Source organism: Notolepis coatsorum (genome assembly GCF_963971535.1).
Source record: "Notolepis coatsorum genome assembly, contig: SCAFFOLD_262, whole genome shotgun sequence".
Taxonomy (NCBI): Eukaryota; Metazoa; Chordata; class Actinopteri; order Aulopiformes; family Paralepididae; genus Notolepis; species Notolepis coatsorum.
The window spans coordinates 154,980-299,158 of NW_028169772.1; the positions used below are offsets into that span (position 1 = coordinate 154,980).

At 44.6% G+C, this 144,179-nt stretch overlaps 1 protein-coding gene across 1 annotated transcript; it reads right to left on the reverse strand.

Annotated features, from left to right (window-relative positions):
- Nucleotides 1-109,983: 109,983 nt before the first annotated feature.
- On the reverse strand, nt 109,984-111,408 carry LOC311248032 (monocarboxylate transporter 10-like; the record flags this gene model as incomplete). The annotated part of the gene is made up of 1 exon (XM_084338993.1): nt 109,984-111,408. One exon carries the CDS (start codon nt 111,406-111,408, stop codon nt 109,984-109,986), a length of 1,425 nt encoding a protein of 474 aa, XP_084195119.1.
- Between the last annotated feature and the right edge of the window lie 32,771 nt (nt 111,409-144,179).

Here is a 144,179-nt window from a genome sequence, read left to right on the forward strand (position 1 = left end):
ACTAAGCAATTGTTGGCTCATTAGTTTGTGATTCACATGCACTAAAATTCACCAGAATGCAGGAAATTAAGTCTTTGTAACAAAAAAAATCCTGGTGGGGGATCCAGTCCGGCCCTGACGACAGAGTACAGCAACTTAGTTAGGGTTAGACTAGGGATGTCCGATATTATCGGCCGACCGATATTATCGGCCGATATCGGCAGTAAAATGTGATATCGGAAAATATCGGTATCGGTAAAAAAATAAATAAAAAATTACATTTTTTTTTTTTTTTTTTTTTTACATTTATTTAACCTTTATTTACCCAGGCAAGCAAGTAAGAACCAATTCTTATTTTATTTATTGTCAAAAGTATGCATGTTGGTTTAATTCAACAACAAGAGATATGTAATGTTAATTTTAACTTTTTTAATTATCATATTTTGCACAGATAATGCTTACATTTAAAAAGCCTTTTGAATGCATCCAGTGAAATTATTAGTTACCTGAAATTATTTCGTTTTTTTGGGGGGAAACCCTGCATATATCGGTATCGGTTGATATCGGTATCGGTATCGGTATCGGTATCGGAAATTAAGAGTTGGACAATATCGGAATATCGGTATCGGTAAAAAAGCCAATATCGAGCATCCCTAGGTTAGACTTATTTTTCTTTTTTCTGCACTCCCACAATACCACGTCTTGCTTTTCGGTAGCCTTTTGAGGTTTAGACACCTGGGATGGAACCAGTCATCACAGGTGTCACAGCCAACCATGCTCTCTGATTCTGTTGTTGTTTTACACAAGCAGTAGACTGGAGTGCTTGTGCTGCTGGCCGCCTGTTGCTCCTGTTGGATGGGTAACACTGGTACCTGTGCCTCAACGTTTCTCTGCAGCAGTTCAGGAAACACAAATCCTGTCCAAAGACCCTCAAGGTGCAGCACAAGTTGGTCAGTGAAGGCCTCATTCTGTGCTACTCTAATGCACACAGCATCAATGGGAGACCAGATAAGAAGATCGGCATATGTACGTCTGGTCACGTACATTTGCAGCTGTACCTGGGTGTAGTAGGGGTGTTGAGGCTTTAGTGTAAAGTCCTCAGCCACACAGTAATCTTGTTGGTCTCTGATAGCGCCCAGACCAGCTCTCAGTTTATATGGGCATTTGATCTCCAGGATACCTTGCCCACAACACTCGCAGGAGATCAGGCCATCTGGGGACGCAGCCAGGAAAGATCTTATGGCCAGAGTGTGGCCCAGGATGGGTAATAGTGATCTCACTGGGCATGGTGTGTGGAGGTGGGGATCCAGACAAAATGTCTGCTAGATACTCATATGCGTTGTCCTCGTTATCGATGCCATATTTTATGGCTGCGATGTGGTCCAACCTCTTCCTGGTGGGGCTGCAATTGTCTCTGACCACGGACGGCGACATGGACTTTGACAGCCTGAGTTTGTGGCAGGAAGAGGCTGTGATGCGTCCAACACGCTGCTCATACCACACATTGCTCAGGCGCTGTGTGATCGTGGCCACATTGACATAATGCCAGTCTTCCTCACTGACTGACTTGAGTCGCCTGTATTGGTCATCACACAGACTCCTCAATCTGTCATCATCTAGAGACCTGTACTCCTCCTTGTACAAGGAGCGTAGAGTCCGTGGAACTTGTGGTTGGGTAGCAACTGGCGTCTGCGGAATGAAGCGTGCCTGGAAATCAGTGAAAGAACAGGCTTAGAGGACACTGAAGCCAAGGTGTCCATGAAGGCCTGGGCCCTGTTTCATGTACGTGGTTCAACTAAGTCGATCAAGATGTCCATTATCCAGCTTCAGTTAACCCGATGTTCGAAGCCGGGATTTCCCTGTTTCACAAAGGTGGATTCAGTCTCGTTAACTCAAGCCAGACTTGCGAGTCAGGCTAAATGCGCGCGGCCGTTTTAGGTGAAAAGCCAGCACGTATCGATGGCAGAGATCCTGATTCTCAACGGCATTGATTGATTAATTGATTTAAGACTTTATTGACAGATTGCAATACGGCTCAATCGCCTCGCCGACAAGTTAAATGCGTTATCTATAGGCTAATTCTAAGTCCCTCATTACCTCAATCAATCAGATTATATTTCTTTAAACTTGCCTGCTGGATTGAATAATCAAATGAGATCTTGCTAGCGAAAATTATTAGTTAACTGTTATACAGAATTACGATACGGCTCTCTTACCCATTGATTGATGTATAGTCAATCTTTAACTTATCTCCAATGTGGTCTAACGGGTTGTTCTTTTGACTTTCACACGGACGACCGGGGTTCAAGACCCTAGTCTTTTCCTTCTTTTTGCAATATAGGAATAATTCAATTTGGTGCACGTTGAGAGCTATATAAAGAATGACATCCTCAATGCATGTAGATTTATAATATTTTAACTTAAAACCAGGCTACTTTGGCGTATAATCATTAATATTATATTCAAAAAAATCATATTGGAAACACCAGGCTTTGAACCCCGGTCACTGGATTGGCAGGCTTGAGCACTACCGCTGGGCCACTGGGCCAGATGGGATAAATTCATTGTTTATACATTAATGAACGAGAGACCCGTGTTTAGAATATCCTTTGTTTTGAATGAAGTTTATCTCTTTATCCTCATTCATTAATGTGACGTCAACGGCTCATTCAATTTCTCAAATCCGTCAAACAGCGCATCTCATCAGACATTTTAATCCCAGTTACAATTAAAATAACCACATCATGTGTACATCGCACGAGCGAGCGCCACCGTCGCCACGGTATATAACGTGCATTATTTAGGACAAAGTGAATTTAATATCAGCATTTTGGGTCTATTTTACATTTCAAAAGCCCCCTCTGGAAGAATGGAGCACAAAAACGTAATTCAGAATGGTATAATGCAGATCGTAGACTGTGGGAATAGTTTCAGGAAACGGGCTGTCACTTCTTTGCGGGGGCGTGGCGATAGTTCAGGCTAACTTGAACTTGAACTCTGCTTTCGACCAGGCTCAAACTTTTGGATATGTTGTCATGGTGATTTGGAAAATCCACGTACATGAAACCGGAAAGTCCGGCTAACCCAGTTATCCAGCTAAAGTTATCCGGCTAACTCAGTTATCCAGGTACAAGAAACAGGGCCCTGGCTGTTCTCTCTCTGTGGGATTTGGGGGCAGTTGCTTCTTCTCCTTGACGTCCTGCTTACAGGAATCCTTGTAAAAGGCAACATCACATATCCTTGCTGGCTGGACCGACTTTGTGAAGCACTGATTCCATTGGCAGGATTCGTCTGTGCCCACGGTCCTGGTGCAGCCGAGGCGGACGGCGGCCTCCACCTTGAATGGGTGGATGTTGAGTGGATGTTTGATCAGGTAGTGGTGCACATTTGGGTATTCGAGAGATGGCCAAGTCTTTGGATTGTTCTCCCAGTGGTCTGCAGGTGTCTTGTATGGACAAGATTGTAAGTCAATCAGTACTCATATCTCGCCTTAGAACTACCACAAAGGCTTTCAAAATAGTGGAATGCCATGTTGGCCTCAATATTATCAAAACAAATTAAATGAAAAGGTTATGAAATTAACAAGAGTGTGCTAAAAACATGTAATAAAAAAGGAGCTCCATGCATACATTTGATCAGTTTCTTCCCCCCATACCAAGATGGCGGCGGTCTCGTGACATCAGAGCGTCTTCGAGAATAGTCTATGTGCGTAATGAATGAACGCAGTAGGCTTATATTATTCTAATGACTTGTTTTATTAGGAAATCACAGATACTGCGCTGCCTATAGTAGTACAGTCCACCAGTCCGCTGCCCGACTCTGGTGGCCTTAATATGTGTACTGTATTTACTGTACCTATAGGGCAGAGCATATATATAGTATCTACTAAATCCTAATTAAACAAGTAATTCGAATAATATAAGCCTACTGTTCATTCATTAGACACATAGGCTACATAGTGTATTCCAATATCTGTTTTAATGATATATTTGAAAGAATGCAGGTTATAGCTGTATAAAACAAATGTCTGTCCCATTGTACCAATCAATGGGATATATTGCATGTTGGCTATAATGATTTTATAAAAAAGAGAGAGATTAAATGCATGGCCATATAAGTATTTATACATTCATGTGACATCACAGCATATTATTTGTATAGCCCAGTGTTTCCTGAAAACAGATATGTACAGTGCTCAGGTTATACATCTATCATTACACAATTACAACCAAAATAGGAAGAAATTATGTTGACCTCAGGGAGTTTTAATGCATAGTCGGTAGAACTGGCGAGCGGAGTGATAGACACAAGCCTTTTTTACACAGAAATGCAATAAATAATAATGCATTAAAGAAGACCCCTCATTCTGCCGGCTTTGCTTATTTACACTGAACCCAGCAAAGGCGGCACAATGCCACCACTGTGTGTAGATTCAGACAGAATGCCATGTTCCTGAGTCGTATAGGTGGATAGAAGCATCTTGGGTTGTGGTTCTGAAACAGGTCTCCAAGGAGGGAAGCACGAGGTGATAAACATGGAATATCTTCTAGTGTGGCATTACCTCTGCCCCCATTAAATGTTATGTCATGTAGCCTACATTTCCATCTGCCAAAAATGCCTTTATTCCGCAGTATGCGATGCAGTGTTGTGGTTTGTTCTGGAGACTGGTGTATGAGTCCAGGGCAGCCCGGTGATGTACCGTGAGCTTTATACAAAACTCTCTAAGATAAAGATAGCATCTTCTCACCTTGCATATTATATTAATTGGACCTAAAATATGTAGCCTATTATCATTATCATTGTTATCATTATTATTATCAGTCTTTGTTACCACCTTTCATGTGACAACTGGTCGCTAGACGGAGCAATATTCCTGTGTGTTGGTGCGGCAGGATAGTGTTATAGGGCCAGGGGCGGACTGGGACACAAATTCAGCCCGGGACATTCAGACGCACCAGCCCACGCACCGGCCCCGAAACTGGCCCACACAACGGCCGTTATGAAATACTCGTCCAGTATTAAACAACCCAAGGCTGTGGCTAAGGAGTCAACATCAAGGAGACCAAATCTACACCTCGCCCCTAGATGTGCACTTGTGCACAGTGCACAGTGCACACACACACACACACACACACACACACACACACACACACACACACACACACACACACACACACACACACATACACATACACATACACACACACACACACACACACACACACACACACACACATACACACACACACACACACACACACACACACACACACACACACACACACACACACACACACACACACACACACACACACACACACACACACACACACTTACCAACATCTTAGTGCCTCATTAGCCTAGGGATTAAGGATACGTGAAGTATTAACTACACCATCATAATATTGAGGTTTTGATCCATAGAAATGTCTGTGCTACACAATTTCAGTTGTCTGTCTGTCTGTCTGTCTGTCTGTCTGTCTGTCTGTCTGTCTGTCTGTCTGTCTGTCTGTCTGTCTGTCTGTCTGTCTGTCTGTCTGTCTGTCTGTCTGTCTGTCTGTCTGTCTGTCTGGCTGGCTGGCTGGCTGTCTGTCTGTCTGTCTATCTGTCTGTCTATCTGTCTGTCTGTCACTCTCTCTGTCTCTCCCCCAATTAAACTGTCCTACTCTACATCACCAGCATGTTTAGCAGTAAGTCACTTGTTCCTTCCTCTACTAAACAGGTTTGTAATTTTCAAATATTGTTCTGAGTCTTTTACTAGCAATTTTTGTTTTTAAATTCTAGCTTTTTCAGCTCCACCATTTCCTTTTTTTACAGGGGCCAATTTCGAATTGCATATCATTCTTGGTTGACACTGAAGTTAGTAAAATGCCATCCGAATTATGAAAAAGCTTTCTTGATGGAGAAACAGTGTATCAAAAATCTGAAAGAAGGAAAGATAGCCTACTGTTTGAAATTCTCCCAGTTGTTAGATTACTGCTTCCCTCTGCTGATCAGCTCTTCCACCTTAGAACTATATATCCAGGCAGCCTCACGTTGTTCACTAAGCACAACATTTGACGACACAGAATCTTCATTCAAACAGCAATGGCAGGCAGCTCGCACAGTAGAAGCAATCGTCCGTGTTATCTGATTTGGAGAGTATTCCTTCATTAAAAGGACAACAAAAAACGTCTCTGAAGGCTTATATTGTCAGAGAATAGGCTACGGTGTCAGAGAATTAGGAGAATTAGGAGAATTAGGCTACGCGGTATGCTCCAAATGGCATTGAGTTTCTCTCGTTCGATGTCACGGATAGGCTAGGGGACACAAATTCAGCCTGAGACGTTCAGAGTCGCTCCGGCCCGCACGCACCCGTGCACACACACTATTGTCACCTATGTGTGTTGTTGCGCTCTGGGTAGTGTATCTGTAGTAGAGCAGTGTGTAGGCTACATCATCTGGACGGACAGTTTCTGTGCGAGCGAGCATGCGTACTAAGGAATTTAATCCTGCCGGCACCACTGCCGGCCCACACACTGGCCCACACACCGGCCCACACACCGGCCCACACACCGGCCCACACACCAACCCACACACCGGCCCACACACCGGCCCACACACTGGCCCACACACTGGCCCACACACCAGCCAGCACTCTGGCCCACACACTGGCCCACACCAGCCCACACACCAGCCCACACTCTGGCCCACACACTGGCCCACACCGGCCCACACACTGGCCCACACACCAGCCCACACACCAGCCCACACACCGGCCCACACACCGGCCCACACACTGGCCCACCCACCAGCCTAGACACCAGCCCACACACCGGCCCACACACCGGCCCACACACCGGCCCACACACTGGCCCACCCACCAGCCCACACACTGGCCCACACACCAGCCCACACACCAGCCCACACACCGGCCCACACTCTGGCCCACACACTGGCCCACACCAGCCCACACACTGGCCCACACACCAGCCCACACACTGGCCCACACCAGCCCACACACCAGCCCACACACTGGCCCACACACCAGCCCACACACCAGCCCACACACCGGCCCACACACCAGCCCACACACTGGCCCACACACCAGCCCACACACCAGCCCACACACTGGCCCACACACCAGCCCACACACCAGCCCACACACTGGCCCACACACCAGCCCACACGCTGGCCCACACACCAGCCCACACTCTGGCCCACACACTGGCCCACACCAGCCCACACACTGGCCCACACCAGCCCACACACCAGCCCACACACCAGCCCACACACTGGCCCACACCAGCCCACACACCAGCCCACACACCAGCCCACACTCCAGCCCACACACCAGCCCACACACCAGCCCACACACCGGCCAACACACTGGCCCACACACTGGCCCACACACCAGCCCACACACCAGCCCACACACCAGCCCACACACCGGCCCACACACCGGCCCACACACTGGCCCACCCACCAGCCCAGACACCAGCCCACACACCGGCCCACACACCGGCCCACACACTGGCCCACCCACCAGCCCACACACTGGCCCACACACCAGCCCACACTCTGGCCCACACACTGGCCCACACCAGCCCACACACCAGCCCACACACTGGCCCACACCAGCCCACACACCAGCCCACACTCTGGCCCACACACTGGCCCACACCGGCCCACACACCAGCCCACACACTGGCCCACACCAGCCCACACACCAGCCCACACACTGGCCCACACCAGCCCACACACCAGCCCACACACTGGCCCACACACCAGCCCACACACCAGCCCACACACCAGCCCACACACCAGCCCACACACCAGCCCACACACCAGCCCACACACCGGCCCACACACCAGCCCACACACTGGCCCACACCAGCCCACACACCAGCCCACACACCAGCCCACACACCAGCCCACACACCAGCCCACACACCGGCCCACACACCAGCCCACACGCTGGCCCACACACCAGCCCACACTCTGGCCCACACACTGGCCCACACCAGCCCACACACTGGCCCACACCAGCTCACACACCAGCCCACACACCAGCCCACACACCAGCCCACACACTGGCCCACACCAGCCCACACACCAGCCCACACACCAGCCCACACACTGGCCCACACCAGCCCACACACTGGCCCACACACCAGCCCACACACCAGCCCACACACCAGCCCACACACCAGCCCCCACACCAGCCCACACACCAGCCCACACACCGGCCCACACACCGGCCCACACACCGGCCCACACATCGACTCACACACCGGCCCACATACCGGCCCACACATCGACTCACACACTGGCCCACACACCGGCCCACACACCGGCCCACACTCTGGTCCACACATCGACTCACACACTGGCCCACACACTGGCCCACATACCGGCCCACATTAGTGGTCCACACATCGACTCACACACTGGCCCACACACCGGCCCACACACCGGCCCACACTCTGGTCCACACATCGACTCACACACTGGCCCACACACCGGCCCACACACCGGCCCACACACCGGCCCACACACCAGCCCACACACCAGCCCACACACCGGCCCACACTCTGGCCCACACACTGGCCCACACCAGCCCACACACTGGCCCACACACCAGCCCACACACTGGCTTCCTATTCAAGCCCGATCTGACTTTAAAGTGCTACTCCTCACCTACAACATTTTAAATGGGCTTGCACCGCTCTATCTATCCGATCTCATCTCTCGATACTCGCCCGCTCGTGCTCTGCGCTCACAAAATGCGGGGCGTCTATAGAAATCTGCCGGCCACAGAGCCTTTGTCTACCGCGCTCCCTACCTGTGGAACAAATTACCTGCCGTCGTCAGGGGCGCCTGCTCTGTCGAAGCTTTTAAATCCCTGCTTAAGACCCATCTTTTCTCTCTCTCCTTCAACCTACCCTGATCTCACCTGGTCGGGGACTGACCCTTAGATTAACCTTTTCCGCCTGTGCGGTCCGTCGGTGGACCGCAAAAAGGACACCTGGTCATAAATCAATATCTCCAGTTTGTTCTATAAAAGTAGCGATTTTATTTTCAAACTTATTCAAGTATAAACATCATAACCATGTCACAACAGCATGTATAATGTATATTATCATAAATATGTTAGTTTAGGAATAGGTTAAAGTGTTACTAGATAGATTTTCCTTTTCGAAATTTGTCTGTATAGTTTGCGAGAGGCGACCATTTTGGAAAACCTTGAATCATGGGAATTGTAGTTTTTTGCTGCCATTTTGTAGTGGACATCCAGAGCTCTGGATCTGCGTTGGAACTTTTCAAAACTACACTTCCTGAACAGATCTATGGGGTTCAAGGTTCATAGTTCTGTATGCATTATTTTAATAACTCATATTATTCGGGATAATATACCACAAAATGTAACGTTATTGACAAATATTGAAATGCAGTTATTTTCTCTTCCCTATTGTTAGCATGCAGCAACAATTAGATCTGAAATTAGTTTCAAAACGGTTGCACTGTGGTGAAAATAAAAAAGTACAGTTGATTTCATTATCTGCACGCCTGGTGATACTAAATCCAAATTGAACTCTGCCATTTGAAAGATAATATATGTATATATATAAATGTGCGAATTGGCTATAATAAGGTCATTTATAAGCCTGCTATTCTATATTCTATAATAATATTTCAAATTGCATTGGTCCGGATGGGAGAATTCAGTACTGTATCTACAGAACCTTCTGTTTAATCATCTTCCCTTTATTCATTTCCTTAGATTTTTTGTACAAATTATCTCAAGAAGGTACTGAACGAGATCAGTGGCAGTTTCTAATGTTTGGTCATTATTAGCATGGTGTTATTCCCTGTCAAAGATGCAAAGAAAAATCATAATTCATATTCTCTTTTGTTTCATCACAATTTAAGCAAGCCTAGTAATATACACAATATTTTTCTTTTCTGCAGACATGGGAGAACCTTTTTAACCTCTGTCTCTGTCTCAACCGGTCCCATGGAACAGCTTCATACTGCCTTCTGTCTGGCCTGCAGTGCTGAACCTTCTGAGTGGCTTCTCCTGCCCCCACGGGGCATACGGCCCTGAGCTATTGTCTTGTATCTCACCCTGTGAGATACTACTTGCAGTAGTTCTATCTATTACTCAATTTCACTATTTTCTTATATACTATGATTCTACTGTCACCATGTATGCATATGCTCACTACATGTATTTATTGCTCCATCTCCGCCCACTACAAACATGGGAACTCTCTAACCCCTGTCCCAACCCCCCCCCATCTTTTTGAGTGGTTGTCTCGTAGTGCTGACTAAGGTGGTGGATGTCTCGGGGGCTTCGCCAAGATTGCAGTGACTGTTCTACGTGCACCACGGAGGCCATGGATCAGCTTCTTACCGTCTTCTGTCCGTGGTCTGTCAACATGGTTCAGACGTGGAGTTCATTGCTGGGTTAAGTAATTCTATTCTATTCACATAATATGCTTACTACATATATATATTCTATTCACATATATGCTTACCACTTGTATCTATTGCTATGTCCGCCCATCACAATCACACAAACTGTCTAACGCCTGTCCCGTCTCCCTGTCTCCCTGTCTCTGGCTGTCTTGGAGTGATGACTGGAGTGTCGGACGTCCCGTGATGATGACCGGGAGGATGTGACCCTCTGCGCCGCCCCTTTGCCTCAAATAGATCCGCTATCAGCTCTATCTTTAATCTTTCAAAATGTTCAGTTGCTATTGCATTCACTCACTCACACATGTGAGTGCATGCTTTACCAACTGCTCACCTGTTTTACTGCAACACTACTATCACCGACATCTAAGAAGGGAGATCCCCCCTTGAATGGCCTTTCTAAGGTTTCTCTCCTCCACATTGCCTGTAGTGCATTTTTTCCTATTGCTAAGTTTTAGTGAGTTTTTCCTTACCTTCGCGTGGGGTATGTCTGGGAGTGTTGCATTTATTTAAATTTTTTGGACTTTATGGTGTTCTTGTTCTTGACCTATTGTGATGTTTCTTCTTGAATTGTTTAAAGAAGACGTGTCCGGCCCATGGGGACATTAACGTGTGTTGTCGGGCCTTACAAATACATTTGATTTTATTTGATTTTATTTATTAAATCAGCTTGATTGCGACATACTGTTTTTATTTAAAAACATGAAATAATGTTTTGAATATAGTCAGTAAATAAATAAATAAATGAAAATACTATATTTAAACCAGTTATATCATTATTAAAAGTGTAAATCCTAATTAAACCAATGAGTAATTCATAATGTTTTCCATACCTGAGCAGGTCAGGCCAACAGTCCTGCTAGGTGAGCTGGTGTTTCTATCTGAGTCTGAGGTGACACAGTCCAGGGCCCTGTTTCTTGTACCTGGATAACTGAGTTAGCCGGATAACTTTAGCTGGATAACTGGGTTAGCCGGACTTTCCGATTTCATGTACGTGGATTTTCCAAATCACCATGACAACATATCCAAAAGTTTGAGCCTGCTCGAAAGCAGAGTTCAAGTTCAAGTTAGCCTGAACTATCGCCACGCCCCCGCAAAGAAGTGACAGCCCGTTTCCTGAAACTATTCCCACAGTCTACGATCTGCATTATACCATTCTGAATTACGTTTTTGTGCTCCATTCTTCCAGAGGGGGCTTTTGAAATGTAAAATAGACCCAAAATGCTGATATTAAATTCACTTTGTCCTAAATAATGCACGTTATATATACCGTGGCGACGGTGGCGCTCGCTCGTGCGATGTACACATGATGTGGTTATTTTAATTGTAACTGGGATTAAGATGTCTGATGAGATGCGCTGTTTGACGGATTTGAGAAATTGAATGAGCCGTTGACGTCACATTAATGAATGAGGATAAAGAGATAAACTTCATTCAAAACAAAGGATATTCTAAACACGGGTCTCTCGTTCATTAATGTATAAACAATGAATTTATCCCATCTGGCTCAGTGGCCCAGCGGTAGTGCTCAAGCCTGCCACGCGGGGGCCAGCCGTGTATAGGTGTAACAGACTGACAGCCAATGAAATGGGTGCATTTGTCACGCTGTCCAAGGAGCTGAACTGCTCTCGTGCAGCCGTGTTCGAATCCCGGTCGGGGCAAAAGCCTGTCATACATTATCAAAGATAAACAGCTATGTTGAATCAATAAACATGAATATCACTAAATAAACATGAATATTGCACAGATTTAGATTAAAATAGTAAAGCTATTATAATAGTTCAATGGTTGTGATGGCAAAGTTTGCGTCAGGTTCCTTACTGTATATTTGCATATCGTATGTCACAAATGTTACATGTATGTCATGTATGTCCCTGTCATAAATGTCATGTATGTCATAAATGTCACTATGAATTGAAAATGGCAGACCCTGATGTAAATGAGAAACAAATGATTTCCAGATAGACTGTGTCCTCCACAAGTCCAAACTAATGGCAATTGTTTCTTGCCATCTATATGTTGGCTTTTGCCGGCAAGTTATTTCGCTTACGGCCATACCAACCTGAACATGCCCGATCTCGTCCGATTTCGGAAGCTAAGCAGGTTCGGGCCTGGTTAGTACTTGGATGGGAGACCGCCTGGGAATACCAGGTGCAGTAAGCATTTTGCACAGCAAGGAGGTGCTACTGATCCCTCATAAAACACCCCAAGTCTTTCAACTAGCTTTTGCACATTTGAGTAGTACACTACCTACAAACACTCATTCAAACAGCTTGAAAGTAAGTAACATGCCTAGGTCCTAAAGCTAATGGGATTATGTGTGACTGATTTACAGTAATATTGGCTCATTTAACATAACTAAGCTTTTGAAATTGGCTATCTCAAACCCGCCCTCTTTTCTTGATGCAAGTTGTTTTTGGAGGGTGGAGAAAAGGGGGCGGGGCTTGAGAGGTAGCCAATAGGTAATAGCCAATAGGTAATAGCCTAGCGGTGTATAGTGAATACCATCAGCCAGACTCATATGTGCCAGAAGCACTATCCTCTCCCCGCCTTGTACAACTCATACTTACCTGGCAAGGGAGATACCATGATCAAGAAGGTGGTTCACCCATGGCGAGGCTCAGCCATTGCACTCCGGCTGTGCTGACTTATGCGAATTTCTCAAATGTAGAAATCTCGATTGCATAATTTCTGGTAGTGGGGGACTGCGTTCGCGCTCTCCCCTGATATAATATTGTCAAAAGAAAATACAGAACTTGACTGATAGGAGCAGCATGTTTGCTTTTAGACTCAGTCTCTTAATATGAAACACTGAACGACACAGGAAGTCTTTCATACCAACAGCCATCTGACTGTATATCGCCTCACTGAGTACAGATTAACAATCTATCAATGTGATTTTTTGCACTGGACAGTATAACTCATTGTATATCTTCCTGTACATTATCCATTTACTGTATATTTTTGGACTGTATGTTTTAGGATGTATATCTTTCACTGTGTATTCTTATTCTTTGGAATACCTAAATGTTTATTGTGAGCGATCTGTGGTGCTGAAAGTGAATTTCCCTCAGGATTAATAAAGTACTTCTATGTGTAGAATTATGTGTCATTGAAAAAGGAACTATTTTCAATTGTGTCCAATGAGAAACAAATGATTTCCAGATAGACTGTGTCCTCCACAAGTCCAAACTAATGGCAATTGTTTCTTGCCATCTATATGTTGGCTTTTGCCGGCAAGTTATTTCGCTTACGGCCATACCAACCTGAACATGCCCGATCTCGTCTGATTTCGGAAGCTAAGCAGGTTCGGGCCTGGTTAGTACTTGGATGGGAGACCGCCTGGGAATACCAGGTGCAGTAAGCATTTTGCACAGCAAGGAGGTGCTACTGATCCCTCATAAAACACCCCAAGTCTTTCAACTAGCTTTTGCACATTTGAGTAGTACACTACCTACAAACACTCATTCAAACAGCTTGAAAGTAAGTAACATGCCTAGGTCCTAAAGCTAATGGGATTATGTGTGACTGATTTACAGTAATATTGGCTCATTTAACATAACTAAGCGTTTGAAATTGGCTATCTCAAACCCGCCCTCTTTTCTTGATGCAAGTTGTTTTTGGAGGGTGGAGAAAAGGGGGCGGGGCTTGAGAGGTAGCCAATAGGTAATAGCCAATAGGTATAGATATGATGGCGCCGCCCCGTTCGGCTGCCTCTCTGTTAGCTCCGTCGAGACTGTGTTTACTTTTGTTAATATTTATAGTTTTTAGAGTTTTGTGCGTACCAACTGTTGGTGCATTTAATGTATATGACCGTCAGTCACTCATAGACATTGGATTACGGGAAACTTACCAACTGGATTACTCGCTGGATCAACTTTCCGAACCACATCAATGGCCGGAAGAAATCCTCCGGAGACTAGGACCAGATCCTTTGTTCCTAGACCCCAGGAAAAGACGTCGAGGAAAAAGGGCTGGGATCCGAAACAGGCTGAGATCCAGACGACACCGTACACCACTTCCCAGTATATTGCTAGCCAATGTACAATCAATAGACAATAAACTGGATGACATCCGAGCAAGGATTCAATATCAAAGAGACGTTAGGGACTGCAATGTCCTTTGCTTCACCGAAACATGGCTAACACCGGAGGTTCCAGATCACGCGATTCAACCAGCGGATCACTTCTTTATCCATAGGAAGGATCGGACACAATCAGAGTCCGGTAAACAACGTGGTGGAGGTATTGCCTTCATGTTTAACAAAAATTGGAGTGATCCAACGAATGTGAAGGAATTATCCAACCACTGCTCCCCAGAACTGGAATATATAACCATCAAGTGTCGTCCTTTCTTCCTCCCGAGGGAGTTAACGGCGATCGTCCTGGTCGGAGTGTATATTCCACCGCAAGCCAACAACAACGCCGCGCTCTCCAGACTCCATGACGAGGTAAATAGTATACAAGCGACGAACGTTAACGCCGCCATTTTAGTACTGGGAGATTTCAATAGCGCCAATCTGAGAAAGGTATTGCCTGATTTCTACCAGCATGTGACTTGCAACACCAGAGGCGGTAACATCCTAGATCACTGTTACACGCAATTTAAAGGTGGCTACAAGGCTCATTCTGATAGTGGCTTTGGCAAGTCAGATCACGCATCCATTTTCCTTACACCAAAGTACAGACAAAGAATTAAAAGTACTCCCGTAGTCTCGCGAGAGGTGCAGAAATGGGATGTGACGTCAGAGGACACGATCCGGTCAGTGTTTCACAACACAGACTGGATTGTATTCCGCGACACAGATAACATTAATGCCTACACGGAGACAGTGCTGGACTATGTCTGTACTAGGGTGAAAGAAACAATCCCCACTACCAAAATGAAAGTTTACCCAAATCAAAAACCCTGGGTAGACAAATCCGTCCGTGAAGCTCTGAGAGAGCGCACCAAAGCATACAATGACGGCCTAGTGGCAGGCAACATGAATGACCACAAGGTGGCGCAACACAACGTAAGGAGGACAGTGTCAGAGGCCAAACGGCGCTACAGGGATAAAATTGAACTCCAGTTTGAACAAGCTGACTCTAGAGCTATGTGGCAGGGGCTCAAAACGATGACAGACTACAAAGGCGCCTCCCTCAAACTGAACAGTGACATCTCCTTAGCAAACGACCTCAATACCTTCTATGCGAGGTTTGATGCTGGTAATAACAACACCAGCTCACAAGCCTCGGCAATGGGGGGGGGGGGGGTCGGCTGCTGATGGAGGCGCAGTGTTCAGGGTAACAGAGCATGAGGTGAGGCGGACCTTTAAAAAAGTGAATATCAGGAAGGCAGCAGGTCCGGACGGCATCCCCGGCCGCGTCCTAAAAGTCTGTGCCGACCAACTGGCCCCAGTATTCACTGACATATTTAACCTGTCCTTAGAACAGGCTGTCATCCCCACCTGCCTGAAGAAGTCCACTATTATCCCTGTACCCAAAAAATCCAAGCCTGCTTGCCTCAACGACTACCGCCCTGTAGCTCTCACCTCCATAGCCATGAAGTGCTTTGAGAAGCTAGTAAAGGGCTACATCTGCTCCTCCCTCCCCATCAACATGGACCCCCTGCAATTTGCATACCGCCCCAACAGGTCCACGGAGGACGCCATATCCCATGTGCTGCACACAGCAGCATCACACCTGGACAAGAGGCAGGGGAACTATGTGAGAATGCTATTCATCGACTACAGCTCGGCATTCAATACCATAGTCCCCTCCATACTCATAGCCAAGCTCAGGGACCTGGGCTTGGGCTATGACCTCTGCCAGTGGGTCTTGGACTTCCTGACTGGCAGACCCCAGGTGGTGAGAGCAGGCAACTGCACCTCCTCATCCATCACCCTCAACATAGGGGCCCCCCAGGGCTGTGTTCTGAGTCCCCTCCTCTACTCCCTGTACACACACGACTGTGTGGCTCAGCGGAGTAGCAATACAATCGTCAAATTTGCTGACGACACAGTGGTGGTGGGCCTGATCTCTGCCAACGACGAGAGGGCCTACCTGGAAGAGGTCAAGGTCCTGGCGGGATGGTGCCAGGAAAACAGCCTCTCCCTGAACGTCAGCAAAACAAAGGAGATGATTGTGGACTTCAGGAGGTCGGGGGTCAAGGACTACAGCCCCCTCAGCATCGACGGGGCACCGGTTGAGAGAGTCAACAGCTTCAAGTACCTCGGAGCCCACATATCCGAGGACTTGACATGGACCATACACATTAACAGTGTGGTGAAGAAGGCACGACAACGCCTCTACTTCCTCAGGCGCCTAAGGAAGTTCCAAGTCAGCCAGAAGATCCTTAAGAACTTCTACTCATGTACAATAGAGAGCATCTTGACCGGCAACATCACCTCCTGGTTTGGGAATAGCACTGCAAAAGACCAAAGCAGACTACAAAGAGTGACACGTTCAGCCGAACGCACAATTGGAGGGGGGCTCCCCACCCTCCAGAACATTTACTACAAGCGTTGCAAGGGGAAGGCTAAGAGAATTATTAAGGACTCGAGCCACCCGAACAACTGCCTCTTTGAACTGCTGCCGTCAGGCAAGCGATACAGGAGTCTCAAGGCGAGCACAGAAAGACTCAGAAGTAGCTTCTATCCCCAGGCCATCAGGCTGCTAAACGAACAATGAATGAACACTACACAACAACAACCACCAAACACACATAGCACACACATCCACACGCACACACTCACTTTAAACAAACACACTGTAGCACCCACTACACACACTTTATAGCACACACCCACTTTAAACAAACACACTGTAGCACCCACTCCCCACACTTTATATTTATGGATGAAGGATTGCACTACAACTCGTACACCTTACTGTAAATTGTACCTAAAATTGTACCTCATCCCATTTCTGCTTTGCACTAGATAGTACTGTACATTAGTACACTGCATAGTATTGTGTATTGTATATTATATGGTAACTCAGAACATTGTACATATGTCTATACCGAACAACTGTGACCTCATTTTCTTCTTCTAAATTCATGCTATATTATGTTATTATGTTATTTGATACTATCTTGTCTAGCACAGTCTCAGGAGCGTAACAGTAAGAAGCATTTTGTATGAAAGTATTCTGTACTTCTGTATGACAACTATTAAAGAACTTGAACTTGAGGTAATAGCCTAGCGGTGTATAGTGAATACCATCAGCCAGACTCATATGTGCCAGAAGCACTATCCTCTCCCCGCCTTGTACAACTCATACTTACCTGGCAAGGGAGATACCATGATCAAGAAGGTGGTTCACCCATGGCGAGGCTCAGCCATTGCACTCCGGCTGTGCTGACCTATGCGAATTTCTCAAATGTAGAAATCTCGATTGCATAATTTCTGGTAGTGGGGGACTGCGTTCGCGCTCTCCCCTGATATAATATTGTCAAAAGAAAATACAGAACTTGACTGATAGGAGCAGCATGTTTGCTTTTAGACTCAGTCTCTTAATATGAAACACTGAACGACACAGGAAGTCTTTCATACCAACAGCCATCTGACTGTATATCGCCTCACTGAGTACAGATTAACAATCTATCAATGTGATTTTTTGCACTGGACAGTATAACTCATTGTATATCTTCCTGTACATTATCCATTTACTGTATATTTTTGGACTGTATGTTTTAGGATGTATATCTTTCACTGTGTATTCTTATTCTTTGGAATACCTAAATGTTTATTGTGAGCGATCTGTGGTGCTGAAAGTGAATTTCCCTCAGGATTAATAAAGTACTTCTATGTGTAGAATTATGTGTCATTGAAAAAGGAACTATTTTCAATTGTGTCCAATGAGAAACAAATGATTTCCAGATAGACTGTGTCCTCCACAAGTCCAAACTAATGGCAATTGTTTCTTGCCATCTATATGTTGGCTTTTGCCGGCAAGTTATTTCGCTTACGGCCATACCAACCTGAACATGCCCGATCTCGTCCGATCTCGGAAGCTAAGCAGGTTCGGGCCTGGTTAGTACTTGGATGGGAGACCGCCTGGGAATACCAGGTGCAGTAAGCATTTTGCACAGCAAGGAGGTGCTACTGATCCCTCATAAAACACCCCAAGTCTTTCAACTAGCTTTTGCACATTTGAGTAGTACACTACCTACAAACACTCATTCAAACAGCTTGAAAGTAAGTAACATGCCTAGGTCCTGCTTGGTTAAGGGGCTCTGCTTGGCATCACCTACTGCACTCCCTCGCGTACGTGCACGCATACTGAATAACATTCCACAAATATACCTTTAATACCAGTATTAGTCTGACCACACCCCTCATCAGCTTACCTTCATAAGCAGGTGTGTGGTCACCTGCTCTCCTCCTTCTCGCTTTCACCACAAGGAAGTGCCTTCGGTAGTACCCCACTTGACGTGTTTGTTAGTTGAAAAGAGTTGTGACTGGTTTACATTGTGCTTAATCTTTTCTTCTCTCACTTTGTTGTATAAGAAAAGGTTTGGGTCATAATGTATTCCGCGGAGAGTAGACCCGCTAGACCTACTCTTCACCACCGGTTCTCCATTCCCGCCTCCGTCGTGCGCTTCGGTGCTGGGCTGTTGCCACTCTCGTGGTTGCCGACCCAGCCCGGGAGACTGCCGGTGGATAGTTTCCCTCACCGACGAGCCGAGGGTTCGGTGCCGTCGCTCCGGCGATGGCCTGATCTCGACTCTGGTTCCTCTGGTTCTGGGGAATCGCCCGTTGATGAACGGGGGATTGTTTTGGAGCCGGAGGATTTGCGACGAAAACTTTTTGCGTCTGCCTCGCTCGCGTCGCAAGATGGTGGCGTGCAGACGCGAACGGCCTGGGTTTGGGGAATTGCTGGAGACCAGCGAGGATGCGTCCGACTCTGGATTTCTGATGGAAACTGAGGACTTCATGGAGGAGGCGGACGGATTCTTGTATGATGGTCCCGTGGAGGAGAGTATCCCTCCTCCGGAGACCCCGGAGGGGGGAGAAATGGCTCCATGGGGCGCCTTGTTCGAGGATGTCGAGGAACCACCTTGGCCTCATCAGCAGGATGCCCTACTGTCGGCCGCATTGGATTGTGGCTCCTTGACCAGTCGCAGCCTGCTGTATGCGAGGGATGCGGGGTCGGTGGAGGAAGGTTCGCAGGGGGAACTGCGGGCCTTGTTTCCCGAGCTCATGGCGGTAGCCGCCACCGCAAACGGTGTGCCGCTGCCGCTGCCATTGCCTGCACCTGTCCCTGATGACCTCATAGGCCATCCCTGGCAGCGTCCCCCAGTGAGAGGGGTGGACGTTGTCTACCCATTTTTCCCATCGATGGGGGCCTATGTTCGTCGGGGTCAGGCGGTGTCCAACATCATGGGACTAACTCCCGCCTACGTACCAGTTACGCGGGTGTCGGGGTTAGTCAAAGGTATGGGGGAGGGCGTGCCTCGGCTTGACAATCCGATGGCCGCGCTCCTCTGTCCGGATATGGTGTGGGAACCCCTATGCAAGCCGGTCCTCCAGGGGAAGTCGGCTAGGCGATTGGCTTATTGGGGTGACCAGTCATTCATCGCTGGTACACAATCGCTGGCTGCGGCGTCTAACATCGCCCACCTGGCTAGATTTGTATCGGGGATAATGACGGGCGGCACGGATCTGAACGAGGTAAAATGCAATCAGATCACCCAGGCTGCGGGAGCTGTCCTGCACCTTTCCCAGGTGCTGGCCATAGCCATGGGGAAAGTGCGCGCCCTGGCCACCCTGGGCCAGCGTCACCTTTGGCTGGAGCAGGCCCGTGTGCCAGAGAAGAAGAGAGCCCCTCTTCTGACGGCCGCCCTCTCCGACGCTGGCCTGTTCGGGAAGGCCCTGCAATTGATGACCTCAACATGCAGAGAAATGGCAGAGGAGAGATCCCTCCTTCAACCCCATTTTCCGCCTCCCGTCCTTGCCGGTGGGGGCGCCTGTACGTTAATGCCAAGCAAGCAGTGCAAAAATGCTTCCGCATTCGTCACCGCACGCTAGTGCGGTAAAGCGCCCTCCTTTTCAGACAAATGCTACCGTGCGTGCACCGGCGGCGGCGTGCTCGCTCAGGTGCGTGCGTGCGCCGGCGTGCTCGCGCGAGGTGCCCGCGCATGCGACACGAGCGGAGCTCAATATATATAAGTCACCGCCCCTTATTCAGTATCCAACAAATAGCTCAATTGGCTAGGACACATGGCTGTGGATCCTATGGCTTGTTTGCTGGCGAGTTCGAATCCCATCGAAAATATTTTTTAACGTGATTTTTTTTTAACGTGTATTCTTTCGCCGATTAAGGTTAGGCATTGTTTCGGAGTTGGTTAAGGTTAGAACGGTTAAGTTTAGGCGCTGTTAAGGAGCTGGTTAAGGTTAGAGTTTGTCAAAGAGAATGGCAATATAATTTCTATGGTTAAGGTTAAGGTTAGGCATTGTTTCGGAGTTGGTTAAGGTTAGAACGGTTAAGTTTAGGCGCTGTTAAGGAGCTGGTTAAGGTTAGAGTTTGTCAAAGAGAATGGCAATAGACAGCCTATTTCCGCGAAAATGAAAGGCGCATTACTGCATGCCACTACGGTAAATTTTTGCACTGCTTGCTTGGCATAAAGCTACACGCGGTGGGGGCAGAAGGCTTCCGCGACGTCGAGCTGTCTCCGTCGCCGCTACCACTGCCTCCGCCGCCGCTGCTGGCCCTGCCAAGAGGGCCAGGGGACGAAACGGCGCTTCGGCCACCGCCGGCCCATCCCAGACCGGAGGAGACGGTAGGGAACGTCGTGTCCAGCAGACTGTAACCTACCGTCCCTCCGGGGCTCCCCGGGGTGGCAAGACTCGAGCGGCGCGAGGTGGCAGACGCCGTTAGGAGTGACTTTTTCCCCTCTGTGTCCCCTCCCCTACACCCTTCCCGGCCCCTCTGTGATATTGTGCCTTACACTTTATTTGTTTTAATAAAAAAAGTTCCCCGACATAAGGGGGACTGTGTTTGGCCGAACAAACTGTGTGTTTCTTCATACAAATCATATGGTGGGGTTGTGTATATATGAATCTACCCTGTTTACGTTGGGGGGTGAGTTGTGTTGTGTTGTGTTACGAGGTTAAGCAAGGTCTGCAACTTACACTCGGTAATAGGTTCTATTTAGCTTGATGCTCCACATGCAATTAGAACTGGTGTTATTCCATTGCTTTGACTAAGTATATGTGTTTTCACAATGCTGTGTTGTTAGTTGCAGTAATGCTCGTACGCACACTTTTCACGGCCTAGCCGTTACTCTCGTTCGGCGTTCTTTCCTATGTATGAGATTCCGGGTATGGGATTCACGCACAGGCGACTTGTGTTTTGTTGTAAACCCTTTTACACTTTTTGTGGGTAGCAGGCATTGTATTAGCTTATGCTATGCATTGCTTTCTACCGGAGGTTTTTCAAGATGGCTACGGTTGTGTTTCTGTGTGTAGGGATAAAGGGGGTGTTTTCGGGAGGGGGTGTCGAATAAACCCCTCCTTTTTCCCACTTGATTGGTTTAGAGGATTTTTTATCTTTTCTGCTGAGCCAGTCAGGGCCAAGCCAGTGCTTGACAGGGGGGGGGGGGGGGGGGGAAGGGGTATTCTACCGACTCCTGTTATGACAGGATCCGGTGGGTTTTTCCCCGCCCGTTGTAGCGTTGTTGCTATGGCGACGCCTTCCATGAGCTGGTGTCTTAAAGATGTCGAGGTTGGGCGCAGGGCCCGGTTTATGTGTCAAACTTGAGTCTATTGGTCACGTGTCTCACAGTTTACATATCTTTTTTCTTGACTGTAGTCTCATGTGGGAAGGTGTTTCTGGGGGGGTCTGGTCTTACACTCTGATTAAAAGGGGTGACTGGATTAAAATCATGTGAAAAACAGGGTTTTTACTCCCAGCTGTGCAGTTGGGTCATACGGGTGATGCCTTTTCTTTATTTTTATAAAGAGTTGAATGTGTCTTGATGGATTGGAAATGAGGGTCCCTGATGGAAACAAGACTAACGTCTTTCTCAGGTCTGCCTCCCCTTATCTTTTTGTGTGTATTCCTGTACTGCAGTCTGTTGGGTAAATTTTTTCATTCATTCATTCATGGAGTTGATTGCATCTCGCCCCTCTTGTCGTTTCCCTGGGCGTCTTGGGGATTCAATATGGTGGTCTAAACGGCCTATTGTTGATGTGGGTATGTCCAAACGCACACATAGTGCTGGCTCAGGATGTGCTTCTGGGCCATTTGCTGACTGGCGCGCCTTGTTTGCTTGGGTGAAACAGCGTTTTTATGGAGCAATTGGGATGGGGGTTTTTCCTCTTCCGACATCCTGTGTGTTGTCGATGGGTTCCCGTTCATGTCAGGGGATGATGACGGAATGGGTCTGGACATATGGGGAAGGGTCTCACGCCCTAGGGGTGGGCCACCGGACGCGGTTCATACCGACACGTCTGGGTGGCGCCTTCTTTTTTGTGTTGGGATCAAACGCACATATCTGCCCTTCTCCTGGGGTTGGCAGGTCGGCGTGATTAGGGCACGGGACTGGTTCTGGTCGCGCTGGTCCAGATCAGTTGCACCCGTTGTCCGCTGGGGATGCAGATCTGCTGTTCTGGTACCCTGAGGGACTTGGGGTTTTTTCAGGGGGAAAAATGCTAGGTCGATCCAGGTGTCACAGGGTTGAGCGTTATGGGACTCTTGTTGGGTGCGTTGTATTCTGCACTGTCGTAATGGCTTACGGCCGTGCCGACCTGTACGCGTCCGATCTCGTCGGATCTCGGCCGCTGTACGGGTTGGTCTTGGTTGGTCCTTGGTTGGGTGACCTCCTGGGAATACCGAGTGCGGGGTGCTGGGGCTGGTCTTCCATTTTTACGCTCTTCTCTTGCGTTTTGGCGCTGAGGAGCCTGTTGGGTGGTTTTAACCTCCTCGGGGACCCTGTGCTCCCCGTATCACCGGGCCCGGTCCGGGGTGATGCTCGTTGACCCGTAGGCCCGGGATAGCCCTGTTGGGAACCGGAACACGGGCTGCGGCGGTGCCGCAGGTGTGTTTCGGGGTTTCTTTCCTGAGGGGTTATGGGACCAACCATTGCATGGGGTGATGCCTGGGTGGTTGGTTCTCTGGTGTGTTGCTGCAGTGTCAACTCCCGGTTCTCCGGTTGAGGGTGCCCCTGCACGTTCATGACGTCTGCCGATCGTATGGGCTTTTTCTGTGGGCAGCTGTCAGGGGCCGAGTGGTCTACGGATCCCACTTCTGACGTGCTGTTTGAAAGCTTGGTTATGCGACACCGCCAGCATACGCCCCTTCCGCCGGGGCGGCTGTTTCAGCTGTCCTTTCTGGCGCCTGCCTCGTCCGCAGTTTCCAGGCTTGGGTTGACAGCCTGTTGCCTGGTCTTTTTCCCCGGTGCACTGCCTGCTTCCGTTGGTTAACTCTTGTGTGTTATGACCATGCTGTCTGCCTGTTGCAGGGCTTGTGTTCCAGGCGGTGTGCTGTTGGGGAGGACAGGGCCCGCTCGGCTGAGGGGCCTTTTGTCCGAATACGCTGGCGATGTGGGGGGCGGGGTCACTAGGTGCCCCCCTGGTGGGGTCTTGATGCTGGCATCATGGACTTCTCCGGGCCCCCATTCCAGGGAGTCCAGTCCTTTTGGTGGGTCTGGGTCTTCCTTCGCGCTCCGCTGCTACGGCCTTGCCACGGGGTTGGGTTTGCCCTTGACCCCGTGATTCTGGGGGCAGTGACGAGGTTGTTCCTACGTTCGTTCCCGGGTGGCATGCGGGTTGTGTGTGGGTGTAGTCGTGGGGTCAAGCCACGGTCTGCTCACCCTGTGCGTTGGGTTGCTTGAGTGCCTCTTCGCACGGTCGGGTCCGTCGCCCTCCCGTGAGGCCCCTAATAGGGGGGATGCCCTCCATTAGGGGGGGTCGGGGGGGCTCGGCCCTCCCTGTTCTGATGGTTGTGGGGGGCTGTCAGCGGGGTGTATTTGTCAGCCAGCGGCTCCGCTTGGCCTCCCTTGTGCAGTAGGTGATGCCAAGCAGAGCCCCTTAACGAAACAGAACGTTAGGTTATGGCTATAACCAAGTTCTGTTAGTTAGGGGCGACGCTTGGCATCAGACGGCCGCTGCAGCCCTTGACCTCACCTTGTGGCGAAAGCTTGGGAAGGAGGAGAGCAGGTGACCACACACCTGCTTATGAAGGTAAGCTGATGAGGGGTGTGGTCAGACTAATTCTGGTATTAAAGGTATATTTGTGGAATGTTATTCAGTACGCGTGCACGTACGCGAGGGAGTGCAGTAGGTGATGCCAAGCGTCGCCCCTAACTAACAGAACTTGGTTATAGCCATAACCTAACGTTTTTGGAGGGTGGAGAAAAGGGGGCGGGGCTTGAGAGGTAGCCAATAGGTAATAGCCAATAGGTAATAGCCTAGCGGTGTATAGTGAATAGCATCAGCCAGACTCATATGTGCCAGAAGCACTATCCTCTCCCCGCCTTGTACAACTCATACTTACCTGGCAAGGGAGATACCATGATCAAGAAGGTGGTTCACCCATGGCGCGGCTCAGCCTTTGCACTCCGGCTGTGCTGACCTATGCGAATTTCTCAAATGTAGAAATCTCGATTGCATAATTTCTGGTAGTGGGGGACTGCATTCGCGCTCTCCCCTCATATAATATTGTCAAAAGAAAATACAGAACTTGACTGATAGGAGCAGCATGTTTGCTTTTAGACTCAGTCTCTTAATATGAAACACTGAACGACACAGGAAGTCTTTCATACCAACAGCCATCTGACTGTATATCGCCTCACTGAGTACAGATTAACAATCTATCAATGTGATTTTTTGCACTGGACAGTATAACTCATTGTATATCTTCCTGTACATTATCCATTTACTGTATATTTTTGGACTGTATGTTTTAGGATGTATATCTTTCACTGTGTATTCTTATTCTTTGGAATACCTAAATGTTTATTGTGAGCGATCTGTGGTGCTGAAAGTGAATTTCCCTCAGGATTAATAAAGTACTTCTATGTGTAGAATTATGTGTCATTGAAAAAGGAACTATTTTCAATTGTGTCCAATGAGAAACAAATGATTTCCAGATAGACTGTGTCCTCCACAAGTCCAAACTAATGGCAATTGTTTCTTGCCATCTATATGTTGGCTTTTGCCGGCAAGTTATTTCGCTTACGGCCATACCAACCTGAACACGCCCGATCTCGTCCGATCTCGGAAGCTAAGCAGGTGCGGCCCTGGTTAGTACTTGGATGGGAGACCGCCTGGGAATACCAGGTCCAGTAAGCATTTTGCACAGCAAGGAGGTGCTACTGATCCCTCATAAAACACCCCAAGTCTTTCAACTAGCTTTTGCACATTTGAGTAGTACACTACCTACAAACACTCATTCAAACAGCTTGAAAGTAAGTAACATGCCTAGGTCCTAAAGCTAATGGGATTATGTGTGACTGATTTACAGTAATATTGGCTCATTTAACATAACTAAGCGTTTTAAATTGGCTATCTCAAACCCGCCCTCTTTTCTTGATGCAAGTTGTTTTTGGAGGGTGGAGAAAAGGGGGCGGGGCTTGAGAGGTAGCCAATAGGTAATAGCCAATAGGTAATAGCCTAGCGGTGTATAGTGAATACCATCAGCCAGACTCATATGTGCCAGAAGCACTATCCTCTCCCCGCCTTGTACAACTCATACTTACCTGGCAAGGGAGATACCATGATCAATAAGGTGGTTCACCCATGGCGAGGCTCAGCCATTGCACTCCGGCTGTGCTGACCTATGCAAATTTCTCAAATGTAGAAATCTCGATTGCATAATTTCTGGTAGTGGGGGACTGCGTTCGCGCTCTCCCCTGATATAATATTGTCAAAAGAAAATACACAACTTGACTGATAGGAGCAGCATGTTTGCTTTTAGACTCAGTCTCTTAATATGAAACACTGAACGACACAGGAAGTCTTTCATACCAACAGCCATCTGACTGTATATCGCCTCACTGAGTACAGATTAACAATCTATCAATGTGATTTTTTGCACTGGACAGTATAACTCATTGTATATCTTCCTGTACATTATCCATTTACTGTATATTTTTGGACTGTATGTTTTAGGATGTATATCTTTCACTGTGTATTCTTATTCTTTGGAATACCTAAATGTTTATTGTGAGCGATCTGTGGTGCTGAAAGTGAATTTCCCTCAGGATTAATAAAGTACTTCTATGTGTAGAATTATGTGTCATTGAAAAAGGAACTATTTTCAATTGTGTCCAATGAGAAACAAATGATTTCCAGATAGACTGTGTCCTCCACAAGTCCAAACTAATGGCAATTGTTTCTTGCCATCTATATGTTGGCTTTTGCCGCCTAGTTATTTCGCTTACGGCCATACCAACCTGAACATGCCCGATCTCGTCCGATCTCGGAAGCTAAGCAGGATCGGGCCTGGTTAGTACTTGGATGGGAGACCGCCTGGGAATACCAGGTGCAGTAAGCATTTTGCACAGCAAGGAGGTGCTACTGATCCCTCATAAAACACCCCAAGTCTTTCAACTAGCTTTTGCACATTTGAGTAGTACACTACCTACAAACACTCATTCAAACAGCTTGAAAGTAAGTAACATGCCTAGGTCCTAAAGCTAATGGGATTATGTGTGACTGATTTACAGTAATATTGGCTCATTTAACATAACTAAGCGTTTGAAATTGGCTATCTCAAACCCGCCCTCTTTTCTTGATGCAAGTTGTTTTTGGAGGGTGGAGAAAAGGGGGCGGGGCTTGAGAGGTAGCCAATAGGTAATAGCCAATAGGTAATAGCCTAGCGGTGTATAGTGAATACCATCAGCCAGACTCATATGTGCCAGAAGCACTATCCTCTCCCCGCCTTGTACAACTCATACTTACCTGGCAAGGGAGATACCATGATCAAGAAGGTGGTTCACCCATGGCGAGGCTCAGCCATTGCACTCCGGCTGTGCTGACCTATGCGAATTTCTCAAATGTAGAAATCTCGATTGCATAATTTCTGGTAGTGGGGGACTGCGTTCGCGCCCTCCCCTGATATAATATTGTCAAAAGAAAATACACAACTTGACTGATAGGAGCAGCATGTTTGCTTTTAGACTCAGTCTCTTAATATGAAACACTGAACGACACAGGAAGTCTTTCATACCAACAGCCATCTGACTGTATATCGCCTCACTGAGTACAGATTAACAATCTATCAATGTGATTTTTTGCACTGGACAGTATAACTCATTGTATATCTTCCTGTACATTATCCATTTACTGTATATTTTTGGACTGTATGTTTTAGGATGTATATCTTTCACTGTGTATTCTTATTCTTTGGAATACCTAAATGTTTATTGTGAGCGATCTGTGGTGCTGAAAGTGAATTTCCCTCAGGATTAATAAAGTACTTCTATGTGTAGAATTATGTGTCATTGAAAAAGGAACTATTTTCAATTGTGTCCAATGAGAAACAAATGATTTCCAGATAGACTGTGTCCTCCACAAGTCCAAACTAATGGCAATTGTTTCTTGCCATCTATATGTTGGCTTTTGCCGGCAAGTTATTTCGCTTACGGCCATACCAACCTGAACATGCCCGATCTCGTCCGATCTCGGAAGCTAAGCAGGTTCGGGCCTGGTTAGTACTTGGATGGGAGACCGCCTGGGAATACCAGGTGCAGTAAGCATTTTGCACAGCAAGGAGGTGCTACTGATCCCTCATAAAACACCCCAAGTCTTTCAACTAGCTTTTGCACATTTGAGTAGTACACTACCTACAAACACTCATTCAAACAGCTTGAAAGTAAGTAACATGCCTAGGTCCTAAAGCTAATGGGATTATGTGTGACTGATTTACAGTAATATTGGCTCATTTAACATAACTAAGCGTTTGAAATTGGCTATCTCAAACCCGCCCTCTTTTCTTGATGCAAGTTGTTTTTGGAGGGTGGAGAAAAGGGGGCGGGGCTTGAGAGGTAGCCAATAGGTAATAGCCAATAGGTAATAGCCTAGCGGTGTATAGTGAATACCATCAGCCAGACTCATATGTGCCAGAAGCACTATCCTCTCCCCGCCTTGTACAACTCATACTTACCTGGCAAGGGAGATACCATGATCAAGAAGGTGGTTCACCCATGGCGAGGCTCAGCCATTGCACTCCGGCTGTGCTGACCTATGCGAATTTCTCAAATGTAGAAATCTCGATTGCATAATTTCTGGTAGTGGGGGACTGCGTTCGCGCTCTCCCCTGATATAATATTGTCAAAAGAAAATACACAACTTGACTGATAGGAGCAGCATGTTTGCTTTTAGACTCAGTCTCTTAATATGAAACACTGAACGACACAGGAAGTCTTTCATACCAACAGCCATCTGACTGTATATCGCCTCACTGAGTACAGATTAACAATCTATCAATGTGATTTTTTGCACTGGACAGTATAACTCATTGTATATCTTCCTGTACATTATCCATTTACTGTATATTTTTGGACTGTATGTTTTAGGATGTATATCTTTCACTGTGTATTCTTATTCTTTGGAATACCTAAATGTTTATTGTGAGCGATCTGTGGTGCTGAAAGTGAATTTCCCTCAGGATTAATAAAGTACTTCTATGTGTAGAATTATGTGTCATTGAAAAAGGAACTATTTTCAATTGTGTCCAATGAGAAACAAATGATTTCCAGATAGACTGTGTCCTCCACAAGTCCAAACTAATGGCAATTGTTTCTTGCCATCTATATGTTGGCTTTTGCCGGCAAGCTATTTCGCTTACGGCCATACCAACCTGAACGCGCCCGATCTCGTCCGATCTCGGAAGCTAAGCAGGTTCGGGCCTGGTTAGTACTTGGATGGGAGACCGCCTGGGAATACCAGGTGCAGTAAGCATTTTGCACAGCAAGGAGGTGCTACTGATCCCTCATAAAACACCCCAAGTCTTTCAACTAGCTTTTGCACATTTGAGTAGTACACTACCTACAAACACTCATTCAAACAGCTTGAAAGTAAGTAACATGCCTAGGTCCTAAAGCTAATGGGATTATGTGTGACTGATTTACAGTAATATTGGCTCATTTAACATAACTAAGCTTTTGAAATTGGCTATCTCAAACCCGCCCTCTTTTCTTGATGCAAGTTGTTTTTGGAGGGTGGAGAAAAGGGGGCGGGGCTTGAGAGGTAGCCAATAGGTAATAGCCAATAGGTAATAGCCTAGCGGTGTATAGTGAATACCATCAGCCAGACTCATATGTGCCAGAAGCACTATCCTCTCCCCGCCTTGTACAAGTCATACTTACCTGGCAAGGGAGATACCATGATCAAGAAGGTGGTTCACCCATGGCGAGGCTCAGCCATTGCACTCCGGCTGTGCTGACCTATGCGAATTTCTCAAATGTAGAAATCTCGATTGCATAATTTCTGGTAGTGGGGGACTGCGTTCGCGCCCTCCCCTGATATAATATTGTCAAAAGAAAATACACAACTTGACTGATAGGAGCAGCATGTTTGCTTTTAGACTCAGTCTCTTAATATGAAACACTGAACGACACAGGAAGTCTTTCATACCAACAGCCATCTGACTGTATATCGCCTCACTGAGTACAGATTAACAATCTATCAATGTGATTTTTTGCACTGGACAGTATAACTCATTGTATATCTTCCTGTACATTATCCATTTACTGTATATTTTTGGACTGTATGTTTTAGGATGTATATCTTTCACTGTGTATTCTTATTCTTTGGAATACCTAAATGTTTATTGTGAGCGATCTGTGGTGCTGAAAGTGAATTTCCCTCAGGATTAATAAAGTACTTCTATGTGTAGAATTATGTGTCATTGAAAAAGGAACTATTTTCAATTGTGTCCAATGAGAAACAAATGATTTCCAGATAGACTGTGTCCTCCACAAGTCCAAACTAATGGCAATTGTTTCTTGCCATCTATATGTTGGCTTTTGCCGGCAAGCTATTTCGCTTACGGCCATACCAACCTGAACGCGCCCGATCTCGTCCGATCTCGGAAGCTAAGCAGGTTCGGGCCTGGTTAGTACTTGGATGGGAGACCGCCTGGGAATACCAGGTGCAGTAAGCATTTTGCACAGCAAGGAGGTGCTACTGATCCCTCATAAAACACCCCAAGTCTTTCAACTAGCTTTTGCACATTTGAGTAGTACACTACCTACAAACACTCATTCAAACAGCTTGAAAGTAAGTAACATGCCTAGGTCCTAAAGCTAATGGGATTATGTGTGACTGATTTACAGTAATATTGGCTCATTTAACATAACTAAGCTTTTGAAATTGGCTATCTCAAACCCGCCCTCTTTTCTTGATGCAAGTTGTTTTTGGAGGGTGGAGAAAAGGGGGCGGGGCTTGAGAGGTAGCCAATAGGTAATAGCCAATAGGTAATAGCCTAGCGGTGTATAGTGAATACCATCAGCCAGACTCATATGTGCCAGAAGCACTATCCTCTCCCCGCCTTGTACAAGTCATACTTACCTGGCAAGGGAGATACCATGATCAAGAAGGTGGTTCACCCATGGCGAGGCTCAGCCATTGCACTCCGGCTGTGCTGACCTATGCGAATTTCTCAAATGTAGAAATCTCGATTGCATAATTTCTGGTAGTGGGGGACTGCGTTCGCGCCCTCCCCTGATATAATATTGTCAAAAGAAAATACACAACTTGACTGATAGGAGCAGCATGTTTGCTTTTAGACTCAGTCTCTTAATATGAAACACTGAACGACACAGGAAGTCTTTCATACCAACAGCCATCTGACTGTATATCGCCTCACTGAGTACAGATTAACAATCTATCAATGTGATTTTTTGCACTGGACAGTATAACTCATTGTATATCTTCCTGTACATTATCCATTTACTGTATATTTTTGGACTGTATGTTTTAGGATGTATATCTTTCACTGTGTATTCTTATTCTTTGGAATACCTAAATGTTTATTGTGAGCGATCTGTGGTGCTGAAAGTGAATTTCCCTCAGGATTAATAAAGTACTTCTATGTGTAGAATTATGTGTCATTGAAAAAGGAACTATTTTCAATTGTGTCCAATGAGAAACAAATGATTTCCAGATAGACTGTGTCCTCCACAAGTCCAAACTAATGGCAATTGTTTCTTGCCATCTATATGTTGGCTTTTGCCGGCAAGCTATTTCGCTTACGGCCATACCAACCTGAACGCGCCCGATCTCGTCCGATCTCGGAAGCTAAGCAGGTTCGGGCCTGGTTAGTACTTGGATGGGAGACCGCCTGGGAATACCAGGTGCAGTAAGCATTTTGCACAGCAAGGAGGTGCTACTGATCCCTCATAAAACACCCCAAGTCTTTCAACTAGCTTTTGCACATTTGAGTAGTACACTACCTACAAACACTCATTCAAACAGCTTGAAAGTAAGTAACATGCCTAGGTCCTAAAGCTAATGGGATTATGTGTGACTGATTTACAGTAATATTGGCTCATTTAACATAACTAAGCGTTTGAAATTGGCTATCTCAAACCCGCCCTCTTTTCTTGATGCAAGTTGTTTTTGGAGGGTGGAGAAAAGGGGGCGGGGCTTGAGAGGTAGCCAATAGGTAATAGCCAATAGGTAATAGCCTAGCGGTGTATAGTGAATACCATCAGCCAGACTCATATGTGCCAGAAGCACTATCCTCTCCCCGCCTTGTACAACTCATACTTACCTGGCAAGGGAGATACCATGATCAAGAAGGTGGTTCACCCATGGCGAGGCTCAGCCATTGCACTCCGGCTGTGCTGACCTATGCGAATTTCTCAAATGTAGAAATCTCGATTGCATAATTTCTGGTAGTGGGGGACTGCGTTCGCGCTCTCCCCTGATATAATATTGTCAAAAGAAAATACACAACTTGACTGATAGGAGCAGCATGTTTGCTTTTAGACTCAGTCTCTTAATATGAAACACTGAACGACACAGGAAGTCTTTCATACCAACAGCCATCTGACTGTATATCGCCTCACTGAGTACAGATTAACAATCTATCAATGTGATTTTTTGCACTGGACAGTATAACTCATTGTATATCTTCCTGTACATTATCCATTTACTGTATATTTTTGGACTGTATGTTTTAGGATGTATATCTTTCACTGTGTATTCTTATTCTTTGGAATACCTAAATGTTTATTGTGAGCGATCTGTGGTGCTGAAAGTGAATTTCCCTCAGGATTAATAAAGTACTTCTATGTGTAGAATTATGTGTCATTGAAAAAGGAACTATTTTCAATTGTGTCCAATGAGAAACAAATGATTTCCAGATAGACTGTGTCCTCCACAAGTCCAAACTAATGGCAATTGTTTCTTGCCATCTATATGTTGGCTTTTGCCGGCAAGCTATTTCGCTTACGGCCATACCAACCTGAACGCGCCCGATCTCGTCCGATCTCGGAAGCTAAGCAGGTTCGGGCCTGGTTAGTACTTGGATGGGAGACCGCCTGGGAATACCAGGTGCAGTAAGCATTTTGCACAGCAAGGAGGTGCTACTGATCCCTCATAAAACACCCCAAGTCTTTCAACTAGCTTTTGCACATTTGAGTAGTACACTACCTACAAACACTCATTCAAACAGCTTGAAAGTAAGTAACATGCCTAGGTCCTAAAGCTAATGGGATTATGTGTGACTGATTTACAGTAATATTGGCTCATTTAACATAACTAAGCTTTTGAAATTGGCTATCTCAAACCCGCCCTCTTTTCTTGATGCAAGTTGTTTTTGGAGGGTGGAGAAAAGGGGGCGGGGCTTGAGAGGTAGCCAATAGGTAATAGCCAATAGGTAATAGCCTAGCGGTGTATAGTGAATACCATCAGCCAGACTCATATGTGCCAGAAGCACTATCCTCTCCCCGCCTTGTACAAGTCATACTTACCTGGCAAGGGAGATACCATGATCAAGAAGGTGGTTCACCCATGGCGAGGCTCAGCCATTGCACTCCGGCTGTGCTGACCTATGCGAATTTCTCAAATGTAGAAATCTCGATTGCATAATTTCTGGTAGTGGGGGACTGCGTTCGCGCCCTCCCCTGATATAATATTGTCAAAAGAAAATACACAACTTGACTGATAGGAGCAGCATGTTTGCTTTTAGACTCAGTCTCTTAATATGAAACACTGAACGACACAGGAAGTCTTTCATACCAACAGCCATCTGACTGTATATCGCCTCACTGAGTACAGATTAACAATCTATCAATGTGATTTTTTGCACTGGACAGTATAACTCATTGTATATCTTCCTGTACATTATCCATTTACTGTATATTTTTGGACTGTATGTTTTAGGATGTATATCTTTCACTGTGTATTCTTATTCTTTGGAATACCTAAATGTTTATTGTGAGCGATCTGTGGTGCTGAAAGTGAATTTCCCTCAGGATTAATAAAGTACTTCTATGTGTAGAATTATGTGTCATTGAAAAAGGAACTATTTTCAATTGTGTCCAATGAGAAACAAATGATTTCCAGATAGACTGTGTCCTCCACAAGTCCAAACTAATGGCAATTGTTTCTTGCCATCTATATGTTGGCTTTTGCCGGCAAGCTATTTCGCTTACGGCCATACCAACCTGAACGCGCCCGATCTCGTCCGATCTCGGAAGCTAAGCAGGTTCGGGCCTGGTTAGTACTTGGATGGGAGACCGCCTGGGAATACCAGGTGCAGTAAGCATTTTGCACAGCAAGGAGGTGCTACTGATCCCTCATAAAACACCCCAAGTCTTTCAACTAGCTTTTGCACATTTGAGTAGTACACTACCTACAAACACTCATTCAAACAGCTTGAAAGTAAGTAACATGCCTAGGTCCTAAAGCTAATGGGATTATGTGTGACTGATTTACAGTAATATTGGCTCATTTAACATAACTAAGCTTTTGAAATTGGCTATCTCAAACCCGCCCTCTTTTCTTGATGCAAGTTGTTTTTGGAGGGTGGAGAAAAGGGGGCGGGGCTTGAGAGGTAGCCAATAGGTAATAGCCAATAGGTAATAGCCTAGCGGTGTATAGTGAATACCATCAGCCAGACTCATATGTGCCAGAAGCACTATCCTCTCCCCGCCTTGTACAAGTCATACTTACCTGGCAAGGGAGATACCATGATCAAGAAGGTGGTTCACCCATGGCGAGGCTCAGCCATTGCACTCCGGCTGTGCTGACCTATGCGAATTTCTCAAATGTAGAAATCTCGATTGCATAATTTCTGGTAGTGGGGGACTGCGTTCGCGCCCTCCCCTGATATAATATTGTCAAAAGAAAATACACAACTTGACTGATAGGAGCAGCATGTTTGCTTTTAGACTCAGTCTCTTAATATGAAACACTGAACGACACAGGAAGTCTTTCATACCAACAGCCATCTGACTGTATATCGCCTCACTGAGTACAGATTAACAATCTATAAATGTGATTTTTTGCACTGGACAGTATAACTCATTGTATATCTTCCTGTACATTATCCATTTACTGTATATTTTTGGACTGTATGTTTTAGGATGTATATCTTTCACTGTGTATTCTTATTCTTTGGAATACCTAAATGTTTATTGTGAGCGATCTGTGGTGCTGAAAGTGAATTTCCCTCAGGATTAATAAAGTACTTCTATGTGTAGAATTATGTGTCATTGAAAAAGGAACTATTTTCAATTGTGTCCAATGAGAAACAAATGATTTCCAGATAGACTGTGTCCTCCACAAGTCCAAACTAATGGCAATTGTTTCTTGCCATCTATATGTTGGCTTTTGCCGGCAAGCTATTTCGCTTACGGCCATACCAACCTGAACGCGCCCGATCTCGTCCGATCTCGGAAGCTAAGCAGGTTCGGGCCTGGTTAGTACTTGGATGGGAGACCGCCTGGGAATGCCAGGTGCAGTAAGCATTTTGCACAGCAAGGAGGTGCTACTGATCCCTCATAAAACACCCCAAGTCTTTCAACTAGCTTTTGCACATTTGAGTAGTACACTACCTACAAACACTCATTCAAACAGCTTGAAAGTAAGTAACATGCCTAGGTCCTAAAGCTAATGGGATTATGTGTGACTGATTTACAGTAATATTGGCTCATTTAACATAACTAAGCTTTTGAAATTGGCTATCTCAAACCCGCCCTCTTTTCTTGATGCAAGTTGTTTTTGGAGGGTGGAGAAAAGGGGGCGGGGCTTGAGAGGTAGCCAATAGGTAATAGCCAATAGGTAATAGCCTAGCGGTGTATAGTGAATACCATCAGCCAGACTCATATGTGCCAGAAGCACTATCCTCTCCCCGCCTTGTACAACTCATACTTACCTGGCAAGGGAGATACCATGATCACGAAGGTGGTTCACCCATGGCGAGGCTCAGCCATTGCACTCCGGCTGTGCTGACCTATGCGAATTTCTCAAATGTAGAAATCTCGATTGCATAATTTCTGGTAGTGGGGGACTGCGTTCGCGCTCTCCCCTGATATAATATTGTCAAAAGAAAATACACAACTTGACTGATAGGAGCAGCATGTTTGCTTTTAGACTCAGTCTCTTAATATGAAACACTGAACGACACAGGAAGTCTTTCATACCAACAGCCATCTGACTGTATATCGCCTCACTGAGTACAGATTAACAATCTATCAATGTGATTTTTTGCACTGGACAGTATAACTCATTGTATATCTTCCTGTACATTATCCATTTACTGTATATTTTTGGACTGTATGTTTTAGGATGTATATCTTTCACTGTGTATTCTTATTCTTTGGAATACCTAAATGTTTATTGTGAGCGATCTGTGGTGCTGAAAGTGAATTTCCCTCAGGATTAATAAAGTACTTCTATGTGTAGAATTATGTGTCATTGAAAAAGGAACTATTTTCAATTGTGTCCAATGAGAAACAAATGATTTCCAGATAGACTGTGTCCTCCACAAGTCCAAACTAATGGCAATTGTTTCTTGCCATCTATATGTTGGCTTTTGCCAGCAAGTTATTTCGCTTACGGCCATACCAACCTGAACATGCCCGATCTCGTCCGATCTCGGAAGCTAAGCAGGTTCGGGCCTGGTTAGTACTTGGATGGGAGACCGCCTGGGAATACCAGGTGCAGTAAGCATTTTGCACAGCAAGGAGGTGCTACTGATCCCTCATAAAACACCCCAAGTCTTTCAACTAGCTTTTGCACATTTGAGTAGTACACTACCTACAAACACTCATTCAAACAGCTTGAAAGTAAGTAACATGCCTAGGTCCTAAAGCTAATGGGATTATGTGTGACTGATTTACAGTAATATTGGCTCATTTAACATAACTAAGCGTTTGAAATTGGCTATCTCAAACCCGCCCTCTTTTCTTGATGCAAGTTGTTTTTGGAGGGTGGAGAAAAGGGGGCGGGGCTTGAGAGGTAGCCAATAGGTAATAGCCAATAGGTAATAGCCTAGCGGTGTATAGTGAATACCATCAGCCAGACTCATATGTGCCAGAAGCACTATCCTCTCCCCGCCTTGTACAACTCATACTTACCTGGCAAGGGAGATACCATGATCAAGAAGGTGGTTCACCCATGGCGAGGCTCAGCCATTGCACTCCGGCTGTGCTGACCTATGCGAATTTCTCAAATGTAGAAATCTCGATTGCATAATTTCTGGTAGTGGGGGACTGCGTTCGCGCTCTCCCCTGATATAATATTGTCAAAAGAAAATACACAACTTGACTGATAGGAGCAGCATGTTTGCTTTTAGACTCAGTCTCTTAATATGAAACACTGAACGACACAGGAAGTCTTTCATACCAACAGCCATCTGACTGTATATCGCCTCACTGAGTACAGATTAACAATCTATCAATGTGAATTTTTGGACTGTATGTTTTAGGATGTATATCTTTCACTGTGTATTCTTATTCTTTGGAATACCTAAATGTTTATTGTGAGCGATCTGTGGTGCTGAAAGTGAATTTCCCTCAGGATTAATAAAGTACTTCTATGTGTAGAATTATGTGTCATTGAAAAAGGAACTATTTTCAATTGTGTCCAATGAGAAACAAATGATTTCCAGATAGACTGTGTCCTCCACAAGTCCAAACTAATGGCAATTGTTTCTTGCCATCTATATGTTGGCTTTTGCCGGCAAGCTATTTCGCTTATGGCCATACTAACCTGAACGCGCCCGATCTCGTCCGATCTCGGAAGCTAAGCAGGTTCGGGCCTGGTTAGTACTTGGATGGGAGACCGCCTGGGAATACCAGGTGCAGTAAGCATTTTGCACAGCAAGGAGGTGCTACTGATCCCTCATAAAACACCCCAAGTCTTTCAACTAGCTTTTGCACATTTGAGTAGTACACTACCTACAAACACTCATTCAAACAGCTTGAAAGTAAGTAACATGCCTAGGTCCTAAAGCTAATGGGATTATGTGTGACTGATTTACAGTAATATTGGCTCATTTAACATAACTAAGCTTTTGAAATTGGCTATCTCAAACCCGCCCTCTTTTCTTGATGCAAGTTGTTTTTGGAGGGTGGAGAAAAGGGGGCGGGGCTTGAGAGGTAGCCAATAGGTAATAGCCAATAGGTAATAGCCTAGCGGTGTATAGTGAATACCATCAGCCAGACTCATATGTGCCAGAAGCACTATCCTCTCCCCGCCTTGTACAACTCATACTTACCTGGCAAGGGAGATACCATGATCAAGAAGGTGGTTCACCCATGGCGAGGCTCAGCCATTGCACTCCGGCTGTGCTGACCTATGCGAATTTCTCAAATGTAGAAATCTCGATTGCATAATTTCTGGTAGTGGGGGACTGCGTTCGCGCTCTCCCCTGATATAATATTGTCAAAAGAAAATACACAACTTGACTGATAGGAGCAGCATGTTTGCTTTTAGACTCAGTCTCTTAATATGAAACACTGAACGACACAGGAAGTCTTTCATACCAACAGCCATCTGACTGTATATCGCCTCACTGAGTACAGATTAACAATCTATCAATGTGATTTTTTGCACTGGACAGTATAACTCATTGTATATCTTCCTGTACATTATCCATTTACTGTATATTTTTGGACTGTATGTTTTAGGATGTATATCTTTCACTGTGTATTCTTATTCTTTGGAATACCTAAATGTTTATTGTGAGCGATCTGTGGTGCTGAAAGTGAATTTCCCTCAGGATTAATAAAGTACTTCTATGTGTAGAATTATGTGTCATTGAAAAAGGAACTATTTTCAATTGTGTCCAATGAGAAACAAATGATTTCCAGATAGACTGTGTCCTCCACAAGTCCAAACTAATGGCAATTGTTTCTTGCCATCTATATGTTGGCTTTTGCCGGCAAGCTATTTCGCTTATGGCCATACTAACCTGAACGCGCCCGATCTCGTCCGATCTCGGAAGCTAAGCAGGTTCGGGCCTGGTTAGTACTTGGATGGGAGACCGCCTGGGAATACCAGGTGCAGTAAGCATTTTGCACAGCAAGGAGGTGCTACTGATCCCTCATAAAACACCCCAAGTCTTTCAACTAGCTTTTGCACATTTGAGTAGTACACTACCTACAAACACTCATTCAAACAGCTTGAAAGTAAGTAACATGCCTAGGTCCTAAAGCTAATGGGATTATGTGTGACTGATTTACAGTAATATTGGCTCATTTAACATAACTAAGCTTTTGAAATTGGCTATCTCAAACCCGCCCTCTTTTCTTGATGCAAGTTGTTTTTGGAGGGTGGAGAAAAGGGGGCGGGGCTTGAGAGGTAGCCAATAGGTAATAGCCAATAGGTAATAGCCTAGCGGTGTATAGTGAATACCATCAGCCAGACTCATATGTGCCAGAAGCACTATCCTCTCCCCGCCTTGTACAACTCATACTTACCTGGCAAGGGAGATACCATGATCAAGAAGGTGGTTCACCCATGGCGAGGCTCAGCCATTGCACTCCGGCTGTGCTGACCTATGCGAATTTCTCAAATGTAGAAATCTCGATTGCATAATTTCTGGTAGTGGGGGACTGCGTTCGCGCTCTCCCCTGATATAATATTGTCAAAAGAAAATACACAACTTGACTGATAGGAGCAGCATGTTTGCTTTTAGACTCAGTCTCTTAATATGAAACACTGAACGACACAGGAAGTCTTTCATACCAACAGCCATCTGACTGTATATCGCCTCACTGAGTACAGATTAACAATCTATCAATGTGATTTTTTGCACTGGACAGTATAACTCATTGTATATCTTCCTGTACATTATCCATTTACTGTATATTTTTGGACTGTATGTTTTAGGATGTATATCTTTCACTGTGTATTCTTATTCTTTGGAATACCTAAATGTTTATTGTGAGCGATCTGTGGTGCTGAAAGTGAATTTCCCTCAGGATTAATAAAGTACTTCTATGTGTAGAATTATGTGTCATTGAAAAAGGAACTATTTTCAATTGTGTCCAATGAGAAACAAATGATTTCCAGATAGACTGTGTCCTCCACAAGTCCAAACTAATGGCAATTGTTTCTTGCCATCTATATGTTGGCTTTTGCCGCCAAGTTATTTCGCTTACGGCCATACCAACCTGAACATGCCCGATCTCGTCCGATCTCGGAAGCTAAGCAGGTTCGGGCCTGGTTAGTACTTGGATGGGAGACCGCCTGGGAATACCAGGTGCAGTAAGCATTTTGCACAGCAAGTAGGTGCTACTGATCCCTCATAAAACACCCCAAGTCTTTCAACTAGCTTTTGCACATTTGAGTAGTACACTACCTACAAACACTCATTCAAACAGCTTGAAAGTAAGTAACATGCCTAGGTCCTAAAGCTAATGGGATTATGTGTGACTGATTTACAGTAATATTGGCTCATTTAACATAACTAAGCGTTTGAAATTGGCTATCTCAAACCCGCCCTCTTTTCTTGATGCAAGTTGTTTTTGGAGGGTGGAGAAAAGGGGGCGGGGCTTGAGAGGTAGCCAATAGGTAATAGCCAATAGGTAATAGCCTAGCGGTGTATAGTGAATACCATCAGCCAGACTCATATGTGCCAGAAGCACTATCCTCTCCCCGCCTTGTACAACTCATACTTACCTGGCAAGGGAGATACCATGATCAAGAAGGTGGTTCACCCATGGCGAGGCTCAGCCATTGCACTCCGGCTGTCCTGACCTATGCGAATTTCTCAAATGTAGAAATCTCGATTGCATAATTTCTGGTAGTGGGGCACTGCGTTCGCGCTCTCCCCTGATATAATATTGTCAAAAGAAAATACACAACTTGACTGATAGGAGCAGCATGTTTGCTTTTAGACTCAGTCTCTTAATATGAAACACTGAACGACACAGGAAGTCTTTCATACCAACAGCCATCTGACTGTATATCGCCTCACTGAGTACAGATTAACAATCTATCAATGTGATTTTTTGCACTGGACAGTATAACTCATTGTATATCTTCCTGTACATTATCCATTTACTGTATATTTTTGGACTGTATGTTTTAGGATGTATATCTTTCACTGTGTATTCTTATTCTTTGGAATACCTAAATGTTTATTGTGAGCGATCTGTGGTGCTGAAAGTGAATTTCCCTCAGGATTAATAAAGTACTTCTATGTGTAGAATTATGTGTCATTGAAAAAGGAACTATTTTCAATTGTGTCCAATGAGAAACAAATGATTTCCAGATAGACTGTGTCCTCCACAAGTCCAAACTAATGGCAATTGTTTCTTGCCATCTATATGTTGGCTTTTGCCGGCAAGCTATTTCGCTTACGGCCATACCAACCTGAACGCGCCCGATCTCGTCCGATCTCGGAAGCTAAGCAGGTTCGGGCCTGGTTAGTACTTGGATGGGAGACCGCCTGGGAATACCAGGTGCAGTAAGCATTTTGCACAGCAAGGAGGTGCTACTGATCCCTCATAAAACACCCCAAGTCTTTCAACTAGCTTTTGCACATTTGAGTAGTACACTACCTACAAACACTCATTCAAACAGCTTGAAAGTAAGTAACATGCCTAGGTCCTAAAGCTAATGGGATTATGTGTGACTGATTTACAGTAATATTGGCTCATTTAACATAACTAAGCTTTTGAAATTGGCTATCTCAAACCCGCCCTCTTTTCTTGATGCAAGTTGTTTTTGGAGGGTGGAGAAAAGGGGGCGGGGCTTGAGAGGTAGCCAATAGGTAATAGCCAATAGGTAATAGCCTAGCGGTGTATAGTGAATACCATCAGCCAGACTCATATGTGCCAGAAGCACTATCCTCTCCCCGCCTTGTACAACTCATACTTACCTGGCAAGGGAGATACCATGATCAAGAAGGTGGTTCACCCATGGCGAGGCTCAGCCATTGCACTCCGGCTGTGCTGACCTATGCGAATTTCTCAAATGTAGAAATCTCGATTGCATAATTTCTGGTAGTGGGGGACTGCGTTCGCGCTCTCCCCTGATATAATATTGTCAAAAGAAAATACACAACTTGACTGATAGGAGCAGCATGTTTGCTTTTAGACTCAGTCTCTTAATATGAAACACTGAACGACACAGGAAGTCTTTCATACCAACAGCCATCTGACTGTATATCGCCTCACTGAGTACAGATTAACAATCTATCAATGTGCGTTTTTGCACTGGACAGTATAACTCATTGTATATCTTCCTGTACATTATCCATTTACTGTATATTTTTGGACTGTATGTTTTAGGATGTATATCTTTCACTGTGTATTCTTATTCTTTGGAATACCTAAATGTTTATTGTGAGCGATCTGTGGTGCTGAAAGTGAATTTCCCTCAGGATTAATAAAGTACTTCTATGTGTAGAATTATGTGTCATTGAAAAAGGAACTATTTTCAATTGTGTCCAATGAGAAACAAATGATTTCCAGATAGACTGTGTCCTCCACAAGTCCAAACTAATGGCAATTGTTTCTTGCCATCTATATGTTGGCTTTTGCCGGCAAGCTATTTCGCTTACGGCCATACCAACCTGAACGCGCCCGATCTCGTCCGATCTCGGAAGCTAAGCAGGTTCGGGCCTGGTTAGTACTTGGATGGGAGACCGCCTGGGAATACCAGGTGCAGTAAGCATTTTGCACAGCAAGGAGGTGCTACTGATCCCTCATAAAACACCCCAAGTCTTTCAACTAGCTTTTGCACATTTGAGTAGTACACTACCTACAAACACTCATTCAAACAGCTTGAAAGTAAGTAACATGCCTAGGTCCTAAAGCTAATGGGATTATGTGTGACTGATTTACAGTAATATTGGCTCATTTAACATAACTAAGCTTTTGAAATTGGCTATCTCAAACCCGCCCTCTTTTCTTGATGCAAGTTGTTTTTGGAGGGTGGAGAAAAGGGGGCGGGGCTTGAGAGGTAGCCAATAGGTAATAGCCAATAGGTAATAGCCTAGCGGTGTATAGTGAATACCATCAGCCAGACTCATATGTGCCAGAAGCACTATCCTCTCCCCGCCTTGTACAACTCATACTTACCTGGCAAGGGAGATACCATGATCAAGAAGGTGGTTCACCCATGGCGAGGCTCAGCCATTGCACTCCGGCTGTGCTGACCTATGCGAATTTCTCAAATGTAGAAATCTCGATTGCATAATTTCTGGTAGTGGGGGACTGCGTTCGCGCTCTCCCCTGATATAATATTGTCAAAAGAAAATACAGAACTTGACTGATAGGAGCAGCATGTTTGCTTTTAGACTCAGTCTCTTAATATGAAACACTGAACGACACAGGAAGTCTTTCATACCAACAGCCATCTGACTGTATATCGCCTCACTGAGTACAGATTAACAATCTATCAATGTGATTTTTTGCACTGGACAGTATAACTCATTGTATATCTTCCTGTACATTATCCATTTACTGTATATTTTTGGACTGTATGTTTTAGGATGTATATCTTTCACTGTGTATTCTTATTCTTTGGAATACCTAAATGTTTATTGTGAGCGATCTGTGGTGCTGAAAGTGAATTTCCCTCAGGATTAATAAAGTACTTCTATGTGTAGAATTATGTGTCATTGAAAAAGGAACTATTTTCAATTGTGTCCAATGAGAAACAAATGATTTCCAGATAGACTGTGTCCTCCACAAGTCCAAACTAATGGCAATTGTTTCTTGCCATCTATATGTTGGCTTTTGCCGGCAAGCTATTTCGCTTATGGCCATACTAACCTGAACGCGCCCGATCTCGTCCGATCTCGGAAGCTAAGCAGGTTCGGGCCTGGTTAGTACTTGGATGGGAGACCGCCTGGGAATACCAGGTGCAGTAAGCATTTTGCACAGCAAGGAGGTGCTACTGATCCCTCATAAAACACCCCAAGTCTTTCAACTAGCTTTTGCACATTTGAGTAGTACACTACCTACAAACACTCATTCAAACAGCTTGAAAGTAAGTAACATGCCTAGGTCCTAAAGCTAATGGGATTATGTGTGACTGATTTACAGTAATATTGGCTCATTTAACATAACTAAGCTTTTGAAATTGGCTATCTCAAACCCGCCCTCTTTTCTTGATGCAAGTTGTTTTTGGAGGGTGGAGAAAAGGGGGCGGGGCTTGAGAGGTAGCCAATAGGTAATAGCCAATAGGTAATAGCCTAGCGGTGTATAGTGAATACCATCAGCCAGACTCATATGTGCCAGAAGCACTATCCTCTCCCCGCCTTGTACAACTCATACTTACCTGGCAAGGGAGATACCATGATCAAGAAGGTGGTTCACCCATGGCGAGGCTCAGCCATTGCACTCCGGCTGTGCTGACCTATGCGAATTTCTCAAATGTAGAAATCTCGATTGCATAATTTCTGGTAGTGGGGGACTGCGTTCGCGCTCTCCCCTGATATAATATTGTCAAAAGAAAATACACAACTTGACTGATAGGAGCAGCATGTTTGCTTTTAGACTCAGTCTCTTAATATGAAACACTGAACGACACAGGAAGTCTTTCATACCAACAGCCATCTGACTGTATATCGCCTCACTGAGTACAGATTAACAATCTATCAATGTGATTTTTTGCACTGGACAGTATAACTCATTGTATATCTTCCTGTACATTATCCATTTACTGTATATTTTTGGACTGTATGTTTTAGGATGTATATCTTTCACTGTGTATTCTTATTCTTTGGAATACCTAAATGTTTATTGTGAGCGATCTGTGGTGCTGAAAGTGAATTTCCCTCAGGATTAATAAAGTACTTCTATGTGTAGAATTATGTGTCATTGAAAAAGGAACTATTTTCAATTGTGTCCAATGAGAAACAAATGATTTCCAGATAGACTGTGTCCTCCACAAGTCCAAACTAATGGCAATTGTTTCTTGCCATTGTTGTGGCTGAGTAGTCGTTAACACAGCAGGAGACGTTATTTCCAATTTCAACAAGCAATTTATTTAAGGAAAGAAGTTTTAACAGAAGAGCTATGGATTTAGCAGACGGTCACCACAGCTGAAGAAAAACACTCTAACCTCCCAACCCCCGTGCCCCCCAGATAATACCTTCCCAGCCCTGCCCCAACATGACAGATATGATGACGTGACATATTATATCAGATATGACATGACGTACATTAAGATGACACATAGATTTAACATCGAAGAGAGAATACAAACAGAAGATACATCTAAAGGTTTATCGTCCCTGAGATAAAGCTGGAGTCAAGATTAAAGCAGAAAAGAACAAGATGTGATGTACTCGAAATGTCTATCTGTCCCTATCTGTCCCATACTTGAAGTTGTTTTAAGAACATCAGCCGGACTGTCGCCCTAGTGTCTTTGAGCACTGCTAGTTGACCTATATTAAACTAGTCCACCCCGTATACACATTTTCCACAACATTCCCCCATTTGGGGCTATCCCTAGTCCCACCCAAATCATATAACCAAGAAAATGTGAACGTCTAACTAAACGAGAAACCATATTTATATAATAAAAGCTTAAATGCCTAATCTAAACAAGAAACCTAGCCATATAATACATTTTAAATGTCTAACTAAACAAGAAACCTTACTTCATTCACTGGACCCCTAACGGACCAAAGAAAGTTCATGACAGCGTGGCCACGCTGCCAGGCCAGTCACCCGCCAGAGACAGACATGTTTACCCACTAGCGTCTGACAGGGGACTGACCCAGAGGCTTGGTCAGACATACAATTGAATACATGAAATGACGTAGAAGAAAACAAAATGGCTGGTTAGAGAAATTAATAATACGACTATGTTATGGCTAAGCCTGGAAGGAAAACAGCGCTCCATCTTACGGTTCCCATGACCTTGGGTCATGGCTCTATGGCTGGTAGAAACAGCAACTTCGTTATGACTGAGAAAATGATAGAGTAATCTTAAAGAGACATACACACATTAACCAGTAAATCTGGTCGGACTGAAACTCAAGCTGTATGACATGATAAAACAACACAGATCCATAATGACATGATAATATTTCCACGACAGTTCCCTCCTCTTGATAATTATTAATCACAATCATTATCATTTCATAAAGACAACAAAAAATATTATCATTCAAACACAGATTATAATAACCCAGCAAAAACTATTTTTATTATCTAAAAAACAGTCACTAGAGGGAGAACGAAATCCACGATCAATGAATGATGACGGATGACAGGTAAACAGGTTGTCTCCAGCAAAACCCCTGTCTCGATGGTCGGGATTTCACAACACAGTGTCCCGGCTCTGGGCGCTCAAGGCCATACTTCTCCCACCACCAAGCTGAAAAATTGAAATCACAAAAGAAAAAACAGGGCAGTACTTTGTAAAAGCATAATTTCCCTTATATAAAACATTAAGTCAAAATAGACTGCACTCCCAAAATATAACACAGGGTGCATTAATCCCGTGTAGTATACTAGAAGACAAAAACATTCTCACAAAACTCATAGCGAAAACAGAATACCAGCAACACGTGACTGCATTCTCACAGAGGCCGGGAGATAGCCAAAACAAAACAAAAACAATTTGCAGACTCCTCACAAAGAATGAAAAAATAACTGGTTACTATTGCAATGCACAACATATTAAAAAATCTCCACCTGAATCAAAGAAAGTTCATTACATCATTACCTAACATCTTTTAGGACGATACTGTAATATCTGCATGTATTGTGGTTCAAACCTAAGCATTGTGGGTAAAACTTGCCTCATCCCGGAACGGTCTCTTCTCCCTCCCCCGGTCGCTGGTCCAAGCACCCCCCTCTGCGTTGTCCATGCGGTGCCGTGCGTCCTCGTGTCCAGCTGCAGGCAGTAGGCCAGCTGCAGGCTAGAGCAGGCTAGTAGGTATATGCTCCTCCGGGAACAGCTTCCTCTCACTGAGGCAGTGGTCAGTAGGGCCCGGCGGTCATTTGTTTGGCACAGAGACGGAGGACCCCCCCCCTGAGAAACAGAGGACAGGTCTAAGACTGAACCGAACTTAAAGGGGAGACATGATCCGACTCTCTCAGAAACCAGCTGGAAACTGTCATTCAGATCTTTATCAGTCAGTTGATGCCATCAGCTGTCGGTCGATGGTCTTAACGCCCCAACGTATAGGCCCTCTGCCCCCCCCCCAGTTCTGGAGAAGATAGATTGGGACAGCTCACTTTCTCAGAAACCAGCTGTAGTCGGCCCCCCCCCCCACTCAGGCCCTCGGTTGTGGCTCTCATGAAGCAGCTGCAGAACGGAACTCCGGTCAGCAGATCAGCCGGGCCAGCTTGTCTCATGAAACAGGCCTGCTGGAAACGCCTCACAGATCTTTGTGTCGGCAGATGGTCACGGAGTACTGTCCATGTGTCACCGCTGTAACTGCAGAAGCCTGGTACAGACAGTGGTCCTCTGCGCGTCCTCCTCTTGGTCAGAGACGGGTGCCCGGACCGCAAGGAGAGTGAAGAGAGACCGCTCAGCGAGAGACCCCACCACAGAAAAAAGAGAAAAAAGAACCATCCATCAGTACATCAGTACATAGCTCAAACACAACTGAACACAATCACGTGCACTCCTGTGACATACGAATAAGATTAAAGAGAGAGAAAGAAATAAAAAATTTAAAAAAAAACTGTATTCTGAAGCTGGACGAAGGTCATTCAATCACTCAGGGGTGACCTGTTGTAGTTCTCACATTATATATATATTGAAATTCTTTATTTGGAATTACCCCTTGAGATGAACCATCTCGTTTTCAAGGGGGTCCACATTAAGACAATACTTTTTTTTTTATCACAATTGTATGTTCAAATATGCACTGAGGCCTGATCTACTTAAATATGCACTAATTTGCATATAATTCCAGGACAGAAATCTGAACATTGGATAAAGCCCTTTTCAAAATTATAGTTTCATTTTGTTGACATATTTTTTCCCAATAAATATGACAGGATCTCAGCCTGTGGAGTTTTTTACCTAGGCATAAGTGACCATATTGTAACACTGAAATTGATGTTCAGTCCCCTGGACTCCTTTGTAAATACATTTAATTTACTAGTTGACAAACATACTCCTTTTAAAAAAGTCTGCATTAAAGATAGAGTAATACCCTGGTTTTCTCAGGAATTGTCAACCTTAATTAAAGACAGAAATGCTGCATGGTCTCGGGCAAGGCGTTCTGGAGACCCTCAACATTGGCTTTCTTTCAGGCAAATTAGGAACAAATGTACTGTTCTGCGGGCAAGGCTGACTACTATGGCTGCTTTACAAGGAAAACAAAACGGATCTATGAGCAATAACTTGTTCTGAGGCCAAAGTTGAAATAAGGAATAGAAGATAGTTTTAATTCCTCACATTGATCAATTGATAAGGAATGCGCAGTTGGTAATCAGACCATGTAAACAAATGTCCGATCACCAAGTGAGAGCGATCTTTCGTTCGGCAAGACAGTTAATACACACATATGACGTGGAAGGAGCTGGAACAACATCACCCTGAGGATTGGCTGTTATGACTGTCTTCTAAGGAAACAAAACAGTTCCCATAACAGCGTGACTTACGGCCTTATAGCATTCAGGGTTTTAATACACTTACAAGGATACAAGGGCCGCAAGCAATATTGTTGTGACTGGCTAATAAGTGCTTCTCTTAAAGAGAAACGCACACATTACGTTGATATATGATGACAGCGCCCTCTCATACAACACCACAATGGTATGATAATATATTTCCACGACACTCCCTCCTCTGATAATATAATCAATCATTATCTATCACCATATAAACAAACAGAAATATTTATCATTTTTAAACAAAAATGTATTTAATAGGAACTATAATGGACCTTGTCCTGTTGATTCTGATTGTTTGTACCCTGTGGGCGTCACTTCCCATTTCTCCTTTCAACCTTCTACACAGTCAGCTGTATTTGATGCTTTTGCAATCAATTGATGCAAAGTGTTCTACAGGTGAGGATAACTTAGAGTCTTTTTATTAAGTTGGCTGCCCCAGTTATCGCTGAACAGATTACTTATATTTTGAACCTCTTTATCTCATCAGGTAGATTTCCTCTAGTTTGGAAATCTGCACGGGTGATTCCTTTACATAAGGTAGGTGATAGGGATAACTTAGATAAATATCGTCCTACCCCCAGGCTACCTTGCTTAGCTAAAGCCCTGGAAACACTAGTAAGTAAACAACTCAAATATTACCTTTCAACTAACTCCATACTTAGCTCCCAAAAATCTGGTTTTAGAGCCAAACTTAGTACAACATCTGCCATTACTTTGGTTACAAATGACATTATTTCAGCATTAGACAAGAAGAAACATTGTGCTGCCCTCTTTGTTGACTTATCAAAAGCATTTGACACCGTTGATCACTACTTACTTCTAAAGAAACTATCTAACATTGGGTTGGATTATAATGCCTGTATCTCTACACCTGTACCACTGTACATGTTAATACCATACTCTGTACATACATCTGACCACCACCATTCAGTCAGGTTGCTGATACCTCCATTTTAACACGCTTATTTTCTTTTGACAGACAAAAACAAAACAAAATAAAATATGTGGTATACAAAAACAAACAAAACTCTTTGAACTCAATAATTGTCTTTCAGATTTGAAGATGTAGGCTATTGCTCCTTTTGATAATATGTGGCGAGAGAGTCTATAGAGAGAGTGATAGACAGGTAATTTGCCAGTCTGCTGGCAGTATAGGCTCATGAAATGAATAATCAAATGAGATCTTGCTAATGAAAATAATTTGTTCATCACTTCCAGAATAACGATAAAAACAAACCCAAATAGTATATCTAATTGATACGAATTATATCATGAGGACATCTGTATGTGCTTAGGTATCAATATTATGTACTATATCAATACATGGTTTCCAAAGAGAGGCTTGGAGGGAGGCCTGCAGTTACACTATTAATCAGGTTTTAATCTATTTTGGACCTAATCCATACACGCATTGGATTGATTCCCATTTGGTTTTACCAGTGACACCTCATGTTCATCATCAGATAACAGTGCTTGAAAAGATAAATGCATTTTCACGAATTCATTCAAAGGCTCATTCAAATCCATCAAACAGCGCATCTCCTCATATATTTTAGTCCCAGTTACAATATCACAATACCGTGTGATACTATCACAGTGATACAATTAAATATTCCACAGATTCATATCGCATAGATGCTTCAGCTTGAATGAAACGCATCCGGGTGCTCCGTTATTAAAATAACTGTGTGTCGCGACTCGCGAGTGCCGTATCCGTATAAATATGACGTGCATTATATAGGACAAAGTAAATTCATAGGCTGAATATGATTTATTATCAGCGTTACTGCAGACATATTATTTTACATTTCAAACGAAACACAAGAACATAATTCAGAATGGTATAATGAAAGGTTTAGACTGTGAGAATAATTTCAAGAAGCGAGCTGGCATTTCTTTGCGGGGCTGTGGCCATGGTTCATCCAGCTAACTGAACTTAACCCTGCTCTCGACCAGGCTCAAACTTTTTGATCTGTTGTCATAGTGATTTAGACAATCGAGCGTCGGGGAATGGAAAGGTCTGACTTAATGGAATAGACCATCCTGTCATTCTTTGTTGATGGTCAGCAATACAATGTTGACGTATAAGACAGCTATATATAAATGTAATCTGCAGAGTGCCTTTTACTGTTTATCTGTTAAATACAGCTTTCATCCATTCATTCACATTTTGTATCATAATAATCATTCTCGAAGACACTATGACGTCACGAGACCGCCGCCATCTTGGTAGTTGGGAAACAAACGGATTTCTACCATCAAATGTATGCGTTGAGCTCCGTCTTTATTACCTATTTTATCACATTCCTGTTAATTTCATAACCTTTTCATATAATTTGTTTAGAAAATATTGAGGCCAACATGGCATTTCACTATTTCGAAAGCCCTTCTGGTGATTCTAAGTGCATGTCCCAATAACACAGCACCTGACACCCTCACTTGGTCTGCTCCGGTCTTGAACTTCCCATAACGTGTCTCGATAAATCCATTTGATTAGATCCAGCACTGAATGAATTTAGTGATTATCACGACAGCCATCACTTTGTATTTCCTTGATAACCATAACGGACCAGAGCCACGAGCCGGCTCTGTAACGAAGATAGGACCCCGGAGTGGCGTCACACGAATGCGACTGCTCAGTGGAAATGCGTTGGAAAATCTGTTGGTAAAAGCAATGACGCCTGCCGCGGACGTTAAGTTGGTAAAGTTTCTATGTATTGATCACAGACACAAGTGTCAATCTATGTAAATATTGATGAGTATTCTGGTGGCTGGTACAATGTGATGATGAGCAAAAAACAGTCCAGCTCTACTGTCAATAACAAGATACTAACTGACGTAAATTCACCCATGGCAATGTCAACACATACAAACGATGCAGATAAAATAGCGAATTGTTTATCCCCTATCACAGCGTGCGTGCATGTAAACATGTGTGCGTGCACCTGCCTGTGCTACAGTATGCACTTGTTTCTATTCTATCCTGCATTTAATAAAAATAATTACCCATATTTGTGCCTTTATGGCTGCTCTCTTTTTTTATGTTGATTCAAAACAGGGTATATATTGAAATGTATTTAAATCCCAGTCTCAAAGGTATACCTAAACCCTATACACTTTATGATCACTTTGGAGCTACTAATACAAATTTCAGAAGGCCCATTGTCAGTGATTTGTTCACATGGCCTTAATATATTTCTGTACCTGTATCTCTATCGATCAGCCCCTTGCTGTGTGCGTGCGTGTGAGTGTGCGCTATACTTTGCCTGAGCTCAGGTCGATGTCTCCCCGCCGTGCGTCCAGCCAATGCGCTGTGGGCCCGTCCCGTCCTGCACCTCCGCACGCCATTGTGCTTTTTTCCCCTAAAACACCTCCTTATAGGCACAGTCTTTATGCCAATGCCCGGCACCGCCGCATATAAAACAAATCCCAGCAGCTTTGCGCTGCCTCTTTCCTGGGACTGTCACCTTCCTGCCCTGCCCAAGCTGTGAGACCGTTTTCACCAGGGCTAACTGCGACTGTCCGACCGCTGATATCAATGACAGGTGTGAACGCTGCATCAACTCTTCAGCGTACAACCTCATCATCTCCAATTGCCTGGCCAATTCATCTGCTGTTATCGATCCAGCCTCATGTGTGGCCGCTGCGGCGGGTGGCATTTAAGCCCTCTCTCCTCGCACCGGAGTTGATGGTCGCCGGCGAGACCAGCGGATAGGAGACGGGATGGCCGGTGGCAATGACGCACACGGAAAGACACCGAGCCCAAAATCCAGCCCCGGGCACACCGTGGGAGAAAAGACAGAAAAGAGATTCTTAGCTTCTCCCGTCATGACCCCACAGGCCCCTCTAAACTGTCCACATTCTCCATTTTCTAGGTAAACACAAAACAAACAAAAACAAAAACAAAACTAAATTATGTGGCCCCCAAAAATGGTTCCTCCTGAGCACTCGGAGATAAAAAGCTCTGTGAAACAGCGTATTTCACGCCCTATCCTATTTCCTTTCAGAAAAACTGCAGTTTGACCAGATAGGTGATAGAAATTAATCACGCACAACCCAGCACCTGTTCCCTCTTGGTATCCTCACGCACGGACCCTCTTCCTGCCTCTTTGTGATAACCCAAAAACAGTGCTTAAAAGATAACCCACGCTAAATAGTGAACCATCGCATGAACTCCTGTAATTCCCATCATATTCCACAGTACACCTTACACATGCAATTCTCGACCCCAGAACATACCCCTTAAATCCCAGTACTCAAGGAAACACAGGGGGGTTACACACATTAACCTATATTCTAATGTTTACCCCAAAAATAACTTCAATACCCCACTCGCATAATTACTTTATAGATAGAAACAAAAACCGCTTTTAAACAGAATGGCTACTTTATACATAATCGCTTTTAAACAGAATGGCTACTTTATAAATAACCGCTTCTAAACAGAATGCCCAGCTCACCGAATATCTCCCCCACGCGCTCCCATGGATCCTAGCCGTAGTTGGCAGCCAAACGGACGCTAGCAGGTGGTTTCTCACTCCCTTCCCATATGCGGAGGAGTATTGAGAAGAAGAAAGCGCTTTCCCTGAAACCCAAGATTTCAACCTGCCCGCATAGCGCCTCGGCTCGCGGCCAACTCGACCCCCATCGCTCTAAAATATATATTAACCTAATTAAAAAAATATATATCCCATAATTCTTCTCGTCGCCAACTGTAACTGTGTGGCGAGCTTGTCCAAGGGTGTGTGTGTGTGTGTGTGTGTGTAGGTTTGTGTGTGTGTGTTTTGAGGGTCCTATGTGTAAGTGTGTGTGTGGCGAGCTTGTCCTATGTGTAAGTGTGTGTGTGGCGAGCTTGTCCTATGTGGTAGTGTGTGTGTGTCTGGTATATGCTTGTGTGAGAGGGACGGAACCATGCAAGTGACAACAATGCAAGTGAAAGTTTACAGACAATCCGTGCCGATTGATCTGCCATAAGCAAGTGAAAGTTTTTACAGACAGCCCATTCTGACTAGTCTGCCAAGCCACAATGCAAGTGAAAGTTTACAGACAATCCGTGCTGATTGATCTGCCATAAGCATGTATTTAAAGTTTTTACAGACAGCCCATTCTGACTAGTCTGCCAAGCCACAATGCAAGTGAAAGTTTACAGACAATCCGTGCTGATTGATCTGCCATAAGCAACAATACAGATATAAGAAGGGAAGTGGGAAATGGGCGATGGGGGGGGGGGGGATGGGGGTAAATGGTGCGAGAGTGTTTGTAAAGGGTCAGAGAAAGTTTGACCAAAGGGTCGAAAACATGCAATTAAGATTGATTAGCTTTCTTTCAAAATGCGCATTTATAGCCTGTTAAAAGAGGATTCGCCTTGTGTCAACACCTCACCACTCGTGTTCGTTTTTTAGTCGTCCGTCCAGACCTGTCACACAGCCAGCTCAACTTTTTCCTCCCGCAGAATCTCTAACGGACATTCTAATAAAAAGCAAAAATGCTCTTGTTATTTGTCGACACCGCCAAAATTTCTACGGGAGAGGTCCGGAGCTGGCCGTGTGAGGGACCCGGCAGGGCGATCTACAGGTCAAGGGTCACCAAATGCTGTGGCTGAGTAGTCGTTAACACAGCAGGAGACGTTATTTCCAATTTCAACAAGCAATTTATTTAAGGAAAGAAGTTTTAACAGAAGAGCTATGGATTTAGCAGACGGTCACCACAGCTGAAGAAAAACACTCTAACCTCCCAACCCCCGTGCCCCCCAGATAATACCTTCCCAGCCCTGCCCCAACATGACAGATATGATGACGTGACATATTATATCAGATATGACATGACGTACATTAAGATGACACATAGATTTAACATCGAAGAGAGAATACAAACAGAAGATAAATCTAAAGGTTTATCGTCCCTGAGATAAAGCTGGAGTCAAGATTAAAGCAGAAAAGAACAAGATGTGATGTACTCAAAATGTCTATCTGTCCCTATCTGTCCCATACTTGAAGTTGTTTTAAGAACATCAGCCGGACTGTCGCCCTAGTGTCTTTGAGCACTGCTAGTTGACCTATATTAAACTAGTCCACCCCATATACACATTTTCCACAACACCATCTATATGTTGGCTTTTGCCGGCAAGTTATTTCGCTTTGGCCATACCAACCTGAACACGCCCGATCTCGTCCGATCTCGGAAGCTAAGCAGGTTCGGGCCTGGTTAGTACTTGGATGGGAGACCGCCTGGGAATACCAGGTGCAGTAAGCATTTTGCACAGCAAGGAGGTGCTACTGATCCCTCATAAAACACCCCAAGTCTTTCAACTAGCTTTTGCACATTTGAGTAGTACCCTACCTACAAACACTCATTCAAACAGCTTGAAAGTAAGTAACATGCCTAGGTCCTAAAGCTAATGGGATTATGTGTGACTGATTTACAGTAATATTGGCTCATTTAACATAACTAAGCTTTTGAAATTGGCTATCTCAAACCCGCCCTCTTTTCTTGATGCAAGTTGTTTTTGGAGGGTGGAGAAAAGGGGGCGGGGCTTGAGAGGTAGCCAATAGGTAATAGCCAATAGGTAATAGCCTAGCGGTGTATAGTGAATACCATCAGCCAGACTCATATGTGCCAGAAGCACTATCCTCTCCCCGCCTTGTACAACTCATACTTACCTGGCAAGGGAGATACCATGATCAAGAAGGTGTTTCACCCATGGCGAGGCTCAGCCATTGCACTCCGGCTGTGCTGACCTATGCGAATTTCTCAAATGTAGAAATCTCGATTGCATAATTTCTGGTAGTGGGGGACTGCGTTCGCGCTCTCCCCTGATATAATATTGTCAAAAGAAAATACAGAACTTGACTTATAGGAGCAGCATGTTTGCTTTTAGACTCAGTCTCTTAATATGAAACACTGAACGACACAGGAAGTCTTTCATACCAACAGCCATCTGACTGTATATCGCCTCACTGAGTACAGATTAACAATCTATCAATGTGATTTTTTGCACTGGACAGTATAACTCATTGTATATCTTCCTGTACATTATCCATTTACTGTATATTTTTGGACTGTATGTTTTAGGATGTATATCTTTCACTGTGTATTCTTATTCTTTGGAATACCTAAATGTTTATTGTGAGCGATCTGTGGTGCTGAAAGTGAATTTCCCTCAGGATTAATAAAGTACTTCTATGTGTAGAATTATGTGTCATTGAAAAAGGAACTATTTTCAATTGTGTCCAATGAGAAACAAATGATTTCCAGATAGACTGTGTCCTCCACAAGTCCAAACTAATGGCAATTGTTTCTTGCCATCTATATGTTGGCTTTTGCCGGCAAGTTATTTCGCTTATGGCCATACCAACCTGAACACGCCCGATCTCGTCCGATCTCGGAAGCTAAGCAGGTTCGGGCCTGGTTAGTACTTGGATGGGAGACCGCCTTGGAATACCAGGTGCAGTAAGCATTTTGCACAGCAAGGAGGTGCTACTGATCCCTCATAAAACACCCCAAGTCTTTCAACTAGCTTTTGCACATTTGAGTAGTACACTACCTACAAACACTCATTCAAACAGCTTGAAAGTAAGTAACATGCCTAGGTCCTAAAGCTAATGGGATTATGTGTGACTGATTTACAGTAATATTGGCTCATTTAACATAACTAAGCTTTTGAAATTGGCTATCTCAAACCCGCCCTCTTTTCTTGATGCAAGTTGTTTTTGGAGGGTGGAGAAAAGGGGGCGGGGCTTGAGAGGTAGCCAATAGGTAATAGCCAATAGGTAATAGCCTAGCGGTGTATAGTGAATACCATCAGCCAGACTCATATGTGCCAGAAGCACTATCCTCTCCCCGCCTTGTTCAACTCATACTTACCTGGCAAGGGAGATACCATGATCAAGAAGGTGGTTCACCCATGGCGAGGCTCAGCCATTGCACTCCGGCTGTGCTGACCTATGCGAATTTCTCAAATGTAGAAATCTCGATTGCATAATTTCTGGTAGTGGGGGACTGCGTTCGCGCTCTCCCCTGATATAATATTGTCAAAAGAAAATACAGAACTTGACTGATAGGAGCAGCATGTTTGCTTTTAGACTCAGTCTCTTAATATGAAACACTGAACGACACAGGAAGTCTTTCATACCAACAGCCATCTGACTGTATATCGCCTCACTGAGTACAGATTAACAATCTATCAATGTGATTTTTTGCACTGGACAGTATAACTCATTGTATATCTTCCTGTACATTATCCATTTACTGTATATTTTTGGACTGTATGTTTTAGGATGTATATCTTTCACTGTGTATTCTTATTCTTTGGAATACCTAAATGTTTATTGTGAGCGATCTGTGGTGCTGAAAGTGAATTTCCCTCAGGATTAATAAAGTACTTCTATGTGTAGAATTATGTGTCATTGAAAAAGGAACTATTTTCAATTGTGTCCAATGAGAAACAAATGATTTCCAGATAGACTGTGTCCTCCACAAGTCCAAACTAATGGCAATTGTTTCTTGCCATCTATATGTTGGCTTTTGCCGGCAAGTTATTTTGCTTACGGCCATACCAACCTGAACACGCCCGATCTTGTCCGATCTCGGAAGCTAAGCAGGTTCGGGCCTGGTTAGTACTTGGATGGGAGACCGCCTGGGAATACCAGGTGCAGTAAGCATTTTGCACAGCAAGGAGGTGCTACTGATCCCTCATAAAACACCCCAAGTCTTTCAACTAGCTTTTGCACATTTGAGTAGTACCCTACCTACAAACACTCATTCAAACAGCTTGAAAGTAAGTAACATGCCTAGGTCCTAAAGCTAATGGGATTATGTGTGACTGATTTACAGTAATATTGGCTCATTTAACATAACTAAGCTTTTGAAATTGGCTATCTCAAACCCGCCCTCTTTTCTTGATGCAAGTTGTTTTTGGAGGGTGGAGAAAAGGGGGCGGGGCTTGAGAGGTAGCCAATAGGTAATAGCCAATAGGTAATAGCCTAGCGGTGTATAGTGAATACCATCAGCCAGACTCATATGTGCCAGAAGCACTATCCTCTCCCCGCCTTGTACAACTCATACTTACCTGGCAAGGTAGATACCATGATCAAGAAGGTGGTTCACCCATGGCGAGGCTCAGCCATTGCACTCCGGCTGTGCTGACCTATGCGAATTTCTCAAATGTAGAAATCTCGATTGCATAATTTCTGGTAGTGGGGGACTGCGTTCGCGCTCTCCCCTGATATAATATTGTCAAAAGAAAATAAAGAACTTGACTGATAGGAGCAGCATGTTTGCTTTTAGACTCAGTCTCTTAATATGAAACACTGAACGACACAGGAAGTCTTTCATACCAACAGCCATCTGACTGTATATCGCCTCACTGAGTACAGATTAACAATCTATCAATGTGATTTTTTGCACTGGACAGTATAACTCATTGTATATCTTCCTGTACATTATCCATTTACTGTATATTTTTGGACTGTATGTTTTAGGATGTATATCTTTCACTGTGTATTCTTATTCTTTGGAATACCTAAATGTTTATTGTGAGCGATCTGTGGTGCTGAAAGTGAATTTCCCTCAGGATTAATAAAGTACTTCTATGTGTAGAATTATGTGTCATTGAAAAAGGAACTATTTTCAATTGTGTCCAATGAGAAACAAATGATTTCCAGATAGACTGTGTCCTCCACAAGTCCAAACTAATGGCAATTGTTTCTTGCCATCTATATGTTGGCTTTTGCCGGCAAGTTATTTCGCTTGCGGCCATACCAACCTGAACACGCCCGATCTCGTCCGATCTCGGAAGCTAAGCAGGTTCGGGCCTGCTTAGTACTTGGATGGGAGACCGCCTGGGAATACCAGGTGCAGTAAGGATTTTGCACAGCAAGGAGGTGCTACTGATCCCTCATAAAACACCCCAAGTCTTTCAACTAGCTTTTGCACATTTGAGTAGTACACTACCTACAAACACTCATTCAAACAGCTTGAAAGTAAGTAACATGCCTAGGTCCTAAAGCTAATGGGATTATGTGTGACTGATTTACAGTAATATTGGCTCATTTAACATAACTAAGCTTTTGAAATTGGCTATCTCAAACCCGCCCTCTTTTCTTGATGCAAGTTGTTTTTGGAGGGTGGAGAAAAGGGGCGGGGCTTGAGAGGTAGCCAATAGGTAATAGCCAATAGGTAATAGCCTAGCGGTGTATAGTGAATACCATCAGCCAGACTCATATGTGCCAGAAGCACTATCCTCTCCCCGCCTTGTACAACTCATACTTACCTGGCAAGGGAGATACCATGATCAAGAAGGTGGTTTACCCATGGCGAGTCTCAGCCATTGCACTCCGACTGTGCTGATCTATGCGAATTTCTCAAATGTAGAAATCTCGATTGCATAATTTCTGGTAGTGGGGGACTGCGTTCGCGCTCTCCCCTGATATAATATTGTCAAAAGAAAATAAAGAACTTGACTGATAGGAGCAGCATGTTTGCTTTTAGACTCAGTCTCTTAATATGAAACACTGAACGACACAGGAAGTCTTTCATACCAACAGCCATCTGACTGTATATCGCCTCACTGAGTACAGATTAACAATCTATCAATGTGATTTTTTGCACTGGACAGTATAACTCATTGTATATCTTCCTGTACATTATCCATTTACTGTATATTTTTGGACTGTATGTTTTAGGATGTATATCTTTCACTGTGTATTCTTATTCTTTGGAATACCTAAATGTTTATTGTGAGCGATCTGTGGTGCTGAAAGTGAATTTCCCTCAGGATTAATAAAGTACTTCTATGTGTAGAATTATGTGTCATTGAAAAAGGAACTATTTTCAATTGTGTCCAATGAGAAACAAATGATTTCCAGATAGACTGTGTCCTCCACAAGTCCAAACTAATGGCAATTGTTTCTTGCCATCTATATGTTGGCTTTTGCCGGCAAGTTATTTCGCTTGCGGCCATACCAACCTGAACACGCCCGATCTCGTCCGATCTCCGAAGCTAAGCAGGTTCGGGCCTGCTTAGTACTTGGATGGGAGACCGCCTGGGAATACCAGGTGCAGTAAGGATTTTGCACAGCAAGGAGGTGCTACTGATCCCTCATAAAACACCCCAAGTCTTTCAACTAGCTTTTGCACATTTGAGTAGTACACTACCTACAAACACTCATTCAAACAGCTTGAAAGTAAGTAACATGCCTAGGTCCTAAAGCTAATGGGATTATGTGTGACTGATTTACAGTAATATTGGCTCATTTAACATAACTAAGCTTTTGAAATTGGCTATCTCAAACCCGCCCTCTTTTCTTGATGCAAGTTGTTTTTGGAGGGTGGAGAAAAGGGGCGGGGCTTGAGAGGTAGCCAATAGGTAATAGCCAATAGGTAATAGCCTAGCGGTGTATAGTGAATACCATCAGCCAGACTCATATGTGCCAGAAGCACTATCCTCTCCCCGCCTTGTACAACTCATACTTACCTGGCAAGGGAGATACCATGATCAAGAAGGTGGTTTACCCATGGCGAGTCTCAGCCATTGCACTCCGACTGTGCTGATCTATGCGAATTTCTCAAATGTAGAAATCTCGATTGCATAATTTCTGGTAGTGGGGGACTGCGTTCGCGCTCTCCCCTGATATAATATTGTCAAAAGAAAATACAGAACTTGACTGATAGGAGCAGCATGTTTGCTTTTAGACTCAGTCTCTTAATATGAAACACTGAACGACACAGGAAGTCTTTCATACCAACAGCCATCTGACTGTATATCGCCTCACTGAGTACAGATTAACAATCTATCAATGTGATTTTTTGCACTGGACAGTATAACTCATTGTATATCTTCCTGTACATTATCCATTTACTGTATATTTTTGGACTGTATGTTTTAGGATGTATATCTTTCACTGTGTATTCTTATTCTTTGGAATACCTAAATGTTTATTGTGAGCGATCTGTGGTGCTGAAAGTGAATTTCCCTCAGGATTAATAAAGTACTTCTATGTGTAGAATTATGTGTCATTGAAAAAGGAACTATTTTCAATTGTGTCCAATGAGAAACAAATGATTTCCAGATAGACTGTGTCCTCCACAAGTCCAAACTAATGGCAATTGTTTCTTGCCATCTATATGTTGGCTTTTGCCGGCCAGTTATTTCGCTTACGGCCATACCAACCTGAACACGCCCGATCTCGTCCGATCTCGGAAGCTAAGCAGGTTCGGGCCTGGTTAGTACTTGGATGGGAGACCGCCTGGGAATACCAGGTGCAGTAAGCATTTTGCACAGCAAGGAGGTGCTACTGATGCCTCATAAAACACCCCAAGTCTTTCAACTAGCTTTTGCACATTTGAGTAGTACACTACCTACAAACACTCATTCAAACAGCTTGAAAGTAAGTAACATGCCTAGGTCCTAAAGCTAATGGGATTATGTGTGACTGATTTACAGTAATATTGGCTCATTTAACATAACTAAGCTTTTGAAATTGGCTATCTCAAACCCGCCCTCTTTTCTTGATGCAAGTTGTTTTTGGAGGGTGGAGAAAAGGGGGCGGGGCTTGAGAGGTAGCCAATAGGTAATAGCCAATAGGTAATAGCCTAGCGGTGTATAGTGAATACCATCAGCCAGACTCATATGTGCCAGAAGCACTATCCTCTCCCCGCCTTGTACAACTCATACTTACCTGGCAAGGGAGTTACCATGATCAAGAAGGTGGTTCACCCATGGCGAGGCTCAGCCATTGCACTCCGGCTGTGCTGACCTATGCAAATTTCTCAAATGTAGAAATCTCGATTGCATAATTTCTGGTAGTGGGGGACTGCGTTCGCGCTCTCCCCTGATATAATATTGTCAAAAGAAAATACACAACTTGACTGATAGGAGCAGCATGTTTGCTTTTAGACTCAGTCTCTTAATATGAAACACTGAACGACACAGGAAGTCTTTCATACCAACAGCCATCACTGAGTACAGATTAACAATCTATCAATGTGATTTTTTGCACTGGACAGTATAACTCATTGTATATCTTCCTGTACATTATCCATTTACTGTATATTTTTGGACTGTATGATTTAGGATGTATATCTTTCACTGTGTATTCTTATTCTTTGGAATACCTAAATGTTTATTGTGAGCGATCTGTGGTGCTGAAAGTGAATTTCCCTCAGGATTAATAAAGTACTTCTATGTGTAGAATTATGTGTCATTGAAAAAGGAACTATTTTCAATTGTGTCCAATGAGAAACAAATGATTTCCAGATAGACTGTGTCCTCCACAAGTCCAAACTAATGGCAATTGTTTCTTGCCATCTATATGTTGGCTTTTTCCGGCAAGTTATTTCGCTTACGGCCATACCAACCTGAACACGCCCGATCTTGTCCGATCTCGGAAGCTAAGCAGGTTCGCGCCTGGTTAGTACTTGGATGGGAGACCGCCTGGGAATACCAGGTGCAGTAAGCATTTTGCACAGCAAGGAGGTGCTACTGATCCCTCATAAAACACCCCAAGTCTTTCAACTAGCTTTTGCACATTTGAGTAGTACACTACCTACAAACACTCATTCAAACAGCTTGAAAGTAAGTAACATGCCTAGGTCCTAAAGCTAATGGGATTATGTGTGACTGATTTACAGTAATATTGGCTCATTTAACATAACTAAGCTTTTGAAATTGGCTATCTCAAACCCGCCCTCTTTTCTTGATGCAAGTTGTTTTTGGAGGGTGGAGAAAAGGGGGCGGGGCTTGAGAGGTAGCCAATAGGTAATAGCCAATAGGTAATAGCCTAGCGGTGTATAGTGAATACCATCAGCCAGACTCATATGTGCCAGAAGCACTATCCTCTCCCCGCCTTGTACAACTCATACTTACCTGGCAAGGGAGATACCATGATCAAGAAGGTGGTTCACCCATGGCGAGGCTCAGCCATTGCACTCCGGCTGTGCTGACCTATGCGAATTTGTCAAATGTAGAAATCTCGATTGTATAATTTCTGGTAGCGGGTACTGCGTTCGCGCTCTCCCCTGATATAATATTGTCAAAAGAAAATACAGAACTTGACTGATAGGAGCAGCATGTTTGCTTTTAGACTCAGTCTCTTAATATGAAACACTGAACGACACAGGAAGTCTTTCATACCAACAGCCATCTGACTGTATATCGCCTCACTGAGTACAGATTACCAATCTATCAATGTGATTTTTTGCACTGGACAGTATAACTCATTGTATATCTTCCTGTACATTATCCATTTACTGTATATTTTTGGACTGTATGTTTTAGGATGTATATCTTTCACTGTGTATTCTTATTCTTTGGAATACCTAAATGTTTATTGTGAGCGATCTGTGGTGCTGAAAGTGAAGTCAGGCTTTAGTTTTCGGTTCCACGAAGCAAGTTTGGCCAAATCACTATAGCAACACATCCATAAACGTGAACCTGCTCCAGCGCAGGCTAACTTAAGTTAGCTGGGCCCTCGGGGAAAAAAGTGGCAGCTCCCTTCCTCAGAGATCCCATTATACCATTCTGAATAATGTTTTTGTGCTTAGTTTTGGGGTCGCGAGATGATTTCCAGAATGTATTGATTTCATAGAATGTGATGCACCGACTGAATACACCGTCCCGTATACCTTCATAGAAAAATCCCATAATTAACTCTGTCTCGCTTTTTTCTATCAAAGCGCTCGTCGTACAAGTACCGCAGAGACATTTCAAAGGTACTCACAGTTGCACGAGGGTTTTGGACAGACAAACGCTAGGGTTTGAAAGCTCTGCGTTGCTAATAAACATTCTAAATCATTTTTATAAACTGGTCAACACAGCTTTATTTACGGCTTTGGGTGCCTGATGCGCATACATATTTTTATTATTATAATTCTTTTTTATATTTATTTGTATTCGAAATGTTTTCCTCTGTGAAAAAAACAATGCCATTTTCTTCAAAAATTTCCAAGTGACAGCTCTCTGACCCTGATCCCGTAACACATTGATGCTGGTCAGGCTGTCAGCTGTCAATCAGTCACTGCAAATTTGGTGCACTGGGCAGGGCTTAAGAATCTAACAATCCAATCAGAATAGGGTATTTGAAAGAAAAAAAATACTCAGACTGCCGTGTGTCTCTCCAGACACAGAGAAGGTCACCCTTCTGTAGTGTGGTTGTGAAAGGGTTAACCCTCTGTATTGTTGCAGTGAAAGGGTTAACACTTTGGTAGTATGGTAGTGAAAGGGTTAACCTGACTTGTCACTTACGACTGAACAGGTAGCTGCGGTGCACGTGTTGTCATTTGTACAACATGAGTAATGAAAGCAAAATCCATTTCATATCCGTGTAGTGTTGTCAACAGCGATGGCTCCTAAATGCAGTATTTAGGCTTCATATCTCACCAGCCACATGTAGCACCCCAGCAATGTTTAACCTTTATTTACCCAGGGTAGGTTCTCTGAGCACGGATGCTCTTTTTCAGCTACGCCCTGCTTCACATTCACACAGTTCCATTCAAACCTGGGAGCTGCCCAGTACAACCACAGTCTGACACCTGGGAGCTGCCCAGTACAACCACAGTCTGACACCTGGGAGCTGCCCAGTACAACCACAGTCTGACACCTGGGAGCTGCCCAGTACAACCACAGTCTGACACCGTTGGCCACTGAGCAACTCCACTGACCTAAAATCTAGTTTTGCTTACATGCTTATATATTTCACATTGGACACGTTTGTAGAATAGTGTTCCGGGCTCTGCGGCTCTGCAGATATACTATTGGTTTCATTCAATTACTTTTATGCAAAGCATCGTGGGGTGGGAGGACTAACACTAGGGGGAGCTGGTTGGCGTTGGTCTGGTAGTCTGTAGAGAGATGTGAAGAAGACCGGTATTATCCACGAGGGGAGGGGGTACAGCCAGGTACAGGGTCTATTCGGCGCTGTCCACTGGAGCGAGTGGATGTCTTGGCCAAGAGAACCAGATGTGCAGCATCGGAGCGGAGGAGATGGCGCCGCGTGCCGTGGGCTTGTCAGTACCGGGTGTGGTGATTGGGTTGTGCCGGGACGGGGAGGACGTTCGGCCGATGGACTGAGGATGAAAGTTGTTGCGTGTTGGAACCTTCAGTCAGGCTATAGCTATGTCGGCTAGTAGCTTGGCTGGGGGCAGGGACAGCTAACACGTTGTCGGGTGCTAACGTGTGGCGGATGGACGAGTCGCGTCGGGTTCGGTTGGAAGTGCACCGAGACCACCCTCTCTAGGTGGTCTCGACCCGCTTGTTTTGTTCCGCAACAGAATGCCATTGCTGTGTTCACATATGCCCAACTGAACCGAAATAGGGGGTAAACGCTCCAGGGCCCTCATTTATCAACGTTGCGTACGCACAGATATGTGCGTAACCCGTGCGTACGATCATTTCTAAGCAAAGTGTGGGATTTATCAATTTTGAACGTGAACTTGACTTTGTGAGTATATCTACGCACAGCTCGGAGCATGCGTAGCTGACGCCCGGTGGTAGAATATTGTTACTGCAGACGGACGGCATATGCGCTCCTCAGTCCATGCATTAGTTTCAATGCGGAAATAAGCTTCCGTACATTACTCCCGACACTGGCGCGTGTTCCGTATGAACCGTAATTCATTATAGTTCATTGTGAAATAGCGATAGTAGTGTAATTATTGTCAAACCCTAAATAGCATTAATTTCCGAATGAATGCAGGATGGTTAACGTTGCATTTGGCCGATAAGTTGTTGGCTGATAAGGAACGCATGACTCAGGCCTAATCAGGGGTGCAGTCGTAATATGGGCGAAGGCCAAACGGTATCCTATTATTATGCAAAGTCTAGGCACTTATCACCTAGACTTTGCATAATAATAGGATGCGCGCACTTCAAAGCCCAAACGTCGTTTGACCGCGTGTGCCCAGCACTGCACCCCTGGGCCTAATCTTATTTAATTAAATTGTAATGTTATTATATCTGTCATCAAAATATCACTTAAATGCAGGTGATCACGGTTATCCACTGAAGCCATGCATGGCTAGAATCGTCCCTGACCAACAACGACCCAATTGGAGCGCAGATTGAAAGAAAATCAATCAAGAGTTTCAATATACCCAGGTGTTCTGTATGACCCGTAATTAAATTAGCGGCATGAGTGTAATCGTCGGCAAACCCTATAAATTACATTTGGAATATGGATTTCAGAATGTATGCAGCATGGATAACGCGGTCCTTGCAGTATTGGATGATTTGGCAATGGGCCATGGTGCGCTCCGCAGGGAGCGCGTCTTCAGGGACAGGGCAGACCTGTTTGCCGAGAGCACAGAGTGGCTCATGAGCAGATTCCGCTTCCCCAGGGAAATCCCGCTCGACCTGTGCCAGAATCTGGGACCCGTATTGGAGCGCCAAACAAGGCGCACACATGCCATCCCTGTCCACCTCCAAGTCCTCTCCACCCTGGGTTTCTTGGTCACCGTGACGTTTCAGCGGGAGATCGCAGATCGCTGGGGCATCTCCCAACCCTCACTCAGCAGGATCATGCCCACAGTAGTGGTGGGCCTGATCTCTGCCAACGACGAAAGGGCCTACCTGGAAGAGGTAGAGAACCTGTCACAGTGGTGTCAGGAGAACTGCCTCTCCCTGAACGTCAGCAAAACAAAAGAGATGATTGTAGACTTCAGGAGGTCGGGGGTCAAGGACTACAGCCCCCTCAGCATCGACGGGGCACCAGTTGAGAGAGTGAACAGTTTCAAGTACCTCGGAGCCCACATATCCGAGGACTTGACATGGACCACACACATTGACAGTGTTGTGAAGAAGGCACGACAACGCCTCTACTTCCTCAGGCGCCTAAGGAAGTTCCAAGTCAGTCAGAAGATCCTTAGGAACTTCTACTCATGTACAATAGAGAGCATCCTGACCGGCAACATCACCTCCTGGTTTGGGAATAGCACTGCACAAGACCGTAGCAGACTACAAAGAGTGACACGTTCAGCCGAACGCACAATTAGAGGGGGGCTTCCCACCCTCCAGAACATTTACAACAAGCGGTGCAAGGGGAAGGCTAAGAGAATTATTAAGGACTCGAGCCACCCGAACAACTGCCTCTTTGAACTGCTGCCGTCAGGCAAGCGATACCGGAGTCTTATGGCGAGCACAGAAAGACTCAGAAGGAGCTTCTATCCCCAGGCCATCAGGCTGCTAAACGAACAATAATCGCTAAACGAACAATAATCACTATGCAACAACCATCAAATGCACACAGCACACACACCCACACGCACACACACACTCACTCAAACAAACAACACACTGCAGCACCCACTCTCCACACTTTAGATCACACAAACACACTTACACTTTATATTTATTGATAAAGGATTTGCACTACAACTCGTACACCTACTGTGAATTGTACCTAAACTGCACCTCGTCCATTTATGCCTTGCACTATATAGTATTGTATATTAGTACACTGCACAGTATTGTATATTGTATGGTAACTACGTCTACGAACATTGTACATATGTCTAAACTGAACACTGTGACCTCTTTTTTTTTCTTCTAATTTTTACTATGTTTTTATTTCATACTTATCTTGTCATGCACAGTCTCTGGAGCGCAACAGTAAGAAGCATTTTGTACAAAAGTATTCTGTACTTCTGTATGACAACTATTAAAGAAACTTGAAAGTGTTGGATGCCATCATGTCCCTAATCCCCGACTACATCAAATTCCCATACACACACGCACAGCAGGTCGAGGTCGGTATTCACTGACATATTTAACCTGTCCTTAGAACAGGCTGTCATCCCCACCTGCCTGAAGAAGTCCACTATAATAATCTATATAATCTTGAAATATTACAGACCTTTCTCCAATCTTCCATTCCTATCCAAAGTGTTAGAACGGATCGTCGCAACGCAACTTACTGACCATTTATCAAACAATAATCTTAATGAATCATTTCAATCTGGCTTTAGAGCCTTACACTCCACCGAAACGGCGGTTACCAAAGTCACAAATGACTTACTGTTCTCTCTTGACTCAAACCTCACTTCTGTGCTCTTATTGCTTGATCTCAGTGCAGCCTTTGACACTATCGATCACTCGATTCTTCTAGGTCGGCTTGAGAATCATGTTGGCATTCGGGGTCTCGCACTAGCTTGGTTTAAATCCTATTTAACTGATAGAACACACTGCGTGGTCTATAATGATTTAACATCTGAGACCCTCCCAGTGCAATGTGGTGTCCCACAAGGCTCTGTCCTGGGCCCTTTGCTATTTTCGATTTACATGCTACCCCTCGGCGATATCATACGCAAATTTGGCATAAACTTTCATTTTTACGCTGATGACACCCAATTATATATACCTATTAAGCCAAATGATTCCTCCCAACTACAAAACCTTGAGGCCTGCTTGCTTGCCGTCAAAAAATGGATGTCGCAAAACTTTCTACTCCTTAATGCAGATAAAACTGAGATGTTAATTGTTGGCCCCCCAAACCACAGAGGCCTGTTTCAGGACATCTCCCTCAACTTTGATACCTGTCATGTATCCCAGAGCTCCACCATAAAAAACCTCGGAGTCATTTTTGATTCCTCCCTCTCATTTAATGCACATATAAAAAATGTCACCAAAATTGCATTCTTCCATCTTCGTAATATCGCAAAAATACGCCCCATTTTAACTCTGGCTGATGCTGAAACCCTGATTCATGCTTTTGTCTCATCACGTCTGGACTACTGTAATGCACTTTTTTCAGGCCTACCTAATTCAAGCATCAAAAATCTTCAACTCGTGCAAAATGCGGCTGCACGGATACTAACTAGAACTAGAAAATTTTATCACATCACACCAGTTTTGTCCGCCCTACACTGGCTTCCTATCCAAGCCCGTTCTGACTTTAAAGTGCTACTCCTCACCTACAAAATTTTAAATGGGCTTGCACCACTCTATCTATCCGATCTCATCTCCCGATACTCGCCCGCTCGTGCTCTGCGCTCACAAAATGCGGGGCTTCTATCGACCCCTAGGGTTAAAAAGAAATCCGCCGGCCACAGAGCCTTTGTCTACCGCGCTCCCTACCTGTGGAACAAATTACCTGCCGTCATCAGGGGCGCCTGCTCTGTCGAAGCTTTTAAATCCCTGCTTAAGACTCATCTTTTCTCTCTCTCCTTCAACCTACCCTGATCTCACCTGGTCGGGGACTGACCTTTAGATTAATCTGTGTAGTTTAGTTATGGTACAGGGTACTACATGGTACCACTGGGTAGTTTACTACAGGGTAGTTTAGTTAGGGTACAGGGTACTACATGGTACTACATGGTACTACATGGCACTACAGGGTACTACAGGGTACTACGTGGCTCTACGTGGCTCTATGTGGCACTACATGGCACTACAGGGTACCACAGGGCACTACATGACACTACAGGGTACTACAGGGTACTACAGGGTACTACAGGGTACTATAGGGTACTACATGGCACTACGGGGTACTACATGGTACTACATGGCACTACAGGGTACTACATGTCTGCTCCTTTGCAGCACCACAAACATGGGAACTCTCTAACTCTTCCCCCCCCCCCCTCTCCCCCCCCCCCCCCCCCCCTTCCCCCCCCCCCCCTCCCCCTTCTCTCTGAGTGCCCGTCTCCTGGCGCTGACTAAGGTGATGGATGCCTCGGGGTCTTGGCCAAGATTGTAGTGACTGCTCTACATGCACCTCCGAGGCCTTGGATCAGTTATTCACCGCCGTATGTCCGTGGTCCTGTCAACTGATTAACAGTATTAACAGACTGTTAACAGATTAACAGTCAACGCGGTTTCATTGCTGGGTTAAGTACTTCTATTCTATTCACATAATACGCCTACTTCATATATCTACTCCATTCACATATATGCCTACCACTTGTATCTATTGCTATGTCCGCCTACTACAATCTCATGAGCTGTCTAACGCCTGTCCCGTCTCCCTGTCTCCCTATGACTTGCTGTCCTGGAGTGTTGACCGGAGTGTTGGACGTCCCGTGACGAAGGCCAGGAGGTTGCGACCCCCTCTGCGTGCCCCCCTGTCTCCGGAGGTCTCGTAGTGGTGACCGGAGTGCCGGATGTCCCGCGATGATGTCGGGGAGTTCGCGACCCTCTCTGCGCCGCCCCCTATCTCCCTGTCTCCGGCTGTCCCTGAGCAACGACCGGAGTGTTAAATGTCCCTTGACTAAGACGGGGAGGACGTGACCCTTTTTGCGCCGCCCCTGTGCCTCAAATAGATTCGCTCTCAGCTCTATCTTTAATCTTTCAAAATGTTCAGTTGCTATCGCTATTAGCTCTATCTTTAACTTTTCAAAATGTACAGTTGCTATTGCATGCACTCATCTGTGTTCCACTACACACATGAGTGCATGCTTACCAACTGTCCGTCTGCAACACTACTATCACCAACATCTAAGAAGGGAGATCCCCCCTTGAATGGCCCTTCTAAGGTTTCTCTCCTCCACACTGCCTGTGGAGCTTTTTTCCCTATTGTTAGGTTTTAGTGAGTTTTTCCTTACCTTCGCGTGGGGTATGTCTGGGAGTGCTTGCATTCTTTCATTTATTTGCATTCATCTAAAAATGTAAGGACCTTATGGTGTTCTTGTTCTGTTCTTGACTTATTGTTATGTTTTCTTCTTGACTTGTTTAAAGAAGATCTGTACGGCCCATGGGGACATTAACGTGTGTTGTCGGGCCCTATAAATAAATTTGATTTGATTTGATTTGATTTATTATCCCTGTACCCAAAAAATCCAAGCCTGCTTGCCTCAACGACTACCGCCCTGTAGCTCTCACCTCCATAGCCATGAAGTGCTTTGAGAAGCTAGTAAAGGGCTACATCTGCTCCTCCCTCCCCATTAACATGGACCCCCTGCAATTTGCATACCGCCCCAACAGGTCCACGGAGGACGCCATAGCCCATGTGCTGCACACAGCAGCATCACACCTGGACAAGAGGCAGGGGAACTATGTGAGAATGCTATTCATCGACTACAGCTCGGCATTCAATACCATAGTCCCCTCCATACTCATAGCCAAGCTCAGGGACCTGGGCTTGAACTATGACCTCTGCCAGTGGGTCTTTGACTTCCTGACGGGCAGACCCCAGGTGGTGAGAGCAGGCAACTGCACCTCCTCATCCATCACCCTCAACATAGGGGCCCCCCAGGGCTGTGTTCTGAGTCCCCTCCTCTACTCCCTGTACACACACGACTGTGTGGCTCAGCGGAGTAGCAATACAATCATCAAATTTGCTGACGACACAGTGGTGGTGGGCCTGATCTCTGCCAACGACGAGAGGGCCTACCTGGAAGAGGTCAAGGTCCTGGCGGGATGGTGCCAGGAAAATAGCCTCTCCCTGAACGTCAGCAAAACAAAGGAGATGATTGTGGACTTCAGGAGGTCGGGGGTCAAGGACTACAGCCCCCTCAGCATCGACGGGGCACCGGTTGAGAGAGTCAACAGCTTTAAGTACCTCGGAGCCCACATATCCGAGGACTTGACATGGACCACACACATTGACAGTGTTGTGAAGAAGGCACGACAACGCCTCTACTTCCTCAGGCGCCTAAGGAAGTTCCAAGTCAGTCAGAAGATCCTTAAGAACTTCTACTCATGTACAATAGAGAGCATCCTGACTGGCAACATCACCTCCTGGTTTGGGAATAGCACTGCACAAGACCGTAGCAGACTACAAAGAGTGACACGTTCAGCCGAACGCACAATTAGAGGGGGGCTTCCCACCCTCCAGAACATTTACAACAAGCGGTGCAAGGGGAAGGCTAAGAGAATTATTAAGGACTCGAGCCACCCGAACAACTGCCTCTTTGAACTGCTGCCGTCAGGCAAGCGATACCGGAGTCTTATGGCGAGCACAGAAAGACTCAGAAGGAGCTTCTATCCCCAGGCCATCAGGCTGCTAAACGAACAATAATCGCTAAACGAACAATAATCACTATGCAACAACCATCAAATGCACACAGCACACACACCCACACGCACACACACACTCACTCAAACAAACAACACACTGCAGCACCCACTCTCCACACTTTAGATCACACAAACACACTTACACTTTATATTTATTGATAAAGGATTTGCACTACAACTCGTACACCTACTGTGAATTGTACCTAAACTGCACCTCGTCCATTTATGCCTTGCACTATATAGTATTGTATATTAGTACACTGCACAGTATTGTATATTGTATGGTAACTACGTCTACGAACATTGTACATATGTCTAAACTGAACACTGTGACCTCTTTTTTTTTCTTCTAATTTTTACTATGTTTTTATTTCATACTTATCTTGTCATGCACAGTCTCTGGAGCGCAACAGTAAGAAGCATTTTGTACAAAAGTATTCTGTACTTCTGTATGACAACTATTAAAGAAACTTGAAAGTGTTGGATGCCATCATGTCCCTAATCCCCGACTACATCAAATTCCCATACACACACGCACAGCAGGTCGAGGTCGGTATTCACTGACATATTTAACCTGTCCTTAGAACAGGCTGTCATCCCCACCTGCCTGAAGAAGTCCACTATAATAATCTATATAATCTTGAAATATTACAGACCTTTCTCCAATCTTCCATTCCTATCCAAAGTGTTAGAACGGATCGTCGCAACGCAACTTACTGACCATTTATCAAACAATAATCTTAATGAATCATTTCAATCTGGCTTTAGAGCCTTACACTCCACCGAAACGGCGGTTACCAAAGTCACAAATGACTTACTGTTCTCTCTTGACTCAAACCTCACTTCTGTGCTCTTATTGCTTGATCTCAGTGCAGCCTTTGACACTATCGATCACTCGATTCTTCTAGGTCGGCTTGAGAATCATGTTGGCATTCGGGGTCTCGCACTAGCTTGGTTTAAATCCTATTTAACTGATAGAACACACTGCGTGGTCTATAATGATTTAACATCTGAGACCCTCCCAGTGCAATGTGGTGTCCCACAAGGCTCTGTCCTGGGCCCTTTGCTATTTTCGATTTACATGCTACCCCTCGGCGATATCATACGCAAATTTGGCATAAACTTTCATTTTTACGCTGATGACACCCAATTATATATACCTATTAAGCCAAATGATTCCTCCCAACTACAAAACCTTGAGGCCTGCTTGCTTGCCGTCAAAAAATGGATGTCGCAAAACTTTCTACTCCTTAATGCAGATAAAACTGAGATGTTAATTGTTGGCCCCCCAAACCACAGAGGCCTGTTTCAGGACATCTCCCTCAACTTTGATACCTGTCATGTATCCCAGAGCTCCACCATAAAAAACCTCGGAGTCATTTTTGATTCCTCCCTCTCATTTAATGCACATATAAAAAATGTCACCAAAATTGCATTCTTCCATCTTCGTAATATCGCAAAAATACGCCCCATTTTAACTCTGGCTGATGCTGAAACCCTGATTCATGCTTTTGTCTCATCACGTCTGGACTACTGTAATGCACTTTTTTCAGGCCTACCTAATTCAAGCATCAAAAATCTTCAACTCGTGCAAAATGCGGCTGCACGGATACTAACTAGAACTAGAAAATTTTATCACATCACACCAGTTTTGTCCGCCCTACACTGGCTTCCTATCCAAGCCCGTTCTGACTTTAAAGTGCTACTCCTCACCTACAAAATTTTAAATGGGCTTGCACCACTCTATCTATCCGATCTCATCTCCCGATACTCGCCCGCTCGTGCTCTGCGCTCACAAAATGCGGGGCTTCTATCGACCCCTAGGGTTAAAAAGAAATCCGCCGGCCACAGAGCCTTTGTCTACCGCGCTCCCTACCTGTGGAACAAATTACCTGCCGTCATCAGGGGCGCCTGCTCTGTCGAAGCTTTTAAATCCCTGCTTAAGACTCATCTTTTCTCTCTCTCCTTCAACCTACCCTGATCTCACCTGGTCGGGGACTGACCTTTAGATTAATCTGTGTAGTTTAGTTATGGTACAGGGTACTACATGGTACCACTGGGTAGTTTACTACAGGGTAGTTTAGTTAGGGTACAGGGTACTACATGGTACTACATGGTACTACATGGCACTACAGGGTACTACAGGGTACTACGTGGCTCTACGTGGCTCTATGTGGCACTACATGGCACTACAGGGTACCACAGGGCACTACATGACACTACAGGGTACTACAGGGTACTACAGGGTACTACAGGGTACTATAGGGTACTACATGGCACTACGGGGTACTACATGGTACTACATGGCACTACAGGGTACTACATGTCTGCTCCTTTGCAGCACCACAAACATGGGAACTCTCTAACTCTTCCCCCCCCCCCTCTCCCCCCCCCCCCCCCCCCCTTCCCCCCCCCCCCCTCCCCCTTCTCTCTGAGTGCCCGTCTCCTGGCGCTGACTAAGGTGATGGATGCCTCGGGGTCTTGGCCAAGATTGTAGTGACTGCTCTACATGCACCTCCGAGGCCTTGGATCAGTTATTCACCGCCGTATGTCCGTGGTCCTGTCAACTGATTAACAGTATTAACAGACTGTTAACAGATTAACAGTCAACGCGGTTTCATTGCTGGGTTAAGTACTTCTATTCTATTCACATAATACGCCTACTTCATATATCTACTCCATTCACATATATGCCTACCACTTGTATCTATTGCTATGTCCGCCTACTACAATCTCATGAGCTGTCTAACGCCTGTCCCGTCTCCCTGTCTCCCTATGACTTGCTGTCCTGGAGTGTTGACCGGAGTGTTGGACGTCCCGTGACGAAGGCCAGGAGGTTGCGACCCCCTCTGCGTGCCCCCCTGTCTCCGGAGGTCTCGTAGTGGTGACCGGAGTGCCGGATGTCCCGCGATGATGTCGGGGAGTTCGCGACCCTCTCTGCGCCGCCCCCTATCTCCCTGTCTCCGGCTGTCCCTGAGCAACGACCGGAGTGTTAAATGTCCCTTGACTAAGACGGGGAGGACGTGACCCTTTTTGCGCCGCCCCTGTGCCTCAAATAGATTCGCTCTCAGCTCTATCTTTAATCTTTCAAAATGTTCAGTTGCTATCGCTATTAGCTCTATCTTTAACTTTTCAAAATGTACAGTTGCTATTGCATGCACTCATCTGTGTTCCACTACACACATGAGTGCATGCTTACCAACTGTCCGTCTGCAACACTACTATCACCAACATCTAAGAAGGGAGATCCCCCCTTGAATGGCCCTTCTAAGGTTTCTCTCCTCCACACTGCCTGTGGAGCTTTTTTCCCTATTGTTAGGTTTTAGTGAGTTTTTCCTTACCTTCGCGTGGGGTATGTCTGGGAGTGCTTGCATTCTTTCATTTATTTGCATTCATCTAAAAATGTAAGGACCTTATGGTGTTCTTGTTCTGTTCTTGACTTATTGTTATGTTTTCTTCTTGACTTGTTTAAAGAAGATCTGTACGGCCCATGGGGACATTAACGTGTGTTGTCGGGCCCTATAAATAAATTTGATTTGATTTGATTTGATTTATTATCCCTGTACCCAAAAAATCCAAGCCTGCTTGCCTCAACGACTACCGCCCTGTAGCTCTCACCTCCATAGCCATGAAGTGCTTTGAGAAGCTAGTAAAGGGCTACATCTGCTCCTCCCTCCCCATTAACATGGACCCCCTGCAATTTGCATACCGCCCCAACAGGTCCACGGAGGACGCCATAGCCCATGTGCTGCACACAGCAGCATCACACCTGGACAAGAGGCAGGGGAACTATGTGAGAATGCTATTCATCGACTACAGCTCGGCATTCAATACCATAGTCCCCTCCATACTCATAGCCAAGCTCAGGGACCTGGGCTTGAACTATGACCTCTGCCAGTGGGTCTTTGACTTCCTGACGGGCAGACCCCAGGTGGTGAGAGCAGGCAACTGCACCTCCTCATCCATCACCCTCAACATAGGGGCCCCCCAGGGCTGTGTTCTGAGTCCCCTCCTCTACTCCCTGTACACACACGACTGTGTGGCTCAGCGGAGTAGCAATACAATCATCAAATTTGCTGACGACACAGTGGTGGTGGGCCTGATCTCTGCCAACGACGAGAGGGCCTACCTGGAAGAGGTCAAGGTCCTGGCGGGATGGTGCCAGGAAAATAGCCTCTCCCTGAACGTCAGCAAAACAAAGGAGATGATTGTGGACTTCAGGAGGTCGGGGGTCAAGGACTACAGCCCCCTCAGCATCGACGGGGCACCGGTTGAGAGAGTCAACAGCTTTAAGTACCTCGGAGCCCACATATCCGAGGACTTGACATGGACCACACACATTGACAGTGTTGTGAAGAAGGCACGACAACGCCTCTACTTCCTCAGGCGCCTAAGGAAGTTCCAAGTCAGTCAGAAGATCCTTAAGAACTTCTACTCATGTACAATAGAGAGCATCCTGACTGGCAACATCACCTCCTGGTTTGGGAATAGCACTGCACAAGACCGAAGCAGACTACAAAGAGTGACACGTTCAGCCGAACGCACAATTGGAGGGGGGCTCCCCACCCTCCAGAACATTTACAACAAGCGTTGCAGGGGCAAGGCTAAGAGAATCATTAAGGACTCCAGTCACCCGAACAACTGCCTCTTTGAACTGCTGCGGTCAGGCAAGCGATACCGGAGTCTCAAGGCGAGCACAGAAAGACTCAGAAGAAGCTTCTATCCCCAGGCCATCAGGCTGCTAAACGAACAATGAACACTACACAACAACAACAACCATCAAACGCACATAGCACACACATCCACACGCACACACTCACTTTAAACAAACACACTGTAGCACCCACTCCACACACTTTATAGCACACACTCACTTTAAACAAACACACTGTAGCACCCACTCCCCACACTTTATATTTATTGATGAAGGATTGCACTACAACTCGTACACCTTACTGTAAATTGTACCTAAATTGTACCTCATCCCATTTCTGCTTTGCACTATATAGTACTGTACATTAGTACACTGCATAGTATTGTATATTATATGGTAACTCAGTTACGTCTATTCTGCATCGAACATTGTACATATGTCTATACTGAACACTGTGACCTCATTTTCTACTTCTAAATTACATGCTATACTATGTTATTTGATACTATCTTGTCTAGCACAGTCTCTGGAGCGTAACAGTAAGAAGCATTTTGTATGAAAGTATTCTGTACTTCTGTATGACAACTATTAAAGAAACTTGAAACTTGAAAGAGGGCTTTCCACGCCATCGCCGGTTTCCCCAACATAATTGGAGCAATAGACTGCACACACATAGCCATCAAAACACCATCACAAAATGAATTCAATTATGTAAACAGGAAGGGGTTCCACTCGGTAAATGTCCAAGTGATCTGCGATGCCCGTTTGGCACTCCTAAATGTCGTTGCCCGGTGGCCAGGAGGAACGCACGACTCGTTTGTGGTGCAGAACAGCTCTGTGGGCATTCGTCTCCAGGGTGGGGCTGTTGAAGACGGGTGTCTTATTGGTGAGTGTTACACATTTAGGCCTATATTTAATTAAATTGTAATGTTATTACTGGTATCTGTAATTAAATTATATCTCTTTTAATGCAGGGGATCGTGGCTATCCACTGAAGCCATGGCTGATGACGCCGCTGACCAACCCCACCACCCAACAGGAGCGCACCTATAACCGGGCGCACGCACGCACAAGAGTCACCGTGGAGCGTGCAATTGGTCTCCTGAAGGGTCGATGGCTCTGCCTGTCTGGCACGGGGGGCACACTGCAGTACCGGCCTGAAAAGGTTTGCAACATCATCGTGGCCTGCAGTGTGCTCCATAACATGGCCATCAGGCATGGCATCCCGCTGCTAAACCCAGAAATACCTGACGACCCCATGCCAGACGTGGAACAGCCACCTCCAAACGCCACTGGAATGCAGACAAAAGCTAGGATCATCGAGCAGTTTTAAGTAAGTCTACCCCATGCACTGTAAGAACTGAGATTGGGGTTAATTCATATTCATTAAATAATCATTAGTAACCTATACATGAAAAAAAAGACTGCCGTTTGAAATCGAATTGAGCTGATTAATGAATTGGAACCATTTTTGAATTGCATTTTACAGTTTTAGTTGAATAAAAGTAGCTGACAGTTTAAAAGTGACCAGATGACACTCAGTTTACCGTGCATGCAGGGTATCAATTGAACTTTAAAAGAACGGAACGAAAAAAGGCATTCATCCAGCTAATAATTATTTAATTATAATAATAATGACACCAACGCCAAAAGTGGTTACAGTCTTTATTGGTTTCTTTCAGCGATTATTCTGAGACTGTCGCCGATGCCCGACAGACTGTCGCCGATGCCCGATAGGGCATGGACCAATTGGGCCACATTCTGGCGTGTGAGCCGCATCTCGTCTCGCATGTCATTCAGAAGGGTGACGGTGGTCTCTTGGTTAGAGATCACGGCCTCAGTCAGGACCGGGTGGGAGCTCTGCCCCCTGCGCGCCGAAGGGGGTCGGCTGCAGGACGCCTCCTGCTCCTCTTGCTCCTCCTGGGTGCTGACGGGCAACTGAGCCGAGTTGTCTGTGGAATGAATAGGCAATTTGATAACGTTTTATTTATTTGCTAGAAACCATACGGTTAAATATTGTTTCAAATTCAAATAAATGAAGAGATTCTTTTGTCATGTTCCTCAATAAAATCGTTGACGACAAAGTAATTTCTATGCCAGTCTTCTTTACTGATGTGACAATTCCTGTATGAAAGGTGCTATACAAATTAAGTGTATATTATATTATTACCTTCCACCCAGCCACTTCATATGTGTCGGTGTCGGTGGTGCGCGGAATGCCTTCCACCGCCTCGCCCCCGATGATGCTGGTGATTCTCAGGTCCAGTGGGGACAGCTCACTCTGACTCTGAATTGAATTGATTGAAAAACTGTATTAACGGATTGCAGAATGGGTACAATACAGTACGGCTCAATACACACAATTGTTAAGGGGATGCAGACCAGAGAAATACTTTCGTCTTGTTTACATCAGGGTCCCCCATTTTCAATTCATCATAACAGATATATCATATATGATTGACATACGACATACCTGCCCCCCGCCAGTCGCACTGGCATTTTTTTTGTATTCCGCCAGGCGCTTCTTAGCAGTCAGCTTGACATCGAACCATTTCTTCTTTATCTCCGCAACGGTTCGCTGCTGCGGAGATATAGAATTAACGGCATCAGTGACTGCCTCCCACGCAGCATTCTTCCTCTTAGTCGTTATGCCATGGCTGAGGGAACCAAATAGATGCCTTGGCATCCACCTCCGTGGTGAGGAGATCCACCTCCGTGGTGAGGAGATCCACCTCCGTGGTGAGGAGATCCACCTCCGTGGTGAGGAGATCCACCTCTGTGTCAGTGTAGTTCCGTTTCTTTGTTCGCTTGGCCATTTTCCAACATTCCACGCACAGGAATGTCCTCATATTTGGTTAATCAGGGCGGTTCTGGTATGCAAATACGTGAAATTGTGCACAAGCTGCAGCGTAGGATCAAAGTGATATTTATCAAGACAGGTGTGCGTATGACCTGTGTACGCAGGTGTGATAAATCGTGTTTTTTTTGTGCGTGCACACATTCTAAATTCTGTGCTTACGAACGAAAGTAGAAGACTTTCTAAGAACTGTTGATAAATGAGGGCCCAGGGGAGTGATGTTCCACTGTGATCTATAGACCTGGAGAGTGAGGTTCTACTGTGATCTATAGACCTGGAGAGTGAGGTTCTACTGTGATCTATAGACCTGGAGAGTCAGGTTCTACTGTGATCTATAGACCTGGGGAGTGAGGTTCCACTGTGATCTATAGACCTGGGGAGTGAGGTTCTACTGTGATCTATAGACCTGGAGAGTGAGGTTCTACTGTGATCTATAGACCTGGAGAGTGAGGTTCTACTGTGATCTATAGACCTGGAGAGTGAGGTTCCACTGTGATCTATAGACCTGGAGAGTGAGGTTCTACTGTAATCTATAGACCTGGGGAGTGAGGTTCCACTGTGATCTATAGACCTGGAGAGTGAGGTTCTACTGGGATCTATAGACCTGGGGAGTGAGGTTCTACTGTGATCTATAGACCTGGAGAGTGAGGTTCCACTGTGATCTATAGACCTGGTGAGTTAGGTTCTACTGTGATCTATAGACCTTGGGAGTGAGGTTCCACTGTGATCTATAGACCTGGGGAGTGAGGTTCTACTGTGATCTATAGACCTGGAGAGTCAGGTTCTACTGTGATCTATAGACCTGGGGAGTGAGGTTCTACTGTGATCTATAGACCCGGAGAGTGAGGTTTGACTGGGATCTATAGATCTGGGGAGTGAGGTTCCACTGTGATCACCTGGGGAGTGAGGTTCTACTGTGATCTATAGACTTGGAGAGTGAGGTTCCACTGTGATCTATAGACCTGGAGAGTGAGGTTCCACTGTGATCTATAGACCTGGATAGTGAGGTTCCACTGTGATCTATAGACCTGGAGAGTGAGGTTCTACTGTGATCTATAGACCTGGGGAGTGAGGTTCTGTGATCTATAGACCTGGAGAGTGAGGTTCTACTGTGATCTATAGACTTGGAGAGTGAGGTTCCACTGTGATCTATAGACCTGGAGAGTGAGGTTCCACTGTGATCTATAGACCTGGATAGTGAGGTTCTACTGTGATCTATAGACCTGGAGAGTGAGGTTCCACTGTGATCTATAGACCTGGGGAGTGAGGTTCCCCTGTGATCTATAGACTTGGAGAGTGAGGTTCCACTGTGATCTATATACCTGGAGAGTGAGGTTCCACTGTGATCTATAGACCTGGGCCCTCATTCATCAACGTGTCTTACGCACAGATATGTGCTTAACCTGTGCGTACGACCATTTCTAAGCAAAGAGTGGGATTCATCAATTTCAACTTGAACTTGACTTTGTGCTTATGTGTACGCATAGCTCGGAGCACACTTAGCTGACGCCCAGTGGTAGAATATATTATTACAACAAGGAAATGAGCTTCTGTGCATTAGTTTCAACCCTGGCATGTTCTGTATGAACCGTAATTCATTATAGTTCATTGTAAAATAGCAACAGTAGTGTAATTATGGTCAAAACCCTATAAATAGCATTTGGAATAATAGATCTTTCTCTCGGAATGAATGCAGCATGGTTTATATAGCGTTATCGGAATATACGGGGTGTACTGACTGACTGCGCTCCGCGTAGCTCAACTCGTTATTATTTTGAGCACAGACCGCAGAAACACGGGAACGTTTTGATTATATTTAAAAGGCTTTACGTTAAACGAAACAAGTGGAATTTCGAAGCTGTAAGCAGAATACAAGTCATATGAACACCCACGATATAGTGTTCTTCCTCCTTTTTACTGTATAAGAAAGAATAAAAAACGCATTGCAATGACACCAGATAGTGGACAGACTATGTAAATATGATGATGGGATTCAAGTTCGCGTTTTTGTTGATCATAGGCATGCTGTCAGAGTATGATATCTTAATCAAACATTCTAGAACATTTGTCTCACAGATCATGTCATAATAGAACATAGGCTATGGCATGGTCCATCGTGTAGACTGTTATTACTGTACCGGTACCACCCATTGTGACAACAGCCTTGTGAGTCCCGCACACAAACATGATGGAATTCAAGTTCATGTATTGAAAGGCAGGCTACATCATACATGCAGTGAGATTCATTGTTCTTGTATATGCTCTCGTATTATTGTTTATATAGGCTACCCAATACTGACATCAAGATAGATTGTAGTATGCCTCTAGAAATCATATGCAGCAGGTAGAAAATTGACGGGAGATCCATCGCGATTTGGAATAAAATTGAGGAGAACTTTAATCCCTGGGTATTAATCAAACAACACGGGAAAAGGCAGTCATATTCCAGCACGGTCTTTATTAGTGTTTGCGCTGCCCAGGCAGCAATGGTTAATAGATATCATATCCGACATCACCGTAAGTGTACACGTCTGTCAGCCTGTCTCATAACACGCTTCCCTCGGCTTAGTCCATTTTTCCACATTTCATGGGGGTATTCCATTACCGTATATGGTTAATCGGGGCGGTTCTGGTATGCAAATACTTAAAACAGTGCACGAGCTCAAACGTAGGATCAAAGTCATATTCATCATGACAGGTGTGCGTAGAACCTGCGTACGCACGTGTGGTGAATCCCGTTTCTTCTGTGCGTGCACTGATTCTACATTCTGTGCTTACGTGTGGAAATAGAACATTTTCTACGCCACGTTGATGAATGAGGGCCCTGGAGAGTGAGGTTCCACTGTGATCTATAGACCTGGGGAGTGAGGTTCCACTGTGATCTCTAGACCTGGGGAGTGAGGTTCCACTGTGATTTATAGACCTGGGGAGTGAGGTTCCACTGTGATCTATATACCTGGGAAACAGGTTCCACTGTGATCCATAGACCTGGGGAGTGAGGTTCCACTGTGATCTATATACCTGGAGAGTGAGGTTCCACTGTGATCTATAGACCTGGGGAGTGAGGTTCCACTGTGATTTATAGACCTGGGGAATCAGGTTCCACTGTGATCCATATACCTGGGGAGTGAGGTTCTACTGTGATCTATATACCTGGGCCCTCATTCATCAACGTGATTTACGCACAGATATGTGCTTAAGCTGTGCGTACGACCATTTCTAAGCAGAGTGTGGGATTCATCAATTTCAACTTGAACTTGACTTCGTGCTTATATTTACGCACAGCTCGGACCATGCGTACCTGGCGCCCGTTGGTAGAATATATTATTACAACAAGGAAATGAGCTTCTGTGCATTAGTTTCAACACTGGCATGTTCTGTATGAACCGTAATTCATTATAGTTCATTGTAAAATAGCAACAGTAGTGTAATTATGGTCAAAACCCTATAAATAGCATTTGGAATAATAGATCTTTCTCTCAGAATGAATGCAGCATGGTTTATATAGCGTTATCGGAATATACGGGGTGTACTGACTGACTGCGCTCCTCGTAGCTCAACTCGTTATTATTTTGCGCACAGACCGCAGAAACACGGGAACGTTTTGATTATATTTAAAAGGCTTTACGTTAAACGAAACAAGTGGAATTTCGAAGCTGTAAGCAGAATACAAGTCATATGAACACCCACGATATAGTGTTCTTCCCCCTTTTTACTGTATAAGAAAGAATAAAAAACGCATTGCAATGACACCAGGGTGTATGTGTATTACAAAACCCTTGCAATAACAAACATCGTAGACAGACACAAGTTCACAACATATAAATATGATGATGGAATTCATTCAAGTCCTCTCCACCCTCGGGTCTTTGCCACCGGCACGCTCCATCGTGATATTGGAGATGGATCGAGCAATAGACTGTTACTGTAGCTGTCAAAGCTCCATCACAAATGCAGTTATGTGAATAGAAAGGGATTCCACTCAGTCAATGTTGCGATGCGCATTTGCCTGATACATGTTGTTGCTGCATGCCGGGAGGAAAGGCATGCTGTATGTTTTCAATTCATTAAATAAAACGGATACTTTTTGCAAGGGTTTACTGACTGTCATACAAATAATCAACCAACTACATACTGTAACTTTTCAGTGCACGTTCTTATTTACATTGTGACAACAGCCTTGTGAGTTCCCGCAGTGACCCGCACACAGACATGATGGAATTCAAGTTCATGTTTGTATTGATCACATATAGGCAGGCTACACATGGCGTATCTGCTACATCATACATGGCAGTAAGATTCATTGTTCTGTATCGTTAGGGCTCAGCTTGGCTTCGCCTTCTGCACTATCTCGCGTACGTGCACGCGTACTGAATAAACCACAAATGTACCTCTAATACCAGTATTAGTCTGACCACACCCCTCATCAGCTTACCTTCATAAGCAGGTGTGTGGTCACCTGCTCTCCTCCTTCTCGCTTTCACCACAAGGAAGAGGTGCCTCGGTAGATCCCCACACTTGACACCATGATGGAAGAAATTGGATTAGGAACAGCTTGGGAAACAAGGATACGTTGACATCATATCTTTATTTTCTCTCTCACTATTTTCGAGAAAATACGGTGATATTGTCTTCGTACTGGAGTGTCTAGAAGATGATGATCATTCTACAAACCCTCCACCGGTTTTCGTATTGGGAGCACGCCGCTGCATGCTTCTCAACTGCAGTTCCTTGCTGTGTTTGTTGGGGTGAAACCTGTCAAGCCACAGCTGAACTGTCGGACATGCCGCTGTTGTGAGGAGCGGTGCGTTCCAGGTTGGGTGAGTAGTGTTTGCTGGCGGGCTCCACTTGTCTGTTAGTGCTATGGGGGCTACTAGACGAAGTTTATGGAAACCGGCCCCAGGCTAGGGTCCTTTGTTTAGCCGTCTAGGCGACAGAAGGCCTTGGTCTGGCGACCATTATAGTTTTAACTAGTGGGCCGCGACCATTGACACTGGTGATCCCTGTGTGTTCTGGACGAGTGGATTCTCTCTGTCACCGTGTTAAGACCCCATCTTTCATATCCAAATGAGAGTATTCCTTCACGAGGGGATATGTGCATGTAATGTGCGATAGCGGCAGATTCATGTTCAAAGTCAGCTATACAGGCCAGTTGGTACTGTGCTGATTCCGCCGGACGTGTTATTATCACCGTTGTGAAGCGGTGTTGACGTCTTGTTTTTCCTTTTCTCTTAAAAAGTGAGGAGGGTTCAGAACGGCGGCCTGTCTGGGTGAGTGTTATGTCATTGTTTACATGTTCATAGCTTACGGTTAGCCGGTCGGTGGCCTGGCGCGGGGTGGCTTGGCTTCTCGCGCGCCGCCGGGAGCTCGCTCCTGATCGCGTGCGTCGTAGATCGGCGTCTCGCGAGCGGAAGCGATAGCACCCGAACGGCTGGAGCAGCCGTTAGCTTGATGCTATTCTGTTGAACGTGCTTTGATTTTTAACATGTTTTACACTTTTGACCACGACGTCATCCTTGACAGGGGATGTTCGTCAACCCTGCCCGAGCCTAGACGGGGATTGCGTCAACAAAGAGGACTGTAGCGACTGGTGGAGCGGCGACGCTGCCCGGATCGAACAACACGGGACGCTTGTGACTGCACTTCGCTGATCTGCGTTCCGGGCAGGTACGGGGTTGGCCAGACCCTCATAACACGTCTTCTGGTTTTACCTTGCTAAATGTATTGTGAATGACGGTGTTTTTTCCCAAAACGTGTGTTGTTGCAATGCATTTGAGATACGTTGCGGGTTGTGTGTGAGCTGTTTTTGTCACTGGCAGTAGCTTCTCCGTGCAGGTCGTGATGTATTGATCTGGTTGTTGTGTGAGAAACATCATGGTGTTTATGTGTACCGTGTACTCACTACTAAGGCAACTAACCTATGAAGCTATGCTTGGTGACGAGTGAGTAAAAGAATGTTCTTTCTCAGACTGTAATGACAATGAACAGTGAGTTCACACATTAACAGGTTTTCCTGTTTTAACTGGCCGTATTGAGGGTGAAATAGGAGGATTGTGTTTCCCCCCCCGGTTCCCTGGGGACTTTATCACCTCCTATCAGACATGTTGTGCATTAATTGTGTCTTTTGTGTGGTAGGGATACGATGTAACTCTCAGCTTGATTGCTGAGGTTGTGCTAAATCTGCTGGAGAAACTTATTTCCTAAAGGGAAATTGGTTTGGTTGCTGTCGTGTGCTTAGCAAGGCCTGTGGTCGATACTAATCAAGAATGATGTATTCTCTCATTGTGATGATGATGGGTTGTGTGTGTCATGTGACCTACAACTGGGTTGTACTGGCCACAGAAGCACATGTGTATGTTGGACCGGGGTTCTTAGAGCCCTCTCTATTCTGTGTTTTTCCTTAGTAAAAATCAGATAGCAGGTTAGCTCGTGCGCTGTGTGGAGCTGTGAAACGCTTCATAGAGCTGACTATGACTGTGTCATATTCTCTTTTTGTCGTTACGTCGTATCATGGGTGTGGGGTCGTAAAGGGGTGAACTGGTAACCTTTCCTCTCCCCATTGTTCTGTCGGTCAGGGGTACACCCCCTGTCCTTCAAGGTTCCCGTCACGTGGCGGTTCGGCACGTTACGGGGGGGGGGGGGGGGGGGGGGGGAGGGAGTTCCTGGTCCCACGGCCTGGTATATTGGGCGTGTGCACCGCAGGAATTCCCCAGCCATAGAGTACGTCACCGTGCGCGTCTCTGTTGGTAGGACTTCCGTGTGCTGTTCAGGTCCATGTGATGGATCTGTTTTCAGGGGGGGTGGTCAGGGCTCCTCCTCACCAAGCGCCTACTCAGGCCTTCTGTGAGTTCGGACTCCTTCTTCCATGTGATCCATGTGAGGAAGCCTCCATCAGAGTACAGAGCCTTCCTCCTCAGATTGTCAAAGTGAGTGGACCCTCTAGAAGGGTCCTTTTCTATTGTATGTATATTCGATTCAATTCGTTTATTGAGTGTGTATGGGTTCGGTGCCTCTTCCCCGGAGGCCCTAAAACCAGTTTTTTACATGGCTCAAGGTGCAATATGTTCTTTTCAATCTGTACAGCTCGCGTGGGAAGTCTCTCTGGGGATCCCCGTCTCTTTCCTATGGGAGGGTGGTGGGATGTAAAAATGTGTACATTTTTTACCCCGGCTGTGTAGACTGGGATACATACTGTTGATGCTTCCTTCTTTCTATTCCAGAAGTGTTGGAGTTAGGGAGTGTCACACCCCTCTTGTCGTTCCCCTGGGCGCCTTGGGGATTCAATGGCAGGTCTAAATAGCCTGTTCATTGATGGGGGTGTGTCCCGACGCACGTATAGTGCTAGCTCGCTGTAAACAGGCGATTGACTGGCACGCCTTAGTTGCTTGTGGTTGAAACAGCGTTTTTATAAAGCAACTGAGATGGGGGTTTTTCCTCTTCCGGCGACCACATCCCATGACCTGGGTGGGTTGTCGACGGATCCTCGTTCATGTCTGGGGGATGATGACGGGATGGATCTGAACATATGTAGTGGGGTCTCACGCCCTTGGGGTGGGCCACCAGGCGCGGTTCGTCCCGACGTCTGGGTGGCGCCTTCTTTTCATGTTAAGATCAACACGCATATCTGCCCTTTTCCTGGGGCATGTCGGCGTGGTTAGGGCACGGGACTGGTTCTGGTCACGCTGGTCCAGATCAGTTGAACCCGTTGTCCGCCGGGGATGCAGATCTGCTGTTCTGGTACCCTGAGGGACTTGGGCTTTTTTCAGGGGGAAAAATGCCAGGTCGGTCTGGGTGTCACAGGGTTAAGCGCTATGGAGACCCTGGTTGGGTATGTTTTTACTCAGCACTGTCGTCATGGCTTACAGCCATGCCATTCTGTACGCGCTCGATCTCGTCGGATCTCGGCCGCTACACAGGTTGGTCCTGGTTAGTACTTGGTTGGGAGACCGCCGGGGAATACCAGGTACGGTGTGCTTAGGGGCTGGTTCTCCATTGTTTTTCGCTCCTCTCTCACGCATGGCGAAGAGGGGCCTGTGGGGGTGGTTTTTTGACCTCCTCTGGTGACCCTGTGCTTCCCGTACCGCCAGGCCCGGTCCGAAGTGATGTTTGCGACCCGTAGGCCTGGGTTAACCCTTTTTGGAAACTGAAACACTTGTACTGCGGTATAGCCGGTGTATACCCGCAGGTGTGTTTTGGAGTTTTTTCTTGAGGGGTTATAGGAACAACCACCGCATTGGGTAACACCGAGGTGGTTGATTCCCTGGTGTGTTGGAGCAGTGTCAACTCCCGGGTTCACCGGTTGAGGGTGCCCCTGCACGTTCATGACGTCTGCCAATCGTGTCAGCCTTCTCTGCCTCGACCCCTCTGGGTGGGGGTTGTTAAATGGAGGCTTGGTCATGCAACACCGCCAGCTTACGCTCCTTCCGCCGGGGCGGCTGTGTTCAGCTGTCCCCTCTGGCGCCTGTCTCGTCCGCAGTCTCCAGGCTAGGGTTAACAGCCTGTTGCCTGGTTTTTCCCCGGTGCGCTGCCTGCTTCCGTTGGTTAACCTTTTTTGTGTGCTTACGGCCATGCTGACTGCCTATTCTGCAGGGTCAGTGTGCCAGGCGGTGTACTATTGGGGGGACGGGGCCCGCTCGGCTTACTGGCCTGGTTGGTTCCGCCTGGGAATACCAGGTGCAGTAACTGAGGGGCCTTTGTCCGAATATGCTGGCGATGTGGGGGGCGGGGCACTACGTGCCCACCTGGTGGGGTCTTGATGCTGGCATCATGGACTTCTCCGGGCCCCCATTCCGGGGAGTCCAGTCCTTTTGGTGGGTCTGGGTCTTCCTTCGTGCTCCGCTGCTACGGCCTTGCCACGGGGTTGGGTTTGCCCTTGACCCCGTGATTCTGGGGGCAGTAACGAGGTTGTTCCTCCGTTCGTTCCCGGGTGGCATGCGGGTTGTGCGTGTGTGTAGTCGTGGGTCAAGCCACGGTCTGCTCACCCTGTGCGTTAAGTTGCTTGAGAGCTCTTCGCACGGTCGGGTCCGTCGCCTTCCCGTGAAGCCTCTAATAGGGGGGATACCCTCCATTAGGGGGGGTCGGGGGGGCTCGGCCCTCCCTGTTCTGATGGTTTTGGGGGGCTGTCAGCGGGGTGTATTTGTCAGCCAAGTGGCTCCGCTTGGCCTCCCTTGTGCAGAAGGCGAAGCCAAGCTGAGCCCTAACGATACAGAACGTTAGGTTATGACTATAACCAAGTTCTGTTAGTTAGGGCGATGCTTGGCTTCGGACGGCCGCTGCAGCCCTTGACCTCACCTTGTGGTGAAAGCTTGGGAAGGAGGAGAGCAGGTGACCACACACCTGCTTATGAAGGTAAGCTGATGAGGGGTGTGGTCAGACTAATACTGGTATTAGAGGTACATTTGTGGTTTATTCAGTACGCGTGCACGTACGCGAGATAGTGCAGAAGGCGAAGCCAAGCATCGCCCTAACTAACAGAACTTGGTTATAGTCATAACCTAACGTTCTTGTATATGCTCTCATATTATTGTTTATATAGGCTACCCAATACTGACATCAAAATAGATTGTATGCCTCTAGAAATAATCAGCAGCAGGTAGAAAATTTACGGAAAATCCGTCGCGATTTGGAATAAGATTGAGGAGAACTTTAATCCCTGGGTATTAATCAAACAAAACGGAAAAAGGCAGTCATATTCCAGCACGGTCTTTATTAGTGTTTGCGCTGCCCATGCAGCAATGGTTAATAGATATCATATCCGACATCACCGTACGTGTACACGTCTGTCAGCCTGTCTCATAACACGCTTCCCTCGGTTTAGTCCATTCTTCCACATTTCATGGGGTGTCCATTACCGTATATGGTTAATCGGGGCGGTTTTGGTATGCAAATACGTGAAAGTGTGCACGAGCCTCGGCGCAGGGCCAAGGTGATATTTATCATGACAGGTGTGCGTAGAACCTGCGTACGCACGTGTGGTAAATCCCGTTTTTTTTGTGCATGCACTGATTCTAAATTCTGTGCTTACGTGTGGAAATAGAACATTTTCTACGCCACGTTGATGAATGAGGGCCCTGGAGAGTGAGGTTCCACTGTGATCTATAGACCTGGGGAGTGAGGTTCTGTGATCTATAGACCTGTGGAGTGAGGTTCCACTGTGATCTATAGACCTGGAGAGTGAGGTTCTACTGTGATCTCTAGACCTGGGGAGTGAGGTTCCACTGTGATTTATAGACCTGGAGAGTGAGGTTCTACTGTGATCTATAGACCTGGGGAGTGAGGTTCTAATGTGATCTATAGACCTGGGGAGTGAGCTTCTACTGTGATCTATAGACCTGGAGAGTGAGGTTCTACTGTGATCTATAGACCTGGAGAGTGAGGTTCCACTGTGATCTATAGACCTGGGGAGTGAGGTTCTACTGTGATCTATAGACCTGGGGAGTGAGGTTCCACTGTGATTTATAGACCTGGGGAGTGAGGTTCTACTGTGATCTATAGACCTGGGGAGTGAGGTTCTACTATGATCTATAGACCTGGAGAGTGAGGTTCTACTGTGATCTATAGACCTGGGGAGTGAGGTTCCACTGTGATCTATAGACCTGGATAGTGAGGTTCTACTGTGATCTATAGACCTGGAGAGTGAGGTTCCACTGTGATCTATAGACCTGGGGAGTGAGGTTATACTGTGATCTATAGAACTGGGGAGTGAGGTTCTAATGTGATCTATAGACCTGGGGAGTGAGGTTCCACTGTGATCTATATACCTGGAGAGTGAGGTTCTACTGTGATCTATAGACCTGGGGAGTGAGGTTCTACTGTGATCTATAGACCTGGGCCCTCATTCATCAACGTGTCTTACGCACAGATTTGTGCTTACCCTGTGCGTACGATCATTTCTAAGAAAAGAGTGGGATTCATCAATTTCAACTTGAACTTGACTTTGTGCTTATGTCTACGCACAAATCTGAGCACACTTAGCTGACGCCCAGTGGTAGAATATATTATTACAACAAGGAAATGAGCTTCTGTGCATTAGTTTCAACACTGGCGGAGCGCAGTCAGTCAGTAGCCTACACCCCGTATATTCCGATAACGCTATATAAACCATGCTGCATTCATTCTGAGAGAAAGATCTATTATTCCAAATGCTATTTATAGGGTTTTGACCATAATTACACTACTGTTGCTATTTTACAATGAACTATAATGAATTACGGTTCATACAGAACTTCTGTATGAACCGTAATTCATTATAGTTCATTGTAAAATAGCAACAGTAGTGTAATTATGGTCAAAACCCTATAAATAGCATTTGGAATAATAGATCTTTCTCTCAGAATGAATGCAGCATGGTTTATATAGCGTTATCGGAATATACGGGGTGTAGGCTACTGACTGACTGCGCTCCGCGTATCTCAACTCGTTATTATTTTGCGCACAGACCGCAGAAACACGGGAACGTTTTGATTATATTTAAAAGGCTTTACGTTAAACGAAACAAGTGGAGTTTCGAAGCTGTAAGCAGAGTCATATGAACACCCACGATATAGTGTTCTTCCCCCTTTTTACTGTATAAGAAAGAATAAAAAATGCATTGCAATGACACCAGATAGTGGACAGACTATGTAAATATGATGATGGGATTCAAGTTCGCGTTTTTGTTGATCATAGGCATGCTGTCAGAGTATGATATCTTAATCAAACATTCTAGAACATTTGTCTCACAGATCATGTCATAATAGAACATAGGCTATGGCATGGTCCATCGTGTAGACTGTTATTACTGTACCGGTACCACCCATTGTGACAACAGCCTTGTGAGTCCCGCACACAAACATGATGGAATTCAAGTTCATGTATTGAAAGGCAGGCTACATCATACATGCAGTGAGATTCATTGTTCTTGTATATGCTCTCGTATTATTGTTTATATAGGCTACCCAATACTGACATCAAAATAGATTGTAGTATGCCTCTAGAAATCATATGCAGCAGGTAGAAAATTGACGGAAGATCCATCGCCATTTGGAATAAAATTGAGGAGAACTTTAATCCCTGGGTATTAATCAAACAACACGGGAAAAGGCAGTCATATTCCAGCACGGTCTTTATTAGTGTTTGCGCTGCCCAGGCAGCAATGGTTAATAGATATCATATCCGACATCACCGTAAGTGTACACGTCTGTCAGCCTGTCTCATAACACGCTTCCCTCGGCTTAGTCCATTTTTCCACATTTCATGGGGGTATACCATTACCGTATATGGTTAATCGGGGCGGTTCTGGTATGCAAATACTTAAAACAGTGCACGAGCTCAAACGTAGGATCAAAGTCATATTCATCATGACAGGTGTGCGTAGAACCTGCGTACGCACGTGTGGTGAATCCCGATTTTCCTGTGCGTACACTGATTCTACATTCTGTGCTTACGTGTGGAAATAGAACATGTTCTACATCCACGTTGATGAATGAGGGCCCTGGAGAGTGAGGTTCCACTGTGATCTATAGACCTGGAGAGTGAGGTTCCACTGTGATCCATAGACCTGGAGAGTGAGGTTCCACTGTGATCTATAGACCTGGGGAGTGAGGTTCTACTGTGATCTATAGACCTGGGGAGTGAGGTTCCACTGGGATCTATAGACCTGGGGAGTGAGGTTCTACTGTGATCTATAGACCTGGAGAGTGAGGTTCTACTGTGATCTATAGACCTGGGGAGTGAGGTTCCACTGTGATATATAGACCTGGGCCCTCATTCATCAACGTGGACGTAGAATATGTTCTATTTCCACACGTAAGCACGGAATGTAGAACTAGTGTACGCACAGGGAAGTCGGGATTCATCACACGGTGCGTACGCAGGCTCTACGCTCCTCCGTAGAACTTTGTTCTACCGTCAATGCTCGTGCATGATTATCCATATATGGTCATGAAAGTGAGGAAACACCCCCCATGGGATGTGAAATAATGGACTGACCCGAGCGGTACTCTGAGAAACTCCACGGAGAATTCACTGCTGTCGAACCAAGAAGACACTATCGCGTATTATGGGATAAATAAAAGGCGGATTTGTAAACGGTGATGTCAGATATCAACGGCTCCCTAAGACCATTGCTGCAATTCTGCCTGGACAGCTCAAAATACTAATAAAGACCGTTCGTTGACCACTGTTTGGCGTTGGTTGTGTGTCATTATAACCGTGCTGTAATATGAATGCCTTTGTGTTCGATTGGCTATATGATTTTTAGAGGCATCTATTTTGTTGTCGGCTAATAAAGACCGCGCTGGAATATGACTGCCTTTTCCTGTGTTGTTTGATTAATACCCAGGGATTAAAGTTCTCCTCAATTTGATTCCAAATCGCGATGGATCTCCCGTCAATTTTCTACCTGCTGCATATGATTTCTAGAGGCATACTACAATCCATTTTGATGTCAGTATTGGGTAGCCTACATAAACAATAATACGAGAGCTATACAAGAACAATGAATCTTACTGCCATGTATGATGTAGCCTATACGCCATGTGTAGCCTGCCTATATGTGATCAATACAAACATGAACTTGAATTCCATCATGTCTGTGTGCGGGTCACTGCGGGAACTCACAAGGCTGTTGTCACAATGTAAATAAGAACGTGCACTGAAAAGTTACAGTATGTAGTTGGTTGATCATTTGTATGACAGTCAGTAAACCCTTGCAAAAAGTATCCGTTTTATTTAATGAATTGAAAACATTCAGCATCGCCTTCCTCCCGGCATCCAGCAATAACATGTATCAGGCAAATGCGCATCGCAACATTGACTGAGTGGAATCCCTTTCTATTCACATAACTGCATTTGTGATGGAGCTTTGACAGCTACAGTAACAGTCTATTGGTCGATCCATCTCCAATATCACGATGGACCGTGCCGCGGTGGCAAAGACCCGAGGGTGGAGAGGATCTTGAATGAATTCCATCATCATATATATATGTTGTGTGTCTGTCCACTATGTTTGTTACTTTGTTATTCCCCCCCCCCCCCTATCTATGTAAAGCGACCTTGGGTCTCTTGAAAGGCGCTATATAAAATTAAGCTATTATTATTATTGTTATTATTATTATTATCATCACATCTGTGCGGGAGCTCACAAATAGACTGTTAGTCTCAGTGAAGTTTCAACGGAGGTCATCTATTCTAACCAACAAATTGAAGTAGAAAGCATTTCGTGACCAATCTTATTTGGAAACATGACACACAAAATAATTTGCTTTTTATTCTAAACAATATCTAATCGCGTTTGGAGGTTGGTGTTTTGCGTCTGCCCCCCCCCGTGCCAAACAAGCAGGCCAACCTCTTGTTCGCGTGTGAGCCCGTTATAATTACACTACTGTCGCTATTTTACAATGAACTATAATGAATTACGGGTCATACAGAAGTTGAACACTAATGCACGGAAGCTTATTTCCGCCTTGAAACTAATGCAGGACTGAGGAGTGCTTATGCGTAGTAACGATATTCTACCACTGGGCGCGAGGTACGCCAGGTCCGACCTGTGCGTAGATGTAAGCACGGAGTCAAGTTCAAATCGAAATTGATGAATCCCACTCTTTGCTTAGAAATGATCGTACGCTGTGCGTACGATCATTTCTAAGCAAAGAGTGGGATTCATCAATTTCGATTTGAACTTGACTCCGTGCTTACATCTACGCACAGGTCAGACCAGGCGTACCTGGCGCCCAGTGGTAGAATATAGTATTACAACAAGGAAATGAGCTTCTGTGCATAATAACACTGGCATGTTCTGTACGAACCGTAGTTCATTATAGTTCATTGTAAAATAGCAACAGTAGTGTAATTATGGTCAAAACCCTATAAAGTGTACGCACAGGGAAGTCGGGATTCACCACACGTGCGTACGCAGGTTCTACGCACACCTGTCATGATGAATATGACTTTGATCCTACGTTTGAGCTTGTGCACTGTTTTAAGTATTTGCATACCAGAAACGCCCCGATTAACCATATACGGTAATGGAATACACCCATGAAATGTGGAAAAATGGACTAAGCCGAGGGAAGCGTGTCATGAGACAGGCTGACAGACGTGTACACTTACGGTGATGTCGGATATGATATCTATTAACCATTGCTGCCTGGGCAGCGCAAACACTAATAAATACCGCGCTGGAATATGATTGCCTTTTCCCGTGTTGTTTGATTAATACCCAGGGATTAAAGTTATCCTCAATTTTATTCCAAATCGCGATGGATCTCCCGTAAATTTTCTACCTGCTGCATATGATTTCTAGAGGCATACTACAATCTATTTTGATGTCAGTATTGGGTAGCCTATATAAACAATAATACGAGAGCATATACAAGAACAATGAATCTCACTGCATGTATGATGTAGCCTGCCTTTCAATACATGAACTTGAATTCCATCATGTTTGTGTGCGGGACTCACAAGGCTGTTGTCACAATGGGTGGTACCGGTACAGTAATAATAACAGTCCACACAATATCACGCGATCCATGCCATAGCCTATGTTCTATTAGGACATGATCTGTGACGACAAATGTTCTAGAATGTTTGATTAAGATATCATACTCTGACAGCATGCCTATGATCAACAAAAACGCGAACTTGAATCCCATCATATACATAGTCTGTCCACTATCTGGTGTCATTGCAATGCGTTTTCTATTCGTTCTTATACAGTAAAAAGGGGGAAGAACACTATATTCATATGACTTGTATTCTGCTTACAGCTTCGAAATTCCACTTGTTTCGTTTAACGTAAAGCCTTTTAAATATAATCAAAACGTTCCCGTGTTTCTGCGGTCTGTGCGCAAAATAATAAAAAGTTGAGCTTTATGATTTATGATGAATTGAAAATGGGGGACCCTGATGTAAACAAGACGAAAGTCTTTCTCTGGTCTGCATCCCCAATTAACAATTGTATGTACTGAGCTGTACTGTACTGTACCCATTCTGCAATCTGTTAATAAACTTTTCAATCAATCAATCAATCAAGCTACGCGGAGCGCAGTCAGTCAGTAGCCTACACCCCGTATATTCCGATAACGCTATATAAACCATGCTGCATTCATTCTGAGAGAAAGATCTATTATTCCAAATGCTATTTATAGGGTTTTGACCATAATTACACTACTGTTGCTATTTTACAATGAACTATAATGAATTACGGTTCATACAGAACTTCTGTATGAACCGTAATTCATTATAGTTCATTGTAAAATAGCAACAGTGAGGTTCAACTGTGATCTATAGACGTGGGGAGTCAGGTTCTACTGTGATCTATAGACCTGGAGAGTGAGGTTCCACTGTGATCTATAGACCTGGGGAGTGAGGTTCCACTGTGATCTATAGACCTGGGGAGTGAGGTTCTACTGTTATCTATAGACCTGGGGAGTGAGGTTCTACTGTGATCTATAGACCTGGGGAGTGAGGTTCTACTGTGATCTATAGACTTGGGGAGTCAGGTTCTACTGTTATCTATAGACCTGGGGAGTGAGGTTCTACTGTGATCTATAGACCTGGGGAGTGAGGTTCTACTGTGATCTATAGACCTGGGGAGTGAGGTTCTACTGTGATATATAGACCTGGGGAGTGAGGTTCTACTGTGATCTATAGACCTGGAGAGTGAGGTTCTACTGTGATCTATAGACCTGGGGAGTGAGGTTCTACTGTGATCTATAGACCTGGGGAGTGAGGTTCTACTGTGATCTATAGACCTGGAGAGTGAGGTTCCACTGTGATCTATAGACCTGGGGAGTGAGGTTCCACTGTGATCTATAGACCTGGGGAGTGAGGTTCCACTGTGATCTATAGACCTGGGGAGTGAGGTTCTACTGTGATCTATAGACCTGGGGAGTGAGGTTCCACTGTGATCTATAGACCTGGGGAGTGAGGTTCTACTGTGATCTATAGACCTGGAGAGTGAGGTTCCACTGTGATCTATAGACCTGGGGAGTGAGGTTCTACTGTGATATATAGACCTGGGGAGTGAGGTTCCACTGTGATCTATAGACCTGGGGAGTGAGGTTCTACTGTGATATATAGACCTGGGGAGTGAGGTTCCACTGTGATCTATAGACCTGGGAAGTGAGGTTCTACTGTGATATATAGACCTGGGGAGTGAGGTTCTACTGTGATCTATAGACCTGGAGAGTGAGGTTCTACTGTGATCTATAGACCTGGAGAGTGAGGTTCTACTGTGATCTATAGACCAGGGCCCTCATGCATCAACGTGTTCTACGCACAGATCTGTGCTTACCCTGTGCGTACGATCATTTCTAAGCAAAGAGTGGGATTCATCAATTTGAACTTGAACTTGACTTCGTGCTTACATCTACGCACAGTTCAGACCTGGCGTACCTAGCGCCCAGTGGTAGAATATATTATTACAACAAGGAAATGAGCTTCTGTGCATAATAACACTGGCACGTTCTGTACGAACCGTAGTTCATTATAGTTCATTGTAAAATAGCAACAGTAGTGTAATTATGGTCAAAACCCTATAAATAGCATTTGGAACTAGACAATTCCGCGCGGGGGAAATTGTGAAAGTGTGGGTGACGCCTGTGCACCGCCGGCCAACGGGGGAGAGGGTCTCTCGCGATTCTCTATGACAAACGGTTCAAAGGATACAAAAAGGGGGCGCGGCCTAAGGATCGGGGGAGTGGTCAACATAGACCAATCAAAGAGGATATCCCTACTGAGTGTAATGACACAACCCGCAAGTCGCATTCTCCCGGGCTTCTCCCGGGATTGTAGCCATCCAGGTCTCGCTGCTGGCTGCCTTGTCCTCGGAGGAGAGGCTGCGCAGTACTTGCGGATCGCTGCTGGCCCACTGCCTGAGATCAAAGCCGCCTTTGATCAATGAGGCGCGGAGTTTAATCAGGAGAGCCTCGGCTTCTTCCTGGGTTGAAAGGCTTTGTAGACAGTTGTCTACGTAGAAGCTGTTCTTTACGCTGTGTCGGACCTCTTCGTCCGCTGCTGGGTCCTCTGCTACATGTTTCTGTAGTGCAAATGTAGCACAGCAGGGGCTGCACGTCGTTCCGAAGGGGAGGACTTCCCATTGGTAGATGGCTGGGTGCTCATCTCCTGGCTTCTCTCTCCATAGGAACCGTAACAGGGGCTTGTCCTCCTCTACTAATCTCACCTGCAGGAACATTCCTTTAATGTCCCCGCTGATGGCCACCTTTTCCTGGCGGAAGCGGAGTAGAACGCCGAGTAGGGAGGGGCCGAGTGTGGGACCGGGCAGTAACTCTTTATTCAGATTTTGGGATCCGATCTGGTAGCTGCAGTTAAATACTATGCGGTCTTTACCGTTGTGATGGACCTTGTGGTGAGGCACGTACCACGATTCAGTGGTCTGGTCAGCCTCTTTAATGTCCATCTTTGTGACGTGTCCCGCTGTGATGAGCTTCTCAATCTCAGCGCGGTATACACTCTCTTGGGCGGGGTTCTTGGCTAAGCGCCGCTCCGTGTTCAGCAGGTACCGTTCTGTGGCGTCTGTCTTGGCGTGGAAAGTAGGCATTCCTTCTCGCCGCGGGAGTGGCGTGGCGTATCTCAACACGCCGTTGACCGGGACTCTCTTGGTCCCTGTCTCGAGGAGGTGAATGGCGTAAATGTCATCTTTAGAGCGAATGTCTTTCTTTCCGTTCTTAAAGGGCATTTGTTCCAAGGTCCATAACCGCTCTACGTGTTGCAGGAGTGCGGTTTCTCCCTCTGTGACTCGGGAGTGGAGACATCTAGTGGCTGTACTTCGGTTGAGAGATTTGGCGAGCGGGCCTTGGAGAGTCCATCCCAAACGGGTCTCGACTGCTGCAGGACAGCCTCGGGGTCCGGTATGAACCCGGTCTATCGGGACAAGGAGGTCTGCATGGTCGGAGCCTATCAACAGGGTCGGCATAGCATTGTCTATGAGCGGGATCGGTAACTTGCGCAGATGTGCATATTTCTCCATCAGCTTGGCGACGGGGTATGTGTACCGCGACAGTCCTATTTCTTGGCTGGTGAAAGCGTCTGTAATCTGGTACCGTCGCTCAGGCTGGCCGCTTGCTGCGATAGAGAATGAGACATTCTCGCCCTTTATCGTCTTCAAATCTCGTCTTATTGTCCGAATTGTCATTTGGGTTTCGCTTCCCCGCAGCCCTAGCTGGGCCGCAGCGGAGGCGAGCAGAAGGGTCTTCTCTGACCCGTCATCGAGGACGGCGTAAGTGTCCAGGACTTTATTCTGGTAGCTTAGTGTCACACGCACTACTTTTAGGAGTACTCGGGCTCCACTGCTGCTGGCGGGGTCGATGTACATGACGCTCGCTTTGCTGCTGGATGGTGCGGGTGAAGGGCGCCGTCTGTTACTGTCGTGAAGTATGTCCAGATGGGCTCCATCGCACTTGGTGCACCTTTTCTTTAAGCGGCATTCGGCTGCCATGTGTGAGCGCGCACAGCGAAAACAGCGCTTGTTGGACTTTATCCATTGACTTGCTTCCTCCGCGTTCAGCTTGGGGAAGGAGTCACATTGCGCTAGCCAGTGTTCTTTCTCACAGTAGGGGCACACTATCTTCCACTTCTCCGTTCTGGAGGGGGTACTGTGGCTCCTGCTGCTCGGTACTGACTCCGATTGGTGCATCACAGTCACCGATCTTCTTCCATCATTTAGTCGTCTGGTTCCTTCTCTGGAGCCAGGGGTGCTCCGTCCGAATGTATCTAGCCGTAGGCTGCTGACTTCTCTCGCCAGGAAGTCTGCTAGATCGAGGAGGTTCGGTTCGGGGCCATTCGGGTCTCGGTGGTCTCTCTGCCGCCTAAAACGCTCCTGTCGAGCGGGCGGCAGCTTCTCCAAGATCCTTTCCACATTTGAGTTGGCGTAAAGTTCATGCCTCCCCTTCTCTCTCTGCGCTCCCAACATCCCTACCAGGGACTGCACTCTGATGGACAGGTCGTCCAGTGCTCGATTGTCTATTGCTGGGGGTAAGCGGTCGATGTGTCGGATCTCCTGGATCACGTAATCCCATATGCGCCCATACCTCTGGTCCAATGCTACCAGCGCTGCTGTGTATGGGGTGGTGGAAGTCGCGTAGGCGAGCGCTATATTATGTGCGCGGGGTACCTTTAAGTGCTTCAGTAGGATGGCGTATTTATGGCGTTCATCCAATACATCCACCAACATGGTCTCCAGACACATGCGGAGTTCTGTATACTGGGCCCGGTTCTCTTGGGTGAAGTCGGGTACCATAGGCGTGCTAATGTATGACGCTGACTGTGGATACATCGGCGAGCGTTGGGGGAGAGGCCTCCTAGGCGAGTCTCCTCCCGCTCCTTGGTATGGGCTGGTACCGGCAGTGTACCATGGCCCGCTTGTCCAGGTGCTGTTCCTCGGTGCGGGTCGTGCGTCGTGCTCACCCGGGTATAGAGTCGGGGGTCTGTAGCGCAGCTCCGCGGGAGTATAGCCTGGGCTGTACCGGACCTCCTGGTCCGGTAGAGTACTGTGCTGTCGTCGGGCGTGGTTCTCCTCCTCTTCCTCTTCGTCTTCAGTTAGGTCATCCAGTGCTTGTAGTCTCTGGTTTAGCCTCTCCACAGGATATGCTGCTCCTTCCCGGTTGCTAGGTCTCGCTTGGACCGGTGGGGGGAGGTGGTCTGTGGGGGGTATAGACCTCGTCTGTTGGTCAAGTTCAGGGTTGTTTACTCGGCTAGGGGATGCCGCCCTGGAGGTGTGTCTAGACGAGTTCCTGGAGCCTCTGGCGGAGGGAGAGGGTGTTGTCCGTCTGATCAGCTGTTCTATTAGTTGCGCTTGCTGTCTGTCGCGCTCTGCGTCCCGTAGAGCACCAGCAGCTGCTCGCTGGCTGTCTGCTCGGTCTCGGGCCACATTCTCTTCCCTCTGAATGCGTCTTATTTCTAGACGTATATGCTCTTCTTCGCTCCGCTGCTGGATCTGCAGTCGGTCGCGTTCAGCAGCGGCGTTCAGGCTGATGAGGAAGGCCTGCTGTAGGGTCCTCTCTGCCTCGTTGGGAGAAGGCGGTTGTATAGGGGAGCCTTCCCTCGGGGTACTCCTTGCGGAGCCTTGGAGCTCTATCTCCACGGTGCTCTCCCCGTCTTCTTCCGTGCCGAGTTCTCTCTCGGTAGCGTTGTATTCCTCCCGGGACTCATCGGGGACTACTTCTTCAGTACTGGCGGGGTGTGAAGTCATGTCTGGTTCCCACTGGTCCCCACCGTGAACTTGGTCAGTTACATTAGAACCCGTAGGGGCCTCTATGGTCGGGGTAGTCTGGGCGTTGGGGTTAGACATACTTTTACTTTCTAGTTTTACCGCGTTTACTGTTAGTAGAAGACTAGGTTGTTGACTGACAGCGTAAGCCTCTAAGTACTGAGGGAGCCGTCGTTCGCGCTGCGGGCGTTGGTTAGGAGGATCGTTTCGTGGAGTGTTCATCATAGGCCATTTCAATATTAATAACACTATATTAATATTACACTAATTACCATCCGGCTCGAAGGACCAATTGTAACTGAGGGGTACAATTCCCTGACTGTATTGTTAGATATGATACTTACTACCACTACCTCTTGTACTTTAGACTCTGGCCACCCAGTACTAGGCATAAATAATTATGGTAAACACTCCCACGTAGATGAAACGATCCAACACAAATGTACCAAGTCGAAAGTCTGCGTTTAATAATAATTAATACATAGCAAAAGGTATGTAGAGCAATCACTTAATTACATTTATGATTTGAAATAGGATGCACTTTTATGGCAAATGAGTATTCGTTGGTATATCAATAGAGAACGTCCAATCTCTGGTGGCGCAGGCGGTAAATATACAACCTGGAATATTTAAGGAATAATAGCAATGATACTTTAATGATTATAGAACTGGATACACTAGGGGGGAATTCCGGTCGCTTGTAAGACAACTGGAGAAGGGGGGGGGGGGTAGAGTCTGGCTGTATCCGTCTGGCCGAGGGTATCCTGGGAGAACCCACGGTTGTGCGGCTCGGTGCCTCAGCGATCCTCGATCCACAGATGAAAGCAGTTGGACTCTCTGTGGGCCGGCTTCCTCCGGTCCACGATGGAGAGACGTGAAGCGACCTCGTCGTGTAGAGCGTCTCCTCACCTGTCGTCCTCTCCGGGGGGGGGTATTCCAACACACGGCAGTGTTGGTCTTTATCCATAGAATAATCACTGTATACAAAGCATAATCCGTGCCTGGGAAGGCGGGCTGTCGTCGGTAGAATAATCCGGTATGCAGGTCCACTCGCTCGTCGGCTCTGGGGCTCCTCGGGTGCAGCCTCACATGGGGTCGGCCACCCTGGATAAGCAGCCAGTTCTCTGCCCGAAACGATGGGGTACTGACTACGATAGTATTCTCACCGCACGAAGCACTACATATGAATAGACTATTATTAGCTTAATAGACTACGTCCAACTCGACGATATAGTGCCAAATATGACTATTCAAATATTAATATACACGATGTCTCAATACCGATGGTAGGCCGAACTTGGCCTTACTCCCACACGTCGCGTCGCGGGGAGGCTTTACGTCTGTCACTCTATTGGAGGGTAAGAAACTGGACTAAAAAGAAAGTCCTACTTTAGTAGCGCAGTATATATACGCACTATGAACAAATAGTACCGTTAGTGGTGCGGTAGCCAGATTCCTACGCGGAACTAGGACTTGTTCGTACATGTTGAGCGGTACGTTTGAACTGGGTCTGGGGGGTATGGCAGCCTGGCACCAAGGTCTCGACCAATAGTAGAATGGAGACTATTATGGGATGTTCAGTAGGCTAGAATGGATATTCAATGCATATTGTACAAGGAATATACAAGGGATATCAGGGAATATTAGAGAATATACAAATACAATTAAATATATATATATAAATAAATATATATATTCGGTTTAATCTGGCCCTTCACAACACCTAGGATTTTCCAATTTCCAAATCAAAGCAATGACATTGTAAGTTTACAGCACTATCCTGCAACGCACCGATATTCCTGTAGATGGTGCTCCACTCAGCTGCAATTGCCTGCTTGTGATCCCAGCTTTCTGTGGGGAAGTGAGCCTTAAAGTGTTGCTTATTATATTAAAAAATGTATTATACTTTTTCTTTTATAATACATCCACAGAGCTTTTAGAAAGGTGCAGAAAAAAGTATTGCTTTTCCCCCCAAACAATTATTGATTATTTGATGTATCATTAAAATACATTTAGCAGAGCTTACTCTATTTCTGCTGGGCAGGTAAACTCACTCTTGCTAATTCCCTGTCCTGTAACATTCAGCGCCTGTTCCACATAGCAGCATGACATGAACTTAAAATGAACCCGTCCTCTCCTCTTTTGTTTTCAGGGTCATCTTCCTGGGTCTGATTACTAGTCTCAGCGGCTCCTCCTACTTCTTCATCATTGTTGTCATCGTCCTCCTCAGGCGACAGTTTCGGAAGCCAACGGGGCCCAACGAGCCCCTGCAACCCGACATCGAACTCCAAATACCATCAGAACCCACAGAGGACCGGACCAGCGAGCCGCCTCACACCCCCAAAGAGCGGGTGAGGATGGAGGCGGGACAGGGTGAGGGAGAGGGGACTGGCACCGACGACCAGAGAGCCCTCCCCACACGTAAGGACGTAGAGGAGGAGCAGCCTACCAAATCCCAGACAGAGAACACAAATGTGATCCCCCCGACTCCTAGCCAAGGAGGAAAAAGGGAGAAGGAGGTGGAGGGGGAGGAGAAGTGCCTGTATTGATACTGATACTGCCTGTATTAGACTATGGCGATGTAATCTATATGCATGCTCCTTCCTCCCTGCTTAAAAAGCTGGATTCTGCGTACCATACTGCCATACGTTTTGTAACAGGTGCAGGCTCTCGCACCCACCACTGCACTTTGTATCAGTCATTAGGATGGTCCTCTCTGTACCAAAGAAGACAATCACACATGTTGATTTTTATCCTTAAGTCATTGCTAGGTAAGCTGCCCTTATATATCTCCAGACTTCTGTCCTTTTATACTTGCTTTTTTAATACCAGACGAGCAGCAAATGGGATGCTGTTAAATGTTCCTTTGATGCAGTCAGAGCTTGGTAAAGCTGCATTCTCCCACTATGCTCCCTTTTTATGGAATACGCTGCAAGTGAAACTTTGTCTAGAGGCACTTCCTACTGTGAATGCTTTTAAAGGTATGATACGATTAGCCCTTTATGAAACATGTAACTGTTTTACCTGATGCTATTGCTGATCTGATTATGCTCCTTGCCACTGCACAAATGACCCTCTGTATTTATATTTGAATTGTATGTTTTTTGTTTAATGCCCTGTTTTATGTTGAAACTCGTTGTGTGCCGTGTTGGTCAGGACTCCCTGGAAGAAGAGATATTGTATCTCAATGGGACATTCCTGGATAAATAAAGGATAAATAAAAAATAAAAATAAAATAAAGTAACGGGTAACGCACAGCGCTTAGTCGACATCTCCTTTTATCAATTTGTTAAGCAACTTCTATTCCTGACATTATTATTTTCTTTTCATTGCAAAGGTAAAAAAAAAAACCCATTTGCAGTTCCCCCCAGCTATCACTTTTGGGCACCATGGATAGGCAAAAATACCCGCCGGTCCAACATAGTAATCAACACTGAATTTGAGAAAGTCCGTCCTCAAAAACAAGCAGAGGGGCAGGAAATCACAGTCTCGGAAGACAGGCTCAGAAACGAGCTCTACAAACAGAAGGTTGATATTCTTTTTAAGTGTAAACTATATAGTATTAGCCTAATGAAGATTTATTTCTGTGCATTGATTAACATTTTACAACTTAAAACACTGGCTATTTCTTATATATTTTTCATGTCTTAGGTTTCTGTGATACGGAAGCTGTGTAAAGAATGTAAATTGGATTCCTCTGGGTCACGCACTGACCTCCTTCTGAGACTATCTACTGAAATGAAGTCGAGGCACACTTATGATAAAATCTTTGAGAAGATTTGGGCTGCCTCGGGTACGATACATTACAGTGCTGCTTTAGTGTTGCCTCTGGTTATTTAAAATGTATATCCAGAAAAGATATGCGAAGGGCATAATTTAACTTTGTCTAAGACTAACATGTATCGGTACTAAATACCTGTATGTCGATATGAATTGAAAATGGGGGACCCTGATGTAAACAAGACAAACATCTTTCTCAGGTCTGCATCCCCTTAACAATTGTGTGTATTGAGCCGTATGGCGAGTGCCATACCTTGCCATACCAGAACGACGCCCCTGAACTCAGCTCCCTCTTATATTTCTTCCAGTGCAAGTCTCTAAGCCTATTCACAACCCACTGTATTTTCTATTCTGATGTGGTTTGTGTCAAGTGTGAAAGTCACTTGTAGCCTAAGCAGAAGTAAGAAGAAAGGCCTAACCTGAACATTTACATTTAAGCTAAATCCAGTTGTGAAAAACAAATGGTGCTAAACATCCACTGTATTTGTCTTTAAAGGGGAACATCACCAGAATTAAGAATTCCATTATGTTATTTCCATGGCCTATAGAAAGTTCAATCAAGATTTGTGAACATGAGCTACTATCTCCCAAGGCGAACAAACTTTTGATGTTATCAGGTCTAAAGTCTGGAGCTGCTCCTATAGACAACGAATGAGAGAATGATTTTGTGGACCCACATAATGTTTGTTTGAGTTTTTATACTCAAATATGCTTTATTCTATGGTAGTGTTTTCACTTCTGAAACAGAAAATGTATGTGTATACTCAGAACATTCCCCTGGGTGCTCTCAGTGTCACCTATACCATATTTCCAAATGCATTGTCTATAGCTCCAGAGTTTATACTTGATGGCATCACAAGTTTGAGTTTTAGCACTCCAGTTCCTCTCAGCCTTCCTACTGTCTCAATAAAGAACCTTCTCTCCTGTGTCTCCCTCTCAGCCTTCCTATCTACTCCTCCTTATTTGATACCCACAGCAGATTTAACACAATCCCTGTGATTTTAGGTAGAAAATTAAACAATACAACACATGACTGCCTCCCGCCTGTCTTGGTAATGTTTATATATGTATTTAAATGTGGATATATTTACCTACCTACCTGATGAAGGACAGACCGACCCCAGTCCTACTAGCACCATGCTAGTTTATATGGAGAAGTGCTCCCTCGTGTGTGACAAAGTGGTACTACAACAACACTTAACTACTGAGAGAATTATTACCTGTCTACAGCCCATGTCTGCATATTGCATTTAGACACACAAGATGATCAATGGTGTTAATCATTTTTAATAAACTGTAGCCTATTTTATACAATAGCATAGCCTACTGCTACAGATGTGAATAAACATAGCACAGTCGTTTTCGTGATTTGAAATACATGAAGTGAATTACTCATCTGCTCATTGAAATGTATTCATAGCGATCTACCAAAACAATGATGGCCGTAAGGTGAATTGCACTTTATAATCTTTTTTTAATTTGGTCTGATGTGTGGGTTGGAGTTGAGTGAGGTCTGGAGAAATTCACACTATAATAAGTTACTATATATATGCATATTACGGAAGCCCTAAGAGGCCGTACATTCATACATTTTATTTGCTCCGTTTTCCCGTGATAACGAGTTAATTTAATTTGTTTTCTCGTGATAACGCGGTAATTTTCTCGAGAAAACGAAACGATAGTCTATATATATTAAATCACTGCAGGAAACATCATTCAATGTCGCAATGTCAGAGGAGCAGGTAGACCCGTTCGTGACTAAAAGCCCTCCCGGGAGCGTTAGCATGCTAGCGCTAGTGTGATCCCATTTCTCAGAACCTGTGTGTCACACTGTAAACATATCCATCGTCGGCACACTGCATTCAGCAGCCTTGGCAACCTCCCTCCCTGTTCCTCTCAGCTACGTCACGTCGTCTGTCTCACTCCTCACAGGGGTGGGGAAATGATACTGTGTATTTTTCCTTTGTTCATTCAGGCCCTATCATGTGCGTTAATACAGAAGATATTTTTATTTGCTTTTCTATTTTCAAATGTAGGCTAGTATGTGTGTACGGTTAATTGGAAAGGCCCAGTACTGAATCTTGGATTCACTGCATTCAGTAGCTTAGTAGTGATTTTCCTTTAGTTTGTTGTTGCCATGTTGGACAGAATCAGAAACCCTCCTTTTTTCGTGTGTGAAGCCTATTAGAATGCCTGGAGCTGGACATGTTGTTGGAGGGCTGTTGGGCCATCACACCATTGCATGAGGGAGCTGCACATAACACATCTTCACTCCAGGAGATTTGTTTGTTCTTTCTTGAAATCCTCCTCACAGTTTGCTATAGTCTTAGGCCCCGTCCACACGAACGCTGGGTTTAATGTAACCGTGATTGTATGTGCGCAGTTGCACTGTTCGGCCACACACAACCGGGGATTTGCTACACTGCAACCGCGGTCTTTTGAAACCGGTGGCCAGGGTGGAGTTGTGCGGTTTTGCAGTTGCGTGTGGGCATAGCAACCGAGGTTATTCCCAGTGTTTACAGCAGAGCTGTCGCAATTATTCCCCATGTTCACGGCAGACCGCGGGGTAGAGAGATTAGAGCAGAGCCAACTACACCAGTGTTTACAGCAGAGCTGTCCCAAGTAGCGTTATATGAAAATGATTGTAACAAACTTTTGTTCAAAACGTATCGTCTGTGTTGAAGAGTGTTGTGATCGACTGATGTCTGTTGACGCTCAGAGTAAACATGTAGCTGCAGCTAAACTAAACTCATGTGTTGTCAAGTTATTGTTATAACTTATAAGGAACCCAGTCCAGACTGCATCCCCTTAACAATTGTTTGTATTGAGCCGTATTGTATTGTACCCATTGCTCTGCCCGTGAGTACGCAGTTATACACGGTTGTCCACCTGTGTTCACCGTGTGGACGGAGTTTTATTTTTTCAAACTTCGGTCATATTAAATCCAAACTCTCGTGTGGACAGGGCCTTAGCTTCATCCCTGTTGGACTTTCCCCATTGTTCTAGGCTTACTACTGCCACCCAGTGGTTTCACTGTGGCATGTCATCTGCTTAATTACATCTCTTGGGGTTCCGTTGCTCAGTGTAGAAACCCTTTCATGTCAAACGTAATGTTTTGTGTTACAAAAAAGAAATGGGAAGATGAATCCATTGATGTTTAAACTGAGACAAATTATATCACATGTCTGTTCAGAGTCCCGCTGAGTATTACATCACATTAGTCAAGCGAACGCAGAGAGACACTATTGGCAGTGTGTGTCTCTGTGTGTGTCTGTGTGTGGCAGTGTGTGTCTGTGTCTCTTCCACTCAGGGGCGTAATTTGCGGGGGGGTCCCTGGAAAATGTCCCCCGCATGATTTCAGAATGCAGTATTTGTCCCCCCCATGTTTTCCAAACCGCTGCAACTGCGCAGCCTGGCGGCCAGCACTGTGACTCGCTACTACACAGTGCCGGCACTGCAGATTTACCCTACTCTTGGAATTCATTGCCAGATCCTCAAAGTCATACATAGGGGCGCTGTCTCGATAATGCAGTGTTATTAAAGCAGCGTGTAGCCGACGCATGAACCAGTTGGAACTGGAAATCCGTTGGTAAAGAAATAGCGGCCTGGAATCATTTTTGGGACGCTCTGTCTCAATTCGCAGTAAAGGAATATATATCTGCGGTTTCCCTGGCGGATGGCGAACAAGCCAGCTGATTCTACTATGAGTCATGACATTTGACATAGTCTATGACATCATACTTAACTTAAACTTGAACACGGAGGCAGTTACAAGAACTATCCTCCGAGCCCCCGGGACTCCGGGAGGATACTTGTATCAGAAAATATTCTCGTCAGCAGTCTCCTCTGTGTGTCTTTGTTTTTTAGTTTGTTTGTGGCAGAGACTTAGGCCATGGTTAGACTAGGTGTTTTTGTTTTTGTTTTGTTGCTGAATGAATACGTTTGCTGTCCCAGTTAAATAGAAATGCCGCTTTGGCAGGAAAACGCGTTGCCCTACTGACAACGCTGAAATTGTGTTTCCGTTTTGGATACTCGCCAAAACTCGCCGACAACGTGTCGTGTAATCTGCGCGGAGCCGTTGTTGCTCAACGCCCATGCGCAGTAGATACCGACATCTGCGTGCCCTCACCAACGTCCGGTGACGACAGAGCTGTCCCAAATAGCTGCAGCTACCATGTGTTGTCAAGTTATTGTTATAAGGACCCCAGTCCAAGCTACAACAGTCTGCATTCCCTTAACAATTGTTTGTATTGAGCCGTATTGTATTGTACCCATTCTGCAATATGTTAAATAAAGTTTACATCCATTCATTCTGCTAGCATTAACGATTGCATGAGCAGCTGGCTAACGTGAGCTAACGTTAGCTACCAGACCCTGTTAGCTCAGAGCTCCTCTTTCAATCTTAACAAGCATTAAACAAAATGGCCCAGTCATCTATTCACCTTTGTTTAATACATGAGGCGTTGTCTAATGTTATCTAGCTACTGATAGCTCCTGATATCATCAGTTTGGTGCTGGCTGGCTAACATGAGCTAACGTTAGCTGCTAGCCACAATGCTATACTGTTATAATGGCATATCCCTATCGCTAAGCTAATGTAAGCTAACAAAATCGGCGATCTTTTTGTGAGACTAAACTATCCGCTCTTGGTGGTCAATTGTGTTAGTTTTGTTTCATCAACAAATGAGAGGCAGAACACACAGTGAATGTATCCGTTTTGTTTATTGCACTTTTATTGCACTTTCTTTGCTGAAAAAGAAATGCTACATTGGCTAAATGGCTCACGGAGGCATTTAAAGATGGTGGCTTGTTGATTTTTTTGCAGGAAGTGTATTGGCACATCCAAGGTAACTACCTCCCTGCGCATGCTCAGTGCTGAATTCGAGACGCGATCCGTTGCGGTCTGACCACGCCTCGTTCTGACAAAACGAAAGTGCTCAGGTCGCAAAACAAATGTCTAACTCGCCTGCCACTATGTTGCACTCTGGAAAGCGAAACTGATCTTGAAAACAAAACGAAAATACCCCTGTGTCTAACCGCAGCCTAGACAGGGGTTCTCAACCTTTCTGCTGCCAAGGCACCCCTGTGTTCAATAAAATATTCAAGGGGACCCCTACATACGATATAGACTTTTCCGCTCCTGTCTTTTTTGCTACAATGATGACAAAAGTGCTTGTTTTCAAAATAATGTTTATTTAAGAAACCGGGAAACACATTTGTGTGCAGGCTATATAATGCATTATTAACAGGTGTTTCAGGTCTAAATGGCTTAGTACTGTTGACATTACACTGCTTGTAGTAATAAATCAAATAGCATATTTCTTTAAATAAAATTACAGAAAATTATCACTAAACTGCTATCTGTTGCAGCTGCACACTTCTCCATAAAAATAGCATATTTGGATAAGTGTGACCATTTCTCAAAAACAGAAAATCATGTATTTTTTTTAAATACAGAAAAGGATCACCAAGTTACCATTTCTCAAAAAATATAAATAAATACAGAAAATAAGCACTTGTTCACTCAGTGGACATTTCTAGCTCAATGCGAGGTCTGCTGCTGCTGGCTAATAATACGGTCAATACGTGGGGAGATCTTTGACAAGGCAACACGCTTGTCATCCTCAAGGCTCAACTTGGCCTTATATTTTGTTTTCAGAGCTGTCATGGATGAAGCCAGCTTCACACAGATATGTGATGCTGAATGGTATCAACACCTTAACTGCTGCATCATGAGATACTTGGTACTCAGCACCACACTCAAACTAGCTCTCCAGGTGGTATCAGATGAGATTTCAATGAGTTCTTCCAAGAGTTTGGATGGAGATGTGTCAGGAAGCTTTGTCTCAATGTTGTCTGTAAAGTTTTTTTTTTATCCAGAGTAACTTGGTGACCCTTTTCTGTGTTTTATTAAATAATGATTTTCAGATTTTGAGAAATGGTCAAACTTATCCAAATATGGTATTCTCATGGGAAACAGTGCAGCTGCAACAGATAGCACTTTAATGATAATTTTCTGTAATCCAAAAATAATAAAAAAAATAATAATAATAATAATCTCAAGGCACCCCTGGCAGCTCTCTGCGGCACCCTAGTTGAGAACCGCTGGCCTATAAGACAGATTCGGGGTCTCCGCCCTTGAAAGGTGCGTCTCCCTGAGGCTTCTCGTAGTCTAGCATTTCCTGGGTCGTCTCCTCTCCTTTCTTGAGAGCCTCCTCCTTCTCACTCCTCTTGCGCCTCGCCTCCACCCAGGGTATCAGACACAGCACGGCTCCTCCGATGATGGGGGGGATACCTGCCAGGTAGAAGGCCACGTCGTAGCTCCCCAACCTGTCTCCCAGGTAACCTGCGATGAGAGGTCCCACGGTCATGGGCACGGACATTATGCCGAGCATGAAGCCGATGGCCTGTGAAAAGTCATTGGAGCCCACCAACTCAAAGATGATGGGCGCCATGATGCCGCTCAAGCAGCCGTCGAACAGCCCCATCAGCAGGCACACAGCGATCAGGCCGCCAAAGACGTGACAGAGGGGGATCATCATGGACATCAGGCCGATCACGAACAAGGAGGACACCTGTAGATAGACTTTGTTGACACCCTGGACGTAGTCTGCCACCCTGCCGAAGATGAGGTTGCCCACTGTGGACGTTATGCCGATACACATGAGAAGAACCTCCTTGTTGGCGTTCGTCCCGAAGCGCTCCTCCACGTGTTTCATCAGGTGAACGTAAGGCACAAAGTAGCCGAAGAGGGCGGCGGGTATGCCGAACACCCAGATGCGGTATCCCAGGGACCTCCAGATGTTGCGGAAGTTGAAGATCTCACCGATGGGCTTGTTGGGCCGCAGGGGCGTGTAGGTGAACCCGGCCAGCATGAGCACGAACATGAAGATGCTGAGGACACGCATGGTGTTCTGGAGACCCACGCTGTCCAGCAGGAGGGGGAGCAGGAAGGCCACCATGATGGTGAACACGTTGCCGCCGGTCGCCACGATGCCGCTCACTAGGCCCAGGCGCTTCTTGAAGTAGTGGGGGAGGATCACCAGGCTGGGCTGGTAGGCAAAGGAGCAGCCGCAGCCAAACACGATGCCATAGGTGAAGTACAGGGCACCGAGGGACTTGACAAAGGAGCTGGCCAGGAGGCCCACCAGGGCCATGGCGGCCCCGCCCACTGCTGTCACTCTGCAGCCCAGGATGTCTGTGAACACACTGGCGATGGGAGAGCAGAACAAGATCATGCCCATGGAGAGAGAGCCCACCAAGGCTGTTCTGGATCGCTGGTTGGCATCATCTTCGGTGCCAAATTCTTTGATGAGAGACAAGAAAAGGATGCCAAAGGTGTTTTGTATCATAAACACCGAGCCGTCACACCACATGGCAGCCAGCATGACGACCCAGCCCCAGCCTCCCTCGGGGGGCACAAACTCTGCTGCCTCCTCAGGAGCCCCAGTGGCCGGCTCCCAGACGGGTACCTTGGTTTCACCACCATTCTCCTTCTTCTCCTCTGTCTCTTCTTCTAGGCGCGTCTCGTCCATCACTGCTCTCTAGTGCTGTCTTCTGGAGCAGGTAAGTTCTCACTGTAACTCCCTCTACTTGCAATGATGACAGCAACACGTTCTTGATATTACTGATTGGATTTATTTCAATCCGAACCGTGAGAACTGTGAAACACATACATGAAACAATAAATCACAGCTCAAACAATAACAACATACATCCATATTATCGGAGCAAAGCGTTTATTTTGTACATTATCTAACGTTAACACGAACCTAAACTAACGTTACAACTAACCTAAAGTTAGTTTAGGTTTGTGTTAACGTTAGATAATGTACAAAATAAACGTATTCCGCTGCTATAGACCAGGGGTTCCCAAACTTTTCAGGCCGGGACCCAGAAAATAAGGCGTCAGAGAGCCGCGGCCCAATGCACATCGTCAGGCTTTTTTTTCTTTTTTTTTTGCCTGCCGACCGATTTTTTAAGCCAAATATCACTTCAATCCTATTAAGTTAGTTCAAGTTAGTTATTCATTTATATGTGCTATTTATGAGAGGGCTAACTTGTTGCAAAATAATAATGATAATAATAATAGCCTCATTAAAATACTATTATTGCTTCGGTTGTTTTCAGCGTTTTATGTGCATAATCTGTTATTTAGTTTGAAATGTTCGTTGAAATAAGTCGATTTTTCGTTTTTGTTTATTTATTAAGTTAATATAAAACCATATAGTCACATTTTAGAATACAATAGAATAGAATTTTAGAATACAACTAGAAACACTGTCCTGGCCTGCTTCTAAGTTCAGTGGCCTTAAAAAAAAAAAAAAAAAAAAAAAGGGGGGGGTTTTGGATTTTATTTTTTATTTTTTTTAATCATCTTGCGGCCCTCCCGTGGCTGCTCGCGGCCCACCTTTGGTTCGCGACCCCGACTTTGGGAACCACTGCTATAGACGTCGCTCTTTTATTTTGAAACCCCCCAGATAGGAAGTCATTGCTCTCGTTATTTGCTTTAGTGTCTGCCCGGTTCTGTGTTTGTTGGTTAGCTCCGTTAGCTAGCAGCCTATCAAGACCAGCCATTGGAATACTGTTTTCTAAATTGGGGAGGCTTTTAATCGTCAAGGTAAGAGGATTTTAAGTCATGGTATCCATAAACTTCAATCGGTTCGGATCCTTTGAATGAATGAGAATGTCAACAAACACGGCTTCATGTTGAAATCACTGACTGCGCCCAGAGAGGAGTGGTTAGGCAAAAAATTGTTCAGAGTATATTTGCTTAGAAAACGTAATTGTCTAATTCAATAATTTTTTATTTCTCCACATGGTAAATACACAGGTCACAACATGTTTACAGGAACGTTTTGGAGTTGTATTTGGAGTGTATTTCGTGACTGTAGGGAACTTGAGGCTACAACTCTGCCCCACTTCCAGTGATGAAGCTAAGCTACGCTAACGGAGCGGCTGTTCCCTAAGCCTAATGCATGCACAGAGACAAAAAAGGTATGTATCTTCTTGTCTAACTCCAGGGAAGATGTTAAATAAGCTAATTTCCCAAAATGTTGGAGTTTTCCAGAGAGAAATTTGATTTTTCAATGGCCTCTCTGCTGTTTAGTTTAGCAAGCCACAGCGGCGTTGTCCCAGCTGAAACGTATAAAAGGGAACCTGTGTTGAAAAACCATTGTGCCCCCCCCCCCCCCCCCCCCCCGAGAACATTGTATGCCCCCCCACTCATTTGTTTCTGCAGCCTGGTCTGTATTCAAGTAGAACAGCTAGCTAGCTGTTGTGGACACTCACCGTTCCACAGCAGAACGGTAGGCAAGGCACCTTGGTTGACAAATGCAGGTTTCAGTCTATGTGTTGTAGGATAGACAATCTATCTATCCTGTCTCAAGATGCACAATGAGATCTTCTTCTTCTTCTTATTTGGAATTTCCGGCAGTGTAGACGCATCGTGGCGTATTACTGCCCTCCACAATTCTTGCTTCGCCCACACTTGAGAAAGTTTACACTCCTCTTCTTCTTCTTCTCATCTTCAAAACACATTTCTATTGTCTCTGTCTCCTTCTTCTCTGCTCCTCTTGTCATACAATCACAATACAAACATCATCTCCTCTCTTGGAGAGAATTGTTGAATAGACACAAATGTTCTAGAATGTTCTATTATGATATCATACTGTGACATCACAAATGTTCTAGAATGTGCTATTATGACATCATACTGTGAGATCACAAATGTCCTAGAATGTTTGATTATGACATCATACTGTGACATCACAAATGTTCTAGAATGTTTGATTATGACATCAGACTGTGCCATCACAAATGTTCTAGAATGTTCTATTATGACATCAGACTGTGCCATCACAAATGTTCTAGAATGTTCTATTATGACATCATACTGTGACATCACAAATGTTCTAGAATGTTTGATTATGACATCATACTGTGACATCACAAATGTTCTAGAATGTTTGATTATGACATCAGACTGTGACATCACAAATGTTCTAGAATGTTCTATTATGACATCATACTGTGCCATCACAAATGTTCTAGAATGTTCTATTGACATACTGTGACATCACAAATGTTCTAGAATGTTCTATTATGACATCATACTGTGACATCACAACGGAACATGTTTGAGTCCATTTGAATAATAATAAATACTAGACAATTCCGCGCGGGGGAAATTGTGAAAGTGTGGGTGACGCCTGTGCACCGCCGGCCAACGGGGGAGAGGGTCTCTCGCGAGTCTCTATGACAAACGGTTCAAAGGATACAAAAAGGGGGCGCGGCCTAAGGATCGGGGGAGTGGTCAACATAGACCAATCAAAGAGGATATCCCAGTGCAATGACACAACCCGCAACACTATTACACTATTACACTATTACACAATATTACACACTATTACACACTATTACACTATTACACACTATTACACTATTACACACTATTACATACTATTACACACTATTACACTATTACACACTATTACACTATTACACACTATTACACTATTACACTATTACACACTATTACACTATTACACTATTACACACTATTACACTATTACACACTATTACACTATTACACTATTACACACTATTACACACTATTACACACTATTACACTATTACACTATTACACTATTACACACTATTACACACTTACACACTATTACACTATTACACTATTACACTATTACACACTATTACACTATTACACACTATTATACTATTACACACTATTACACTATTACACACTATTACACTATTACACTATTACACACTATTACACTATTACACACTATTACACTATTACACTATTACACTATTACACTATTACACACTATTACACTATTACACACTATTACACTATTACACACTATTACACTATTACACTATTACACACTATTACACTATTACACTATTACACACTATTACACTATTACACTATTGCACACTATTACACTATTACACTATTACACACTATTACACTATTACACTATTACACACTATTACACACTATTACACTATTACACACTATTACACACTATTACACTATTACACTATTACACACTATTACACACTATTACACTATTACACACTATTACACTATTACACTATTACACACTATTACACTATTACACTATTACACACTATTACACTATTACACACTATTACACTATTACACTATTACACACTATTACACTATTACACTATTACACTATTACACACTATTACACTATTACACACTATTACACTATTACACTATTACACACTATTACACACTATTACACTATTACACTATTACACACTATTACACTATTACACACTATTACACTATTACACTATTACACACTATTACACTATTACACACTATTACACTATTACACTATTACACACTATTACACTATTACACTATTACACACTATTACACTATTACACACTATTACACTATTACACTATTACACTATTACACTATTACACACTATTACACTATTACACTATTACACACTATTACACTATTACACTATTACACACTATTACACTATTACACACTATTACACTATTACACACTATTACACTATTACACACTATTACACTATTACACACTATTACACTATTACACTATTACACACTATGACACTATTACACTATTACACACTATTACACTATTACACACTATTACACTATTACACTATTACACTATTACACACTATTACACTATTACACACTATTACACTATTACACACTATTACACTATTACACACTATTACACTATTACACACTATTACACTATTACACTATTACACACTATTACACTATTACACTATTACACACTATTACACTATTAGACACTATTACACTATTACACACTATTACACTATTACACTATTACACACTATTACACTATTACACACTATTACACTATTACACTATTACACACTATTACACTATTACACACTATTACACTATTACACAATATTACACTATTACACACTATTACACTATTACACTATTACACACTATTACACACTATTACACTATTACACTATTACACACTATTACACTATTACACACTATTACACTATTACACTATTACACACTATTACACACTATTACACTATTACACCGAGTACAATGGCACAATCCGCAAGTCTCTACGACAAACGGTTCAAGAGATACACTGAGGGGGTGTGGTCTAAGGGGGCGTGGTCTAAGGATTGGGGGAGTGGTCAACATCGACCAATGAAAGGTGGTCAACAGGGGGAGTGGTCAACATCGACCAATGAAAGGTGGTCAACATCGACCAATGGCACAATCCGCAAGTCTCTACGACAAACGGTTCAAGAGATACACTGAGGGGGTGTGGCCTAAGGGGGCGTGGTCTAAGGATCGGGGGAGTGGTCAACATCGACCAATGAAAGGGGGTCAACATGGACCAATGAAAAATGAAAGAGGATATCCCTACTGAGTACAATGACACAACCCACAAGACAGAGGGCGCTGTCAGCAATTCAGTACTGCAACACAGTGATGGCCAATGATGGGTTAAGTGGATGATGTCATTGGCAGCTCAGCCACGAGCCACACAGCTGAACCAATCATGAGTGAGCCATGAGCCACACAGGTGAAGCAATCACTATGACTTGCATATTTTCTATCCAATGCATTTCTATGGAGGCAGATGCATGACTGCATTGTCACGTTGATTAAAAGAAAACTATAAGAGATGAAGCGTTGTGACGCGCACATGAGCACTACAACGAGTAGGCGAAGGGTTGTGCGCGATATTGTGGCATTCGTGCGATATTGTGGCACTCCTTCGGCGATCGGAACAGAAGGCTAAAAAATAGTGTGAAAAATGTGATTTCTAGAGGGCGATTGCATGGCGGTCAATGGGGAGGAGAACCTTCAAACAAATGGTCGTCAGTTGAGATAGAAATGTCCAATTCCATTTATTTTTCTTTTGTGAGCGGGATGACAGCCGTGTCATCGTTTTGATGTGTTTGTTTTATTTCTACGTCCAAAATTGAGATCACACTCGCAATTCACCCAAGGTAGGGGGAAAAAGATTATTTCAGCTGCTACACTCTAAAATGCAATGCATTCCCAATGGGACCGAAATTTTACCGTTTAAAGTCGATTCGTAGCCAGACGGTGCGGTGAAACTTTTACGGGTTCGAGACCGCAGTTGCCATAGGCAAGCCGCTCGTTTTGATACCTTTCACGTGTATGGTGCGCGAACGCTTACGTGTTGCAAAGTGTTCAAAGTGTTTGAAACTCTAAATTGCACTGTATTTCCGAAATTTTACCGTTTAAAGTCGATTCGTAGCCAGACGGTGCGGTGAAACTTTACGAGTTCGGAGACCGGTGTTGCCATAGGCAAGCCGCTCGTTTTGATACCTTTCACGTGTATGGGGCGCGAACGCTTACGTGTTGCAAAGTGTTTGCAAAATCGGTGGAATAAATAAATAAATAAAAAGAGTATGGATATGTATAGTGTGGGTGGCAACCTGGCTTCGCCAGGTCACCCACACTAAATAAAAAGAGTATGGATATGTATAGTGTGGGTGGCAACCTGGCTTCGCCAGGTCACCCACACTAATAATAGATCTTTCTCTCAGAATGAATGCAGCATGGTTTATATAGCGTTATCGGAATATACGGGGTGTACTGACTGACTGCGCTCCGCGTAGCTTGATTGATTGATTGATTGAAAAGTTTATTAACAGAGTGCAGAATGGGTACAGTACAGTACAGCTCAGTACATACAATTGTTAAGGGGATGCAGACCAGAGAAAGACTTTCGTCTTGTTTACATCAGGGTCCCCCATTTTCAATTCATCATAAATCATAAAGCTCAACTCGTTATTATTCTGCGCAGACCGCAGAAACACGGGAACGTTTTGATTATATTTAAAAGGCTTTACGTTAAACGAAACAAGTGGAACTTCGAAGCTGTAAGCAGAATACAAGTCATATGAATATAGTGTTCTTCCCCCTTTTTACTGTATAAGAAAGAATAGAAAACGCATTGCAATGACACCAGATAGTGGACAGACTATGTATATGATGGGATTCAAGTTCGCGTTTTTGTTGCTCATAGGCATGCTGTCAGAGTATGATATCTTAATCAAACATTCTAGAACATTTGTCGTCACAGATCATGTCCTAATAGAACATAGGCTATGGCATGGATCGTGATATTGTGTGGACTGTTATTATTACTGTACACCGGTACCACCCATTGTGACTACAGCCTTGTGAGTCCCGCACACAAACATGATGGAATTCAAGTTCATGTATTGAAAGGCAGGCTATCATACATGCAGTGAGATTCATTGTTCTTGTATATGCTCTCGTATTATATTGTTTATATAGGCTACCCAATACTGACATCAAAATAGATTGTAGTATGCCTCTAGAAATCATATGCAGCAGGTAGAAAATTGACGGGAGATCCATCGCAATTTGGAATAAAATTGAGGAGAACTTTAATCCCTGGGGTATTAATCAAACAACACGGGAAAAGGCAGTCATATTCCAGCGCGGTCTTTATTAGCCGACAACGAAATAGATGCATCTAAAAATCATATAGCCAATCGAACACAACTAATAAAGGCATTCATATTACAGCACGGTTATAATGACACACAACCAACGCCAAACAGTGGTCAACGAACGGTCTTTATTAGTATTTTGAGCTGTCCAGGCAGAATTGCAGCAATGGTCTTAGGGAGCCGTTGATATCTGACATCACCGTTTACAAGTCCGCCTTTTATTTATCCCATAATACGCGATAGTGTCTTCTTGGTTCGACAGCAGTGAATTCTCCGTGGAGTTTCTAACGGGTCGGTCCATTATTTCACATCCCATGGGGGGTGTTTCCTCATTTTCATGACCATATATGGATAATCATGCACGAGCATTGACGGTAGAACAAAGTGGTATTCATCAACACGGAGGGGCATAGAGCCTGCGTACGCACCGTGTGATGAATCCCGACTTCCCTGTGCGTACACTAGTTCTACATTCCGTGCTTACGTGTGGAAATAGAAATGTTCTACGCACACTATTGATGAATGAGGGCCCTGGAGAGTGAGGTTCCACTGTGATCTATAGACCTGGGCCCTCATTCATCAACGTGACATAGAAAATGTTCTATTTACATACTTAAGCACAGAATTTAGAATCTGTGCACGCACAAAGAAAACGGGATTTATCACACGTGCGTACACAGGTTCTACGCACACCTGTCTTGATAAATATGACTTTGATCCTACGTTTGAGCTTGTGCACTGTTTTAAGTATTTGCATACCAGAACCGCCCCGATTAACCATATACGGTAATGGAATACCCCCATGAAATGTGGAAAAATGGACTAAGCCGAGGGAAGCGTGTTATGTGACAGGCTGACAGACGTGTACACGTACGGTGATGTCGGATATGATATCTATTAACCATTGCTGCCTGGGCAGCGCAAACACTAATAAAGACCGTGCTGGAATATGACTGCCTTTTCCCGTTTTGTTTGATTTTTTTTTTTTAAATGTATATATATTTTTTTTTTATTAATAGTTTGAAACACAAAACAGCTCAACATAAATACAGTACCATACAGACAAAACTAAACTCACAAACAATAAACAATACAATACAGTACAATACAGACAAAACAAAACTCACAAACGGTACAATACAGACAAAACATACTAACAAAATGGGGGGGGGTGGGGGGGGTGCAGATCAAACACTCCTGCTTTCAGTCATAAGTATTCTCCAAATATGTCCTTATATAGATCCAGGGACCGTCCTCTCCATGGTCATGTTCAGCGAGCGTTGAGGCTGCTCGTTCCATTGTCAATAGGTCCATGAAATCCCTCATCCAGGTGTCCATGCAGAAACAATTTGGCTTTTGGATCTTCCAGTTCATCATGATAGTACGCTTAACTGACATATGTGCTAGTGTAATGATGCGTTGCGTAAGTGCTGATTGTATACCAACTACCCCTATGCCCAAGAGGCAGACTTTTGGACATAAGGGTATCTTAACACTGAGAATAGAGGATAGTCTTAAAATGACCTTGTGCCAAAAACTCTTCACTGTGGGGCAATGCCACAACATGTGGATGAGTGTTCCTACCTCCCCACATCCATGCCAGCACAAATCTGAGATGGCTTGATCCATTTTTTTTATTTTACATGGTGTAATATAAGCTCGATGAACTACCTTTAATTGTATCATTTTATATCTTACACATTTTGATGATGTTGTTGTATTTTTTAAAACAGTCTCCCATTGTGGATCAGTCAAGGAGACCTTCAAATCCCTCTCCCACTGCTGTTTAATGGAGGCCAGGCCATCTGATGAGCTAAGTGAGAGTAACCTATAGATCTTAGATACTGACCTCCTTTCTGAAGCGATCCTTCTTAGTCTGTCATCCAAATCCTTATGTATCCCCATATCTCTATTTTTCATGGATACTGATCTTACTACAGATCTCAACTGAAAGTACAACATGAATTCACTATCTCTTAAATTATACAGATCTTTCAATTCATTAAAAGGTATCGTCTCTCCATCCTTCACAATCTGTCCTAGTTGATTTATTCCTTTACCCTGCCATGAAGTATTTACTAGTGTGCTGCCCCCAGCCATTAACAGGGGGTTAGACCATATGGGGCATGAAGGTAAAGAGATCCCTTTGAAGGCTAGCCGTTTCTGTAGGGTTTTGATTATCTCACATGAAAATCTTATTATCGGGTTATCCATTTTAAAGTTAGGTTTGGGGTGAAACCATAATGATACCAAGGATACCGTCTTACTAAGTTCTGATAAAATATTCTCCTCAATCCATTTCCAACTGCCTATTTCGGTCTTGCATATGTAACCCCATGACAAGGGGAATCTGGCATTATAAGAGAGATAGTATGAGTAAACATCCGGAATACTAAGTCCACCGCTATTTCTTGGTCTCATCAATTTCTTGTAGCTGATTCTAGGTGTCTTCTCCCTCCATAAGAAACCTGTAAATAGCTTATTTATCTCTTTAAACCAATACGAGGGGAATTTGAGTGGAACAGCTGATATTAGAAATGATATTCTAGGTAAAATATTCATTTTTATTATCTCTGCTCTACCCCATAATGAAATGGGTAACACTGTCCATCTCTTAATATCCTCCCTAATTGTCTTCAAGAGGTGTGGACCATTAGAATCAAAAATCGTATCTATAGGTGTCCGGATGTTTATTCCGAGGTATCTCATACCTTGTGATCTCCACTGTAAGGGGGCAGAACCAATATGTGAAGGATGGGTCAGGTTATTCAGAGGAATAGCTTCACTCTTATTAAAGTTCACCTTATATCCTGAAAACTCCCCAAATGCTTTAATCAGCTTCATCACCTGTGGGATTGATTGACAGGGTTGTGTTAGTGTTAATAGTACATCATCTGCATACAGATTAGCTTTAAAGTCATGCCCCCCAATATTGATGCCCGTGATTTTCTCCTCTGCTCGTATGGCACATGCCAGCGGTTCGAGGGCGAGGATGAAGAGTGATGGAGAAACCGGACAACCCTGTCGGGTGGACCTGAATAGCTGAAACGGTTGAGATATAATGCCATTTGTTTTAATTGAAGCTAGTGGTTTGTTGTAGAGCGCCATCACCCAATGTATGACCGTGGGTCCAAAACCGAATCTGGTAAGAACATAAAACAGATAGTGCCATTCTATTCTGTCGAAAGCTTTCTCAGCATCCAAGGATAAAGCTACCGCTGGTTGTTGTAGGTTGCCTGCTTTTGACATGACATGAAATAGTCTCCTCATATTATTAGAAACGTGGCGGCCTTTAATAAACCCTACTTGATCAAGGTGGATCAGTGAAGGCATGACTGTCTCTATGCGCATGGCCAGGATCTTAGCAAATAGCTTATAATCGCTGTTCAATAAACTTAAGGGACGATAATTACCCATTTGTGAGTGATCTTTATCAAGTTTAGGTAACAAAGAGATAGTAGCCTGGCACATACTCTGAGGCATGGATTGATGAACTATTATGTCATTGAATACTAGTGTAAGCACTGGGGTTAGCCTGTGTTGAAACTGTTTGTAAAACTCTAAGGTGTATCCATCATTCCCTGGTGCTTTCCCTGTTGAAAGGAGGTTCATGGCAGATATGATTTCTGATTCTCTGATAGTACCCTCTAAATGCTCCCTTTCTACCTCTTGTAATGTGGGTAAGGATATGTCCTTAAAAAATATATCCATGTCTTCCTGTTTTTTAGATCCTTCTGACTGATAGAGTTTACTATAAAAATCACTGAAAGCTTTATTAATTTCTGTTTGTTCATAAATAACTGCACCTGTACTATCACATATAAATGGTATTGATTGGCGATTTTCTAATTGTTTTAATCTTAGTGCTAGCATCTTACCGGCTTTATCTCCTGATTCAAAATATTTCCTACTGAGTCTGAAAAGAGCAAACGCTGTCTCCTCATGTATAATTGATTGCAACTCTGTCTTAAGAATCAACATAGTATTTTTCAGTTGTATATTTCCAGGGTTAAGCATGTGTTGTGTTTCTACAGCCTTAAGTTCTAATATTAAGTTGTTTTTCTTCATTATCATTTTCTTCTTTCTGGCTGTAGAATAGCTAATAATCCACCCTCTGCAAGTTGCTTTGAATGCTTCCCACACCATTTGTATTGAAGGGACAGATTTTAGATTAATATTTATAAATTCAGTTATTCTCTCATTTATCAAAGATACAAACTCTTGATCTTTTAGCAAAGAGTTGTTAAATCTCCATTGTTTACTTTTGTGATTGTTTACAGAGAGAGCTAAGCGCACTGACATGGGGGCATGATCTGAGATTATAATATTATGGATGTTGCACTCTATCACATTCTCAACTGTACATTGTGAAAAAAGAAAGTAATCAATCCTTGAGTACGAATTATGAGCGTGTGAATAGAAAGTATATTCTCGGGCAAGAGAGTTTACTACCCGCCATATGTCTGTCAAAGCCAGAGATACCTGCAACTCATTGAGCGCTGCTGACAATGCACCATCTGATATGAGTGGGTGGCCCGATCTATCCACTGCCGGGTCACTAACTAGGTTGAGATCACCTCCTAAATAAATATGGTCTGCCGCAAAATGAGATAATGCCACACTCAATTTGGATAGAAATTCGGCCTGACCAATATTGGGTGCATAGACATTTACTAATGTGCATTTAGTATTTTGTAAAAAACCTGATAGAATGATAAACCTGCCATCCTTGTCAATAATTTTTTGAGATAGTCTAAACGTCAGTCGTTTTGCTATTAAAATACTGACGCCCCTAGATGCCCCGGTACCTGGTGCTGAGTAGGCCTGGCCTACCCATCTCTGTCTCAACTTAATAGAGTCCTCATCCTTCAAATGTGTCTCCTGCAACATCGCAACATCACAGTCCAGGGATTTCAAATGACTAATGACTTTATATCTCTTTGTTTTATTTGAAACCCCGTTTACATTCCAACTAATCATGTTAATTGTAGCCATCAAAAATTATATTGCGCTTTAGCTTGTTGAAAAGGTTGGATAAAAAGGAAAATACTGAATATATGTTGAAGTTATCAATGGTCTGCACCAACAAGGGGAAATACACACAAAACACATAACAAACCATACAAGAAGTGCCAATAAAAGGGCACACACATAATATAAGGGAGATAGAACCTGTGTCCATCCCCTGTCCGTGAACAAACTGATAAACACAGTTATCCGCACGCAGTGATCAGACCATGTCCTTAATTAAATGCATGATCCGTGCATCCGAAATTATTACTATAGGGGCAGTGCAATACATAACCTCAGAAAACAAAATAATATATATATACATACATACACACAAACCAAAAAAAAATGTATTATAATAATAAACAGTATAATGAAAGAGGCTGCCCTTAATGTTCATTGCATACCTTGCACGGGATCTTGCTCAAGTCATCACCCACACTAAATAACTCAGTTGTCATGTCTACTGTCAACTGTCAACTGTCAGTGAGTGGTGGGCGTGTCATACCTCTATGCTCTGTCCATTAACCAAAAATATTAGGAAGCTTGATCTTCAATCCTTTCGCTGCATCCGTGGGGTTATTATAGATGGATGTTTCGCCGTCGATGGTGACTATCAGCCTCGCAGGGTACAGTATACCATTACGGACATCCGCGTCCCACAATTTCTTCTTGATGTCGGTATAACCGGCGCGCTGCTTTTTAATTTCCACGGGTAGATCCTGGAATGCGTGAAGCGGCCTTCCTCCCCATGTCAGCTTCTTTTTCTTCCCCGCGGCTCTCAAGATGTCCTGCCTGTCGTTCCATCTCAGCAGCCGTATAATGTACGGGCGAGGAGGTGCCGATGGGTCTGGTCTGGGTCGGAGAGTCCGATGGTGCCTTTCTACCTCTGGTACCTGGTCAGTGTCCTTTAAATCCAGGATGTATCTCAGAATGCCATTAATCATATTATTCGGGTCACCGGCTTCCTCTCCCTCTTTCAGGCCGACCAATACGATGTTATTTCTCTTGCTCTGCGCTTCCATGTAGGTTAATTTGGTTTTCAAGTAGTCCACGTCTCCCGTCAGGTCTTTCAAAGTTTTGCCGTCTACGGCCATCTGGTCTTGTTTGATTAATACCCATGGATTAAAGTTCTCCTCAATTTTATTCCAAATCGCGACGGATTTTCCGTAAATTTTCTACCTGCTGCATATGACTTCTAGAGGCATACAATCTATTTTGATGTCAGTATTGGGTAGCCTATATAAACAATAATACGAGAGCATATACAAGAACAATGAATCTCACTGCCATGTATGATGTAGCCTGCCTTTCAATACATGAACTTGAATTCCATCATGTTTGTGTGCGGGACTCACAAGGCTGTTGTCACAATGGGTGGTACCGGTACAGTAATAACAGTCTACACAATATCACGATGGACCATGCCATGTAGCCTATGTTCTATTAGGACATGATCTGTGACGACAAATGTTCTAGAATGTTTGATTAAGATATCATACTCTGACAGCATGCCTATGATCAACAAAAACGCGAACTTGAATCCCATCATCATATTTACATAGTCTGTCCACTATCTGGTGTCATTGCAATGCGTTTTTTATTCTTTCTTATACAGTAAAAAGGGGGAAGAAGTAGAATACTATATCGTGGGTGTTCATATGACTTGTATTCTGCTTACAGCTTCGAAATTCCACTTGTTTCGTTTAACGTAAAGCCTTTTAAATATAATCAAAACGTTCCCGTGTTTCTGCGGTCTGTGCGCAAAATAATAACGAGTTGAGCTACGCGGAGCGCAGTCAGTCAGTACACCCCGTATATTCCGATAACGCTATATAAACCATGCTGCATTCATTCTGAGAGAAAGATCTATTATTCCAAATGCTATTTATAGGGTTTTGACCATAATTACACTACTGTTGCTATTTTACAATGAACTATAATGAATTACGGTTCATACAGAACATGTCAGTGTTGAAACTAATGCACAGAAGCTCATTTCCTTGTTGTAATAATATATTCTACCAACGGGCGCCAGGTACGCATGGTCCGAGCTGTGCGTAAATATAAGCACGAAGTCAAGTTCAAGTTGAAATTGATGAATCCCACACTCTGCTTAGAAATGGTCGTACGCACAGCTTAAGCACATATCTGTGCGTAAATCACGTTGATGAATGAGGGCCCTGGAGAGTGAGGTTCTACTGTGATCTATAGACCTGGGGAGTCAGGTTCTACTGTGATCTATAGACCTGGAGAGTGAGGTTCTACTGTGATCTATAGACCTGGAGAGTGAGGTTCCACTGGGATCTATAGACCTGGAGAGTGAGGTTCCACTGTGATCTATAGACCTGGGGAGTGAGGTTCTACTGTGATCTATATACCTGGAGAGTGAGGTTCCACTGTGATCTATAGACCTGGGGAGTGAGGTTCCACTTTGATTTATAGACCTGGGGAGTGAGGTTCCCCTGTGATCTATAGACCTGGGGAGTCAGGTTCTACTGTGATATATAGACCTGGGGAGTGAGGTTCTACTGTGATCTATAGACCTGGGGAGTGAGGTTCCACTGTGGTCTATAGACCTGGGGAGTGAGGTTCCACTGTGATCTATAGACCTGGAGAGTGAGGTTCCACTGTGATCTATAGACCTGGGGAGTGAGGTTCTACTGTGATCTATATACCTGGAGAGTGAGGTTCCACTGTGATCTATAGACCTGGGGAGTGAGGTTCCACTTTGATTTATAGACCTGGGGAGTGAGGTTCCCCTGTGATCTATAGACCTGGGGAGTGAGGTTCTACTGTGATATATAGACCTGGGGAGTGAGGTTCCACTGTGGTCTATAGACCTGGGGAGTGAGGTTCCACTGTGATCTATAGACCTGGGGAGTGAGGTTCCACTGTGATCTATAGACCTGGGGAGTGAGGTTCTACTGTGATCTATAGACCTGGGGAGTGAGGTTCCACTTTGATTTATAGACCTGGGGAGTGGGGTTCCACTGTGATCTATATACCTGGAGAGTGAGGTTCTACTGTGATCTATAGACCTGGGGAGTGAGGTTCTACTGTGATCTATAAACATTGGGAGTGAGGTTCCACTTAGATTTATAGACCTGGGGAGTCAGGTTCTACTGTTATCTATAGACCTGGGGAGTTAGGTTCTACTGTGATCTATAGACCTGGAGAGTGAGGTTCTACTGTGATCTATAAACATTGGGAGTGAGGTTCCACTTAGATTTATAGACCTGGGGAGTCAGGTTCTACTGTTATCTATAGACCTGGGGAGTCAGGTTCTACTGTGATCTATAGACCTGGAGAGTGAGGTTCTACTGTGATCTATAGACCTGGGCCCTCATTCATCAACCTGACTTATGCACAGATATGTGCTTAACCTGTGCGTACGACCATTTCTAAGCAAAGAGTGGGATTCATCAATTTCAACTTGAACTTGACTTTGTGCTTATGTGTACGCACAGCTCGGAGCACACTTAGCTGACGCCCAGTGGTAGAACATCGTTACTACGGCATAAGCGCTCCTCAGTTCTGCATTAGTTTCAAGGCGGAAATAAGCTTCCGTGCATTAGTGTTCAACTTCTGTATGACCCGTAATTCATTATAGTTCATTATAAAATAGCGACAGTAGTGTAATTATAACGGGCTCACACGCGAACAAGAGGTTGGCCTGCTTGTTTGGCACGGGGGGGCAGATGCAAAACACCAACCTCCAAATGCGATTAAATATTGTTTCAAATAAAAAGCTAATTATTTTGTGTTTCATGTTTCCAAATAAGATTGGTCACGAAATGCTTTCTACTTCAATTTGTTGGTTAGAATAGATGACCTCCGTTGAAACTTCACTGAGACTAACGGTCTATTTGTGAGCTCCCGCTCAGATGTGATAATAATAACAATAATAATAATAGCTTCATTTTATATAGCGCCTTTCAAGAGACCCAAGGTCGCTTTACATAGATAGGGGGGGGGGGGGAATAACAAAGTAACAGACATAGTGGACAGACACACAACATATAAATATGATGATGGAATTCATTCAAGATCCTCACCACCCTCAGGTCTTTGCCACCGGCACGGTCCATCGTGATATTGGAGATGGATCGAGCAATAGACTGTTACTGTAGCTGTCAAAGCTCCATCACAAATGCAGTTATGTGAATAGAAAGGGATTCCACTAAGTCAATGTTGCGATGCGCATTTGCCTGATACATGTTGTTGCTGCATGCCGGGAGGAAGGCGATGCTGAATGTTTTCAATTCATTAAATAAAACGGATACTTTTTGCAAGGGTTTACTGACTGTCATACAAATAATCAACCAACTACATACTGTAACTTTTCAGTGCACGTTCTTATTTACATTGTGACAACAGCCTTGTGAGTTCCCGCAGTGACCCGCACACAGACATGATGGAATTCAAGTTCAAGTTTGTATTGATCACATAATAGGCAGGCTACACATGGCGTATAGGCTACATCATTGGCAGTGAGATTCATTGTTCTTGTATATGCTCTCGTATTATTGTTTATATAGGCTACCCAATACTGACATCAAAATAGATTGTATGACTCTAGAAATCATATGCAGCAGGTAGAAAATTGATGGAAAATCCGTCGCGATTTGGAATAAAATTGAGGAGAACTTTAATCCCTGGGTATTAATCAAACAAAACGGAAAAAGGGAGTCATATTCCAGCACGGTCTTTATTAGTGTTTGCGCTGCCCAGGCAGCAATGGTTAATAGATATCATATCCGACATCACCGTACGTGTACACGTCTGTCAGCCTGTCTCATAACACGCTTCCCTCGGTTTAGTCCATTCTTCCACATTTCATGGGGGTGCCCATTACCGTATATGGTTAATCGGGGCGGTTTTGGTATGCAAATACGTGAAAGTGTGCACGAGCCTCGGCGCAGGGCCAAGGTGATATTTATCATGACAGGTGTGCGTAGAACCTGCGTACGCACGTGTGGTAAATCCCGTTCTTTTTGTGCGTGCACTGATTCTAAATTCTGTGCTTACGTGTGGAAATAGAACATTTTCTACGCCACGTTGATGAATGAGGGCCCTGGAGAGTGAGGTTCCACTGTGATCTATAGACCTGGGGAGTGAGGTTCCACTGTGATCTATATACCTGGAGAGTGAGGTTCCACTGTGATCTATAGACCTGGGGAGTGAGGTTCTACTGTGTTCTATAGACCTGGAGAGTGAGGTTCTACTGTGTTCTATAGACCTGGGGAGTGAGGTTCTACTGTGATCTATAGACCTGGGGAGTGAGGTTCTACTGTGATCTATAGACCTGGAGAGTGAGGTTCTACTGTGTTCTATAGACCTGGAGAGTGAGGTTCTACTGTGTTCTATAGACCAGGGGAGTGAGGTTCTACTGTGATCTATAGACCTGGGGAGTGAGGTTCTACTGTGATCTATAGACCTGGGGAGTGAGGTTCCACTGTGATCTATAGACCTGGGGAGTGAGGTTCTACTGTGATCTATAGACCTGGGGAGTGAGGTTCTACTGTGATCTATAGACCTGGAGAGTGAGGTTCTACTGTGATCTATAGACCTGGGGAGTGAGGTTCCACCTGTGATCTATAGACCTGGAGAGTGAGGTTCCACTGTGATCTATAGACCTGGAGAGTGAGGTTCTACTGTGATCTATAAACCTGGAGAGTGAGGTTCCACTGTGATCTATAGATCTGGGGAGTGAGGTTCCACTGTGATCTATAGACCTGGGGAGTGAGGTTCTACTGTGATCTATAGACCTGGGGAGTGAGGTTCTACTGTGATCTATAGACCTGGAGAGTGAGGTTCCACCTGTGATCTAGAGACCTGGGGAGTGAGGTTCTACTGTGATTTATAGACCTGGGGAGTGAGGTTCCACTGTGTTCTATAGACCTGGGGAGTGAGGTTCCACTGTGATTTATAGACCTGGGGAGTGAGGTTCCACTGTGATCTATAGACCTGGAGAGTGAGGTTCCACCTGTGATCTATAGACCTGGGGAGTGAGGTTCTACTGTGATCTATAGACCTGGGGAGTGAGGTTCCACTGTGATCTATAGACCTGGGGAGTGAGGTTCTACTGTGATCTATAAACATTTGGAGTGAGGTTCTACTGTGATCTATAGACCTGGGGAGTGAGGTTCCACTGTGATCTATAGACCTGGGGAGTGAGGTTCCACTGTGATCTATAGACCTGGGGAGTGAGGTTCTACTGTGATCTATAAACATTTGGAGTGAGGTTCTACTGTGATCTATAGACCTGGGGAGTGAAGTTCCACTGTGATCTATAGACCTGGGGAGTGAGGTTCCACTGTGATCTATAGACCTGGAGAGTGAGGTTCTACTGTGATCTATAAACATTGGGAGTGAGGTTCTACTGTGATCTATAGACCTGGGGAGTGAGGTTCTACTGTGATCTATAGACCTGGGGAGTGAGGTTCCACTGTGGTCTATAGACCTGGAGAGTGAGGTTCCATTGTGATCTATAGACCTGGGGAGTGAGGTTCTACTGTGATCTATAGACCTGGAGAGTGAGGTTCTAAAGTGATCTATAGACCTGGGGAGTGAGGTTCCACTGGGATCTATAGACCTGGGGAGTGAGGTTCCACTGTGATCTATATACCTGGAGAGTGAGTGTTGAGCACCGGTCGTAAACCGAGGTCAGATTGATTATCCCATAACTCATTGGTCCGAATCCCAGCTTCAAGCAGCGTCCTGCGAAGTGTGGGACGTCTAGGACTCAATTTGTCTATAAAGTTCAGGGCTTAAACTCAGCAGACCTCGGCTCACACACAGGCACCCCCCGTCCCCTCCAGTAATACAGTTGATTGATTGGAGTTGCGGGGTATATTTACTTTATTCTACTTTAATCTACTCGGTTCGCCGTAGAGTTTACTGTATGGCATTACTTGATAATCCCATTATACAGTACACGTATTATCACTGTATGGCTTTACTTGATAATCCCATTATAGCTAGGGATAAAGCCACTTACACATATTATCACTGTATGGCTTTACTTGATAATCCCATGATACAGTACACGTATTATCACTATATGGCATTACTTGATATATATTTCTCTCTTTAGGCCTGAGCTAGGGATAAAGCCACTTATTCTATTTTGCCTTAATGCATAATCATATGTCTCCTTCTACTCCGTCTGGCTAAAGCCTTACTCAGGAGGTTTTTTACATCATAAATCAGGCACATTACTGGACCGCGTGGTTGACATATTTCTCCTTTTACTCCGTCTTCATTAATCAAAAATGCATGGGGTGAAGTTACAAATGCAGAACACATTTCAAAGCTTACCCGGCCGTCTGGTCAGAAGAAAGGATACAAAGGATATATTTATAGAGAGGTTTAATTAGAAAATGCAAGTTACAAAAAGAGACTGAATTAGAAAAATGTCCATTTCAGTTAAAATATGCACAAAACAAAACATCTCATCTGGTTCGGCTTGTGCCCCGTGTCAAGCAGCAGCATCTTCATCTCTCCCCAAAGTCTGGCTCTTGAATCAGCAACCGTCTCTTTTTATCGACATTGTACCATATTTCCGATTGGTCTAAACACAGTGATGTCACAGGGTTGTCATGTTTGTTTAGCAAACCAAAATACAATACATAATTCGTATTAACTCCTCCTTCTTTGTACTAACGTTACTGCTAGTTACCTAGTGGTTTTAAGTAACAGAAAGTCCCTTATTCCTTCAAAACAGACAACGGCTTTGTCTGTGGTGACCACGTGACATGGTACCATGCACGAGGCCGCCCTCCATAGGATTTCTTATCAAGATTTCTTAAAGGTTCCTTCCAGACAAACAGTTTTACACATCATTCTTTTAGTATAATTCTCTACTGACAGTCAATTATAAGCATGCCATTTATGAAAACTTTTACTGTACACATTAAACATTTAATTGTTATATAGTTTTTTCTTTTAAGATTTCCTCAATAGTTTCCGGACTCCTGGCTTTCAACCCTCAACCTTTAATTCCCTTCCCGTCTGAAAGGGTTAACATTTTACTGCTCTCTCTCCTCTGCTGAGGCCCACATTCCGCAGGTTGACTCCCTTTTTGCCTGTGGTGTCTGTGAAAAACTGTGAAGAACAGGCCCCTTCTATGTAGACATTAAAGGCTCAGTTCCATTTTTTATAAGTAGAGCCATCATAGAGCTATCTTTCCAGAGTTCAGTTTAAAGATTTATACTGGTCATATAGGAACGACTCAGGATGTCATTGTCCAAAAGTGTCACTTGTTCTGTGGCACTTCACACCCACTCTGTCATCCTGGGCGGTCATTTTCCATTGTCTTAATAGCGTCTGTACTGGGGGACGAGATGGCGATTGTGGGGTCACGTGGCTGTGACTCTCCACAGTGAGGTTCCACTGTGATCTATAGACCTAGGGAGTGAGGTTCCACTGTGATTTATAGACCTGGAGAGTGAGGTTCTACTGTGATCTATAGACCTGGGGAGTGAGGTTCCACTGTGATCTATAGATCTGGGGAGTGAGGTTCTAAAGTGATCTATAGACCTGGGGAGTGAGGTTCTACTGTGATCTATAGACCTGGAGAGTGATGTTCCACTGTGATCTATAGACCTGGAGAGTGAGGTTCCACTGTGATCTATAGACCTGGAGAGTGAGGTTCTACTGTGATCTATAAACATTGGGAGTGAGGTTCTACTGTGATCTATAGACCTGGGGAGTGAGGTTCTACTGTGATCTATATACCTGGAGAGTGAGGTTCCACTGTGATCTATAGACCTGGGGAGTGAGGTTATACTGTGATCTATAGACCTGGAGAGTGAGGTTCTAAAGTGATCTATAGACCTGGGGAGTGAGGTTCCACTGTGATCTATAGACCTGCGGAGTGAGGTTCCACTGTGATCTATAGACCTGGGGAGTGAGGTTCCACTGTGATCTATATACCTGGAGAGTGAGGTTCCACTGTGATCTATAGACCTGGGGAGTGAGGTTCTACTGTGATCTATAGACCTGGGGAGTGAGGTTCCACTGTGATCTGTGACCTGGAGAGTGAGGTTCTACTGTGATCTATAGACCTGGGCCCTCATTCATCAACGTGGACGTAGAACATGTTCTATTTCCACACGTAAGCACAGAATGTAGAACCAGTGTACGCACAGAAGAATCAGGATTCATCAACCGTGCGTACACAGGTCCTATGCTCCTCCGTGTTGATGAATACCACTTTGTTCTACCGCCAATGCTCGTGCATGATTATCCATATATGGTCATGAAAGTGAGGAAACACCCCCCATGGGATGTGAAATAATGGACTGACCCGAGCGGAACTCTGAGAAACTTCACAGAGATTGTTCACTGCTGTCGAACCAAGAAGACACTATCGCGTGTTATGGGATAAATAAAAGGCGGACTTGTAAACGGTGATGTCAGATATCAACGGCTCCCTAAGACCATTGCTGCAATTCTGCCTGGACAGCTCAAAATACTAATAAAGACCGTTCGTTGACCACTGTTTGGCGTTGGTTGTGTGTCATTATAACCGTGCTGTAATATGAATGCCTTTATTAGTTGTGTTCGATTGGCTATATGATTTTTAGAGGCATCTATTTTGTTGTCGGTATTACCGACAACAAAATAGATGCCTCTAAAAATCATATACTATTAGGTAGCCTATATGGATTACATATAATAGCAGCCATAGCCTACATTATGCAACAGTAACTTGCGCATACCAGTGTATGCGACGGACCAGTGTATACCTTATATCATATCATATTCATATAATAGTTTACTCTATCAGCATACCAGCATGTAATATGTTCTTTGTTAGAACTCAACTCGTTATTATTTTGCACATAGATTGCAGAAATACGGGAACGTTTTGATTTACATTAAAAGGCTTTGACATTGTAAAACTAAATACGTGGAATCCTGTAAGCATAATACAAGTCATATCACCCACACGATATGCTCTGTGTCCAGAGCATGTATGCTTTTCATTCATTTAAGACACATTATTGCAAGGGTTTTGTAATACACATACACCCTGGTGTCATTGCAATGCGTTTTTTTATTCTTTCTTATACAGTAAAAAGGGGGAAGAACACTATATCGTGGGTGTTCATAATATGACTTGTATTCTGCTTACAGCTTCGAAATTCCACTTGTTTCGTTTAACGTAAAGCCTTTTAAATATAATCAAAACGTTCCCGTGTTTCTGCGGTCTGTGCGCAAAATAATAACGAGTTGAGCTACGCGGAGCCAGTACACCCAGTACACCCCGTATATTCCGATAACGCTATATAAACCATGCTGCATTCATTCTGAGAGAAATATCTATTATTCCAAATGCTATTTATAGGGTTTTGACCATAATTACACTACTGTTGCTATTTCACAATGAACTATAATGAATTACGGGGGTCATACAGAACACGCGCCAGTGTCTTTATTTCCGCGTTGGAACGAATGCATGTACTGAGGAGCGCTTGTGCGTAGTAACGATATTCTACCACTGGGCGTCAGCTAAGTGTGCTCCGAGCTGTGCGTAGACATAAGCACAAAGTCAAGTTCAAGTTGAAATTGATGAATCCCACTCTTTGCTTAGAAATGATCGTACGCACAGGGTAAGCACAAATCTGTGCGTAAGACACGTTGATGAATGAGGGCCCAGGGGAGTGAGGTTCCACCTGTGATCTATAGACCTGGGGAGTGAGGTTCTACTGTGATCTATAGACCTGGAGAGTGAGGTTCCACTGTGATCTATAGACCTGGAGAGTGAGGTTCCACTGTGATCTATAGACCTGGGGAGTGAGGTTCCACCTGTGATCTATAGACCTGGAGAGTGAGGTTCCACTGTGATCTATCGACCTGGAGAGTGAGGTTCTACTGTGATCTATAAACCTGGAGAGTGAGGTTCTACTGTGATCTATAAACCTGGAGAGTGAGGTTCCACTGTGATCTATAGACCTGGGGAGTGAGGTTCCACTGTGATCTATAGACCTGGGGAGTGAGGTTCCACTGTGATATATAGACCTGGGGAGTGAGGTTCTACTGTGATCTATAGACCTGGAGAGTGAGGTTCCACCTGTGATCTATAGACCTGGGGAGTGAGGTTCTACTGTGATTTATAGACCTGGAGAGTGAGGTTCTACTGTGTTCTATAGACCTGGAGAGTGAGGTTCCACTGTGTTCTATAGACCTGGGGAGTGAGGTTCCACTGTGATTTATAGACCTGGAGAGTGAGGTTCTACTGTGATCTATAGACCTGGGGAGTGAGGTTCAACTGTGATCTATAGACCTGGGGAGTGAGGTTCCACTGTGATTTATAGACCTGGAGAGTGAGGTTCTACTGTGATCTATATACCTGGGGAGTGAGGTTCCACTGTGATCTATAGACCTGGGGAGTGAGGTTCTACTGTGATCTATAAACATTGGGAGTGAGGTTCTACTGTGATCTATAGACCTGGGGAGTGAGGTTCCACTGTGATCTATAGACCTGGGGAGTGAGGTTCCACTGTGATCTATAGACCTGGAGAGTGAGGTTCTACTGTGATCTATAAACATTGGGAGTGAGGTTCTACTGTGATCTATAGACCTGGGGAGTGAGGTTCTACTGTGATCCATATACCTGGAGAGTGAGGTTCCACTGTGATCTATAGACCTGGGGAGTGAGGTTCTACTGTGATCTATAGACCTGGAGAGTGAGGTTCTAAAGTGATCTATAGACCTGGGGAGTGAGGTTCCACTGTGATCTATAGACCTGGGGAGTGAGGTTCCACTGTGATCTATATACCTGGAGAGTGAGGTTCCACTGTGATCTATAGACCTGGGGAGTGAGGTTCCACTGTGATTTATAGACCTGGAGAGTGAGGTTCTACTGTGATCTATAGACCTGGGGAGTGAGGTTCTACTGTGATCTATAGACCTGGAGAGTGAGGTTCTAAAGTGATCTATAGACCTGGGGAGTGAGGTTCCACTGTGATCTATAGACCTGGGGAGTGAGGTTCCACTGTGATCTATATACCTGGAGAGTGAGGTTCCACTGTGATCTATAGACCTGGGGAGTGAGGTTCCACTGTGATTTATAGACCTGGAGAGTGAGGTTCTACTGTGATCTATAGACCTGGGGAGTGAGGTTCCACTGTGATCTATAGATCTGGGGAGTGAGGTTCTAAAGTGATCTATAGACCTGGGGAGTGAGGTTCTACTGTGATCTATAGACCTGGAGAGTGATGTTCCACTGTGATCTATAGACCTGGAGAGTGAGGTTCCACTGTGATCTATAGACCTGGAGAGTGAGGTTCTACTGTGATTTATAGACCTGGGGAGTCAGGTTCCACTGTGATCTATAGACTTGGGCCCTCATTTATCAACGTGGTGTACGCACAGATATGTGCTTAACCCGTGCGTACGATCATTTCTAACCAAAGTGTGGGATTTATCAATTTTAACTTGTACTTGACTTTGTGCGTATATTTAAGCACAGGTCGGACCATGCGTAGCTGGCGCCGGTGGTAGAATATTTTTACAACACGGAAATAAGTACTGACTGCGCTCCACCGTAACTCGTTATTATTTTTGCGCATATATTGCAGAAATACGGGAACGTTTTGATGATATTTAACACTTTAACTGCCAGGAAACGTCTTTTCACGTATTTCCCGGCCATGCTCAAGGTGCCGAAGACGCTGTACAGCGTCTTTGATCTGTTTACATCTTTTTTTTGAATTTGAACCGGAAACTGCATTTCCTCTCAAATTTCACTAGGTGGCAGTGTCCCCCTATTTTCTAACACTATCACAATAGGGGGAATATTGTACCCCACAATGAATCTGGCATTTGATTGGCCAGCATACCTGGCCAATGTAACCACAGGTATAAAACGTTAGCGCGATCCCAGAATCGACGAGGTTTTGGAGGAGAGAGAGAGAGAGAGATAGATAGAGCGATAGAGAGAGAGAGAGAGATTGAGAGAGATATTTGAATTGAGATCAGCCTATAGTCTATATTTATAGTGTTATACAGTATAGTGGTAGTATCAGACTAATTGTAAGGTTTCAGCTGTGCTTTAGAAAGTATTTAGTCGTGCTAAGTAGTAGTACTATTCGAGGGATTAGTGTGTAGTCTAGGTAGTATATTTCAGTAGTAGTAATAGTAGTTTGATCAGTTAGTAGTTTCATTTAGATTATTAGATCAGTATGAAGAGACGTAGTGTAGGTAAGCAAGGGGACAATCCGGCGGCGGGTCGCTTTGTTCAGACGAAGCTGGCGTTTGGACCCGCGGTTGTTCGAGTAGCAGCAGCACCAACGACTTTGGTAGCTCCGATCGGAGAGAGCCGTGAGACCGTTGCTGGGCCCAGTAGCGCGTCTCGCCCCGGGACCGGGAGCGGCTCTACCCGACGCAGTTCGAGGAAGAGGAAGGCTGCCGCTGTGGTCATAGCTTCTTCATGCGAGTCAGGGGACAGCGATTCGACCGCCCACGAATCTGATGGGAGCGCCGATTGGGAACCACCAGGTAATTACACGGTCTTATATATATATATATATATGTGTGTGTGTGAAACGTGTATTTGATGATTTACATACTGTGACTATGTAACGTTAGTTCGACAAACCAACGCCGATATGCATGTGATTGTGTGTGTGTGTGAAACGTGTATTTGATGATTTACCTAACGCTTATTCTGTGACTATGTAACGTTAGTTCGCCAAACCAACGCTGATATGCATTTATTATATTCTAGCTCCGGAATCATCTGACGATGATCTCGGCTTGGGTCGGAGGTGTTATGAGTCTGATTCATCGCACGATTCAGACGTGGGACGCGGTGGTGGTCGACGGGGCAACGGTACGTCATGTTTACTAATGCAATGTGAATATTGTTTTACGTGCATGTTCAAATCGATAGTTGAATGATATAGGATATAGTAGGCATGTACAGGCCACCATGTGCTACACGTTAGGTTGTAATGGTCTTGTGTGTGTGTGTGTGTGTGTGCATGTGCACGCCCTTTGAAGTGGCTCTTTGAAGTGTGTAGCTATCAATGTAAGTGATAATAGTTGCATGCTGGGCATGAGACGACGTGGTGGTGGTCGACGTGGTAATTGGTATCATGTTGCAATGTGAATATTGTTTTATGTTCAAATCGATATAGTTGATGGCCATGTGCTGCACGGGTTGCATGGATGTGTGTGTGTGTGTGTGTAGATGCCAGCCCTTTGAAGTTTGTCTACATTTAGTTACATGGATGTGTGTGTGTGTGTGTAGATGCCTCACCCCATGCCATTTGATGTGTGTGTGTATGTGTGTGTGTGTGTGTGTGCATGTGCACGCCATTTGAAGTGTGTAGCTATCAATGTGTTATCATGTTGCAATGTGAATATCGTTTTATGTTCAAATCGATATAGTTGATGGCCATGTGCTGCACGGGTTGCATGGATGTGTGTGTGTGTGTGTGTGTAGATGCCAGCCCTTTGAAGTTTGTCTACATTTAGTTACATGGATGTGTGTGTGTGTGTAGATGCCTCACCCCATGCCATTTGATGTGTGTGTGTATGTGTGTGTGTGTGTGTGTGCATGTGCACGCCATTTGAAGTGTGTAGCTATCAATGTGTTATCATGTTGCAATGTGAATATTGTTTTATGTTCAAATCGATATAGTTGATGGCCATGTGCTGCACGGGTTGCATGGATGTGTGTGTGTGTGTGTGTGTAGATGCCAGCCCTTTGAAGTTGTCTACATTTAGGTTACATGGATGTGTGTGTGTGTGTAGATGCAGGCCTCACCATGTGTCCATGCCCTTTGATGTGTGTGTATGTGTGTGTGTGTGTGCAGTACACACACACACACACAAGATCAAAAGACATGAATCCTCTCCAACACCTTTGAACTTCGCAGTACATGGTGAGGCCTCTATATGCAAATTCCATTGATTACAGCACACACATACACACACACAATGGCATGGGCACATGGTGAGGCCTATATTTAAATGCATGGTTGTGTATCATATGTAAAATTCCATTGATTACAACACACACACATGTACATGCTTTGATGTACAATGGCCGCTGATTTATTTTGTGTTCATACAGGCTCCGAAACCGAATCCGGGGCCAATACACCAACATGCTTGGGTATGTACTAACTACATTTATGTATGTGTAAATGTATTACTATTGTGTTTTGTGAGACTTACTTACTGAATGAATTTAATCCAATTCAGATTCTGGCGCAGACCCTGCTGATAGTGACGCTGAGACTGGCAACGACATGGGATCACATTCTACTCCTGCAGGTAATTGTACATGGTGGTGACTGGCTGCTGCTAGAGCCTGGGCCTGGTGGTAGCTGGCTGCTGCTAGAGCCTGGGCCTGGTGGTGACTGGCTGCTGCTAGAGCCTGGGCCTGGTGGTGACTGGCTGCTGCAGGGCCTGGGCCTGGTGGTGACTGGCTGCTGCAGGGCCTGGGCCTGGTGGTGACTGGCTGCTGCAGGGCCTGGTCTGGTGGTGATGGTGGTAAATACAATGACAATACGTTGCCCTAGTGTAATGTATTACATCATGTGATTCTAGAACTGGATGCTAGTCTGGACATGCCGGAACCCGTTGCAGGGCGGAAACGCACATCTAAGAGCGGTAAGTTGGCCTCACTCTGCACACCACTTCCAGCTCTGACCTCTGACCCCCACACCACGTCCAGCTCTGACATCTGAACCCCACACACACTCACTCATTCACTCACACAGTTTGTAACTACGTGGCATATGAATGTCTACAGTAGGGGTGTTATAGTATATTTGTATAATTGACAGGTCGTGGCATGCGACGTGGAGGAGCGAAGAGCAGGGCTGCGATCCGCCAGGAAGAGGAGAATGCCTGGTCTCGTGAGGGCTGGGTGCCTCAAAGGATCCCCTTCACAGCCCAACCAGGGTTGCTCCAGGACGCCATGGCACTCAGATCTTACCGGCCTGCGAAATGGATGGATCTGTTCCTGACAGATGCTTTTCTGAACTCTATTGTTGCCCAGTCCAACCTCTACGCTGAGCAGTCCATTGCCCGGCTGGACCCCACGCTAACCAGTAGCAGGGCACTGCTTTGGAAGCCCCTCACATTGAAGGAGCTGAAGAAGTTCCTCAGACTCAATTTCCTTAGCAGTGTCCTGCGGAAGCCTCGCGTGGACCAGATGTGGACCACTGACGACATGATGTACACACCGTACTACTCTGAGACCATGCCACGCAACAGGTTTCAATTGATCTGGCGATTCCTCCACTTTGCGGACAATACTTCCCTGGAGGTTAGAGACAAATTGTGCAAAGTACGCCCTGTAGTCGACCATGTAAACACGAGGTGCAAGGAGCTGTACCAGCCTGAACGCGAGCTCGCCATTGACGAGGGGGTGATGGCATGGCGAGGCCGCCTGACCTTCCGGGTCTACAACCCAAACAAGCCCACCCGCTATGGTATCAAGTCTTACTTCCTGTGCGAATCTCGCACAGGATATTGCTTTTCATTTAAGCCATATTGTCGGGAAGGCTCGCTCCTGGGGGACACGGTCGTCGGTCTGCTTGGACGTCTGTCTGGGGCCGGCTATACGCTCTTTATGGACAACTTCTACAACTCTGTACGTATGTCCGCCAGGCTCCGACAGTTGAGGACCGACGTCTGTGGTACCCTCAGGAAGCACCGGGGCGAGCCAGCCATCATCAAGAACATGACCAAACGTGACATCGGTGTGGGGGAGCGCATTGCGGTCAACAACAAGGAGGTCATGATCGTGGCATGGCGCGATAAAAGAATCGTGAAGACCATCAGCAGCTTCCACGAGGACACCATGGAAAAGGCGATGGTGTGGCAGAAGCAGAAGAAGGGCAAAGCGCTGAGGGTGGAGATGCTCAAGCCATCATCAATCATGGAGTACAATAAATTCATGAACGGCGTCGATCAGCTGGATCAGAATATATCGTACTATCCGGTTACACGTAACACTGGAAAGTGGACCAAAAAGTTTGTGATGTATCTGATCCAAATATGTATGTTCAACGCTTTTGTCTTGTACAAAAAAAAGCACCCACAAGGGCATTACTCCAACCTCTTCCGGTTCACCAGGGCTGTGGCGCGGACCTACACAGACGGTAAGGAGAAGAAGATTCCTGGGGTGACAGCGGAGATGGAGGCGGAGGCAGGGGAGGAGGCAGGGGAGGAGGCAGGGGAGGAGGCAGGGGAGGAGGCAGGGGGTGGGGATGAGGAGGAGGCAGGGGCTGAGCAGGTGGGGCGTGTCGACCCTAGGGCCCCACTGGGGGACCCGCAGAGCAGATTAGTGGGTGGCTTTGTGAAGCATGTAATGGTTGCATACAAAGCCACCCCGAAGAAAAAGCTATCGTGTAGGAAATGTCGTGTCTGCAGTAGGCGTGGCATCAGGAGTGAGACCAGATATTTTTGCACATCGTGCAAAGTCCCCCTGCATCGTGACAAATGCTTCACTCTGTACCACACAAAGAGGGATTTCTCTAAATAGTTTCTTTATTAGTTGTCATACAGAAGTACAGACTACTTCTAAATAATCCGGCACACAGAAGTACAGATTACTTCTAAATAATCCATCATTGTGTGATACAGACAGAACCATGTGTACCGGTACATAGTATAGCTAGCTGAGTGTAGTATAGTATAGTGTAGTATAGTATAGTATAGTATATTGTAGTATAGTATAGTATAGTATAGTATAGTATAGTATAGTATAGTATAGTATAGTGTATGGGTAGTTGCACTGTTTTCTGTACAAGACAAATGCGTTGAACACATGTATTTGGGCCACGGTTGTCGATATTGCATAGGCATGTTTGGACCACTTGCAGATGAGACGTTATGTTAGCGATCTAGCTGTATCGACTCCATTCATAATTTGCATTGTGTGTGTATATAGTTTTTTTTAAATTTATCTTTTTCCCCCCTCATTTTTACCGTTTGCACAGAACCAATGGTTGCTGACAGTCACCCAGTTTATAAAAGTATATACTGTAGGTAACATACCACACTTTTCTAATGCTAATTCAATGGACAATGCAGTCATCGATGCGAGAGACCAAGTAAGATATGCCCTGTAGTTCATGTGACGTGAATGTTACCAGCAAACTTCTAAATGCACTGAAACAATGGTTGGTTATCCTCCAGTGTTCACTTTTTATAAGGTATTGTCTTGGTAAATTACCATAATCCTATACTGTGAATGTTACCAACAAACTCCTAAATGCACTGACACAATGGTTGGTTATCATCAGCCAGTGTTCACTTTTTATAAGGTATTGTCTTGGTAAATTACCATAATCCTATACTGTGAATGTTACCAACAAACTCCTAAATGCACTGAAACAATGGTTGATTATCCTCCAGTGTTCACTTTTTATAAGGTATTGTATTGGTAAATTACCATAATCCTATACTGTGAATGTTACCAACAAACTCCTAAATGCACTGAAACAATGGTTGATTATCCTCCAGTGTTCACTTTTTATAAGGTATTGTCTTGGTAAATTACCATAATCCTATACTGTGAATGTTACCAACAAACTCCTAAATGCACTGAAACAATGGTTGATTATCCTCCAGTGTTCACTTTTTATAAGGTATTGTCTTGGTAAATTACCATAATCCTATACTGTGAATGTTACCAACAAACTCCTAAATGCACTGAAACAATGGTTGGTTATCATCACAGTGTTCACTTTTTATAAGGTATTGTCTTGGTAAATTACCATAATCCTATACTGTGAATGTTACCAACAAACTCCTAAATGCACTGAAACAATGGTTGGTTATCATCACAGTGTTCACTTTTTATAAAGTATTGTCTTGGTAAATTACCATAATCCTATACTGTGAATGTTACCAACAAACTCCTAAATGCACTGAAACAATGGTTGGTTATCATCACAGTGTTCACTTTTTATAAGGTATTGTCTTGGTAAATTACCATAATCCTATACTGTGAATGTTACCAACAAACTCCTAAATGCACTGAAACAATGGTTGGTTATCATCACAGTGTTCACTTTTTATAAGGTATTGTCTTGGTAAATTACCATAATCCTATACTGTGAATGTTACCAGCATATAATGCACAGCAACAATGGTTGGTACTGATGACTTGTCACCCAGTTTATTGAACATATTTTACAATAAAAATGTTCATGGCATCAAAGTTTCAAGTTTTCTGCATTGTAAAGTATTCTGTATTTTATAATAATGTTGTCTGGACCTACACCAGTAGTTATAACTTACTTGTTCATTAGCGCCAGGCATGGTGGTTGATGAGGTAGTAGTATTTCCAGGTGAAACTAATTGATATATTATCAATACAAGATATTATTACTTTATGAATGTGTGTATCATGTATGGACGAATAAATTGGAAAACGGGTAGGTACTGAGCAACACAGTGTCTACAACACAGGAGCAGATTATGCACAGTACATGAATGAGAAACAGTCAAAATGTTTTTTTGTTTAGTTTATTGCATGCACATGATCTATAATACCTGATCGGTACAATATCTACTAACCTGATCAATACAATATATTCTCACCTGATCGATATAATAGTATTACTGCATTTCAAGTTTGTCAGTCAGTCGGACTGTCAATCAATCAATCAATCAATCAAACAATCTATGAATCAAACAATCTATGAATCAAACAATCAAACATTCTATCAATCAAACGACCAACAAAGTAATCAATCAATCAAACAAATCAATCTATGAATCAAACTATCAACAAAACAATCAAACATTCTATCAATCAAATGACCAACAAAGTAATCAATCAATCAAACAAATCAATCTATGAATCAAACGATCAACAAAACAATAAAACATTCTATCAATCAAACGACCAACAAAGTAATCAATCAATCAAACAAATCAATCTATGAATCAAACTATCAACAAAACAATCAAACATTCTATCAATCAAATGACCAACAAAGTAATCAATCAATCAAACAAATCAATCTATGAATCAAACTATCAACAAAACAATCAAATATTATATCAATCAAATGACCAACAAAGTAATCAATCAATCAAACAAATCAATCTATGAATCAAACTATCAACAAAACAATCAAACATTCTATCAAGCAAATTACCAACAAAACAATCAAACATTCTATCAATCAAATGACCAACAAAGTAATCAATCAATCAAACAAATCAATCTATGAATCAAACTATCAACAAAACAATCAAACATTCTATCAATCAAATGACCAACAAAGTAATCAATCAATCAAACAAATCAATCTATGAATCAAACTATCAACAAAACAATCAAACATTCTATCAATCAAATGACCAACAAAGTAATCAATCAATCAAACAAATCAATCTATGAATCAAACTATCAACAAAACAATCAAACATTCTATCAAGCAAATTACCAACAAAACAATCAAACATTCTATCAATCAAATGACCAACAAAGTAATCAATCAATCAAACAAATCAATCTATGAATCAAACTATAAACAAAACAATCAAACATTCTATCAATCAAATGACCAACAAAGTAATCAATCAATCAAACAAATCAATCTATGAATCAAACTATCAACAAAACAATCAAACATTCTATCAATCAAATGACCAACAAAGTAATCAATCAATCAAACAAATCAATCTATGAATCAAACTATCAACAAAACAATAAAACATTCTATCAATCAAACCAA